The sequence below is a fragment of the Talpa europaea genome (assembly GCF_964194135.1).
Source record: "Talpa europaea genome assembly, chromosome: 8".
Taxonomy (NCBI): domain Eukaryota; kingdom Metazoa; phylum Chordata; class Mammalia; order Eulipotyphla; family Talpidae; genus Talpa; species Talpa europaea.
Window position 1 is genome coordinate 23,857,048 of NC_140075.1, and position 142,469 is coordinate 23,999,516.

At 49.6% G+C, this 142,469-nt stretch overlaps 3 protein-coding genes across 4 annotated transcripts; 1 reads left to right on the top strand and 2 right to left on the bottom strand.

Annotated features, from left to right (window-relative positions):
• Positions 1-9,261: 9,261 nt before the first annotated feature.
• Positions 9,262-46,991, top strand: EDC3 (enhancer of mRNA decapping 3; the record flags this gene model as incomplete). The annotated part of the gene is made up of 6 exons (XM_084239698.1): positions 9,262-9,451; positions 12,729-13,048; positions 25,119-25,454; positions 40,273-40,426; positions 44,538-44,755; positions 46,657-46,991. The coding sequence occupies exons 1-6, from the start codon at positions 9,288-9,290 to the stop codon at positions 46,989-46,991; spliced, it is 1,527 nt and encodes a 508-aa protein (XP_084095824.1). The 5' UTR covers positions 9,262-9,287.
• A 2,550-nt stretch (positions 46,992-49,541) lies between these two features.
• CLK3 (CDC like kinase 3) lies at positions 49,542-58,928 on the bottom strand (the record flags this gene model as incomplete). The annotated part of the gene is made up of 12 exons (XM_084240863.1): positions 58,775-58,928; positions 57,929-58,145; positions 55,974-56,070; positions 55,627-55,693; positions 53,398-53,514; positions 52,645-52,811; positions 51,382-51,476; positions 51,165-51,294; positions 50,841-50,923; positions 50,389-50,468; positions 50,202-50,292; positions 49,542-49,718 (listed from the first exon to the last, which is right to left on the bottom strand). The coding sequence occupies exons 1-12, from the start codon at positions 58,924-58,926 to the stop codon at positions 49,542-49,544; spliced, it is 1,473 nt and encodes a 490-aa protein (XP_084096989.1). The 5' UTR covers positions 58,927-58,928.
• Positions 58,929-73,585: 14,657 nt separating this feature from the next.
• ARID3B (AT-rich interaction domain 3B) lies at positions 73,586-117,583 on the bottom strand (the record flags this gene model as incomplete). Of its 2 annotated transcripts, none has more annotated exons than XM_084240865.1 (8): positions 73,586-73,749; positions 76,061-76,162; positions 77,160-77,414; positions 77,520-77,797; positions 78,791-78,974; positions 91,138-91,210; positions 91,426-91,497; positions 116,935-117,583. In XM_084240865.1, the coding sequence occupies 8 exons, from the start codon at positions 117,505-117,507 to the stop codon at positions 73,586-73,588; spliced, it is 1,701 nt and encodes a 566-aa protein (XP_084096991.1). The 2 variants fall into 2 exon arrangements, with proteins under 2 accessions (XP_084096991.1, XP_084096990.1); XM_084240864.1 differs by having other exon boundaries at positions 76,061-76,159; positions 116,935-117,507.
• Positions 117,584-142,469: the final 24,886 nt, after the last annotated feature.

Consider the following 142,469-nt stretch of genomic DNA (forward strand, 5'->3'; position numbering starts at 1 on the left):
TTCTGATGTTATAAATACTATTTAGAAGTACAGTAACAATATTTTAAAAATATGCAAATACCATTTTTTAATTTAAAAAACCTGGGATATATATAAATCATATATTACATGACTTGATTTTCATGTATTTTAAAAAATTTCTTTTTATTTATGCATACAAGAACTGGGGTGTAGGCTAGAGGTGCGGGAGGTGAGAGGATTCACCAGAGACAGAGTGGGGAGCAGAACAGACAAATCTACTGAAACACAGTGCTGAGGGGAGCAGCAGGCAAGACAGGAGGTCTTCTGTGTCATGTGGGTAGCTCCTTGGCCTGCTGGGGATCAAACTAGTCGAGCCTTGCTGCGGTGGCTGCTGATAGCTTCATATTGCTGAGACGTCACTTGTTGAGCCACCAGGGATGCCTGCTTTTCATGTTTTAAACCAATCCTGTGTTCCTGGAGTGAGCCCCATGGTATACAAAACATTTTATATATTGCTAAATCCAATTTGCTAATATTTTGTCAAGAAATTGTGTGTGTGTGCATCAGGAATATTGGCCTGAGGTTTCCTTAATTATAAGGAAAGGTCATTGACCTTTGAATCAGAGTAATACTACCCTTCTGAAATGAGTTGGGAAATGTTCCTTTCTCTTCAATTTCTGAGTGTTTGTGTAGGGTTGTTGATTATTTCTCATGTTTGCTAGAATTTACCATTGAAGTCTAGTCTTTTGTTGGTGGGAACATTTTTAATTACTAATTCAGTTTCTTTACTTGATATGGATGTATGCGGATGTTCTGTTTGTTGAATTGGTTATGGTAATTTGATTCATTATGGGAATTTGTTCTTTTCATGTTTTTCCCTTTTTTATGTCTGTTCTATTTTTCCCACAGAATCTTATGCTAAAGCAGGAGTCAGCAAAGTTTGTATGTGAAGGGACAGATGGCAGGCTTTTTGAATCATGTGTGCTCTGCGTAACTACTCAGCTCTCTCATTGTGACGGGAAAACAGCCAGAGACAATAGGTAAACAACGGCGTGTATTCTAATAAAACTGTTGGAAGGGGGCCACATTTGATCAGTGAGCTGTTTTCTGACTTCTCTCCCCAAGTAATAAATTTTGTTGTTGGAAATCTTTTCTTGCTAATCCAGTTATCTAGGCAGGTCAGGTTTATGATGGAGTAATGTGGAAACTGATGCCCTTGTTTGGCATATCTTTGAGTATCCCTGGGATGTGTGAATTCCAATTTAGCGATTTGGACTTCATTTTGAAAAGGTGTAGAGGTAATTCAGGCATGTTTGTAGCTTTGCCTAGGTGAGAAAGCCTGTGGCCTTCCCATTATGATTTTCTAGGGCTGTAATTCAAGTTCCCTGTCTGGTCTGTATTCTTTCTGCTTATAGGAGACATTTGAAATGAAATTTGTGATGTAATAGAAACTGTATAGATTACCTCAGTTAATCTTCACAACGATTTTATGAGGTGCTGTTACAATCGGTATTATTCCCTCTCTGGAGAGGAGATAGTTGAGACTGCAATTAAGATAATTTGTTCAGGATGTAGTGCTGGTGAGTGGTAAACGGGGGCCTGTGATGACTGACTTCTGAGGTTCACGTCCTTTCCGTTAGGCTACCTTTTATGGAAGATATGGAATTAGTACTAGGGCACTAGATGTTGTCTTTTGAGAACTCTGCTTTTCCCAAGATTTTAATTTTACAAAAACTTTCCCAGATAGGTGCATGAAAAGATAGGTTGTTTTTTCAGAAATCCATAACTAACTTCTCACTCATTTACAGCCATTGGTTACAATTGTCCTTAGCAGAAGAAGGGGCTGCTCCTTGGATCTGAATGCTGTGGGTTCTGTCTGGTGTAGCAGATGAGATGAAATTTGGTAGGTCTGTAATTAGTTTATTTGTAGTTCATGGATTATTTTGGCAACTGCCATTGTTACATAATGGTCGAAAATCATTTAGGTCTACCAGAGTTTGTTATCTAAAAGCTTCGTACAAGAGAAATGAAACAATAAATTTCCATACTTAGCATGACGTTAAATAATCTGGAAAAACTGATCATTCTACATTTGAACAAAATAGTGCCATATCTAGTCTATGATTTCCTATGTCATATGCTAGCATAAATGGGTACTTTTGTCCACCATAAAGTTATATACAAAATGTTTTATTATTTATTCATAGTAGCCTCCAAACTGGAAATAATCCATCTGTCTATCAATAGCAGAATGAATAAAAAGTATTACTTATAGAATACTACATGGGAAAGAATGAACTGTTGACACATGCAACAAGGTGAATCTCACAGATGTAATGTTGAGCAAAAGAAACCAAACACTTTAGGGGAACTTTTTTTCAAAAATATTTATTTTATTTGTATATACATATAAGAATTGGGGTATAGGCCAGAGGTGCAGGGTTGAGAGGATTCACCAGAGACAGAGTGGGGAGCAGAACAGGCAGATCTACTGAAGAGCACTGCTGAGGGAAGCAGTAGGCGAGACAGGAGAGGTCTGCTGCGCCATGTGGGTAGCTCCCTGGCTGGGGATTGAACTCATGGCTACAATGGCTTGATAGTGCTGAGACTTGATAGTACTTGATAGTGTAATAGCTCAATAGTGCTGAGACTTAACCCCTGCGCCATAAGGGAGACTCCTTTAAGGGAACTTTTATGATTCCCTACTTTATGGTAGATACCAGAATAGTGGTTACCTTCTCGGAACACAGTAGAACCTTCTGGAGTATTCCAAATATTCTGTCTTTTTTTTTTTTTAATTTTTTTTTTTTTATAGAGGCATGTTTTATTTGTTTGTTTGTTTGTTTGTTTATACATGCACTGGGTACAGTCAGAAGCGCGGGAGGGTGAGAGAATTCACCAGAACCAGAGCGGGGAGCAGAACAGGCAGACTGACGAAGTACACTGCTGAGGGGAGCAGCGGGCGGCAGGAGAGGTCTGCGTGCCATGTGGGACCCTCCTCCGGTGGCCGGGGAGCAGCCGGGGATTGAATCGGTGCTGCCGAGGCTGCAGGCAGCTTCGCAACCCAGAGCTCAACCGCTGCGCCACCGGGGAGGCCCCGAATATTCTGTCTTGATTTAAGCGATGGTTATATGGGTGAATTAATATGTAAAATTTCACTGAATTGAACAGACTGTGTAGCCTTACGGTATATATATTATATACCTTGATAGGAAACCAGAATATGAAAGACCTCAGTTTGGTCCCCTTGTACCTCCTCCATCTTCTGTTTGAGCTGTAGCTCTTCTTTTGACATTAAGGTGTTAGTCCTATACCTAAGTCCCCCTTCTTTTGTTTGTTCATCTGCTGACTGTTTTCAGTCAGTGAAGGATTTTTCTTTAGGGAATAACCTGTTTGTGAATTTTATTTATTTATTTATCTATCTATCTATTTATTTAAAAAAAAGATTTATTTATTTATACAAGCACTGGGTACAGTCAGAAGCATGGGAGGGTAAGAGAATTCACCAGAGCCAGAGCAGGGAATAGAACAGGCAGACTGACAAAGAACACTGCTGAGGGGAGCAGCGGGTGAGGCAGGAGAGGTCTGCGTGCCATGTGGGATCCGGCATCCGGGGATTGAACCTGTGCTGCAAAGGCTGCAGGCAGCTTCACAGCCCAGCGCTCAACTGCTGCGCCACCAGGGGAGGCCGTTTGTTGAATTTTAAATAACACATTAATGTTGTATCTTACGTAGAGGAAAGTTTCTGGTCATAGAAAGAAAGGGCAGTTTGTTGCACATTGAGTGATTACTTGTTTTAACGTTCATTAATAAGAACAAAATTTTAAAAATACTTAACCAGTAGCAAGCCACTTTTAAAACTTGTGTATTTTGTGACTTTTTATCATCATCAGTGTTGTGGAATTGGTGTTGCTTTTGGAAATTAAATGGTGTCTTAAATTCTTGGAGATGTATGGATAATTTTGCAACTCAGTGGGTGTGTGGGTTGGTTTTGCTATTCTCCCTGCATTTGTTTATGTTTGGGATTTTCTCTTACGAAATATAAAAAAGTCTCTTGAATGAGCTTACTAATCAATGCATTGTTGCTTTTATTTTCTTTTCTGTCAGCATAGCTTTGTGATACCTGCTTAGTTGAATCACCAGAGAACTGAGTTTGTCTTTATTTATGTTTTTATGTTTTGATAATATATACTCTGCCACAGCAGTGTTTTTTGCTCCTTTTTGGCTTTTTCTTTTTAGATTATATTTAGGTATATTTCGAAATTAATATTTGAAAAGAACCTGAAATGCTATTCTGTTTTGTTTTTCATGGAAAACACTAAGCCGGTAATTAATTTTCTATATTTATACACATCTGCTAGCTATTTCCTGACTATAGGACTTTGCATGGCATATGCTTAAAGAATTTTCTAATTTTAGAACTGTTTCCAAGACGGGCCCAGGCATTTAGAAGTAAATTTTAAGATAATCTAGATTTTGAAAGATAATTTCTGGCAGATTTATTGTATCTCATTCATTCATTGATTGAATAAATATTTGTGTTTCTCCTCAATTGTAGGTACTGTTACTCATTGGACAAGACAGACAATGTTCTTTGCCCTCTTGGAGCCTCCATTTTAGTTGGGTGACACACACAGCAGAAACAAATAATTCGTGTGGTTTTTATTTTGTGGTCATATCAGGTGAGATGTTGGAGAGTGATTGGGAGTAGCTGATTAGATTGGGGAGCCAGGAAAGACTTCTTTCAGTTGGTAACATGTTAGCAAACCAGAAAGGTAGAGCAAGGTAGAACAACCCTTCATTGAGCTGGGGGAAAACAACTGAGATTACTTGGTACAGAATTTTGGAGGGAACAAACTTCGTATGTCTGAGGAACAATATAAAGTCCAGCCTGTCTGGAGAATAGCGGCAAGGTCGTGGTGAGAAAGGAAGTTGTAGAAACTAGAATCAGATCATGCAGGGCTTATAGTCCTTGAAGAGGAAGTTGGACTTAATTATAAGTATAGCTGTTAAGCAGGAGCATAAGTGCTTTATGTTTTGAAGTTTGCTCTGGCTGCTGTGTAGAGAAAGAATTGAAGAAGGCACAGGAGTAGAAGCAGGACTGGCTAGGAAACTTCCTGCAATGATGAGAGGATGGCGGCTTGGACTGGAAAGGTCATTAGTGGAGATGAAGAGAAATGGACTTATTTTGAGATGTGATAGTAGGAATTTCTGATGGGTTGAATGGATGGGATGAGAGACAGGAACCAAGAAGCGGTCCCCCTTTGTTTGGCCTCAGCAACTTGGTGACTTTTGATGTCGTTTGTTGAGACAGGAAAGACATGGGAAAGAGCAAGTTGGGGGATGTCGAATGTGTGGCTGGAGAAATCAGGAATTTCTTTTGGATATTTATGAATGCCTTAATAGACATCTTCCTAGGATCTGTCCTGTATGTGAGTTTTCATTTTATGTTTTGAGGAAAACTTTGCTAAGGAATTAAATTTTTGCATTTTGGAGGAATGGCTAAATGTTCTGTGGTGTTATGTAGTGGTTATTGGCTACATATTTTTTTCCTCCTTTTTTGATAGAGCTATAGTTTACATGCAAAAAAAAAAACACACAGATGTTAAGGGTCCGGTGAGTTTTGATAAATGTGTACATCCGTGCAGCTACTGCATCAGTAAAAATGTAGAACATTTATTTCCATTACACCATGCGCCCCTTTCCAGTAAGTTCTTTCACCCTAAAGGCCATCACTTATGATTTGTCTTGCTGTGAAGTGGTTTTTGCTTCTTGTGGAAACTTTCATATCTAGGTTTGTATAAGATGTGCTCTTAACATGTGCGACTTCTTTCACTCTTAGCTTTGAGAACCATCTACTTTGTAGCGTGTTTTTTTTTTCTTGTTATTGTTGTAGTAGTTTTCTGTTGTATAATTAACTCTTACTTTCTTTATCTCTTCTCATTTCTAGTTTTTGCCTCTTGTGAACAAAGCTGCTATGTATATTTGTATAAAAGTCTTTTTGTGGATATATATTTTTGTTTCTCTGAGTAAATCCTACTAATAAAATTTTGGGTATTAAATGTGTTGAGTATTATGTAAGAAACTCCCAAACAGTTTTCCAAAGTAGATGTATCATCTTACATTAACAGAAATGTTAGGGAGTTTTGGTTTTTCCATTAGGATGATATTTTTATTGTGGTAAAATATACAGAAAAATTACCATTTTTAAATGCTTGCTCAGTGGCATATATTCATATTATTGTGAAACCATCACCACCATCCATCTCCAGAATATTTTCATCCTTTCAAACTGAAACTCTGTACCCATTGAATAATGACTCCAATTCTCTGCCCTCCACCCCCAGATCGTAGCAACCACCATTCTACCTCTCTGAATTTGACTACTCCAGGAACCTCACACAATGGAGTGATATAAGATACTTGTTCCTTAATTTCTGACTTACTTCACTTAGATAATGTCTTCGGGGTTGATCTTGACTCCAGCACTACTTATTATAAAAGTTATGTTGCCGCTCTTGAGTTGCTTTTTCAACTCTATCGAAATTCAGTTGGGCGGTTCTATTTCTGTTCTTTTCCATTGATTTATGTATCCTTTCACCATTACCACAATCTTGACTATAGTATCAATATAACAAGTCTTAAAGTTGGTTAAACAGATTCCTCATGTCTAAGCCCTCTCTGGTGGCCTAGGGGTTAAGTTTCAGCGCTCTCACTGCCATGGCCTGAGTTCGATCCCCAGCCAGGGAGCTACCCACATGGTGCAGCAGACCTCTCCTGTCTTGCCAGCTGCTCCCCTCAGCAGTGTATTTCAGTCGATTTGCCTGTTCTGCTCCCCACTCTGTCTCTGGTGAATCCTCTAACCCTCCACACCTCTGGCATATGCCCCAGTTCTTCTACAAAATAAATCTTTAAATTTTTTTTTTATTTCACTCTTCTAGTTCCTTTGCTTTTCATGTATATAAATCTTAGGATAACCTTGTCTGTTTTAACCAAAAATCTGGGATTTTTTGTATTAGTTCTGTATACTCATTTGGAGAGAACTGACATATACTATGTTATGTGTTTCAGTCCATGAACATTGTATGTTTCTCTGTTTATATCTTGGTTGTTTCATAAATATCAACTAGTTTTCAGCATACAAATACTGTATATGTTTTAACTTTATTTATACAAGCACTGGGTACAGTCAGGAGCGTGGGATGGTGAGAGAATTCACCAGAGCAGGGAGCAGAGCAGGCAGACTGACGAAGTACACTGCTGAGGGGAGCAGCAGGTGGCGGAGAGGTCTGCACGCCATGTAGGACACTTGCCCGGTGGCCGGGGATCGAACCGGCGCTGCAGTGACTGTGGGCAGCTTTGCAACCCAGCGCTCTACTGCTGCGCCACCGGGGAGGCCCCTTAACATTATCTTTTAAAAGATTTATTTTACTTATTTATGCATACAAAAATTGGGGTCTAGGCCAGAGGTATGGGAGTGATGAGAGGATTCACCAGAGACGGAGTGGGGAGCAGAACAGGCGAATCAACTAAAATACACTGCTGAGGGAAGCAGCAGGTGAGACAGGAGAGGTCTACTGTGCCATGTGGGTCAGCTCCCTGGCTGGAGATCAAACTTGTGCTATGTGGCTACCTATACCTTGATAGTGCTGAGACTTATCCCGCTGCACCACCAGGGAGGCCCAAATTTATCTCTTTAATGCCTGTGATTTCCTCTTGTTCATTCCTAATATCTGCAGTATGTTTTATATCTCTTGACTAGTCTAACTAGGGATTAATCAACTTTATTAACATTTAAAAAAATTCATTTTTCATTTATTATTATTATTTCATTGATTTCTACTTTTTTCATTTCTAATAACCTTGGGTTAATTTGCTTTTTTTTCCTAGCTTCTTCAGATGAAAGTTTCAATCATTGGTTTTTTTAAACCTTCTCTATTTTTTTTTCTTTTCTTTTAAGAGTTATTTATTTATTCATACAAGAGCCAGGGTACAGGCTAGAGATGCAGGGGTGTGAGAGGCTTCACCAGAGACAGAGTGGGGAACAGAACAGGCAGACTGACTGAAATACATTGCTGAGGGGAGCAGCGGGTGAGACAGGAGAGGTCTGCTGCGCCACATGGGTTGCTCCCTGGCCGACCGGGGATCAAACTCATGCTGCAGAGGCTGCAGACTGCTTCCTACTGCGGTGCTTTACCCCTTGCGCCACCAGGGAGGCCCCACCTTCTCTCTTATCTAATAAAAGTATTTCAAGGTGTAAATTTCCCTTGAAGCACTGTTCTAAGTACAACCAACAAATGTTATATGTTTTCATTATCATTGAGTTTTGTTATTTTTTAATTTCCTATTTGATTTCTTCAATCAACAGGGTAGAGACAAAAAATACACTCTTATTTCAGTCCTTTAAAATGTTTTGAAATGTTTTGATACTGTTGATAGCTGAGGCCCAGCTGCTGTTGGTGAATATTCTGTGTGAATTTGGAAAAGTATATTCTGTAGTTACTAGTTTTCTATAACATGCTCATGTTTAGTTCATCTTTTTATTTTTTTATTAAGGTAACACTGATTTACAGCACTGTTTATGATTATACGTAGCTTTATATAATGCCTTCAGCTTTGAAAAATGTTTTTTGTCCACAGTTTATCATTATTAACAGTAAGGATTTACCTGATACAACAGCCATTTTTTTTTAAATTTATTTATTTATTTATACAAGCACTGGGTACAGTCAGAAATGCTGGAGGGTGAGAGAATTCACCAGAGCCAGAGCAGGGAACAGAACAGGCAGACTGACGAAATACACTGCTGAGGGGAGCAGCAGGAGAGGTCTTTCGCACCATGTGAGACCCTTGCCAGTGGCCGGGGATCGAACCGGCACTGCAGAGGCTGCGGGCAGCTTCGCAACCCAGCGCTCAACCGCTGCGCCACTAGGGGAGGCCCAGCAGCCATTTTTTTAATATATTATTTCTTTATAATTTAGTCTGAAAATATTGTGATGGCAGATATATTAAAACATAATAGGTTGTAAACAGGTTATAGTTTGTGTATGATTTGATTTATAGCTTAATATTATGTTTGTCCAATTCTTATACTTTAGTTATAAGATCTTTCTATGATATTGCTTACTGTTAATATGCATACTCCTGAAAAAAAAAAACAGGGTTTTTTGTTGTAATGCCTCAGTTAAGAATATGATAGAGTATGTATCATTAAGCAGCATCAGTATAGAGCCTGACTCACTAGCTACTGGATTTAAGTAAAGCTGTGTCTTTTTTAAGGTACATTGCGTGGTTCCTTCTCTCTACGGTAGTGTCACATCTGAAAAATGGCCGCTGATTGGCTGGGGAGTATTGTGTCCATCAACTGTGGAGATAGCTTGGGTGTCTATCAGGGAAGAGTTTCAGCAGTGGATCAGGTGAGCCAGACCATTTCTCTCACCCAGCCATTCCACAATGGAGTGAAATGCCTCGTGCCAGAAGTCACCTTCAGGTGAGTATCCTGATTTTGCCCAATTTAATCTGGTGGTCTTTGGAATTTGAATTTAGTTCTTTTTTTTTTTTTTAAGATTTATTTATTTATGCATATAAGAACTGGGATGTAGACCAGAGGTGGGTGTGTTGAGAGGATTCACCAAAGAGAGGCAGAAACAGAGAGAGCAGAACAGGCAGATCTGCTGAAATACACTGCTGAGGGGAGCAGCGGGTGAGACAGGAGAGGTCTGCTGCACCTTGTGGGTTGTTCCCCCTGGCCAGGGGCTGGCCAGGCATGGAGATCTGTACTGCTGTGGCTGGTAATAGCTTGACAGCGCTGTGTCTTTAACCCCTGCACCACCAGGGAGGCCCTGAATTTAGTTCTGATTATCAATATTCTCTTCCTTAGAGCTGCTTTTGAGTGGTCTTGTCATGGGTGAGATTTTAGTCTCAGACCTTACAGTCCAAGAGTTGTTTCAGCTTAGACTTTGTCATAATTAGGGTTTGTGAAATATTTTTCTTGTCTCTGTCAAGCACACAATATTTTTTTTATCTTAATGTCAAATTCAGAATAATCTTTTTTTCTCTGGTTTTCAGTTCTCTTCCTCAGTGGTGTGTGTGTGCCGTCTCACAGCTAAGCCCTTCCTGATTTCTCTGCACAAATAATGTCTCTCTTTGTAGCTTCATACCATCGTTTACCTCCACAAGCACACTGTATCCAGACGCTGAAGGCCTTAGAGAAATGTATTTTTTTTTATGTTTACCCTCAGATCTCAGGTTCAGCTGTTTTCTCACCCTTGGCAGACATCCTCCCTTTCTGTGTTTAAGAAAAAAACAACCAGATAGTGTTGGTCAAGAACTTTCTTGAATTTGTTAACAGTGCTCACACGACTTTTTCTGTGGGTTTACTGTTTGATTTTCTTACCTCCTCTGAAGTCTGTGAGTTTGGGACTAACCACCAGGTATGCTTTATGTGCTATCCTTTTTATAGCCTTTGAGACCCTCCTACACTGCTTTTGTGTCTTCAGTTTCACTCTTTATGCCTTTTTCTCTTTGCATTCCAATATCCTCTGGCTGCCCCCATGGTGATACACTCCCCTCACCTCCACCCCCACCCCTGGCAGTGGCTGCTAGTTGTTGCCTGTCCTTTCCTTTTATACCCAAAGTTGTTTTCAGAGCAAAATAGTCTGCCTTCTTTCTCTTTATGGCCTCATTTTTAGTCCCTCCTTATCTTACATTTAACTTTTTCCCCCCCACTTTACCATTTTGCTGAATAAGCTCTTAACCAAGGATAACAATGACCTAATTGCTACATTCAGCGGCATTGTCTCAATTCTGATCACATTCATTTGTTCCCTAACTTTTGTAATCCCCTTTTCTTTTAGTTTTTCTGTCACCCCATTTGGATTTGCTTTTACTGTATTCCTCCATTTCTTTCCCTTCTCCCCTCCCATCTCCTCCCATCGGCTCCTTTTTCCCCACTCATTTCTCAAGGTTAATCAGAGTTCTGTCTTTGATCCTTTTCTCAGTCTGCTCTCTCTAGTCAAATCTCATGTGTACCTTTTTGTATGTTAATGCCACCCCAGATCTTTAATTTAGACCCATTAACTAAGCTCCAGACACTATTTGAATTCTCTAGGCACTATTTTAATTGTCTACTGGTCATTTTTCATTGGATATCTCATAAAATATCTTAAACTTAAGGTTTTCATTTTTTTTAATTATTAATTTTTTAAAAAGATTTATTTATTTATACAAGCGTTGGGTACAGTCAGAAGCGTGGGAGGGTGAGCGAATTCACCAGAGTCAGAGCAGAGAGCAGAGCAGGCAGACTGACAAAGTACACTGCTGAGGGGAGCAGCGGGTGGCAGGAGAGGTCTGCGCGCCATGTGGGACCCTCACCCAGTGGCTGGGGATCGAACTGGCACTGCAGAGGCTGTGGGCAGCTTTGCAACCCATGCGCTCAACCGCTGTGCCACCGAGGAGACCCTAATTATTATTTTTTAAAGATTTATTTATTTATACAAGAACTGGGGTACAGGCCAGAAGTGCGGGAGGGTGAGAGGATTCACCAGAGACAGAGTGGGGAGCAGAATAGGCAGATGGACCAAAAATACTACTGAGGGGAGCAGAAGGTGAGGCAGGAGAGGTCTGCCGCACCATGTGGGTATCTCCCTGGCTGGTAGGGGATTGAACTCACGCTGCAGAGGCTGCGGACAGCTTCACAGCAGTGTGCTTAACCTGCTGCGCCACCGGGGAGGCCCCTTAAACTTAAGTTTTTCAAAGCCGAACTTATTTTATTACTTGCAGATTTCTTCTTACAAAGGTTTGCCTTTAATTGGTGACTAATGATAACTTTCATCTAAGTTAGGGGCTTAGGAATTGTGGTAAATTCTCCTTTTATCTTCATGTTCGGTTAGTCAGCAAGTCTTGTGGAGTACAAAGTTCTCTTGGTTTCATTCTCCTCCCTCTGCACGGTCATTCAGCCTCTTCATCCCCCTTATTTCTTGTCTGGTCTCTTAATTGGTGCTCTTGCCTCTAAGTTTCTCCACTTTCCCTACAGCCGCCAGAAAAATTCAATGATTATGGCAGCTGCTGTTGTCCCTGATTACCTCCCGATGACTCTCCTCAAGCATCCTTCCCTTTGGCATCACCACGACATTTGCATTTCCTCAAGTGGGCCATATTTCTCAATTCCTAAGCTTTGGCTTGAAATGCTCTTCTCCCTTCTATTCTCTGCTTGACTAACTCTTATTCTTCCTCCCCACTCACACCTATCTTCAGTATCTTATCCATCTTTGCCAAACTTAGATGTTTTGCTTTCAGACTTTCTAGTTCCCAGAATTCACCTCTGTCAGTGTGTGTAATCCTTTTGATGGTCTACTTTTCTGTTGACCAGAGTGGGAGTTCCTTGTTGGCAGGTATTGTTTCTCTCTCTGTAGACCCCATTCCTAAGCCCAGGGCTTACCACATAGTTAGTAGTCTGTGCTTATTTAAAGAACAGGGGAGGGAGGGAGTGAGGGAGGAATCTTTTAAAAAGCTGTTGAGCATTCTAGAAATCTAAGATGCTAGCGATAGTTTTATGATGAACAATAGATCTCTTTAAAAGCCAGCGCTGTGCCAGTTTAATGTTGTGGTGAACTGAAAGTGCTCTCCCACCTTGCCTAGCTTTTGCCTTGATATCTTAGTGATGTGCAGCCCTGCAAAGGTGTAGCTGGTTGTTGCTGGTTCCAGTTTCATCACTGTGAGTCCCTGTTGCAGTGTTGTGATGTGGACTCTTTTTTTGCGTATTTCAGGGCAGGTGACATTACAGAGTTAAAAATTCTGGAGATCCCTTGTCCTGGAGACAGCCAGCGTTGTGGAGATCTTCACCAGGCGGGGTTAGCTCCCTCTGGTATCGGCTTCCAAGTGGGCATCAGTCAGAATGGCACGGGCAAATTGGTCAAGAAGCCAACCTCTACCAGCAGTGCCCCTCAGAATATCCCTAAGAGGACAGATGTGAAGAGCCAAGACGTTGCCATTTCCCCACAGCAGCAGCAGTGCTCAAAGAGCTATGTGGACAGGCACGTGGAATCCTTGAGTCAGTCTAAAAGTTTCCGTCGTCGGCACAACTCTTGTAAGTAGCTCAAGTTGATGATTTTGTTGTAACCTTGTATTTCAGTGCTATGAGCCCCTCTCCATTGCTGCTTTATAAACAGGTCCTTTATTCTCCTAATAAAAAAGGATGCTGGCAGAGCGTCACAGAAAAATTGCCTGGTTCTCTTCTTCCAGTGACTATTCTCACACAATATTAAGGGAAAGGAAATGAACTGTTAAGAGTCTTGAACCAGCTCCCTGCCCTCTCCCACCACTTGCCTTCCTTGAGGAAAAGTCAGTTATAGACAAAAGTGGCATTGTTTTTAATCTGGTAACCAGTGGTGATACTTGTGGCTGAGTTGGATCTTGATAACTTCTCTTGCAATTTGGCTCCCACCCACAGAGGGCTAGACCTTGCTGTGGTGGTGGAGTTCTGATAGACTGACGATTTAGAGTTTGCCTACTCACTGTCTTTACTGACACATCAAGGAGCTCATGCACTGGCTTTGAAAACGATGCCTTGTTTGGTCCTAGTAGTTTGTTGAATGCCATTTGTTCATTATAGAACTGTAGTTAATACACTGTTAAAATTTCGAAAATTAAGTGACTGTATTTCAAGGCACTTTCCTTTTGGAGATCCCAGATCCCACTAACTCTGAATTGACAGATTGAAGAAAGATTGAAAACTTGAGACTAAAATTGCATTATTACTTTTTTTATGTCCTATACAATGCTTGGATAGAAAGTGACTCTTTTCCATTTAGTCTTTAATCTTTTCTGCTTTTATTCTCTTGTTTGTTTTAAGTTCATATATTCAGTTTATAATCTATCTATGCACTTGGAGATAACCATTAGCAATTTGCATTATTTTTCTATGTATTTCCCTCTTTTATTAATGTCTTATGTTAGTATGGACTGTTTGTTATAATTTATGAAATAGTGGTGCTTCATTATTATTCATTAAATTTTATTCAGATTGCTTTAGTTTTTACCTCATATAATATCCTGTTACAGACTCCTGCCCACATACTGCATTACATTTAGTAGACATGTCTCCTCTTGCTCAGTGAGTTTCTCAGACTGTCTTTGTTTTTGATGAGTTAGTTTTTTTTTTTTTTTTTAAAGATTTATTTTTATTTATACAACAGCTGAGGTACAGGTCAGAGTTGTGGGAGGGTGAGAATATTCACCAGAGACAGAGCCGGGGAGCAGAACAGGCAGATGGACTGAAAGCACTGCTGAAGGGAGCAGCGGGCGAGGCAGGAGAGGTCTGCTTTACCATGTGGGATTCTCCCCGGCCAGCCGGGAATTGAACCGGTGCTGCGGAGGCTGTGGACAGCTTCACAGCACTGCGTTCAACCTGCTGTGCCACCGGGGAGGCCCAATGACTTAGATCGTTTTAATGAATATTGGTCAGGCACTTTGTTAGAATATCCCTCAAATGGTATTTGATGTTTTTCTTATGGTTGGACTGGGGTTTTATGTTTGGGGGAGAAAGACCATAGAGATAAAGTGTTATTTTTGTTACATCATATTAAGGGTATGTGCTATCAATATGATTTGTGACTTTTGTTGTTGGCCATCATCAACTGGCTGAGGTAGTATATGTCCGATTTCTCCTGTGTAAAATTCTCTATTACCCCTTTCTGTGCTGTGCTCTTTAGAAGGTAGTCATTGTGTATAGCCAACACTTAAGAGGGAGAAAGTTAGGTACTCTCTCCTGGAAGACAGAGTATTTACACAAATTATTTGGATGGGGCCTCTCCGGTGGCGCAGTGGGTTGAGCGTCGCGCTGTGAAGCTGTCTGCAGCCTCTGTAGCGCCGGTTCGATTCCTGGCCGTCCAGGGAGAAATCCACATGGTGCGGCAGACTTCTCCTGCCTCGCCGGATGCTCCCCTCAGCAGTGTCTTCAGTCCGTCTACTGTTCTGCTCCCCGCTCTGTCTCTGGTGAATTCTCTCACCCTCCTGCGCCTCTGACCTGTACCCCAGTTCTTGTATAAATAAAATCTTTAAAAAAACAAAAAACAAATTATTTGGAATTCTTCTGTACCAGAGATTTGTCTTTTCTCCCCCATTTATGTATTTAGTCATTTTGAAATCGTTCTTTATTACAGGTATTTATACTCTGGACTATAAATCAATACTGTATAATTTTGATGCCCAAAGTATTTCAGCTTGGCAGTTGGCTACTGTGTTCCTTTGACATGACCCACATTGTGGGTTTTTCCCCCGCTAATACTGCCTTTTCTGGTGATACAAGATGCTCTAGGCATATCTTCTGTATTTCCTGCCCCAACCCTAGAATTAGCCTTGCCTTTGTCTTCAAGGAATCCTGTTGCCATTTGTTGCGGAATGGTATTAGGAACCAAGGGGCTGCTGGGTAGCTTTCCAGCTGGCAAAGCAGGGGAGTACATATGTGTATACAAATCAATGTATGTGGGGCCTCCCTGTGGTGCAGTGGTTGAGCGCTGGGTTGCGAAGCTGCCTGCAGCCTCTATGGCGCTGGTTTGATCCCCGGCTGGTCCCCGGCCACCAGAGGAGGGTCCCACATGGCGCGTAGACCTCTCCTGCCGCCCGCTGCTCCCCTCAGCAGTCTACTTCGGTCCTTCTGCCTGCTCTGCTCCCCGCTGTGGCTCTGGTGAATTCTCTTACCCTCCCGTGCTTCTGACTGTACCCAGTGCATGTATAAACAAACAAATAAATAAAACATGCCTCTAAAAAAAAAACAACAAAACAAATCAATGTATGTGAACAGATCTGTAAACATTTCTTTGTGTAACTATATGAAACTAATTCATACTCATGTCTCCAGCTCTTATCCATTGTCCCATGGATCATTCTATCTCCCTTCTCGCTCTCTTTTATTTTTAAGATTTATTTTTATTTATTTATGCATACAAGAACTGGGGGTATAGGTTAGAGGTGTATGTAGGTGGGGAGAGGATCCACCAGAGACAGAGCGGGGAACAGAACAGGCAGATTGAATGAAATACACTGCTGAGGGGAGCAGCGGGCGAGACAGGAGAGGTCTGCTGTGCCATGTGGCTTAGCGCCCTGGTGGGGATCAAACTCTTGCCACAGTGCCTGGTGATAGCTTGATAGTGCGGAGACTTTAACCCCTGCACCACCAGGGAGCCCCCTCCCCTTTTTCCTATTGCAATCTCTCATCGAACAGTGAGAAGCCTGTCTCCTACCATCTGTCATTCATTGACTTAAATTATTCAATTCCTGTATGAGTCGAGCAGCGTCAGAATCAGTAACACCTCCCCTCACCCGCTTCACTCACTCTCTTCATACATTTGTCACAGATTGTTTTGTTATACTCTGCATTTCATCCTCCAATCTGCTCAGTGATTTTAAAAAAAATTTGCATGCATTAAGGCTCATGCTGGTCTAAAGTTCTACCATTTAAAAAAAATCCAGCATTTTGTATCCCTCACCACAGTGTTATACAGAACCCATGTTTAATCCCCTCTGCCTCTCCCCCTCCATGACCTCTACCACAGTCCATTTGCATTTTCCAGAATATTATATAATTAAAATCACACAGATTTCAGACCAACTTCTTTTATTTATTTATTTTTTAAAAGATTGATTTATGCATACAAGAGCTGGGGTACAGGCCAGAGGTGCAGGGGGTGAGAGGATTCACCAAACAGAGTGGGGAGCAGAACAGGCATATTGGCTGAAATACACTGCTGAGAGGAGCAGTGGGCAAGTCAAGAGAGGTCTGCTGCGCCATGTGGGTAGCTCCCTGTCCAGCCTGGGATCCAACTCGTGCTGCAGAGGCTGAGGACAGCTTCATAGGTTGCGTCTTAACCCCTTGTGCCACCAGGGAGGCCCCAGACCGACTTCTTTTACTTAGCAGTGTCATTTAAGATTTGCCCATTCTTTTTGTTGCTTGATAGTTCATTTTTCTGAATAATATTCCATTAGTAAGGATGTATCAAAGCTTGTTTATTCATTTACCTATTGAAGGGTATCTTGGTTGCTTCCCACTTTTGGTGATTGTGCGTAAAACTGCTAGAAACATTTGTGTGCAGGTTTTATGTGGACATAAGTTTTCAGATCAGTTGGGTAAATTCCCAGCAATGCAATTGCTGGATATTATGGTAAAGATAATAAATTTTTATTTTTTTCATCACTAACAATTATGGCAACTCTGTTTAAAGAGGGCAGTTAACTTCAAAGTAAGTCATGTGTTTGTTCTTTGACACCATTTTGGATACAAAATGGTGCAGGGGTTAGAATGAATCACTTTTAAAAATAAGCCCTGGTTGAAGCTTACTCTGCTTTTTGCTGTTTAATCCATTTCCTTTACCTAGATTTTTAATTCCATGTATATATAAAGAGATCATAGGCAGTAAATTATTAACTCTTTCAGAGAACTTCTTTTGAATCCCGATTCGTGTGGAAAATGAGACCTGGGTGGCCTGGGAATCTGATGCTGAGATGTGGCTCAGAATTGGTTTCTGATAGAAGGTAGAGTTGCCTTTTTTATCTGTATAGTGAGCCCTTTACGATGCAGAGAAACGGCTGGATAGGTTAACTTCTTAAGCACTTATGTAGCAGGATTTAAGGAGTTCCCAGGCAATATATTGTTTTCTTCCTGCCATATTTATAGTGCAGGTTATCCATGTTTTTCTCATCAGGGATCTATAAGTAGAATTTTTTCTGGTATGGGTACATTGGTATTGAGACTCTAAGATTGACAAAGCTATTAGGATATAATAGCTTCAATTCCTGCTTTTTAAGTGTTCTCTCAAGGTTAGAAATTAATTGTTGAGGCATTTGAGGTTTCTAGTTACCTAATCTAACATTGATGAGAGATTTAGCACAAACAGGTTATAATCTGTTTTTTTTAGGTTGTGGGCGGTGGTTGGAAAAGTTATAAAAAATATTTCTATGACCTTGGTCATTGAACTGACCACTCTGAATATTTGCCAATTGCGTGAATGGAACATTAGGCCCAGGGAGCAGAGGGAGACCACTTGAGGTTTTCCTCACGGATACAGTTTCCCTCTACAGATACAGATCTGTGTATGGTCTGTTGGCATAGGAGTGATCACACCATCTGAGGTTACAAGTTATTTTTGCCAAGTGTTCACAATTCAACACTGACTTCTTAACCTCCCTGGATGGGCTTCATGTATATTCCAACAAACATAAACCCTAGTGCTGCTGCTGGAATCTAAGAAGTTGACTGTTTACCAGGCCCTCTAACTGAAAAGATCTCAGATACCCTTAAGCACCTTCTCACAAAGTCCATTGAGTCTGGCACTAAAACATTTGCAGTTTGACCTTCACGTGCCCTTTCGTGTGCTTAAATACTGGACAGCGTTCTACTTTACAATATGTGTGTGACAAAAACCAATAAATAAGTGGCACTGAGGGTTTCACAACAATGGATTTGTTATGTTATTCTGGCCAAAGGACCTTGTGCCAAAGGCTGGCAGCAAAGTGGCACAGGAAGGCAGCCAGCCTCCAGTCTTAACACATACTTGGCCCTTATAATTGAAAGTTAAAGAAATCTGGGAAGCACTGTTTATCTTTTCCAAGGGAAATGCTTTTCTCTTCCAGTGGCCGAAGGCCGGTTTATTACAAAGTGAGGCCCTTTCGGCTGAGTAAGCTAGTGATTGAGAAAACTTACTCACCCAGGATGCCCCAATACTTCACCCAATATGCCCCATAATTCTTTTACAGATTCTTTGCACTTGTTTGGGCTTCTCAGAGTTACATGATTTCCCTTCTCCTGTTTTTCATCTTTTTATATGTGAAGATAGCATGGTATTTGGAATATCACAGATCAAAGTTCACATTCTAGCTCAGGCATTAGTTATCAAAGTTGGAGTTCCCTTTAGTTTCCTCATTTGTAGAATGAGGAAAGGGGAGCATACGAGACAACGGAACATGGTAGCCTGCCCTTTTTTTACTTTATATTCTCTTATCTTTTTCTTGCTGACCTGTGATGTTGGTATTTCCTCTTGGAAATTTTTTTCACTCTGCTTTCCTGACAGAATTTGGAAGATAGCTAGCCTTACTATATATTTGTCAAATGAAGAATACAGGGAGATCCTGTATTCAGCCCGAGGAAATGCCCAGTACCTTCTAAAGATACAGCTCTGGCTTTGGTTGCAGGTTATGTTTGTAGAGTCCCATGGCCAAGCCAAAAGTGGTTTTCCATTTTGCTGCTTTTACCCTGTATTCTTGCCCATTGATTAATTGCTTCTCTTCATATGTCGTTGTGCTAGGTCCGGGATAGTTCATTGTCAGTTCATATTGGACATGACTGAACTCTTTTCTTCTGAAGTTCTTGCCTCATCTTACCTCATATTATTGTTGACAGCTTTATCTTCCTGTCTTTTTCAGTCACGCAACACACTTGGCTTAATTTTTGATGACTCCCTTCTTTCTCATGGTTACTCAAGTTGCCTTTTCTTTCATAACCTCTTTAGACTTAATGTTTGCTGTTTGGTTGTTGTTTTGTTTTGTTTTTTTTATTGTTGTTCTTACTAACTCAACAGAGATTTGTGTACTTTTGGTGGACTAAGCATAAAATTATGTGACAGGTATGAACAACATGGTTCTGCTCTCTGTTGGCTTACAAGCTCCTTGGGGAATTAGCATAAGAACACAGATAAGTACAGAACAAAGTAGGTAGCATAGGGTAGGTGCTAGGTAAATGACACCTTTGTTACTGCAGGTGGTCAGATGGGAGTGGTTTTTCAGCACAAGTAGTCAAAGATGGTATGTTTAGGCTGAGTCTATAACAACAGATATGAGAAACAGCTTAAAAGTTCATCAATAGTTACAGGATACAGCAAATATGATGTAATTTGTAATTAATGCAGCTATAAGTAGATAAAGACATTTGAAGAAATCTTCTGAAACAGGAAGAGGTTCATATGCAAGAAAGCAGTATATGGATGTAATAAGATTGGTGCAGTTTTGACTATTAGGAAAATATTTGTCATTTTTTATATATTTTACACATCATCTACTGTGAACATTTATTAACAAAGTTATTTTTTAAAAAGGAATACAAACAGGTTTTTTGTTTTTGCCTCCTATGTTCATTTCCTAGACATGATTCTTTTACAGATTCTTTGCACTTGTTTGGGCTTCTCAGAGTTACATGATTTTCCTTCTCCTGTTTTCATCTTTTTATATGTGAAGATAGCGTGGTATTTGGAATATCACAGATCAAAGTTCACATTCTAGCTCAGGCATTAGTTATCAAAGTTGGAGTTCCCTTTAGTTTCCTCGTTTGTGGAATGATGATTTTATTTAGGTGTTTTACAGACAACTGAGATAATGTGTGTCCCATAGGCTCAGCCTGCGCCAGACCCATGGATTCTGCAGAATTGCACATGGTATAGGGATCTTTACGGTGTTTTATTCTTGGCTAGTAAATGACTGTAGACCAAATAACCATCATAAAGTGTTTTCATGCTTCTCTACTAATACCTTATAATACCTTAGAGTATTGTAAGAATTAATGAAGTAATCTTTGTGAAAATGTTGATGGTAAATACTCTATGAGTAATAGAAAATCCTTTTCAGTGTCTTAAATAAATTATGTCATAGTCGGTCCAGAGTTTGGACATTTCCAACCAGGAAATAACCACTACTTCAACGTTGTTATTTGTGTGTTGGCTTCATCCTCACATTGATACTGGCTGACTCCATCAGTTCCATGTGTTTCATCCAGAATATTCTTCAGAAGGAGAAAAGACACCATCTCTCCCAGTGCATCATCAGAGTTTCTTAATGTCAGTCAGTATTTTTAATATTTTGAGCCACTTAATTTTTTGTTGTGGGAGATTGTCGTGTGCATTGTAGAATAAGTAGTATCCTTGAACTCTTGTGTACTAGATGTCAGTAGCCCACCCCAGGCATTGTCAGTTGTTGGAGAGAGGGGGCCAGAATTGTCCCTGATTGAGAACAAAGAATTATCAGGCATAAGGAAACCTCTATTAAAACACTGCTGCAAGCAACATTGATGGAGCTGGAAGGGATCATGCTCAGCGAAATAAGCCAGAAAGAAAAAGAAAAATACCGGATGGTCTCACTCATAGCAGGAATCTAGAAAACCTAAATAAGGGACCAGGGAAAAGAATAACTATAAGAAAGAAAAAAATCAAAATCAACAAACGACTATAAACCAGAGATACACTATGGGGGTGGGGTGGGGCTGAGAAAGGAGGGATTGGGGCCAAAATAAGGGGGTTGCAATTGTATGGGGAATATAAAAATAAAAAAAGGGGGGGGGGACTCTGCTGCAAGATCTTCCTCCTCCTAACCCTGTGCCATGATGTCTTCTGGGCTAATTATTGCTTTACATGCCCATACTTAAATCAGTTATTGGCTTGAGTACCACCATGATACTTTGGAATTAGCTCCTGAGAGGAAAGTATTTGTGTGAACAAAAATGGGTTTTGTAATAATTACTTTTATAGTAATATTAATGGTTCGAAGTGTTTTTTGCCTATTAAAAATTAATATTTGGTTGGAAAAGAGTGATTAATTGGAGTCATTACTTTTTTTAAAAGATTTATTTATTTATGCATACAAGAACTTGGTACAAGCCAGAGGTATGGGGGGGGTGGGTGAGAGGATCCACCAGAGACAGAGTGGGGAGCAGAACAGGCAGATCCACTGAAATACGCTGCTGAGGGGAGCCGCGGGCGAGACAGGAGAGGTCTGCTGCTCCATGTGGTAGCTCCCTGGCTGGGGATCGAACTCATGCTGCAGTGGCTGCAGATAGCTTCATAGGTTGTGTCTTAACCCCTTGTGCCACCAGGGAGGCCCTGGAGTCATTAATTTTTTGAATCTTGGTATACCACTAAGGAAAAGTAGTTTTAGAGAAATTTTAACGTAAGGAATTGGTTTTATAGGCATTGGAAGACCAAAAAAGATCAGGAAGAGATATCAAGGAAGGGGAAACGAAGGGAAGTGGGTAGGTTATCAGAACCTTAAGAGTTCAGAAGAGGGGCTTAGCGAACTTCTAGGGAGTGCAGTGGAGTTGGCTCTTCAGGCCAAAAAGAACAGCTGGAGGCTGGAACCAACTGCCAGGGCAAATAAACAAGGCGCAAGTCCCTTCTTCCTCCCACTTCCTTCTTCCTTCCAGTCTCTTCAGACACTCACTGCTGGCATGGGGACCTAACAGGAAGCCAGCTAAGGAAGGAAAAATGTAGTTTGTAGAGTTCCAGCCCCATATCATAAAGGGTGAGGGTGGAGTTGAAAGACAGTAGCTTAGTAAGTGACATATTTAACAACTTGAATGAAACAGATCCAAAGAACCTGCTCCACATTCAGTTAATCTTTAAATTTAGGCTTTGTAGACTGAAAGGTCTCTGTCTCAAAATATTTAACTTTGTCTTTGGAGCCCAAAACCAGCTTTGGCCTATGTAAACAAGTATGATTGTGTTCCAGTGCAACTTTATTTACAGAAACAGCCACTGGACTGGATTTGGGCCCAAGGCTGAAGTTTACAGAATTATGCTTATACATTTTGGGTGAAATGAATCATTGATATTCCATATGGATTCATGTGTGGAAAAAAATGATATTTTTTAAATTTGGGAAGCCATTTTCTTAGATGATTAATTTTTTTTTTAGAGATTTATTTATTTATTTATACAAGCACTGGGTATAGTCAGAAGCGCAGGAGGGTGAGAGAATTCACCAGAACCAGAGCGGGGAGCAGAGCAGGCAGAAGGACCGAAGTACACTGCTGAGGGGAGCAGCGGGCGGCAGGAGAGGTCTGCGCGCCATGTGGGACCCTCCTCCGGTGGCCGGGGAGCAGCCGGGGATCGAACCGGCGCTGCAGAGGCTGCGGGCAGCTTCGCAACCCAGCGCGCAACCGCTGCGCCACCGGGGAGGCCCAAGATTTATTTCTTTTATACATACAAGAACTGGGGTATGGCCAAAAGTGGGGGGGGGGGGTAAAAGGATTCACCAGAGACAGAGTGGGGAACAGAATAGGAAGGTCAACAGAAATACACTGCTGAGGGGAGCAGCGGGCGAGTCAGGAGAGGTCTGCTGCACCATGTGGGTCACCTCCCTGGCTGAAGATCAAACTCGTGCTGCAGTGGCTTCAGGTAACTTCATAGTGCTGCGTCTTAACCCCTGCGCCAGTAGGGAGGCCCCCATAATCCAGGCTGTTTATGGTATATTAGCAAGCTCTTTTGGTCAACCTTGCTATTTTTTTTCAGAGGCCTAAATTTCATCTTTGCTGCCAGTACAGCCCTTCTCCATGCCAATATTTGGCATTAGGAAGACTTGAACATGAGATATTTTTTTATAGTATACATCTTGCAGAATAATTACTGCAATTCATCTTTCTGATGTCAATTAATTTGCTAATGTGTTAAACAGATTTTTTTTTTTAAGATTTATTTATTTGTTTATACAAGCACTGAGTACAGTCAGAAGCGTGGGAGGGTGAGGGAATTCACCAGAGCCAGAGCGGGGAGCAGAACAGGCAGAAGGACCAAAGTAGACTGCTGAGGGGAGCAGCGGGCGGCAGGAGAGGTCTGTGCGCCATGTGGGACCCTCTTCCAGTGGCCGGAGAGCAGCCGGGGATCGAACCGGCGCTGCAGAGGCTGCGAGCAGCTTCGCAACCCAGCGCTCAACCGCTGTGCTACCAGGGAGGACCGTTAAACAGATATTTATAGATTGCCTGCTGGGGATACCACAAGTGAGTATTTTATATACAAGGACGTTGAAACATTGAGTGACAGGTATAAATGTCATTGACAAAATGACAACTAGATCCTAAATTACCTGGCTCCTACATGGCCCATTGGGTAGAAGGAGGTTGCTGTGAAAAGAATTTGAGCAGTATGGTTGGGATGATATGGATGAAAGAGTTTGCTAGTGATCATTTTCACCTCTACTTGAGTATTTTCAATAACTAAGAAGCTCAGTATCTCAAAGGAAAGTACATTACAATTACTGGTCACTTAGTTCACCATTCCAGGATGGTCAGATGGGGAATCAGTATAAGTGTATTGAATATAAATTCAACGATTCTTTGGGAATAGATGATTTGGAGAATTCTGTGGGATCTTCTTCATTGGCTGCTAGTATTTGTGTTTTTTCTTTTTAAGATTTATTTTATTTATGCATACAAGAGCTGGGGTGTATGTCAGAGGTGTGGGGGGTGAGAGGATATACCAGAGACTGTGTGGGGAGCAGAACAGGTGGATCTACTGAAATGCATTGCTGAGGGGAGCAGCGGGCGAGACAGGAGAGGTCTGCTGCGCCATGTGGGTCAGCTCCCTGGCCAGGGATCAAACTCATGCTGCAGTGGCTGCCTATAGCTTCAGGGAGACTGGCTGCTAGTATTGATAGGATGTGTGGCCACATTAGAGATTCAGAGGTAGAGCGGCTGACTGTTTATCAATTTGTGTTTTAGTGTGGTGTCCACAGGATCAATGTGAGCCTGTCATTATTTGATGGTTCAGAAATTGCATACCCAAAAGTGATAAAATTCTGAGATAGGAGATCACTAAAAGCAAGTTTATAAGTCAAAATACCAACTTGTAGTGGTATTTGTCTAAACCCAAAGATTCTCTTTGGCTGGTGTCTAGCCTGAGAATCAAATAAGTGATCAGAATGTTACTTGCTTGGTAAGCGTAGAATTAAGAGGCACTTGGAAAATATCTTTTGTGAACTCAGGTTATAAAGACTTGACCTTTTTTTATTCTGGGGTCTTTTTCTTTTGAATAACTGCTAGACGGTCAGGATTGAATTACTTTGATCTGTGGGAAGAGACTATTATATTGTCCTTCCACTTTTTTGATACTCAGTTGTTAAGAAAAGTCTCTGTTATTACTGATTTCCTAAGGAAGGACAAAATTGGTTAAGATTTCCAGGAGTACTGCTCATTTCACGTTCCTTGAGTAACGTATGAAATTTTTTATCAGTCTTCCATGAGATTTGTGATATTTTGTGTTACTTAATGATTTAGAAATACCTTATCTTTATCATTTCACATTGATCGCTGTAACACTCTTCATAAAGGACTTGTGAACTGTGTTTGCCGCTCCCACTGAGCACTTTCTGCAGGCATACTGACTTTCGTCTCTGATTTTTCCCTCCAGGGTCATCTAGTAGCAGACACCCAAATCAGGCAACTCCAAAGAAAAGTGGCTTAAAGAATGGCCAGATGAAGAATAAAGATGACGAGTGCTTTGGGGATGATATTGAGGAGATCCCAGACACAGATTTTGATTTTGAAGGGAACCTGGCTCTTTTTGACAAGGCTGCTGTGTTTGAGGAGATTGATACGTACGAGAGGAGAAGCGGTGCCCGCTCCAGGGGCATCCCGAATGAAAGGCCTGCGCGGTATCGCCACGATGAGAACATCCTGGAGTCAGAACCCATCGTCTACCGGCGGATCACGGTGCCCCAGAGTATGAGCAAAGAGTTCTGCACAGGTGAGTTGCTGCACCAGGTCCCACAGCCTGCAGAGTGTTCTTTCTGTTGGGTTTGAAACAGAATGACCCAGATTCTGAGTCTAGTCTTACTGTAGACATGGACTGAAGTGACTTGGCAGCTGACCTGTTGTTGTATTCTCATGGGGATCGTTGTCATGTCATCATAGCATCCCGCCTGCCACCGTGGAAGGGCTGCTTTCTCTCCGTGTCCATTGATAGCCTGCATCTGGCAGGTTTTGGTCTGTTTGCTCTTAGGTATGTTATGATTAGCAATTAAAGGCATGGAGGCCTGCTACCTAGATTCACATAATCAGATCTGTTTTCACTTAGACTTCCCTATTACTGCCTGTACATTTTATTGGGAGTTTAACTCTGTTTTACAAATTGTTTGCTGGGGTTAAAAACAACTGGTTACGGTCTCCCTGGTGGTAGAGGGGTTAAAATCTCAGCGCTGTCAAGCTATCACCAGCCACTGTGGCATGAGTTCGACCCACATGGCGCAGCAGACCTCTCCTGTCTCACCCGCTGCCCCCCCCAGCAGTGTATTTCAGTCAGTCTGCCTGTTCTGCTCCCCACTATGTCTCTGGTGAATCCTCTCACTCCCCATACCTCTGGCTTGCACGCCAGTTCTTGTATGCATAAATAAATAAAAATGAATCTTTAAAAAAAAACGGGTGGTTGAGACAACTGGCTAAAATTAGGGTTTAAATAAATTACATTTGTTTATTACACTGTCCTCATCTCTTACTGGCCCTGGTCATGAGGATTGACTAGTCATAATTCTCATGTAACAAAATCATGCCTTGGTACTCCTGCAGGCCATTGACTGAATCACTGTTACCTCAGTGACTTTGTTTTCAGTGACTGAATCAATGGGTGGATGACAAGGGAGAAAATACAGTATATCTGTCCTAGTGGATTTTATGCAGTCGTTAGAATTATTTGCAAAGAATTTTTAATGATAAGGGGGAAAGTTTATAGAATGTTGTTAAATTGGAAAAAATAAAAACCCAAAGAGCGGTGCAACTACAGCCATTCCAACCATAAAAATAAGCTCACATTGGGGTGGGGAGGGGGTAGGGTGGAAGAGGGAATTTAAGAGAAAATACCCTAAGTAGCATTATCCTTCTGGTTGTAAGGAAACCTGGAAGAATTGGGATATGTTGTCTGGTTTGGGTACCCCCACAGTTCTAAACAACTGTAAACAGAAGATTGGATGGATTTCCTTTACCCAGGAAACTTGGTGGTTTTTAGGTTTGTTTTTCTTTAAGCATTATAACCTCTTCTTCAGCATTAGGTGTTTGAGGCAGATAAATGTGGAAGAGGTGCTCCGTGTCATCCTTGTCCTGTCCCTCCCCCAGGCACATGGGTGATTCAGCTTCTTGAGATCCTATTTGAAGACAATTGCTATTGAATGTTCTTAGGAGCTAAGGGTGGGGGGGATCATAACAGATCATATGAGAATATTAACTGAGTATAATATTCATTTAGTTTGAAATTTTTAATATAGGGACTATAAATCTTGAACACTGGTAGTTATAAGGAGAATTATGAAGAGAGCTTAATTGCATGTAGTAGAAAAAATGGATATGGCCTGTTTTTTTGTAGACAGCAGCAGGCTCTGTTGTACAGCAGGCCCTCAGGTAATATTGGTTTGGTTGAACATCATTACGTTACAATGTTGATGAAAAAAAAAGAATCTTGGCCACACTGGATGCAGCATTATTTAAGGACTTGGTTTTCTTATACTCCTCATACATCTTTCTCTAAGTTGTAGTTTCTATGAACCTATTAACAACTTAAGGGAAAGTTCACTATACTTAGTAGAGTATAAGAGCTTGCGTGTGGTTTCCATGTAGAAGATTGTAGCCTGCCTTAGAGCCAAGTGGCTAGAAGGGGGGAAGAAGAACAGAATCAGGAAAAGCTGTCAGATCTAAAAGAGAGTGAGGAAATGTTACTCAAGTAGACAGGTGGAATTTTTTTCCTACTATATATTCCATCTCCCCAACTGATCTTTAATTTAATGATAGAAATAATAATTTCCCTCCTCCATATGAACTGTCATCAACAATGTCCTGCAAACCACGTGTTTGTCCTTGGCCTGGAACCCAGGTGTGCTGCACGTGGTAGCGAGTGACCGGTTGTGCTGTGCTGGTACGTGACCGAGGGGAAGGCCCTGCAGCCTTATCCTTTCTGTTTTTTCTCTTTGTTCTCAGTGCTGGGGAGTGAAAATGAATCCCTTTAGCTAAGCAGGATCTAAGATGGAAATCGAGCAAGCAGGTAGTTCTCTGGGGGAGCAGTTCCTCCTATCGGTGATTTTTACCTAAGACACAGGACTGAAAGCAGGTCTTTACTTTGTGGTATTCAGATAGCATTGATCTAGGGACACTTTTCCAGTTGGATCTAATATCCAAATGTTAAGATCAGAATAAGGCAAACTATCTGGAATATGTGAGGAAACAACTATAAAATAGTATCGTTAGGTTACTTGATCACCTAATAAAATGTTCTCATTTTATGGTGAGGGTATTGAGGCCCAGAGACGTAAAGGCTCTTACAGATCTTATCTGTCATATTTCCTTTCCTTTTCTGAATGTGCATAAGTTAGAGAGGATACTTAGAGTATATGCTTTGTACACTTACAGCATAAGAAGTGAAGGGCAGGGAAAGGCAAAATAGACACAGTCTTGTCTCTTTAGTATACCCTCAGAAATGGACCAACCCAGATCAGCAGTTGTGGCGAGTGACTTGGATCAGTCCCCAGTGTGGGCTCATGGTATTCATGTCCCAGAACCCCAGATACCTTATTTTCTACTAATCCCCAAAGTAGCAAAAGAGCTTGTTTATTACTACCCATTTGGTAACTGGGTGGGGTTAGGAATTGAACAGATTGCTGCTGGTGTCCCACGCATTGACATCATGCTAAGTGGTGTCAACAGTTTCTGAGCCATTATTCTCTAATTGCTCATATTCCTCTTGGCAGAACTCTTTGCCAACTGTGTGTGTGTTTGGATGGGTGGCGGGGTGGGGGTAAGAGGCCTGTTGATTGATTGGGAAAACACATTCAGGAAGCAACTAAATTTAGCTCTTTGTTTAACCCAAATCCTTTTTCTCTGGAAAGCCCTTTTGGGTCTTTTGACAGTGCTGCTATCTCTAGCAGTCACAAATTGTCAAACACTCCTCATCATGAACCTAAACAATGATATCCAGTGGTCCCCCCTGAATTGATCAGATCCAGACTTGTAGTTTGAAATACTGAAGACAGATTCTGTGTGTGTGCATGCACGCGCGCCCTTGTGTGCACGTGCCACCTGTGTTATAAAAGGCCAGATGTGTGTGAGCACTCTGGGTTCAGTGGTGAGGTCCCCAAAGAACATTGGCTAAGAGAGTGGTAAGGCCTCAAAGAAGAATCCTTGTTTAGCATTCATAATAATCTAAAAGAAATACTTAAGCCCACTTATGACCATCAAAATACTGTGGTTATTATATAACCACACTCTAAGGTAGTCACTCTAAGGTAGTATTTGCCTTCAAGTTCGTAAAATTTACTCAGAAATGGGAGGTCCCATGTATGCGCAGAGTCCAGCAAGGGTGTGGACGGGTGCACAGGGTATTTAGATTCAGGAGAAGTCTGGTCTGAAAGCCTTGAAGCGTGGGTAGGATTGCACCAGGCAGAGAGGAAGAAGAGGGTATTTGTGAGTAGGCTGGCCAGATGCTGGTCGATAGTGTGAGTAGGGAGCCAACTGGCCATTGGCTTTGTGGGCCAAGGCATAGAGCTTGTATGTGGGAGCATCAAGAAGTAAATGGTTTTGGACCAGCTCCCAGAGAGCCTTATGTGCCACTGCTGTCCTTATCTGATGACCTTGTGAAGGAGTTTGAAAATGACATGACTCAAAATATCCTTTAGGAGGACTTTTAGTCTTTGGGAAGTCTGGTCTCATGATAGGCCTCAGTATAGAATCAGAGTAGAGAGACCAGTGCAGAAAGACCAGTTAGGCTGGTGACTAATGTACCAGGAGTTGAACTTCTGAATGAAAAGGAACACAGAGATGTGGGAGAAGTGACAAAAGAGAATTTGATTGTATCTGATGAGTGAAGATAGGTCGGAAAGTGTAGCTGGGCAAGAGAATTCAGAAGCGTTGAACCTGTGGGGCAGGAAGAATGGTGGGGGAGTGGGGTTGCAGTTAGAGGGATGAGTTTCCTGTGGGCCATGTCGCCATCCATGGTTTTGTGATTTTTTTTTGCTTGTGCTGTTTTGTGGCTGAGTCCAGAGAAAGCAAATAGTGTCACCTCACTGGGGGATGGAGAAGTGAGGGACTTATTAGTTATTGAGGGCTTCGAATTATGGAGCAAAAGGTAGGCTACTGAACCTGTTTGCCTGTAAAGTGGGTTAATACTTGTTAATTAAATGAGATTAAGTGGAAAAGTAGCTAGCATCGTGCCCGGCTTATTATTGTTAATCAGCATTTGATTTCAAATGTGAGTTGCAAAGATGCCTCATTAAGGTTATTTCAGAGCACCAGCATTTACATATTTCTACCATGTGCCAAGCGCTGTACTCCGGGTAAGTCATGGCCCATCACCTCAGGGGTTTTGAAGTATAGGGTAACCAAGATGTGCAAACAAGCAACAGAAATGTGTACAAATTTTAGAGGTGGCAGAAGGGCCTATTCAGAACGGCAACATTATTATAATTGTCATAGCATGGAGTGCTCAGGGGATATTTACTCTGTCCTGGGCACCATGCTGAGCACTTCCTGTGCTAGCTGCAGGGCCTTTCCATGGCGTCTCTGTGAGGTGGCACTGTTGTCCCTTTTCCTGGAGTTAAGTTTCCAGTAAGTCTTACATCAGGGATGACCTCAAAGTGTCTTGAATTCTTCATTCCTGGCTTCTCATAGATTCTTCTCGGGTACATTTATTCAAGAGCACTTCCTTTTGGAAGAATTCTAAAATTCCACAATTTGTTTCCTGCTGTGTGGCTCTTTTCTGTTCTCTAATATATAGGCATCCATGTGGGAGTCAGCGGGAGCTGTTGGTGCAGGCAGTGAATCTCCACATCCTGTCTTCTTTGCCTGAAGGATGTTCCTTCATCTCTGCACTCCATGGAGAACTGCGGAGCAGTGACTCCACGTGGGTGACCTGAAATACAGTTACTGTTTACTCCCTTGTGAAAGGATCAAGTCAAAGCTTGTATGTGATTTTCTGGTCTGAATGCCCTTTGAAGCCAGCACCACTTCTCCATCCCCAGTTCTCATGGGAAAAACAGGTCTGATTCCTGCTCTGATGGGGAGCAGCTGGAGATGCTGCAGTTAGTTTGTTCCTGTTGCTCTGTGACTTGCCTCTTCATTCTTCCCTCCTTGCTTGGCTAAGTCCTCAGTAGGAATGTAGCTTGCTCTCAGAACAAGTTCGCTTTCACCATTCCAGGCTGCCTGTTGTCTTCACAGCTGGCATTTCTTGTTTGCCTCTGAGCCCTAGTGTAGGGACAGGAACAGACACCGGGCAGGTTTTCTGATCCAGCAGACCGGGTAAAGGAGGAGTCAGAGTCCTCAGTGGTTTTGCAGGCTTTTATTGGGATTACCAGGTACACGGCAGGCAGGGGCTCTGGTTTTGCAGGCTTTTATTGGGATTACCAGGTACACGGCAGGCTGGCAGGCCTCCCAGCCCCCAGCAGGTCTTTACTCTGGGCTCTCCGGCCTTCTCTCGGCTTCTGCTTCTCTTCTCTCTCGGCTTCTGCTGGCGTCCCTGTGACGCCGCCCTTAAAGCCCAGTCTCAGCCCAGGTGAATCCCATCTACCTATGCCCACACCCTACTCCAGGTGCCCGCCATCAGGCATACATTCAGGACCGCAAGGATCCTTCATCTATCCTGATGGCGGGAGGGCAGAAAAGCCTGACATTTTTCCTTACCCTACACCTAGCTACCCTCCTCTGCTTTTTGGAACCAGGAGTACCACAGGAAGTGCTCAAGTTCTCCTCTCTTCCTCGCTGCTGCCTTACAGGTAGCAGCCGACTCCCATTCGGTGTCATGGCTGCCCCCAGACTCCTCAGGACTTCTGAGATCATCAAAAAGAGGGCCAGCAAGCTCATCCTATACCAGTCAGGCCGATATGTCAAAACTAAGCATAACTGGCTGAAACCCAGAGTGTTCAGAAGGTTCAAGGACCAGATTTTGATGCCCGACATGGGTTCCGGGAGCAACAAGTAAACAAAGCACATGCTGCCCAGAGGCTTCCACAGCTCCTGGCACACTGCGTCAGGGAGCTCGAAGTGCTGCTGCTGAGCAGGGATCTTACTGTGCGGAGATCGCTCACCATGTCGCCTCCAAGAACCACAGAGGCGCTGTGGGAAGAGCACACAGCTGGCCATCTGAGTCACTCAGCCTGATGCCGCTGCACAGCCCAGAGATAAAACTGCAAAAAAGAAAAAAAGAAGTGTTCAATTGCTTTCAAGACCAGCAGCGTTTTTATCTTCTAAAGAGCAGATAGCCTGGAAATCTGCTTTGGTTTTGTGTATGTGATCAAAAGGAATTCAGGAAGAAATAAATCTTTGAGTTTAGAAGTGGCCATTGAGGAATTTTACCCTGAGGCTTCCCTAGGCAGGTGCTGTGCTCTGGAAGAGGAAGTTTCTCATTCAGACAATCAAGTGTCTGCTGCAGTGGGACTGTGCATGATCTCATTACCTTAGACCAGCCCACACGGTTCCTGCTTTTATCAGCCCGCAACCCCACCCTCTCCCCATCCTGTGTTTACAGGTTAGACTAGGTGCTCCAAGGGTGTCATTCCCAGTGAAGCACCTTTTCTGCACTGTGACTCTTAAGAGAACCACAGGGCACATTGAGGGGTAATTCTAGGTGTTGTGCTCCAGAACACCTGCAGTCATATGCCTGTGCTCCTGCAGCAGGTGCCGCAGCTCTGGACTTGGCAGCGCCAAGGTGACCCGTTTCTGAAATAATCTCTCTGCAGGCAGTCCTCCTTGACACCAGCAGGGAATCGCACGTTCTCACAGATCCTCCAGTGCCAGGAGTGGTGGGAGCAGTCAGTCCCTCTGAATCCTCCAGAGTTTCTAGGCCTGGATAATAAGGTGGACAGTTGTTCTGGGCCCGAAAGGGCTTGGCTGTAGTCACTGAGAAGCTCGTGAGACTTGAGAGTACACAGGTGTCTTGACTAGATTCCTCCTCAGTCAGGAGCGCGTCGGCTTCCTGCATTCTTTCTGCTGAATGGAAAGGGTCTCGTGGCAACCTGTTGCTCGAGTTTTAACTTAAGAGTTTAAGCTCCAATGTACCTGAAGGGTGTGATCCTGTACCTCTCTATCATATACCAATCTTAGCAAACCAGTCTTCGCTCAGTAAGAATAAGTAAATAACTAAGAGTTTATGCTCTGCCTTAGGGCTGGGGTAGCTGAAGCCTAGCACATTAAGGCCCCACACCTGGGTTTTTGATAAAGTTGCCAATCGATCATTCTGTAAACTGAGTCATTCTCTGTGAACATGACCGCTTTGCCAGTTTGTGCCCTCTTGGCATCTCACAGCCACCGCTGTCTAACCGGGGTGAGGACAGGGTTTGATTTCAGTATATCCACCATCCTTAAGTGCAACACACCGAAGCTCAGTCAGTCCCTTGCCCCCCCCCGGAGGGGGCATTCCAGCTTCTTTCCGTGCAGGCGCCATTCTTCAGGTGTCTGGATGAAATTTTGGGACCATCGTTGCTTCTTCCTTCTCATAAAAATTAACAAGTAGAAAGGATGCTGGAGGCCATTTTTGTCTAATTTTGTGGAAGACACAGTGATTTCTTCGGTAGCATCTCTGACAGTGAATTTCTTTTCTTCTCACGCAGTGTTCCCTTCCTTCCAAATGCCCCTTGACATTGTCATGACCTGTTGGTTTTTGTGCTCATCCGTCTCTTCCCTGTATCCTTGATACTAATTCCACGTGGTCTTTCGGATCCCACGTTTTCCTTTGTCAGCTTTACCCTGCGTAAGACAACTTGACTTTTAAAGTCTTCTGAAGTGTGACCAAGCCCATTCTCTAAGCTAATCTTCCCTCAGCCTCTAGACTCCCACCAGGGGGGTTTCATTTGCACATGTCACACCCTTTCCAGCTTCTGGACCTCTCTTCATGGTTCCTCCCTGCCTTGCCTGGAGTGCTGTCCTCTCTTTCATCCTTGGGACTACAGCCCTGCCTGTCTTTCAAGGCAGGGTCCATTCTGACAATCTCATACAGCCTCCTGGTTTGAAACCCATACTTTGCATTTATGTTCAGGATAACACAGGTTCAAGTTGTTGTTTATTCTCTGATGTTTGCATATATTTATTTTTTTTTTCCAGCTTAGACTCTAAGACTGTGGGGAAAAGATCAGCTTTCATATTCTCTATGTCTAGCCACTTCCCAGCCCACCACTGGTTGATGTAGTATTACTCTGCAAACATTTTGTTGATCATATTTGGAGGCATTTAACTGTCTCTTTTCCACCCCCCCAACTTTTCATATTGAAAAATTGTTTGAACTTTCAGAAGTTGCTAGAATACTATAATGAACAACTACACACACTTTTTAAAAAAGATTTATTTATGCATAAAAGAGCTGGGGTACAGGCCAGAGGTGTGGGGGGATTCATCAGAGACAGAGCGGGGAACAGAACAGGCAGACTGACTGAAACACACTGCTGAGGGGAGCAGCGGGTGAGGTAGGAGAGGTCTGCTGCGCCATGTGCGTTGCTTCCTGGCCGGCGGGGAATTGAACTTGTGCTGCAGTGGCTGCGGACAGCTTCATAGGTTGCATCTTAACCCCTTGCACCACCAGGGAGGCCCCAACCACACACTTCATGTCTATTCACCAATTAACATTTTGCTGCATTTACTTTGCATAAACATACTAATAGGGCCTCCCTGTTAGCTCAGGGGTTAAGTCTCAGCACTATCAGGCCAGCCACTGCTGCCTGAGTTTAGTCCCCAACCAGGCGCTAACCCATGTGGCTCAGCAGGCCTCTCCTGTCTTACCTACCGCTCCCCTCAGCAGTGTATTTCAGTCAGTCTGCCTGTTCTGCTCCCCACTCTGTCTCTGGTGAATCCTCTCACCTCTGGCATCTCAACCCAGTTCTTGTATGCAAAAATAAATCTTTAAAGCACACATATCTGAACTATTTGAGATTTAGTTGTACTAATTACATTTCACCTCTAAATTCTGTGTATGTTCAGTGGGACCTTACTCTACACAACTACATATGAGATTGCTGTTAAGAAATTTAAAATTTGGGGCCTCCCTGGTGGCGCAAGGGGTTAAGCACTGCACTATGACACAATCTGCAGCCTCTGCAGCATGAGTTCGATCCCTGGCTGGCCAGGGAGGTGACCCACATGGCGCAGCAGACCTCTCCTGACTTGTTCACTGCTCCCCTCAGCTGTGTATTTCAGTCAGTCTGCCTGTTCTGCTCCCCACTCTGTCTCTGGTGGATCCTCTCACCCCCCCCCACCCCCCACCCCCGCATCTCTGGCCTGTACCCCAGCTCTTGTATGCATAAATAAATAAATCTTTTTAAAAAAAATTTAAAATTTACAGGAAAGCTATCTCATATACACCCCTTATATATAGCTTTCTAGTTATCCCAGTCATGTCTTTATTAGCTGCATTTTTTTTAAAGATTTATTTTATTTGTTGATACATAGAAGAAGTGGGATGTAGGCCAGAGGTGCAGGGGTGAGAGGATTTACCAGAGACAGAGTGGGGAATAGAACAGACAGATCTACTGAAATACACTGCTGAGGGGAGACAAGAGAGGCCTGTTGGTAACCTGTGCAGCTCCCTGCCCGGGGATTGAACTCATGCTGCAGTGGCTGGTGATAGCTTGATAGCGCTGAGACTTTAACCTCTGCGCCACCAGGAAGGCCCTTAGCTGCATTTTTAATGAGGCATTGCACATAGTATGTAGTTGTCATAGCTCTTTGTTTTCTGTAACCATGACAGCCCCCACTTTTGTCATGCTTTGTGACGCTGACATTCGTGAAGAGTCCGGTTAGTTGATTTGAAGAATACCCCTTAGGGGCCTCCCCGGTGGCGCAGCGGTTGAGCGCTGGGTTGCGAAGCTACCTGCGGCCTCTGCGGCGCCAGTTCGATCCCCAGCTGCTCCCCGGCCACCGGAGGAGGGTCCCACATGGCGCGCAGACCTCTCCTGCGGCCCGCTGCTCCCCTCAGCAGTGTACTTCGGTCCTTCTGCCTGCTCTGCTCCCCGCTCTGGCTCTGGTGAATTCTCTCACCCTCCCGCGCTTCTGACTGTACCCAGTGCATGTATAAACCAAACAAACAAACAAATAATAAATAAATAAATAAGACATGACTCTAGAAAATTAAAAAAAAAAAAAATCTATCATGTGAATGTTTAAAAAAAAAAAAAAAAAAAGAATACCCCTTAGTTTTGATTGGCTGGCTTTCCCTAGGGTTTTGCCGGGGCTTTGTCTCTCTCTGAGCGTCTCATGACAGAGTGTGTGATAGCAGTCTGTCCCAGCGCGGCACCAGTGAGGCGTGCTAACTCGGTGAGATGTTGTCCGGCACATCTCTTCCTTGTAAACATACTTTTACCCTTTGTCATGAATAGGTAATTTTCGTGGGAAGTCCTTTACCTCTTGAGTCCTCTGTTTGTTCCAGCAGGGCGTAACCTCGAAGGAGTGAAGTGTGGTGTGCTGTAAATGGGGGAAGGGGGAGCTGGGGAGAGTCAGGAATATTTCACCTGTCCTGGCCTTTGCCGATCGCGGACACTTACCCGGCTGCGGAATGGGATGCCCCAGCCTGTTGTGCAGGGTTTCTTCCCGTTCATTCACATCACCGCAGTACCCACCGCCGGGCGCTGCTGGCCCTGACGGCGCAGGGACTGCCCTCGTGGAACTGACCGTCTGGTGGCGGAGTCAGGCCGTTGTTTACATGTTGTACTAAGTACAGTGATGAGCATAAGCAGCCTTGAAGCTGAGGCTTGAGGCATGCGGAACCGGCCACATGCGTGCAGGCAGCCTGGAAGAGGTGTGCCAGGACAGGGAAGGCGTGTGAGGGGATTACTCCCCGAGGTCAGAATGTTTAGGAGCTGGCAGACCGCCAAGGTTCCTGAGCTGTGGTGGAGGTGAGGCCCAGGTAAAGGGGTTGAGGTGGACAGGTCAGGGGGGAACTTGTGGAACCTAATACATCCTTGATAGGGCATTGGGAGCATTTCGGCTTCTTGTAACTAACCAAATCGCGTAGTGCTTGTGCAACCCTGCAGGAGCTGTCTGTACGTTGTGGGTGTGAGGATATGAATTCACCAGTGGTGTTATACCCCCGAGACAGAACCAGTGCGATACTGCCACCCAATGGTGTGACTTCACAGACTAGAACCAGCATTCCTAGTCCTGGAGAAATCCCCATACCGTGGACGAGCTCGCTCCTCAGACAGGGGACACACACAGCTTTTCCACCTGCAGGGCCGTATCCGGGTGAGGACTGAGTTTAGAACTGAAATGACACTTGTTACACACAGACTGGGGGTGTGAAGGACAGGGCATGCAGACGCTGCTGGAGGTTTGGTGTGAAACACAGTGTGTCAGAGGACATCGAGGGGCGGGCAGCGTGGTGGAGGTGTGAGAGCGCGCCTCTGTGTCCTAAGGCAGGGAGCGGCCCACAGCATATGCACAGAACGGGCAGTGCACAAGTGAGCGGGATACGAGGCAGGTCGGGCCACGGCACCTTCCCTGACCCCAGCCTCGTGCTGGCGAGGAGCTGTGCAGGGAGGAGTCTTCTCCCCGGCCTGTACTGAGTGTGCTTGAGTCGTGCTGCTTCATACCCCAGGGTTAATCAGATCCTCAGACGTGCTCTGCTTGTCACGAACTGGCTATAATTATATCTCCCTTTCTTGTTTCGCCAACAGCTGTAAAATACATACTAATACTAAGAGAAGCCCTACCAACTGACTTTACTGCCTTGATACCCGAACAATAAAGATCCACCTTCCAACCCAAACATAATTAGGCTTGGCCCCTGTTCAGACTTTGACAATGTCATTGTTTGTAACTTACACGCTATGTTCTTAGTTCCCTTCCTTTGGAGTTTATTTTATTCCCTCTGCCTGTTTCTGATAAGCCAGTCTGACTGGTCGGATTTTGTGTAAATGTTGAAAAGGGACATTTTGTGGAACTCACACATGCCTTCCAGAGAAGTGATGAGAGTATAGTGGAGTCCTAATGCTGCACTTGGCAGGCTGAGCAGAATGGATTCTTGGCCTTGCCTTTGCCTAGACTACAAACTACACCAGCTCATCGGTATCGCCCCTCCCCTCAGTGCAGGTCAGTGGGGAGATGGTAATAGATAGGCACTTTCCAGCTGCAGCGTCTAGCCAGCCGGTGTAGGATAAGTTCTACTTTCTTTGTAGCCTTAGGGACTGTGAGGGGAAAGGTGGCAGAAAAAGCTGAGGAGAGCATTTTGGGAAAGGAGACTGCTGTCTACACACAAGACGAGGCCGAGAAAGCAAGCTTGATTTGTGGGGTGGCGGGCCTGAGACTCACGATCCTGCTCTGTTTCAGATTTCCCAAAAAGAAAATAAGTGAAAAAATGCACAGACTCCAGGGGAGCTCTACCGTGCGTGACTTCGCAAGGAAAGAAAGTGTTTGAAGTAGGCAGGTGCGTGACTTGTCTGGCAGGTTTAGGGTTGTTAGTGGCTTAGGACTCCGAGAATTTGCTCAGTTTTTTCAAACTGCTATCAATGGTTCTAATTAGTTCTGATAATATGTGCGTGTCTGGAGCAGGCCATAAAAGTGGCTGCTTTAATCATCTGTTGACATGCAAGGTCAGGCTGCAGCCTCCAGCGCTGGCACCTGGGACATCGGTGACTGACATTTCAGAAAAGGGTGGGAGGAGACACGGCACTCCCGATGCGCGGGGCTGCCTCTGCCCGGGACAGAGTCACGCTCGGGCAGATGGAGCGGCTCAGGCAACCAACAAGAGAGTTCATTTTGATGTGTAGGCATTTTTTTTTTTTTATCACCATTACATTAAATTATTATTTCAGCTTCCTTCGAGGGGATCTAGACCTGGATCTAGATCTGAGTCTGTACTTGGGTTCCTGTTAAAACCACCATAGCCTCTTTGTGCGCGCTTTTCAGAGTCTCTGTAAAGCAGGAGTGGACGCCTGTTAGACCCTCAAGAAATTTCTCTTGAAACAGTTCAAGAGAAAACAGGAAAACAAATTTTTCTATGTAGACCTTTGAACCAATAGGATGATGATGAGTTTCCCGAGAACTTCCACCTTAGAGTGAAGCCTGACCTAGAAATAGCATCGGGTTGCATCATATTTGCTTGAGTGTCTGATGAGAGCTCATCTCTTGATAAATGTAGTTGATGCAAGTTGAGGAGGTGGAGCCTGAAGAAGCAAAAGGCTTATTTCCCTCCTCTGAGTTTACAGTACAGTACAGCTGGGGACGCCGGATCTAGAAGGGCTCTGATCTTGCCAGTCAAAAACTGGTTCCATGGGGCCTCCCCGGTGGCACAGCGGTTGAGCTCTGGGTTGCGAAACTGCCTGCAGCTTCTGCAGCACGGGTTCGATCCCCGGCCGCTGGGCGAGGGTCCCACAAGGCGCGTGGACCTCTCCTGCTGCTCACTGCTCCCCTCAGCAGTGTACTTCGTCCATCTGCCTTCCCATCTGCCTGTTCTGTTTCCCGCTCTGGTTCTGGTGATTTCTCTCACCCTCCCGCGTTTCTGACTGTACCCAGTGCTTGTATAAATAAAATAAATAAATCTTAAAAAAAAAAATAATGAATGCTGCTATAAACATCTTTATAAAAAAAAAAAAAAAACTGGTTCCATGCAATCCCAGGATGGCTTGCTCACTGGAATCCACGATCGTAGGTCCCTCGCCCAGTCGGGCCGGATGGGGCTCTTTGGTACAGCGTCTGCTCTGTTGCCATCCCCCGTCGTAGGGCGGCGTTGGTTGTCGAGGGCAAGAACTGCCCATTACAGATCACAGTTCTTGATTTTGCTGTTTCTTTCCTGTCAGGGCCCTGAAATGGCACTTGGGGTGTTGATACTGGTGCATCAAGGATGGCAATTACTACAGACTTGAGTTTGGTAAAATCAAGTACTTTACGTGACTGCGCTTCTCCCGAGCCTTTGTAGGGCTGCGTTATGCACGGAAAAGCTTCGTGATTCTTGAAGCAAGTCACAGGTTGCTTTTGTGTACTCTTGCCCTGTGGTGTGAGTGTTATACTCACCCCCAAAGGGGAGAAAATGACAAGTCATTTGAGAAGACAAAGTGCTAGTTGAGTTTGTTAATAAGCAAAGAGGAAGGCTCAGTAGAAGCGGGGAGGAGCAGGAAGAGGAGGTGGGGAGCAGGTGGGCCAGAAGTCATGCGCCCTGCCTTGAGAGTCAACAGCACAGAGGGGCAGGAGGCTTAGCTCGTGGCCATCCCACTTCTCAGGAAGGAAGAGCAAAGTCCTCTGCCAGGGATGAAGTTTCTCCCAGTTAGAAAAAAAGCCTGTTTTCTTTTGATGCTATTGATAGATTGCTGTTCCATGCTTTTTTCTTGCTTGTATCTCATCCATCTCGGTGGTTTTAGCCCTCATGCTCTGAAGCTAACCTATCAAGAGAACTTAAGTCCACTCTGCTCTGTGACCAGAACTGTTTTACTCAGTCCCCCGCCCTGTGCTTGAGCTCCGGATAGCTGCAGGGCTTGTCTCAGTCCCGGAGGGGGCGAACGGGCCAGGTGAGGGCCAGCCTTGGCTTTCACAGAATCCGGGCTTGAATAAACCCATTTGTGGACCTGGCTTCCCGTGATCACTCTCCCTTTCTCTCCTCCCCTTCTCTTGAACTGCAGATTCTGGCCTGGTTGTCCCAAGTGTTTCCTATGAGCTGCATGAAAAGCTGTTGTCTGTGGCTGAGAAGCACGGGTTAACTCTAGAGCGGAGACTGGAGATGACAGGCGTGTGTGCCAGTCAGATGGCACTGACCCTGCTCGGAGGACCCAACAGGTAAATGCTTCTGGATCGCAGGGAGTGAGTGTGGGGTGATGGTGCCCTGCCTGGGCACCACCACATGCCCCCCCCCCCCCCCACACGGGAGGTCATCCGTTGCCGCTCATTGGATATGGGTATCTCTGACATCACTTTCCTGGATGCTGCAGGGTTTTCGTTTGCCCCTTTGGCCCTTTCCAGAAAGAGAAAAGCTCTGTGCCTTTGCTCGTGGAGGCCTGCCTTCTCGGAGCCTTGGCATTCATCATTCACTCAAGGGGGTTGGGATACAAATTGGCCTTGAGCTCCATACAACCAGGTGGGGGAGCTGGAGTTTGGTGCCCTCCCTCTAGCCCCTTGGGTGCATAATATCAGAAGCAGCACTATAATTTTTATTTGTGGGCTTTTACTGATACCATTATGTGCCAGACCTTGTGATGGGGCAGGGAATACACAGAAGATAAAGTAATGTTCCTGACCTCCTCCGGGAGCCTGGGTGGGGTCTCCAGGAAGCACAGTGCTGTGGTGAAGAAAACAGAAGTTCTCTAGGAAGCCACACTTCTGCTCCGGTCTGGAGAAGCTGGTGACCCTTCTTAGAGCCAAGCTGAGTCCTGAGGAATGGAGGATTAACAGGGACAAGCAGGAAGGGGGAGAAAGAAGGTGTATGGGGATTGGTGTGTGGCAAGGGCAGAGTGAATTGAGAGACTACAGAAGTGTTGGGGACCCCTAAGTCATTTCATGTGCCTGGCTGACAAGTAGGGCTTTGGTGCACTGGACAGTAGGGAGCTTCTGAAGAGATCTTAGTAGGGCTGTGATTGATTAGTCTTGTGTTTTAAAGAGGGCCTCCCTGATGGCACAAGGTTAAAGTCTTAGCACTGTCAAGCTATCACCAGCCACTGCAGCATGAGTTCGATCCCTGGCCAGGGAGCTACCCACATGGCGCAGCAGACCTCTCCTGTCTCGCCCGCTGCTCCCCTCAGCAGTGTGTTTCAGTAGAGCTGCCTGTTTGGCTTCCTACTCTGTCTCTGGGGAGTCCTCTCACCCTTCCCTCCCTGTGCTTCTGGCCTGTGCCCCAGGTCTTATATGCATAAATAAAAATAAGTCTTTAAAAAAAGAGAGAGAGATGACTTTGATTGAATAGATTGAAAGAAAGCAGAACTGGAGGTGGTGAGACCAGTTAGGAAACTCAACAGAAAATCCAACCCCAGAGATTGTAGGGATTAGGGAGGTGGATAGAGGGAGGGTTTGTTGTTATTTAAAGTGAAATCAACAAAGCAGAGCAATTGAATGGATGTGGGAGGTGATGGAGCTTGGTCATCACTGAACCTGGGTGGATACTGATAAGATTTGCTGTAGGAAGAGGAACAGGTTTGCAGGAGATGGTTTATGTTGGATTTGTTGCGTTTGGAGGCCTGTGAGATATCCAAACAGACCACTTGCCATGTGGATCTAAAGTTCAAAAAAAAAAAAGTCTGAACAGAAGCTAGAGATTAGGAAGTCTCAGCCCTGAACGGTGTAACCACAGAGGAAATCCGCTAAGGAGAGCGTGCCAGTGGAGGAGAGGGCCGCGTGGCTTTCTGGGGAGCGCTGGCATTGAGGGCGTAGTTAAGAGGGTGAGCAGCTTTCCCTGCGGCAGAGAAAGGAAGCCAGGGAGTTAGGAAAGCTAACCGAGGAGAGCGCAGAAACGGCGTTTGAAGAATGAAGGAGTGGTCCGCGCTGGTACTGCCGAGAGAGCAAGCAAAATTAGGGTGACAAGTATCTGGTGGATTATTCAATAAAAAGGTTGACATTTGGGTCACCTTTTCGGAGAGGGGTGTCTTGAGCGGGAAGGAGGCTTCCCAGGAGCAGGGAGACCTGTGTTCAGCTGGCCCCGGACAGCCTAGCTTCCCTGAGCAGCGCCCCCAGAACTGGAACAAGGCATGTGTCCTGTGGAGTTCCTTCCTGTTTGGGAGATGGAAGCTCCTCCTTAGCTTGGCTGGGGTGTTGGGGGTGCTTGCGGAATCGGGGGTGGCAGAAGTCCTGGTCCTGAAGTAACCTTGGCGAAGCAGCGTGAGCCGAACTGGATGCGAGATTTCCCTGTAGAGTGCCTGAAGTGATCGTGGCCCCTGCGCCGGTGCAGCCTGCCTCCCTACCCCTCCGGGGCCCAGCCTCGCCTGGGCTGGCGGGAGGAGTCCGCGTGCTAGCCCTGGGGTCTGCTGACAGTCCCGGCTCCTTCCAGAGCAGCCATCGGGGCAGCTCCTGGGATAAGCTCTTTTTGGGAGCATTTGAACCAGAAACAGCACTTCGGGGGGCAGGATCTGAATGTGCTCACTCTGGCTGACTTCTTGGGGCTGGCGCGCTGTGTGGGTCTTCTCTGTCTGAGCTCGCAGCGGGTGCCCCGTCCCTGCAGCAGTGCTGCTTCTGCACTGGGGAAGGGGACCCGTTGGCTCCGTTTGCGGCGTGTCCAGGACCACGCAGTTTCTCGCTGCTTTCACGGCAGCGCTTAACTCGAGTCTCGGAATTGACCTCAAAGGCTCACAGTGGCCCCGCGTTTTAACACGTGCGAGCCAGCTCCCGGAAGTGGAAGAGCAGCCGCTGGCGGGCGGTGGCCGCAGCTCGGTCTGTCTCCCGGACCTGGGCTCAGCCCGCGCCTGTGTGTGGACGCCAGGCTCTGGTTTGAGGCCTCCGGTGGCGCTGCCCCGAGAAACGAAGAGTCCCCGGAGGGGCAGACACAGGAGAGCCAGGCGTTCTGGTGAGGGCTGCACGCACAAGTGCTGATCATTTGAGATGCAGACATGTAGGGGTTTCCTCTCTGACTTGACAGCACCTGTGGTCCCTCCCTCTTGGAGGCTGGTGAGTGAGCATCAGTGCTCCCCCGGGCCAGGTAGCCATCTCGCTCCACCCAGGCTGTTTCTGGGTGCCCATCTCTCCCACCTTCCTGCCCCGGGGCCTACCGCACTGCCTGCAAGTGCGGACACAGCTCTGAGGCTAGGTCTCCAAACCTCCTTATTTGTGGCATCTCCGAGACCATGGGCGTCCCAGCTTTGACGGCGAGGACGCTGGACGTGACTACATCGGAAAGTGGTGTCCATGGGAGAAATCAGCCTGGGAGGCCAGGTAGCGCCTAGCGGCTACCTCTTCTATGACCAGCACCGGGACAGGGAACACTTCCTGGGTTGGACCCTGCTCTGCGTGCTGTACATCCATTAACTCACACAGCATGCCGTGAGATCGGTGCTGCTGGTTTCTTCCTAGCTTATTGGCAGCTCAGTAGAGAGGCCTTGGACTGGCAGCTGATGGAAGGCAATTTAGAATGATCCTTTTGATGCTTACTCTTTCTTAGGATTTGAGAAAAGGAAAAAAAGTAGTATGAGAGCCTCCCTGGCGGCACAGGGGTTGAGCACAGCACTATGAAACTGTCTGCAGCCTCTGCAGCACGAGTTTGATCCCCGGCCAGCCAGGGAGCAACCCACATGGCGCAGCAGACCTCTCCTGTCTCCCCACTGCTCCCCCCAGCGGTGTACTTCAGTCGATCCGCCTGTTCTGCTCCCCGCTCTTGTCTCTGGTGAGCCTGCTCACCCCCCCACCCAACACACACACCCCTCTGGCCTGCACCCCGGCTCTTGTCTGCATAAATAATCTTAAAAAAAAAAAACAAGTGGCATGCGCCCGAGTGGTGCTGGAGGTGGGCCCTGAGCTGGTCTCACCAAGAAACCTGGGGCAGACTTTGAAAAGGGAATTGGGAGGAGACACAGACTGAGCAGAAGCAAGAAAGCCTTTCAAGTACGGCTGCGAGCTGAGCCTGGCCTCGCTGCAGTGGGCGGGCATGTCGGGGCTGCGGAGGGGGAAGCCTCTGCCAGGCAGAATTTGGACCTAAACACAGTGAGGAGCCCGTCCGTGTCCGTGGTCAGAAAGCAGCGCTCTGGCCTCCGGCTCCCGTGGGGCAGGGTCTGGATGAACTGCCTGGTAAGCGGGCCTGGCATATGAAGAGACTCCAGGGCCTGCCACCCTGGACACCTGGCCTACGCTGAATTCTGCCCCTCTGGAACCTGGGACCCTGAGGGCAGCATGTCCTTAGAGGCACTCACCTGTCACAGGGCACAAAGGGCTGGCAAAACCCGCAGCTGACAGTGCTTGTCGCCTTCTGTTGCAGGTTGAATCCCAAAAATGTTCACCAGAGGCCGACCGTGGCCCTGTTGTGTGGGCCCCATGTGAAGGGGGCCCAGGGTATCAGCTGTGGAAGGCACCTGGCCAACCATGACGTCCAGGTCATCCTTTTCCTGCCCAACTTTGTTAAGATGCTGGAGTCCATCACCAATGAGCTGTCTCTCTTCAGCAAGACCCAAGGCCAGCAGGTGTCTAGCCTCAAAGGTGAGCACTCGTCTCTGGCTGGCCGGAGGCCTCCTTGGTGGTGTGGTGGCGCCGCCCTGTGGTGGCGGGTGGGAAGGCACCACTGCGTGGAGGAAGATCATTGATGTCCGTTTGCCGGCGAGCATCCCTTTGCCCTCCGCCCTCGCCACTGCTCAGGCGGGGTGCTGGGGACCCGCTGCTTCGTTCCACAAGTACTTGCAGAGCAGGCGCCGTTCCTTCCCCTGGGGCTGTGGCCAAGCAGATGCGCACAGGTCACGGTCACGCTGCGAAGAGCCTGCGGATCACAGCGAGCCTTTGAGGTCTGGCTCCCGGCGAGAGGGAGCGAGTGTCTGGGGAGCATCAGGCGGAAGAGTCCAGGTGACCGCCGGCGCTGCTGCTTGAGAGTGGACTGTGCGGAGAGGGGTGGGGGCCGGAGGCCGGGATCAGTGTTAAAGACAGCACGGGTGTGGCTGCAGGGAAGGAGAGGGAGGAAGAGCTCGGCACGGCCCCCAGATTGTTGGAAGAATGAGGTGGGGAGACTTGGGAGGAGACGGTAGAGGCTCCAGGGGGCGTGCGGGTGAGGGTGTGGGTGTGAGAGACGAGACCCAGCCTGGGGTTGCCTGCGCAGGTGATGCTCACAGTCACAGCGGCAGCTCGGAAGGGAGACTCGGCAGAGAAGCCGTGAGGGGAACCCTGTTCGGAGGCAGGAGCTGGACCCCGCTAAGGGAGCCGGGGAGGGGCGGGCGGGGCAGGAAGGACAGCCAGGGGAAGGCTGGGGTCTGTGAGGCAGTGCAGAGGAGGGTGTGGTCAGCGTGTCTGCAGGCCGCGCCGCGTCACGTTCACGTGAGGATCGAGACTCAGCCCCGGAGCCAGTGCCGAGGTGGCCCCCGCTGACCCCACCGGCGGCGCTTCCAGGGGGTGGGTGGAGGTGACGTCTGCTCGGCGCGTGTCTAAGAAGGAATGGGAGGGAAGGGGAAATAATGGTCCCCCGGAAGGGCCTTGCCAGGGACAGATGGTGACTTGGGCCACGATCACTCTCTTACCTCTCAGGCTGGGCTCCTGCGGGCAGGCAGGAAACAAGAGCCTCGCGGCCTCCAGGGCAAGCCCTGTGCTGAGTGAGGAAGCCGTGCGTCTCTCCATGCGTCTCTGAGAACCCGCGTCCCTGTAGCCTGGGAGCTGAGAAGGGGCTGGTGGGAGTTCCCCTTCTTGAGATCTACAGCACGAGGCCCTGCAGTTCTTCTTCTGCTGCCCAAAGGCTGCCTGTTCCAGCTGCTCCAGAAGGCCAGTCTGCCCACGCTTGAGTTGGGTCTGATGCTGCTGTTCTCGCTTTAACCTTCAGGCTGGTCGAGACTTCCGTACTGGTTGAGGTGTCTGTTCTGTCTCAGAGGCCCGGCTCAGGTGGAGACTTTGCAGAGGCCAGGGGAAGTGATGGGCTCCTTCCTTGTCTTAAGGTCCTTCTATTCCCACGACGCAGGGACAGGGGCCACCGCAGAGTAGAGTGAGTGAGCAGCCCCCGCCTGCTCACACGTCCTGGCCGCCCATTTCTGGTGAGCCTGGGCAGGCCTGCCTTGAGGGCCGCCCTCCCAGAGCGCATCGTGTCCTTGCCCAGGGAGTCCGGGGCGCAGGGGCTGCCTGCCAGGCAGAGAAGGTAAAGCCCGAGGCCTGAGGCGCTCTGCCTGCCCGTCAGGACGCCTGGGATCTCCATGAGGACAGTCTTCCCTCAGCCCCTCGTGCCTTTGGTTTCGCGCCCCTGGCGTGGTGCAGCCTTGGTGCTCTGGGGCCCGAGCTGTTGCCCGGCTGGAGAAGCCAGGCTTCCAGAAGGGTGTTGGAGGGAGTTGTGTCTCGGCGCCACCTGAGCTCTGCTTCCGGACCGGGCTGCTCCTGCCGCAGGGGTGTTCAGATGGCACTCTCTCCACCCGCAGATCTGCCCACCAGCCCTGTGGACCTGGTGATCAACTGCCTCGACTGCCCCGAGAACGCCTTCCTGCGGGACCAGCCCTGGTACAAGGCAGCCGTGGCCTGGGCCAACCAGAACCGGGCACCTGTCCTCAGCATAGACCCTCCTGTGCATGAAGTCGAACAGGGCATCGATGCCAAATGGTCACTGGCTCTGGGCCTGCCTCTGCCGCTAGGAGAGCACGCGGGCCGCGTCTATTTGTGTGATATTGGCATCCCCCAGCAGGTGTTCCAGGAGGTGGGCATCAACTACCACTCGCCCTTCGGCTGCAAGTTCGTCATCCCGCTGCACTCCGCCTAGAGCCCTCGGGGCACGCTGCTCCTGACACTGAACTCGACAACGACCGCCTTAAGGATGTGAAGCTTCATGGACCTTGTTAAACTTTTCTCTTCCGGGTGTGTTTCTTCTGTGAGGGGACAGTCCGTATCGCAGAGGCGCCCGTCGCCTGGGGAGGCTCTCCCGCGGGGGGTGCCGGGCGTGCCGGGCGCTGGTTCTCGCATCTCTACCTTCGGCCCCGCTCAGCCGGGCGGGGCTCCGTTTACAGACATGGCAGCTCTCAGACTGTGTCCAGGTTTACAGCCGCCGGGCCGGCCAGCGCCGCGCGGGGCAGGGCAGGTTCTGCTGGGGAGCCTGGACTCGCTCCATTTCAGACTCGCTCGTGGCTTCGTGTCCCCGCTTCCCCCAGCCGGGCGGCCCTTCCTCTGCGCGCTGGCGCCTCTGCAGCCGGCCGTCCCCTCGGGGCCCGGCCTGCGCTCGCCATTTGCGGGCTGGAGGCCTCCCCTCTGCCCCCCAAACGGGCCGGTTGGGGGCTTTCCGCGCTGATCCAAGTTTTATGCCGCCCTTTTCCACGGCTCCCCCTTTCCCATGTCATCACTCTGAGGGCAGGGAAGGGGGTGGCGTCGGGGCGGGTTTACCGTACCGGGGTTTTATACCTTTTTTCCGTTGTCTGCAGCACAGGCAGCCTGCGGTCGTGTTACTGGAGAACCACAGTGCCCATCTTGCCAGCAGTGCCCCCTCCTCTGCCCCCACCCCCGAAAGCCTGCGCGCTCTCTAGCGGGGGGCTCAACCTTCAGATGGGGCCCGACCCTCAGGGCGCAGCTGTAATGCTCAGCACCGGGGAGGACCCTGGGGGAGCCTGGTGCTGCGCCAGAAGAGGCTCCTGGTGCTCCTGTCCAAGGCCACCCTTCCCGCCACCTCCTTGCCCACAGACGCACACCCCCGCTCTCCCCGCCCCCTGCCTTTCCCCTGAAACGTCCCCCGCGGCTGCCACCCCAGCGCAGGGACGTGTCCTTCCTGCTGGCTCCACCGCAGCTCTTACGACGTCAGGGTGAGCCCCTTACGCTTGTCACCTCCAGTGAACAGGCGGGGGCCGGCCCCTTCTCAGCGGAGCCAGAATGGACTTAGTTCTGGATGAGCCGGCGGGTGGGGCTCGGCCGGGGGCACGCGTGCTGCTCAGGTCTGGCGCTTGGGTCCAGGGCCTCCGCGGGCCGCAGCAGCGAGCAGGGGTCCGTGCCCTGGCGGGGCCCTCGGCGGGCTGTGGAGTCTTTTTCAGGACTGGAGGCCTCCTCTTGCTCTGCACCCACCGCTCTAGCCACGGGGGCCAGTGGGAGGGGCTCCCCCAGGAGCGTGGACAACAGGGTCGGCCCCAGCACCGCGGCTTTCAGGGGCCCTGTCACTGTCACGGAACCAAGCCCGCAGCAGACGAGGCAGGTCAGAGAGGGCTGGTCCCTCCTTGGCCTCCCGGTCTCCCTCAAATCTCAGTCCTCTCTGGTCGCGGGAGGGGCCGGGGCCGCGCGCTGTTCGCGAGCCTGCGCTCACTCTCTGGGCCCGGCAGCTTCCGAGGTGGGCCCTTCCCGTCGAGGCGCTGGATCGAGGCATTCGGGACACGACGGCACCCAGCACGGGCCGCCCCCGATTGGGCGCAGTGGGCAAGGAGCCCTGGCCACCTGTCTGCTCCAGTTACGCTGCAGTTGTCTTGGGAGGGGGGTGGCCTTGTTGAGGGGCCTGCCAGGAGCTTGTGCCTGACCCAACGCCCCACTCCAGGGGGCACTAGAGCCCCTTCCTGCCCGAAGCCTGGGCTTCCCCCAGGGGCATTAAAGAGAAGCGTCCTTCCTCTGTCCTTCCTCTAGCCAGCTCGTGTTGGGCGGCATCCTGCCCGCAGCCCCCAGCCCCCGGGGGACCCCAGTCAGGTCACTCATTCGCGCAGCTCTCGGGGAACCAAAAACCAGCACGAAAATAAAAGCCGAAGGACGGGAGTTCTGTGCTCTGTGGTGAATTGGGCCGCGGCGGGAACCGCTGCATTCCCAGGCCTCGCAGCCCTTGGTGGTGAGCAGCGCCCCTCAGCCACTGGGCGAGGCCTACGGGCCCAGCCGTGGAGGGGCCCCGAGGGAGCCGGATGCGCCCCGGCTCGGGGCAGGGTGCTGCTTCCTCGCCGGAGCCCGCCCGGGAGTAGCGCAGCCCGAGCCAGAGGAGCGTGCGGCTCCGGCCCTTTCCCCGGCCGGCCCGTCTCCCCGGCCAGGGCACGTACGTGCGGCTGTCCGCCGCCGGGCCGCCCAGGCAGGCTGAAGTAGCACGGTCGGGGGAAGGAGCCTGGAGACGGACGCACCGGTACCAGGGGTTACAAACAGTAAGAAACACTTTATTATAACTTTACAACATATAAATAGCTCGGGTCAAATCTGTGCTTTCTGGCAGCCGGGCATCGCGTCCCTCCCCCGCAGGCGCCTGCCTTCCTTCACATTGCACTGTCCGGCGGGCGGCTCCGGCCCTGGGGCCCGTCGGCAGAGGTGGGAGAAAAGGGCCGGGCAGCCCAGTCCCGCTCCCCGTCTCCTCAGGTGGGGCCTGCGCCTGTCATCTGCTCGGGTTGCGGCTGGTGTGGAAGGACCGCTCCTCTGGGGTCAGGCCGGCAAAGAAGGGGTGCAGCAGGGCCTCCGCCAGTGTGATACGCTGGGCAGGGTCAAATTCTAACATCCTCCTCATCAGGTCAAACAGCTGCACGTGCTCCAGGGAGTCCTGGAGCATGTAGCTCTGCGCAGGGACACAGGGCGCCTCAGTGTGACGGGGGCCCCGGGAAGCCTGGCTAGCCTGGGGGGGGGACAGTGCGCGGCGGTCTGCCCGGAATTGGCAGGCTGCAGGTGTCTTGCTGGCTTGGAGCCTCTGCCCCCCCCCACCCCGTGCCAAGTTCTGACAGGCGGACAGGCTCCCCGCCACATCTGGGTCTTCCCACCCCCTCACCGCGGTCCTGCCCTGCTCTCAAAACGGAGGGGCCGGGAGTCTGACATCCGGCTCTTCTGGGATTCCCTCAATTACATCACAGCCGCCCTGTGGGGAAGGGACAGGGCTAAGGGCCCCTCTGGGACAGTGGGCAGGAAGCTCTACTGCCAGCACCCGGCAGCCCCGGGGCACAGCCTCCCACAGAGCCGGAGTGAGGCGGCGGCCTCTCCGCCGCAGGTCTGCCCAGGGCCTGGGTCTCCCGGGCAAGAGTGGAGCCGAGGGAAGCCAGAAACTGACCTTCAGAGGTTTGCAGTTCTCCTTCACGTAGCGGCCGTCAGAGCTGTTCTCATCCCAGACCAGGCCCCCTTTGTAGAAGTATTTCTGCTTCCTGAAAAGAGTGGGACGGGGTCAAGGGGGACCCGCCATGGGGGCTGGGGGGGGGGGGGTGCCCTGGGCCAGGCCTGAGGGCTCGCGGGCACCTCACCTAGTCCGGTGGATCATGTGTGACGGGATGGGCCCGAGGATCTTCTCCATCATCACCAAGTGCTCTCGGTTTTCGTGGGTCTGTGGACGGCCCGGGACAGAGCAAGCAAGTCATTGCCGGCCTCGGGCCCCGCGGCGGGGAGGGACAGAGAGAGGCAACTGCCCTCCGGCCCCAGGAGATGCCAACCCACCGACGCGGCGGCCAGCAGCTGGGGCAAGGCCACTCGGGGTCACCCACCCAGGCACACCGCGCGGTGGTTCCAGCCCCCCGCGCCCCACGCCCTGTCCTGCCCCTCTCCCCGGGGCTCCGGCTGCCCTGCCTTCTTCGTCCCCCGGGCGGCCACAACCCTCCAGAGTTAGTCTCGCGACGTGTCGAGGGGTGGAGGTGGACGGGCTCCCCATACCAGACCCTGGCAGCCCGTCGGGGTAGCGGAGCGCGTGGGGGAGCCTCACCTGAAAGAGTGTGAAGCCCCGGTAATACTCGAAGAGGATGCAGCCGATGCTCCAGACATCGCAAGGTTGTGCCCAGCCCAGCTCTGGAAGTCAAGATGGGGAGAGGCTGTGAACCCGGGCCCTGTGCTCAGCCTGGAGGTCACGCGGCTGCTCGCCCAGACCTCAAAGGAGCCCCTTTCCCGGATAAAGCCGAGCCCGCCTACCACAGGGCCTCACGACTCGGGCCTCGCCTCGGCGGCAGACGGATGGGCACGTCGCTGCCTCCGCTCACGCCCTCCCCACAAATGCTCCCTTCACCCAGGCTGGGGCGACGCGGCGGCTCACCTAGGATGACTTCCGGGGGGCGATAGTGACGGGTGGCCACGATGGTGGTGTGATGCTCGTGGTCAAAGGTGGCGCTGCCGAAGTCAGCCACGCGGATGCTGGTGTTCTTCACCGACTTCTCTTCACAGCTCTGCGGGGCGAGGCGGGCAGCCGGGTGAGGAGGCCGGCCCAGGGCCGCCCACCGGGCAGCAGGGCCGCCCCCGCTCCCCAGCAATACCTTGTGCTCATTGTAGAGGGTTTCAAACTCGGAATTCACAAACAGGATGTTCTCCGGCTTCAAGTCTGTGTGGGTCAGCTGGTTCTCGTGCAGAACTGGGGACGCGGCGCAGAAGGGGGAGGAGGCACTGAGAACCCGGGCGTCTCTGCGCCCCTTCCAGAACCCTCTCAGATGCCCCCTCCCAAGCCACCCTGCCGCAGCCCTTCAGAGGAAGCAGGCCCCATTCCGCCTCTGCTCTGGCTTCCTTCTCGGGGGTCTGTGCTTGGGACCGCGGGGGAGGGACGCTGCAGATACTTGGCTGCTTCGGGAGAGGAAGTACGGGGCTTCTGCCATTCAAACATCCTCCCGCTACCTCTCCTGCAGGGGCCAGGCCTCCTCAGCCTGTCTCTCATCCAAGCTACAGCATCTGCTCTGGGGTGCTTCCCTCTCCCCACCACCAGCGACATCATTTGCAGGACACAGAGCAAAAGGAAGGTGGACGTCCCTGTGTTCGAAACTGCGAAGACCATCGAGACTACCGCGCCAGAGCGTGAGTCGAGCACAGGGCCCGAGGCCAGAAGCTGACCCTGCCTCTCCACATCCCGAGGCCCGCGCGCACAGCTTGCCTCTTCCCTCCAGCCTGTCTGGACGTGCTCCCTGCTGCTCCCTATTTCAGGCTCCAGATGCCCATCTGGCACTCAGGACACCCCCCACCCCCACTGGTGGGTCCACCTCTCCCTGATGGGGGCCTATTCTTCACAGCGTTTCAGGCGTGCCAGGCTCCGGGCCTTCACCAAGCCGCTCTCCTTGCTCGCCGGCCCTTTTCTGTCCCCTCCATCTCTGCGGACACTGCGGTCTAGCCCTAGCCTGTCCACCCCTCCAAGGAGCCGCCTGTCCTACTCCAGCCACTGCAAATCCCAAGCACGGGCTCCCCCGGCCCCACCATGCTCTGACCAGGCTGGCAGACAGGTGGAGATGGCGCTAGACATCTCTGTGGGCGAGACCTGCGCGGTCAGGCTCCCGCCTCTTCATCCAGGAAGAAAGGCAGGTGCGGGCCGGTAACTCTAGAGCAGCTCTTTGCTGTCCTCCTTCCTGAGCGCCCAGGGCAGGGCTGGTTCAGGAGGCCCCTGGAGGGGGCAGCCGCCTCTCAAGGCTCCAGTCCTACCTGAAGGCCTCCCGGCCGCAGAGCCCCGGGCCCTCCTGGGCCCGGCAGAATGGCTGGCTAGCGGCGGGCTGCAGCGGAGGGGGCGGGCGCGCCACACGCAGCCTGCGGGGGACACTTACATCTAAGGGCGTGGCAGAGCTGGTAGGCCATGTGCCGGACGTGTGGCAGGGGGTAAGGCTGGAAGTTATTCTCCTTCAGGAACTCAAATGTGTTCTTGCCCAGGAGCTCAAAGGCGATGCACATGTGACCGTGGAAGTTGAACCAGTCGGACATCAGGACGCACAGGCTGGGGAGAGCGGTGGGTGGGGTTCAGGCGCGGCTCGGGGCTGTCCCACTCCCTCCTCCTTCAGACGAGGCCAGTGCTCAGGCCCGCCCCAGGCCACCTGGTCGCACACCAGGATGTAGCTATGCCTGAAGCGCCACCGCCCAGGTCAGCTCCGAACAAGGACTAGAATGTCCTGGGCCAGGGCCTCCTGCGTGACCCCTGTGTCTCAGGGAGATGGGATCCAGGCCTAGTGCTGCCGCCGCTGCCTCCCGGTCACCCTCTACCCCCAAGCGAGCTTCCTGACGGTGTCCCGGGCTCACACGTCTGTCCCGCGCCCGGGACGGTGCTTGGCGGAGCGGGCGTGCTCGGCGTCTGAGCCAAACCCCAGGCTGCTATCCTGCCTCGTGCCCACCGCTCCGAGAGGCCCCATCCACCAGCGCAGAGCGGAGAGGCTGCCTCGGAACAGCAGGCTGGGGTGCAGCCTGGACTAAGGTCCAAAGGCTCCTTCCAGCAAGACTCACTCGCCAAGCTCCCCTGGCGCCGAGTTCCTGGGAGAAGGGCGCTGCCCCCGTCCCCAGCCTCCCGCCCGGGCCTCGCCAACACTCACAACTTGTTCTCTTTGTCTTTCTCCTTAATTTTCTTGAGAACGTTGATCTCCAGCCGCGCGGCCTCCCGATACTTGCCCACGTTGCGGATGATCTTCAGGGCCACCTGGGACTTCCCTCTGGGCCGGGGGAGAAAGATGGGGTCATGAGGCGCCCGGTCCTCACCCCCCTCCACCCCAGCCCAGCCCCAGCAGACGCCGCGCGGCACCCCGGAACAGGGCTTGCCGCCCGAGCGCCACGCACAGACCTCCGCCGCCTCCCGGCCAGCTCCCTCGGCGGGAGTGCACGCTCCTGGCACCCACGCCGGCCTTTTAGGATCTCGGCCACGGCCAGCTCCCAGGGGCGCGTGGACAGAGGAGAGGCCCCTCCAAGGGACGCGCACCGGCCCCCAGACTCTGACTGACCTGCAGCCCGTCCACCCCGACCCTGGCCAAGGCCCCCACCCACCATCGTGCGCAGCGCCTCGTGACCTTCCTGCGCACGGCTGCAGCCTGGGCCAACGGCTCCCCCTGGAGTGCAGCTTCCAGGACGGAGTACAGGCCTGGCGAGAGGGGAAGGGTGCCAGCGGCGGGGTCCTCTCGCCGGGACTTCCTTCCAGCCCCACCTGCCTGCCTTCAGCCACTATGTCGTCATCAACCGCGGAAGCCGGGCACCCTTGTGCAGGTCCCGGTGAGGCCTTTAACCATCCCTGCTCTGCGCTTCCCACCCCGCACCGGCCAGCACTGTCCCGGTGGCCATTTGCAGGCTGCGGCAGAGAAGGAAGGGCTAGCCAGGGTGCAGAGGCCTGCGGGGGACTGTTTGAGACAGCTTTGGCCTAGCGCTGGGCCCTCTGGAAGGCCAGCCAGGTGCATAAGGTTCGCAGGCCCTGGAGTGGAGGTTTTTCTAGAGGAGATCCAGCTTTGCTCTCGGTACTCCCCCTCTGCCCGGACCTTCAGGGTGGGGAAGGACTTGAAAGGCCCCGGACCCCAGCCTCCTCCCAGAGTAAGATGGCATTCCCACCCCTGACGGGGGAGCTCGGCGCCGCTGTGAAAAGCCACCACCAGGGCCGGGAGGCGGGGGAGACCTTTCCTCACTGTGCTGAACATGCCCCCGTGACAACTCCCTGGCCAGCTCCCCTCAGGTCTCCCCGAAATTCCCCAAGTCCCGTGCCTGCCCCTGAAGGACTTCAGAGGCTCGTCGGAGCGGCGTAGCTCGGAGAGCTGAACTGTCTCCATGTGGGGCAGCTCTCAGATCTGCCACCCCCAGCTGGCTGCCGTACAGCTGGCATGTCCCCACGCGCGCTGGTCCCAGCCTAACCCCCTGGCCACAAGGGGTGCACAGGGTAGTTAAGTGTGAACTGGGAGCAACAGAGCCTTCCTCTCAGGGGCTGTCACTGTCCCATCGGGCCATGGGCTTGGCTAGACTTGGTCTAACCGGCCTTTCCCTCTGAATGTGGGACTGGCACCAGCTGCATGCGGGCAAGCCCTGAACGTGTTTCTTCATATCTCTGAGGAAGCAAAAAAGTCACATGTGAGCAGCACATGGCTCAAATGAGACCACGAGAGCACAAGCACAAGCACTGGAGCAAAAGTGCCAAACCAACACAAGAGCCATTAAGGCAAGGAAGCAGTGGGTGTCCAGGAGGTGGCCTTCCAACTACTGGGGTGTGGGGGAGAGGCAAGGGTTCTGGCCTTGAGGCATGGCAAGGCACAAAAGCCTTTCAGTGTTTGGCTGGGAGGGGAGCGCAGTACCTCAAGCAGCGCCCCGACACGCACAGGTGTACCCTGGCTTGCCCTGAGCACACCCCCGGGGGCGGCGGTTGACCCTAGGCACACGGCAGAAGACAGGGGCCTGCTGGGTAAAAAAAGCCCAGTGTGTTGTTTCTCTCAATTGTGCTTCGCAAAGCCTCAAAGGCCAGCCTCCAACAGGGTGGAGCTCAGGCCTGGGTGGTGCTCACGGGTCCTCTCAACCCCCAGCCGGGCCCAGCCTCTAGATCCAGACACGGTGGGGCCCAAATGTGGGCCCTGTGCTGATAGTGCACCGCCGCCCTGGAGAAGGGGAGAAGTGGGGAACAGCACCATTCGCTGACCAGCGAGACTGGAGCAGGGATGCCCTGTGCCTCCATCCCCTATTTCGGGGGTCCACGAGATCCCAGGATGGGAGGGGGCCGCCCTTCAAACGGAAAATGGTTACGTTCTCATGGCCGCCACCCTTGCAAGCTCAGGCCCGCTCGCCCCAGTACGCAGGCTCACCTGGCGTGGTCCAGGCACTCCACCACCTTGCCAAAGGTGCCTTCACCCAGGTTCCCCACGATCTCATCTAGGAGAGAAAAGAAGCTGGGCATGAGGGTCTGGAGAACAGAGAGCCGGCAGCTCCTGCAAGATCACAGCATTCAAATTCTCAGAAACAAAAAAGGTTTCTCTCTCACTGCTACACTCTTAAAAATAGTAGAAGCTGCTAGTGTCTGTGTCATTCAGGCAATTACTGGTGGCCCCGCTAAGGCGCCACGCGCACTAGAGGCCGCTCCGGGCAGGAGAGGGCTCGTCTAACAAGGGGGGTAGAAAGTAGAGAGGTAAAGTTTTACGAAAGGTGGCTGTACATCGCTCTTGGAGCCAATCGCCGATCCGGCACACCAGGTGGCCCTCCTTGTCATCTTCCACACTCCGGCTGCTGCGCTTACTGCTCTGTTGGCTTCTCTGCATGCACCGCCCCCCGAAACGCCATCCGACCAATCGCATGGTAGGCGGTTCCGATTGACAGAGTGAGGTGTCAGTCAAAGGCAGAGGTGGAGACGGTGAGGAGCCGGTGGGTTGGTTGGTTGGATTTTCCAGATCCCAGCATTTCATAAGGCACACAGCATATATAACGATAGGGATATTGCAAGGGACACGTCAAGACACAAACTGACTTCAAAAACAGAAAAGTAAAAACAGCTACAGGTATGTAAAGAAAACTCGGACATTATCTAAGAGAAGGGCGCCGCAAGCTCTTTGCTCAGAAAGATGACCGGCCTCGGCTGCGGAGGGGCCGGGTGGTGCCAGCGCCGCGGCCCGGACTCCCTCCTCGTGGTCTCCCCTCCCTGGCCCTCCCCGAAGGTTTCGACCAGCGCTGAAGACGCAGTGAGAACGGCGCAAGAAGGCGGCGGGCCGGGTCCGATCATCCAGAATGGCCGGGGCACCCCGGCTTCAGCAGCAGCTGCAGTGTGCCCGGTCTGTGTCGCCTGCCTCTGTTCGCCCACACAGCCCTGCACGTGCCCAACAGCTGCTGCTCAGAGCCAAGCTGCGAGCTGCCCCCAGATGGCAACCGGGGCCAGCCTGAACATCGCCACCAGCAACGGCCTTCCACCATGGCCCTCGTGCCGCCCGTCGCGGGCAGGGGAGGCGCCTGGGAACTCTGGGCCCGCCAGCCTGCAGGCCTCCTACCATGACGGCCCACACAGGCCCCCTGACAGCTTCTGCCCTGGCCTTGGCACCCTTGCAACTCACGGGCCAGGTCCATCCCGCGTCACAACAACAGAGGGCACCAAAAAAGAGAAGACTCAGCGCCCCGCACCTGCACGGCCAACCTGCGGCGGCGCGCGGCAGGCAGTGAGCAGAGGCCGCCAGGCCAGGCGGGGCTCCTGCGGTTAATCGGCCCATAGCCACTCAAAGAAGTCACAGGGAGAACTGGGCAGAGAAGACGCCTGGTCCCCTCCACTGGTGCCACCACTATTCCACAGCAGGAGGGAGCCGGGGAGGCAGAAAGAGGGGGTGGGGAGGAGGAGAGACGGCACGGAACCTCACAGAGACACAACTGCTTCCTGCCCCGGGGTCTGAGTGCAGCGCGGTCTCCGCAGAGAGCTACACAACTCTCCACGCTGGGCACACTGCCAGGTCCTGTGCTTGGCATGTGGCCTGCAACTGAACAAGGCCTGGGGCTGCACACCTTTTGGCCATTTCTTCATCACGCAGGTGAACTCGTGCCCCTTGCCGTGACTGCCCCCCTGTACGGCGGCGAGGCTGAAGAGGGCTGGGTGGAGGTCAGAAGGGAAGCTCCTGCTCTGAGCTGACAGACAGACAGCTCCTCCCGGAGCCGGGGGCGCTCCGCCCTGGGCCTGTGGGGAGGGGTGTGAGATGAGGTGCAGAGGCGGGTGCAGTCCATACCCGCCAGCGCTCGGCTACGCGTGGAGGCACGCTCCGGTGGCAAGGACCAGACAGCTCCGATCACCTACCAGCAACCCTGTCAGACTCCCTACGAAGTGTCCCTGGACACTTGCACCGCGCAGCCTGCGCGGGAGTAGCGTGTGAACAGAAACAGGATGGGGGCCAGCCAGCGCCGGTACCAGAGCCCCTAGAGCTGCCACTGCCAAAGGGTCAGAAGACAAGAGGAATCAGGCCCCTGCTCAGTCCTGCACCTGGACCAGACGACACACACGCACACACACACATACAAATGCACGCGCACTGACGTGCGTGCGTGGGGCTGGCAGTACTCACCCAGACCAGCCAGCCTGAGAGAAGGCTAGAGAGAGAGGAGGCCTCGAGGCCCCAGCCAGCACACTCTGGCACCACTCACCGAGGAGGCGCTGCTACAAGACCTGGTGCGGCGTTTGTGGCAGTGGTGGGCGTGCTTGCGGGTCCGGTACGGCTCCCTCTCCCGTGACCGCCGCCGATGGTGGGAGCGCGAAGACCCGTAGCAGTCCTCCCCGAAGGACGGGCTCCGCTCTTCACACCGGTATGTGTCGCTGTCACGGCGCTCCCGGTACCTCCGCTGGTAGGGCAGGCGGTCGTGGCTGCCGGGAGGGGGTGGGGACACGCGTGAGATGGCCCCGCCCCCACTGGCTGGGTCCTGCCACGGGCAAGACGAAGGTGGCAGGGCCCTGCCCATGGCTCGTAAGGACAGCCTGCCGGAGCAGAGGCATCCAGACCAGGGGAAGGGCGGGGGGGGGGGGTGGTGGTGAGAGGGTGTCAACTGTGTGTGTGGGGGCTGACCTCCGGAACCCGCCAGGCTACTACCGCACCCCTCCACCCTGCAGAGCCGGGTGGGCAGCGCATGGCGGAGGCCCACGGGCACTCACTTTGGTCTGCGGGTGTGGACGGGACCCGGGAGCACCCTGGGGGAAGGGCAGAGGTTCTGTCTCTAAACCCCAGCGGGGAAGGCTCAAAGGCGAGCAGGGAGACGCTGGCCTAGAAAACGGGGCCCGGCGGGAGAGGGAGACTGGCTGGTGCGGGCGGCCGAGCCGGCGCTTGCAGGCAAGGGGAGGTGAGCGGCCAAGGAAGTGGACCCTTGGGGGGGCAGTGACCCTGGGGCAGCAGGGCCGAGAAGCAGTCACTGCAGGAGCCCGGGGCGGCCGCCACCTCCAGCTGCCCCCCAAGACCGGGTGAGGGTAGGAGCCCGTCCCTCCACCAGGTTCCCTCTCACCTTCTGGACCGAGATCTCCGGGGCGGAGGCTCCCTCCGGGACGGGTACCGCAGCCTCCCCTCGTGCTCGCGGCTGTAGGACCTCCTCCGCTTCCAGCGGTAGCTCAGGTACGGGTCTGGCTCAGGGGAGCGGTAGCGCTTACAGTGATGCATCTAGGCCACGAGAAACAGAGCCCCGCTAGACGCCGGCCAGCCACCCCCGGCACGGGGCCACCGCGGAAGAAGGGGCCCGCTGTTCTGTTTAGGGGCAGCCCCTCCCAGGGGTTTATGAAGTGAAGAAGAACTCTGAGGTCACACTGGTCACGCAGCGGACAATGGGCAACACCCTCCTCTGCTGGCGAACAACAGCCGCCTGCCCAGCCCCGCGCCATCAGCCGGTGCCCGCGCGAGCCAGGGCGGTGCTGAGGCAGAAGGCAGGGACAGGCTGGCGAGCACCATGGCGGGAAGCGGACCAGGGAAAAGAGGACGCGCCAGTGCTCAACCCCACCCCCCTCACCCCCCCCCCCACCGCAGGCTCTGGCTGAGGCCAGAGGGAAAGGGGCTTGGCAGGGCGCCCACAGGCAGGAGCCGGCAGGGGAAGCCCTCTAGTTGGGAAGCCCAAGTTGCAGGCTGCACGGGCCCACGCAGGGAGCCTCCAGGACAAGTCAGGGCGTGAGGACCACAGAAAGCGCTGTGCTCGGCCTCACGGACGTTCCCAAGCCCACCACAGGTCCGGCCAAGCAGACGGGGGGTATCTGGTTTTGGCACCACCACCAACGCCAGGGTCCTTAAGAGCATCAAGTTTCTTGCTCAAGGCCCACTGATCACCCTCAGACCACCTGCAATGCTGTGCCAGGCAGTGCCTCATCTCTGCCTACCAGTACCATTACTGTCCCCTCGGCCAGCTCCCCTGCCCAGTACCCTCTCTGATGTCCACGTCAGGAGCAACCAGAAGGTTGGCTGTCTGGCAGGCTCATCTGCCCGGGAGACAGGCCAAAACTATCCTGTTCGTTGGGGACTTATATCTGCCACAGGAAAATGCCAGGCTGGCCCAGCTACCAGCTGGTGGCTCTGTGAGGCCAACACCTTGTGCCACCCACACCCAAAACCCTGACACTGCATCCATGGGAAGGCTGGGCCAGATGCCACGGCCAGCCTCCGTCCCAGCCCTCTGCTTGGTCAAAGCCTGCCTCCAGTGGAGGTCAGCTGAGGGCTTGCCAGACAGAGCAGTTTGACAAACCCAAGTTACCCGGTCTCAAGAGGAGGGTCTGTCAGGAGAACAAGGAATGGCTCCCTGTGAATAAACAGAGTAGTGAGGCATGCTAGACCAACCCCCTGGGAGCCTCTCCATGACCTGGGAAAGTCACTGTCCTCAATTTCCCCACCAGCAGGTCTTCTTCTGTCAACCTGGAAGTCCTGACCCCAGTGATCCTTGGCAATAAATCCGATGTAAAACTGCCAGCAGCTCCAAGAGTTTAGATGGCTGCTCTGTCCTGGTGATCAGCTGACTAATGTTTCATTGCTTTCCTGCAATTACCAGGGTCAGGTGCCCAAGCTAGGGAATGACCACAGTATCTCACAGCTCATTAAGTGGCGTGGCAGACGCTCCAGGGGCCGGGGCACAGGACTCCCACTAGGCCAGTGCTCATCCTCACTGGGCAGCAGACACTGCAGCTGCAGGACCAGGTCTAGTCCACGCCAGGTCAGAAACTCCCTCCCAGGATCTAGAAGATGCCTCAGTCCATACACATTCGTGGCAGTGGCAAGAGCATAGCTTTAGAGCCAGACATCTACCCTGGCACTGCTACTTCTGGGTGCCTCTGGGCAAGTTATTAATCGACTGTGACCTTCAGTTTCCTCTTGCAAGAAGGGGACAGTAGCAACCTCTTACTGGGCTCCGTAAGGATTACATTTATGTCACTCTTTAAGTGACCGAGGTCACTTTAGGTCAAATGCCTAGCACGGCTCTGGGCACACAGGAGGCACCAAAGACGGCTTTTCATGAACACTGAAAAGGCTCCAGTTAGCACCTCCAGGTCTGTGCTACTCGCCTTAAGGGCAATAAAGACAGAAGCCCCTCCCAAGGGACCAGAAGGGGGCCAGTGCTGTGTAGAAAACCCTGAACTAAATCCCTGAGCTACCACTTCACTGGCCCTGTGACCTGCCACCAAGCGCGCCGGCCTCAGTCAGCACACCTGGGAAACGGCGCTAACACCTCCCAGTCAACCTGGCAAAGGAGATGACAAGCAGGAGAGCTAAAAAGCACCACACACGAGGCAATCCCAGAGGAAATAACTTCTTTCACACACGCCAGGCGGGTGAAATGCTGGTGATGTCATGCCCCGCCATCACCTCCCGGGCAGGGGTCTGGGGCCCCTGGCTCAGCAGCTGAGACCCCTGCAAAAGGGCCGTTGAAAGAAGCCAAGGGCCACAACCACGTTCCAGAAGGCTCGGCACAGCAGAGGAAAAAAAAAAAAAAAAAAAAACAGGTAACGTGAAGGAAACCAGGTCGAGTCAGCCCTTCTGCGCGCAGGGCCCGGCCGGCTCCTCACTGGCTGCTCCGGGCGAAGGAACCAGGCTGACAAGAAGAGCAGCCAGTCAGGGCGGCCTCTGCCCTCCGGATCACCGCCGCCCGGCGCCCCATGGTTATTTTTGGCCGGAGCTGCCCCACCGCTGCAACCTCCAACCTGCCACCTTGCAGCCGCCGCCGCCACCGGGCGGAACGCGCCTCCTTGTCAAGGGCACGGGCCGGGCGCGGGAGGCCCGCCAGCGGCTCCCACCCCGGCTCCGCGCTCGGCGCCCGCCCGGGAGGAGGGCAGACCCCGGGCCGCGGCGCCGCCGCGCGTGGGCCCGGCAGCTCGGCCCGGCGCTCCCGGCTGCGGGGCCGTCACCGGCGCGGGAGCGGAGGGGCCCGGCGCCCGGCATCGCGGAGCCCCAGCCCGCAACCGCCGCCGGCGCGGGCGGGGGCCGGGGGAGACGCGGCGGGCCCGGCCGGCCGAGCCCCGGGCCGCGCGGGCGGAGTCGGGGACCGGCCCCGGCAGCCCCCCGGGCCGAGGCGGCCCAGCGCGCCCCGACCCCGACCCCTGCAGGGCCCCGGCGGCCGCTCCCCGCGGGCCGAGAGGTGGGGTCTGCGGCGACCGCCCTCCGGGAGAGGCGGCGGGTCAGGGGTGAGAGGTCGGGGCCGCGGCCGGCGGGCCGGGGAGGAGACGGGGCGCAGGTCGAGGCCGCGCCGGGGCCCCCGGGGCCCGCCCCCCCGCGCCCCCGCGGCCACTCGCCCCCGCGCCGCGGCCGCCGGGGCCGGCCCCCACTCACCGTCGCCCAGGCTCCGGCCGCGGCTAGGCCCCGCTGCCCGCTGCGAGCGCCTCTTCCGCTTCCGGCTCCGGCCTCCGCCCGCCGCGGCCCCGCCCCTCGCGTGACGCCGCCGACGTCCGCCCGGCGGGCCCGGCCCGCGCGGCCCGGCCGCTCTAGCCCCCGACTCGCCGGCTCTGGGGGACGCGCGGGCGCGGGCGGGCGCCGCGCGGGTCGGGGCGGCCGCGGGAGACGTTGGCCGCGGGCGGGGCGCGGAGCCGGCCCGGGCGGCGGCGCCCGCTGCCCTCCGTGTCGCCGGGCGCAGGCCCCGCGGAGGCGCCCGGGCGGTCGTTCCCGGCCGGCGGGCGCGGGAGCCGAGAGGTGGAGCCCGGACCCGGCGGGGGGCTCGGCCCGCTCCGCCGCCGCGACCCCGCCCGAGCCCGCCAACCCCCCCGCGCGGCCGCGGGCTTTGTGCGCTGGCGCGGGCCGCGGGGGGCCGGGGGACGGGGGGGGCCGGGGGACCGGGGGACACGCTCTGGCGACGAGAGGGGCGGCCCGAGCTGCTCAGGGCGGCGGGCTGGACACGGGGCCCTGCGGGGGGCCCCGGGACGGGGTCCGGGGAGCCGCCCCCGGGGCCCGCCGCAGCCCCCCCGCCCCGGCTCGGGCCGAGCGGGGCAGCCCCCCCCCTGTTTCCCGGGTAGGAGCACTGAGGGGGGCCCCCGAGACACCCCGCGCCGCGCCCGGCGGGAGACGACGGACCGGGCGGGCGGGAGCGGCTTTGAATTGCGCCCCGGGCTCCCCGCCCGCCCGCGGGTCACGCCTCCGACGCCGGGCGGCGCGGCCAGAACCGAACCCCCTGGGCTGCGGCGGCCCCCGACCTCCGGCTCGCCCTTAAGCTGGGGTCTGAGTGGCTTGAGGGGGTGCTTGGTACCCCCGAATCTCCGTCGTGTCCACCCCCTCCCGAAGTGAACAGCAGGAGCCGGAGAAGCGCGCGAGGGGCGCTGCGCTGACAGCCCCGGGACGGCCCGACGGCCGCGGGCGCCCGCCCCCCAGCCGGACACTCGGGGGTCGCTCCCCGGGCACTCGGGCGCCCCAGCCCGGCTGTCCCCGCCCCTGTAGGCCCGGCCCCCCAGGGGTCGGGGGCCGAGGTGAGTCACCGTCCTGCCGGAGCCCGGGCCCCCCCCCGCCCCCCCGGCCGGGGTCGAAGCGCCGCTTCCTCCCCTCGGGCGAGGTGGGGGGCGCTGGCGCCCCCCCCTCCGCCGCTCCGCGCGGCCCGAGCCTCCCCGGCGCCGAGGGTGGAGGAGCCCACAGAGGTCCGGGGCCCGGGCCCGCCTTCCCAGCAGCCCGCGCCCCGCGGGGACCCCCGCCCCGTCCTCCGGCTGCGAGGGGCGACTTCCCGAGGGGCGCCCGCCCCCGCCCTCGCTGCCGGCCTGGAGCCGCGCCAGCCTCGCGGAGACTCTCCTGCCTGGGCTTCGTCCCGCCTCTCCCGGGAGGGACTCGCCCCAGCAGCGAGCAGAGAATCGGTCCCGTGAGAAACCGGCCCTGAGGTGCAGCGGGAGCAGATGTCCCCTCTCGGCCCCACGCTCCCCTCACCCCGCAGAACTGGATGGCGGTGGCCAGGCGGTGTGGGGTCAGGGGCCCAGGGGTGGGGTCACCTCCGAGGAGGCAGCTGGCGTCCTAGACCTCAGCCTAAGCTCTTCCCCCAGGCCTCGACCCTGGTGCTCCCCAGTCTTTTCTGTGTGGGTTGAGCTCTCCAGCAGGGCGAGGCCCCTATCCTGCACCCCACCGCCAGCCGCCTGAGCCACACCACAGTTCTCGCCCCTCTGCACCTCCTTTTGTCCCCACGGGCTCGCTGCCCCCTCCAGGCCCGAGCTGCCCCACCACGCCTCATCCTGCTGCCCTCGCTCTCTCTTTCCTGTGCAGCATCCATGTCTGCCCTTTGGGGGCAGCTAATTCACTTTCCAGCCTCAACCCTGGAGTTACTGCTCCAGAAAGCTCTGCTGGGAGCCCACGGGAGACTCGGGTTCCCTTCCCCGTGTTCCCACAGCACTTGGTTACTGTGACTTCCTCGGCACTGGCTCTACAAGTGCAACACTCTGGCCTGCGCGGCTCCCCAGGGGACCAGAAGCCTGGCAGAAACCAAGGCAGGCCGCAAAGACAGGGCCTCGGGCCAGAGTGGAGCTGTGAGTGCACATCCGGGCGTGGGCCAGTCCTCATGGTCCATTCTGAAGAGGCCCGGCATTGTGGGAAAATGGGGGGTGGAGGGGGCAAACACCCTGGAAGGGGGCTGCAGCAGTCCGCCTGCAGTCAGAGGAGCCAGGTGTCTGGAGGGGAGAAAGCCTTTGGGGCGTGGGTGGTGAACAGGCCTGGGAAATGTGGAGAGTTGGGGCAGCTCAGCCCAATGCACCCTCCTCAGTTGGGTGCCTTTTTCCTATGCTCACAGAGAGTTGGGGGCAGGGTGCACCGGGTGCCTAGGGGTGTGGGTGGGGAGGCAGCATTAGGATTCTGAGACCCAAAGGTGAAGAGTGTGGGTGTGAGGAGTGGGGTGAGGGCAACACCAAATGAGTAGCCCCTCACTCCTCCGTGGGTTCCCTTCCCAAACTTGTGAGGCATGGGGCTCAGGACCCCGTCTTACAGCCAGAGGTGGCAAGAGTGACCCCATTTGTGTTCCTTACCCAACATCAGAACTGAACTACAGTGTCCCCCCAGTTCCCATCTCCTCCCATTTCTAGACTCCCACACTGGAAAGCAGGGCAGTGGGGCTGGGGAGCACAGGCCAAGTTCTGTGGTGAACTCCCGGCACAACCTGGGTCTTCAGCCCCATCTTCCCAACAACGGGAGCATCAAATGAGCCCATGGCTGGTCAGCAAGGGCCAGGCCCAGCTCATGGAAACTTGGCATTCAGAACTGCTTAACGGGCATTGAGGCTGCTGTTTATTTGCCATCTAAATCACAAGGGGAAACCGAGGCCTGGGAGGTCAGGGTGGAAGGATTTGAGTGCATGCTCAGCCCCGGATCCCAGCTTCCGCATCGGGGAGGCGCCTCAGAGACTGGTTGTTCCGGAGGTAGGGCCACCTCAGTCTCCCATCTGTCCCAAGCGCAGGACTCTGAGCCTCACGGACCTGATGCCTGGTGTGCCCAGCACTCCTGCCACCTCTGGGCGCTGCACGGAGTCCACCCATAGAGCCCCACCGAGGGCGCAGGTGAGAGTGGGAAAGGCAGGCACAACGGCCCTGAGCGCCTGGGTCAAAGCCTGGCTTCTCTCTCTTTGGCAGGTGCTCAGACCTAGCTCCTGAGCGAGACTAGCACCGGCCAGAGAAGAGCTATGGGCATGGCTGGTGGCAAGCTAGTGGCAGCGGGCTGGGCTGGTTGGCCATTTTTGGGCCCCACTTGAGGCCCTTTGGAGCTGCTGCAGCGGTGGCAGGAACCGTGCTGGGCCCTGCAAGTCCTAAATGTGAGCTGCTGGTTCTCACGCACACTGAGGCTGCTGCGCTCTCCCACGGTCTTCCTGGTTTGTCGACGGCCCAGGGAGGTCCCCTGTGCTAGCAGATCCCCCATCAGGCTGAAAACCCAGAATGCTCAGGGCTCGTGCCATATCTGGGGTCATGTTCTCAGGAGCAGGGGTATCCAAAAAACACAGGGGAGAACTGATTCCCCAACAGGGCAGCCATGCTGAGCAGTGTCATCTGTGAATGGTGCCCACTGTGGGTATGCAGCACGTGACTTGATAGGACCAGGCTGCGCTACACAGGCAAAGGACGGGCCAGGGCCCCTGTGATGCTCCCAGGGCCAGTCAGGAGGAGGGAGGTGCCCGGTTTAAGCTCAGTGGACAGAAGAATTTCCTTGGAAGCGCCATCACCCCTATTGGAGCTGCCGTCCCAGGGAGGCAGAGATCACGGTCAAGCGGATGCCTCTGGGGAGGTACCCAGTGTCCTAGCCTGGGAGAGTGGACAGCAACACCCTGTGACGGCCCACATGTCCCTAAGCTCTTCAGGACCTGGGGGGTGTCAGTCCACAGCTGACCCTTCCAGAGCAATGGCTTCCTCCCAAGACTAGGGTGACCCTGGGGACCCAAGTGACACCCTGCCTCCTCACGCCTACCTGCTCTTCAGCATTCCCTGATAGCATCCCCGGTCCTCTTGCTGGAACTGCAACGTCATCAGCAGCTGGGGTGGAGAGGTGACGGGTTGGGGTCCAGCTGGAGGTGGAGGGTTGCATATCTGGAGCCTGTAGGAGCTGCACAGTCATCTGTATAAAAGCCAGCGCATGGTCCAGACAGGGAGATCAGCTAGCTGGGCCCATGGCTGGGCTTATCACAGCTGGTGGAGAAGGCAGGGCCTCAGAGTGGCTCGGGCCTGCCTTATCAGAGGCTGCAGAAACTCCCCTGCCCTGCATAAGGGGAGGGACTGGGCCGGCCTTCTCCAGGTGACTTTCAGCCCCCCACATAGAGGGGCGATGCTCCCCGGCCCACTTGGAGCAGGAGTCACCAGCTTCACAGGTCCCAGGGACAGGAGCGGAGGAGGCCAGACCAGGACTCAGAAGACAGTGAGGGTGCTGGGAGTAGGGGGAGGGGAGGTGGTGGGAGAGGACCCTCAGGCTCCTGCTACTGCAGACAGAAGTAGAAAAGACCCAGCGGTGTTTGGACTAGGATGATCCAACAATCCCTGGGCCCAGAGCCCAGCCTGGAGTCCCCTAGGGTAGTTAGGACAGCAGAGTCCCCCTCCAAGTGGGTGTATGACTGAGCCCTGGACATGGCCCTGCACACCTGTGGCCCTGCCCTGTACTTCAACCTCTGCTCTTTGTTCTTGGAACAGTACCTGGAGCGGGAAGGCAGTGCAAGGGCTTCTATCCAGCCCAGAGACACTTTCCCAAGCTTTGGGAAAATCCAGCCAGCGTGCATCCAACCCCCTTCCCACTCTTGGTTCAGATGGGAAGGCTGAGACTGGAGTAGGGAAGAGTTGCTCAGCGTCAGGACTTGAGTTGGGGGTGGGCCTGGCCACAACATACTCCCAGAGGCACTGCTGACACAGCAGTCACTGCAGAGAGGTCTGGAGGCTGAAAGGAGCCCCTAAGATCCTGGGCTGAATGTACCTGCAGGAGACGCTGGTGCCAGGCCTGCAGGGCCAGGGCGGAGCTGGAGCAGCCAGACGACCCAAGAGCTCACAGGCCCAAATGGGGGCTTGATGGGGTCAGCGGAATGGCCTACCCAGGCTCAGGCACGGCCCTCCTGTGGGGACAGCTACTGATGCTCACCCAGGTGGGTCAAGACAGCTGGTAGTCAGCCTGGAAGGGAACCCAGGGCACCCCTGAATCAAGCTTGTGCCCTCTTGTACCAGGGGCAGATAAGCAGGGGACCCTGAAGTTGGGTGAGGGGGTGCTAGGGCTATTATGGAAAACAGAATGACCAGGAGGGGCAGACTGGGGTGAGGCCTCCATCGAGTCCAGTTCCAGGGAGCAGCCATCACAGGGCGGGCCACTGGAGCGCCCCCCTCCCCCACCCCCCGCTGGTGTGCACAAGCACCTGTCCATAGTTGAGGCCTGGAGTTGGGAGACACCTCTGTGGGCTTGGGCGGTCAGAGGCCTCCTGAGAGGAGATCTGGGGCCCTGAGAGGAGGGGCTGCCTGGGGAGAGACCTGCAGGACTGGTTTGAGCAGACAGTTCCGGCCAGGTGAGCCCTACAGCCCCAGTGGAGTGGGGGTCTTCAAGGTGAACTGGAGACTCTTGCAAGAGCTGCATGGCTGCCAATGACTAGGCCTACCTGGAGCAGCTGCAGCAGCTCTGGGCCAGGCAGACTGTGTCCAAGGGGTGTTGCCGCCCGAGGCAGAGAGCTCCCTGCTGCTGAGCACTGGGGGTGTCCCCAGGCCAGGTTGCCCTGGCTCACCCCTTGCAGTATCTGAGCTAACCCATTCTCAGCTGGGGTGAACTGCCATGGCGGGAAGTGCCATGACCTCCGCCATTGGGTTCCAGGCAGGATGCTCCTAACAGAAGCGCACAGGAGTGTCTGCAGGGAGCCGAGGAGGCTTCTCTGCTGCAGGGCCCACCTCTGCCAGGGAGACATAGTGCAGACATTCAAGCAACTTGGAAAAAAATCATTGAAGATGGGTGAAAATGCGCTGGGACTGATCTGGGGCCCATGCTGCATGCACCCAGCGGGCCCCATTTTTTTTTTTAGCATTCTCCAGATCTAGGGGCCTCAGGAAAGAGCTGGAAGGGAGAATCACATCCCTGCTTTAGAAGGTGGCTATGTACTTGCTGGCACCAGGGGGCAGTTGCCCTGAAATTTAAAGAGGAAGAACTGCACAGACTCCAGGAGCTGAATGAGGCCGGCCACCACCTGCTCCTGACGGGGGTGCTTTCCCTCCACACTCTTCCTTTTCCTCCCCACGACACCTCCCCCGTCCCGCCGTCCACCCCACTCTCTTCTCCAGTGCCCTGTTTTTCTTGCCATAAACCAATTAGTCTCTTCCTCCTTCTTAGGATGCGCCCTCGCTTTGTCCCAGGCTTCCTTCTCTTCTGCCTCTTCCTCATTGTGCCCCAGAGTTCACTTGTTCACTCATTGAGTCATTCATCAAGCATTTATTGAGCATCTACTGCATGTCTGGCTCGCTTCTGTACACAGGAGAACCAAAAGTGAATCAGACGGCTCCTTATCCCCCAAAGCTTATGGCTTGGGGAACACAATCATCGAGGCGACAATCATAATTAACTGTGAAGTTGAGGGGAGAGGTGCTGTGGGAGGTGCGGGGAGACAGCAGATAGGGAAGTCCTCTCCCAGAGGGCATTTCTGGGCCCTTGAATCCTCACAGAAGGATGAAGAGGCACTTTCCAGGAAGGAAGGGCATTTTAGTAAGAGGGAAGAGGCTGTGCAAAGCCCCAGAGGGAGACGGAGGTGAGGCCGTGGGAACGGCCCCTGGGAGAGGGGTCCCAGAGAACCGTCCCACAGCAGCTAGAGCAAGGGCTCCATGTCCCTGGCTCTGTCTGTCTGATTTCAACTCGTTCGGTTGACTACCTCCTCTGGCCTAGCTTCCTCCCTCCGCCTCTTGGGCAAATGTATGTGTGCACAGGTGCACAGATGGACACACACAGACATGGGCACAAAGTCACATACACGCAACAAGATACACATCAGATACTCACCTGGAAACAAATGGACACACCCCCAAATGTGTGCACGCACACTCACAGGACTAACCAGACACCGAGGGTCCATGCTCTGCTCAGGGGCCTAACGGAGCTGCCAAGCCATGCTCATCTACTCCTTCGGCCAGACCAATGGCTCATCCACTTGGGACCTGGGTGTGGGCCTCATGGCAGGTGAATTGGCCAAATCAGTGCATTTCAAACCAGAGTTCAGAGTTGGGCTCCGAGAGAGCTGCCAGGTGCCCGCGTGAGCACTCCGGTTAGGATAGTCTGCAGTGGCGTTTAAATAAAAGCTACTCTACTAGGGCCCCCCCCTGGTGGTGCAGGGTATAAAGTCTCAGCGTGCTCAAGCTGTCCCCAGCTGCTGCAGCAACAAGGGTTTGATCCCCGGCCAGGGAGCTGACCCACGCGGACGAGCAGAGACCAGTAAGACCCAATGCCCTGGCGATCCCCTTGCCCCTCACAAAAGCGAGGCCCCCACAGAAGTTAGGGCTGCTTTAGGGGCCATTCCCTTCTGCTTGCTGGCTGTGACCGCTCCCACATGCCTGCTCTTAGCTTCGTCTGGGAAATGGAGAAAAAAACGGCCCCAGGGCACCAAGGGTGCATGTGAAATGTGAGTGCAGAGTGCTGAGCACTGGACACTTGGTGGTTAGGTTAGACTCTGGGCTCTGCAGCAGGAACTGAGAAACCTGCCTCTGCATCTCACTAGCCACGGGACCGCAACCTCTCTGTAGCTCAGTTGCCTCCTCCGTAAAATGGGGATAAAAATCCCAACTCACAACGTGGCAGGTTAATTCACGCAAAGAACTTCAACAGTACTCGGCCCACACCAGCATTCTGTAACTGGTAATCCCATTGCCACCCTGTTCCCAGCGCTGCCCCGCCTCCAGGGACACACAGAGTGTGTCCAGAATTGCTGGGTCGCTTTACCACATAATGCTGAAGTATTTCCCAAAGTGCTGGGACAGTTCCCACTGCTCTCCATTCTCTCCTGACCCTGCCCATGGTGCTGGCGGTGAGATGGCTTCCGGTGCATTTTCCTGATCCCTAAGGATCACTTCTTCCCAAAACACCTGTTCATGACTGTCCCCTCTCCCCATCCCTTTCTACTTTTGTCTTAGTAATAAGCATTAAAAACATCACAGGGGGGCCTCCCTGGTGGTGCAAGGGAAGCAATCCGAAGCCTGTGCAATTTGAGTTCGATCCCCAGCCGGCCAGGGAGCTACCTACATGGCACGGCAGACCTCTCCTGACTCACCAGCTACTCCCCTCAGCAGTGTACTTCAGTCAGTCTGCCTGTTCTGCTCCCCGCTCTGTCTCTGGTGAATCCTCTCACCCCCCACGTCTCTGGCTGTACCCCAGCTCTTATATGCATAAATAAATAAATCTTTTAAAAAAATAAAAATAAATAAAAACACATCACAGGGCCTCCCTGGTGGTGCAAAGGGTTAAGATGCAACCTATGAAGCTATCGGCAGCCACTGCAGCACAAGTTCGATCCCCGGCCAGAGAGCTACCCACATGGTGCAGCAGACCTCTCCTGCCTCGCCTGCTGCTCCCCTCAGCAGTGTATTTCAGTGGATCCGCCTGTTCTGTTCCCCACTCTGTCTCTGGTGAATCCTCTCACCCCTTCTCCTCCCCACACCTCTGGCCTACACCTCAGCTCTTATATGCATAAATAAATAAATCTTTAAAAACAAAGATTTTAAAAGATCAGTGCTAGAAGCTCAATCCTGGCCCTATGTCATCCTCACTTTCAAAATCACAAGAAGGGGGTCCCCGCTTGACTGCTCACAGGGCTGCACAGACAGGTGAGGCTGTTGTTACAGCTGGAAGAGAGCTGAGTGTGGGGGCCACACTTATCGTTAGTGTTTGACACAGCAGAGCACACGCGGCTCACTGAGGGGAGGCCATCCCCTGGCCCCGCCAGAACACTGACGAGCCCCCGACGGGCCTTGCAAATAATACAGAGCACAGAATGGGCACTTGGAGGAGGGGCGGCGGGAACAGTGACAGGAAGAAGATTCAGGAGAAACCCGGGGATCAGAGGTGCAGTCTGCTCAGTTTCTTTCACTCTGCAGGCTCTTTGCTCTCCTGCTCTCCTGTTCCCGTCCATGGAAAAGTCACTGAAAGCACCGAGAGATGCGCTTGTGTGAAGAGGTAGAGGTTTATTGAAATATAAACATTCAAGAACATGTAAGATAGAAAATAACCACAACATATACAGACACTTGCTGCAAGAGGACGTCTGAGGTATTTATCACTGCCTAGGCTACCCATGTGCTATCACGTCTTTCCTGGTTAGACTACATGTCATTTGGGGGCGGCAGAGCTGCCCTGGCCAGCTGCCTGCCACGTGGCCTTCAGGACTATACCTTCAGAAAGCCCCTCCTGGCAGAGCCCTGTTCCTGGGGCACTGCTGGTGCCCCCACTCCCAGGTTTCCTAGCCGAGACCCTGCTGTTCCATGAGGGCAGCATGGATTCGCTTAGAGGGGCAGGCTGGCGAGTTTCCTGGGGACAGGAGAGGATTCAGTGGCCAGGAGACAGTGCGGTGCCCCTGCATCCTCTGGGGGTCTATCCTTCTCCTCCAAACCCCTGAGAAAGACATACTGGCGCAAGGTCTGCGACGCTTGCCAGGGGGCCCGGCAGCAGTGAGCTGGGCTTTTTCCTGGCACCAGCTCCCGGAAGAGGGTCAGTCCCAGTGGGTGGGGCTGTGTGTGAGTGTGAGAGTGAGTGTGTGGTGGGCAGGGGGCGAGAGGGGCAAAGATGCAGTCCAGCAGAGCTGCTGCTTACCAGGCTGAGGTATCTGTTTTGTGCTCAAGCTTTTGATTTCCCTTTCCTTTCACCGATGGGGCCCCGCCCCTGTGGCCTGGAGACATTGCCGAGGGTGCTGCTCGACTGAACGCTGCAGGGCTGACTGGACTGAGGTGAGCCTCTGTGAGAACCAACTCTTCTTCATGACACAAGAGCAGCTGGTGCCACCAGGGTCCAAGAGGAGGGACAGAGCTCTCGGCATCTCCTCACCCCCCGAGCCAGCGCAGCCTCGGTGAGGCCCACGGCCTGCCTGTACGGCCCACCCCTGACCTGAGTTGGGAATGCTGAGTGTGGGGAGACGTCCTGCTCCACCCTGGCGAGATGGGGGTAGGGGTGTGGGACCAGTCCCACTCTGGCAGGAAATGGGTCAAGGACCATCTTCAGAACTGGTGTGTCCAACCAACGGGTGTCCCCATGCCACCCCTCCCCTGCCGCTGTGATCCCTGAGTCATCTCTCCTGCCTGCTTCCCTGCCTCCTCACTGGGGTCTCAGGGAAAGACTGGAGGGGCTGGGGCGCCAAGTCATCTGCTCGGCTTTTGGGGGTGATCTGCTTTCATTTCTTTGGTGCTACAACAATAAAAAATTTAAAATTAAAAAAAAAACAAAAACAAAAAGTCAGCAAAACATATATAAAAAAGATTTCAGAGATGCAAATACTTCCTGAAGAATTAAACATCAACAATTATAAATCTGAGGTATTTCAATGAACCTGACATCGGCAGGTTTGGGGATGTTGGGGTTGAGATGGCCCCAAGAGAAGGGCAAGCCAAGGGACAGGTGGGCAGTTCTCGGGAGAGCTGGCCAAGAAGGGTGAGTGGGGAGCATAAGGTTTGGGAGGGTCAGAAAAGGGTCAATGTCAAGTGGGTGCCAGGGCCTGCCTGGGCAGCCCCGAGGCTCTTTTCCCCCCTCAGCAGAAGCCCACTAGGCCCCGGGATTTGAGGACTGCCTTCAGGTGCTCATTTTGGAGACCACTAAAAGGGGGACATGGGCTGGCCCCTGAGGACTGCTTCAAGAGTTGAACTTAAGGGACCCATAATCCAGGACCCAAACATTGTAGTCAAGGTGGGCTGGAAGGTCCCACCCCATGTCCACCATGAAAGGGCCATCAAGGCATGCACTTGACTTCAGCAGCCCCACGTGGGAATTAAAGAGTGGGGGACTGAGCAGGGGAAGGAGCCAGTGACCCTGGAGTCATGGCAGGAGGCAGGGGGAGGGAAATAAATTAAAAGGGAAGGGACCTGGAGGGCCTCCAGCCCTGTGTCGGCTTACAGATTGTCGATACACTGTGTCCAGGGGTGGGGGGAGGTGGTCCGGGAACCTGGAGGAAGCTGGATGCCCACTGACCCCGGCCAGTTCCCCAGGACAATCCCTGATTGGACAACGCTGCCCTGTCCTGCCCCTACAGCTTCTCCCTGCCCCCAGAGTACAGCAGGACCTGAATGGAGCCTGGAGGACAGACGGACACGTCCAAATTCTCAACATCTGGCCAAACGGTGTTTGACGTGGGCTCCGTGAGATGAGGTAAATTCTGTGCATCAACTTCCTCCACTCTTGACAGCAGAGCGGGGAGAGGGAAGCTGGGTCCCGCCCGTCAGAGGGACCAGCTGGTGGAGGGCTCTGCACTGGGGGTGCCCCGGGATGAGGTAGGACTTGGTGAGCAGTGGGAGCTGCTGCTGCTGCTGGCGCTGCTACCAACACTCTGGGGAGCAGATCCTGCGATGAGGTGGACCACAGGCTTCTGGGCAAACAGCACGCCTGGGGAAGAGGGGATGCCCGTGTGAGCAGATGAGAAGACGGGTCAGTTCCCCTCCAGTCCTTACTGCTGCCAAGCTGTGCATGAGGCACCCCTTGACTCTGTGTTTGTGCTGACAGGAGAAGTTCCTGCCTCTGGGGGCTTAAGGGCCGGTGAGGGGGGCAGATGGGAAACAGAATCAATGCTGAAATGTTGTTAGTGCTCTGAAGGAAGCGCGCTAGGGTGCCGTGGAAACACAAAGGTTTTGGGAGGCAGGTAGGGTTGGTGAGGAAAGGCTCCAGGGGAAGAGCATGACTGGCTGTCGGGGAAAGTGGCCAAGTGAAGCAAGAGGGAGAGGACAGGGGGCGAACACAGAGAACAGAGAGGAGGCACACATGTCGGAGGCGGGCATAGGACTGTGGTATGACTTGGGTGGGGGGGGTCACTGAAGAATGCCCCCTGGGGGGCTGGGGGGAATAGGGGGCAGGAGGCCTGCAAGGAAGCTGCGGTGATGGGGAGACGGGCCTGAAGCAGGAGTAGCAGCAGCATGGCTGGCAGGGTCGGTGCGGAGAAGCATGCAGGAGAGCACTAGCTCTGTGGGCTGGCTCAGCTCTAAGGGCCAGGGGCCCTTGGGAATGAGGCCAGCTTCCTGGCGCAGGGATTGGCACACACAGTGAGAAAGGGCACAGGAGGGCAGGGACAGGGGCAGGAGAGGTCTGAGGAGGCTTCATTCACTTCTCTCTGACTGTTCGCCACCCCGAGAGAAGGAATTATCTCCTTTCTTCTGACCGAGGACTACAGGAGATGGAGATCCAGGCACAGAACTCCTTCCCTGCTCTTGCCCATGAACCCAATCCCAAACCCAGGCCTCCCAGGCCACTCTGGCACCATCAGAAGGCCAGGGCATCTCCATGCTACCTGCTGGCTCGCCTGGTTTCCTCAAAGGGCCTCCTGTGCCATGCAGAGACCTCTGGGTGTGGTCTCTGAAGACTATGTGGTGGCTGCAAGGCAACCGGGCCTGGCCGTGTCCCTGCAGGCTGCTTCCAGAACTCTGGTCCTCTGCTGGCCCCGGCCCCATGCCCTCCCTAAATAGGTGGTGCTGCACCTCCCCCTGCAGTGACCCTTAGGGCGACAAGGTGGCCCACCAGAGAGCCAAAGTAGGGGGCCAGGAGGGTGGTGCCCAAGGGGCCTAACCCCCACCCTCTAGAGCAAGGGGCACAGAAGCCCCTGAGGGGTGCCCCCCAGTTGTAAAAGGGGCGCCTTTAAGCCTGTTCTACCGGGCACTGCCCATGCCCTCTGTGGCTGATGCCTGGCCTCTGGCAGGGGGCCAGAGTGTGCCTGGGCTCTTTGGCTCCACCCACCAAGCTGCATTTAACCAATCAGCTGGGTTTGTTTTCAAATGTATTCCTATGCAGGGAACTCCCTGGTGGCACAGGAGTTAAAGACAGTGCTATCAAGCTATCTGCAGGCACTGCAGCACGAGTTTGATTCCCAGCCAGGGAGCTACCCACATGGCGCAGCAGACCTCTCCTGTCTCGCCTGCTGCTCCCCTCAGCAGTGTACTTCATCAGTCTGCCTGTTCTGCTCCCTGCTCTCTCTGGTGGATCCTCTTACCTCCCCCAGCCCCCGGCATCTCTGGGTTCCACCCCAGTTCTTGTATTCATAAATAAATAAATCTTTTAAAAAAAAAATTCATCCCTATGCAGATGAGGTGGGAGTGGGAACAGGAACGCAGTTTCCATGAAAACTCAGCTAAATGCCTTGGGAAGACTTGGGCAAGGTGCTCGACCAACCAAGGAATAACACTCCAATAAAATGTCGGGAGAGACAACTGCAAAGGACCGGGGAGGGGCTGTACAACAGAGGCAGTCGCTCCTCTATTCGGATCCGCTTGTTTGCGTCTGGCTCCTTAAAAGAGGATTTTAAAAGAACAGGAATGACGGCTATTTTAAGAAAGGATGAGCTGAATCACAATCAAAGAAAAGCGACCTGGGCCTCAGAAGACTGGAGGTAGTGAGCAGTGCTCTAGCTTAGACGACAGATTTTAAGAGAAAGCGGTGGTGTTAGTGATGACTTCTCACATTAAGTGACTCCATTAGTGAGCCAACCAGGAGTCCAAAAGGGCAAGTTTTGACAGTGTCTGTCAAAGGTGGAGGGGACCTGCCATCCTGTGAGCATCCTCAGTGTGGGCTGGAAGAGCCACTTCACTGTGGGAACCCGGAGACCACAGAAAAGGAAGGCCCCGCACCCGCAGGTATTCAGAGAGAGGGTGTCAGTGACATCCTAGGAGCTGCACAGGGGCTTGTGCGGCAGCTCCTCGGCCTGGTGCCTTACCTGTGTAGGTGGTGCCGTCAATGTCCACGGACATGTTGATGCTCCCGATGCTACCTGTGGTCAAGTTGAGGGCTGCAGCCGGCGCCTCTGTTCTGTCTTCTGCTGGGGACCAGGGGGCATGCTCAGTCAAGCCTTCGGGCACTTCTGCCTCCCACCCTCCTGGCCTGGCCATACCAGATCAAGGCTTTAACCTGTTAGAAAGTGTCTAGAACCTTGCTCAGAACAGCAGAACCCAGCCTTGGCACTGTCCTGTGGTTTGCCTTGGCCATAGAGCCACTTCCCTTCCCCAGCTGGCCTTAGGCTCTGCCCTCTCACCATGCAGACAGCCAAGAACTCGTGCGGGCGAGCTGCCCTTCCTATTAGCTCTGTGCAGGCCCCGAGACACTGCCCTTGGTCCGGGCTGTCACCTCCCTGACTCCCTCCACAGCAACACACACTTATCTGTGTTTGTTGTAAGATGGAGTCAAGGTCGAGAATGGCAAAGAAAATGGGTGGGACAAAGAGGAGAAGGAGGAACAGGGGACACAGATGTGCAGTTCAGGGGGCGAGAAGGTGGGACACCTGGAACATGCAGGGGGAGGGAGAGGCTGTCAATTATGTGGCCGCTCTTGGGGTCCGGGAGGTCACTGGCCACCTGGCAGGTGGCGACTTCGACCCCTCGCCGCGTGGCAGAATGGAGGTGCGGCCTTCCGCCCAGACCTGACCCGCCGCCCTGCATCTGCCTGCGTCCTGAGAGGTCCCGGGATGTGGGCTGAGCCCTTTAATTTAGACAGATCAGAAGACGGAGGGAGAGACACAGACACGGCGGCTGTCCCTGAGGGCTTTGGCTCCTCCTCCAAGAACAACTGGATTTCCTCTTTCCTAGAGAACAGGCACTGCCTGCGGCAATTTCTGGTCCCCTAAGAAGAGCTCAGCCTTAACTGAGTTCTCAGCAGCCACAGAAGACCCATGTGGCTTTTTGGCTTCTAGATACTTTTGAGAGGCTGGGGACCAGCACCTGGAGGGCCTCCACCCCGGTTGCAGGAGGCTCAGGGGCCCAGGAGCCAAGCCGGGGTGTGGCAGGAACCCCCTCCGCCCCCAGCCCCGGGCCAGCGCTCACCCCTGCCGTTGATCCTGATCTTCATGGGCAGCTGCCGCGCCATGCTGAGGAGGTTGCGCTGGAAGGCCTGCTGCACCAGGCGCTGCTCCTCCTCCGACAGCCGGGAGGCCTTCTTCTCCGGGGGTTCCCCCGACTCCAGTCGCTCCCGCAGCTGCTCCAGCGTGGCCGTCCGGGTGCCGGCCTGCTGGCCTGCCAAGGTGACAGGCACGGCCAGGCGATTTGGCACGGGCACGGTCGTCACTGGGACTCCATCACCTGGCAATGGAAGTGACGCTGCACCAACCCGTGATCGACCCTCCCGCCGTGTCTGGGACGCGGGGAACTTAGCTCCCTCTCTCCTCCCCACAGGGTCCTGCAGACCTTTCCTGAGAGTGGTTGCTGGGGATATCCGTGGGCTGCCGGCATTGGGGCCACTGCTGGAGCCCATCCCAAGGATGGGGAAGCGAATCTTCGGTGGAGAGAGAAGGGCAGGGGCCCCGGTGGCAGCAGTGGCGACAGCGGGGGAGTAGCTAAAGAGGGATGAGCTGTAGCTGGGCCGTCGGCCCTCCCTCCGGTTGCCGTCAATGGCGGCCTGGAGCTCAGCTGGGGAACTCAAGGCCTTCTTCTCACACTCGTAGGCATAGAGATACTTCATGTACCTGGAGGAAAGGAAGGAAGCAAGAGGGAGTTTCAAACATGGCCCCAGAGAGTGCCCACTTGAGATGGATGAGCCTCTGGAACAGGCCAGCAACCTGGTGCACCTGATGGGAGAGGAACACGGGGCCACTGGGTGCACCCGCCCAGACTCCTGACTGTTGCTCAGCCACTGAACCCTGGTCACGTTGGCCCATCGCACTGCCGCCTGTCTCTGCGTCAGCTGTCCAGGGAGCAAGTCTCTACACAAGAACCTGGAGAGAAGGATGGCTATCTGGCTAAAGCTCTGTGTCCTCTCCGCTGGAACGGGTCTCATAAACCCCTCTACTTTCAATAAAGTCCTCACGTGCCTCCTGATACATCAGCTGCTCTCCCTGTGAGAGCTACTTTCTGAGTATTCCAAAAGAACAGAATCCCCCCTCTGGCGCTCATTCACCAATGACCCTGTTGGTGTCACTGCTTCCAGCCCCTTGTCATGAACTCAGCTGGTTATAAAAACAGGTCACCAATCCCTGTGGGACCTGCCAGCCTGGCTTCCTCTGGGTCTTCTGCTGCAGGGGAAAGGGCCAGGAGGAGAGCAAAGGTGCTATTTGGGAGACCGTGTTCTGGAAAGAGTATGGCTTTCAAAGTCAGAGAAGCCCAGGTATAGAGCTCAGTCCTACCACGTAGACACCCAGGCTGGGACGGCCTTAACCTAACTAACCTCCGAGACTTAGATTTTGTAACTGGGAAACGGGGGTGACCCCTGCCTCACAGGATGGAGTGCGAGGGTCAATGAAACAGAATAGGCCGCCGGTGCACTCAGGAGACACTCAAAAAAGGCGGCTGTCAGTTTTACTCAGGTCCAGTGAGAGGTTCATCTAGAAAGCTCCTGGTGGTTTTGGGAATTCCATTCATTGCTTACCAGACAATGGAATTTCCTTCCTTCCTCTCCTCTAGGTTAAAACATCCCCTCTCTCCAGCCTCAGCTTCCTCTCCCCAGGGCCCAGGCCACTCACTGTGTCCTCAGGGTGAACGCGGCACTGGTGATGGATGTGGGCAGGTTCAGGCCTTTGGTGATCTCCCTCCAGATCTTCTTGTTGATGATCTCCACCAGGCCCCCCTTCTCTGTCACCAGCTTATACAGCATGTACAGGTCCAGGATCTGTTTGGCCATGATGGGGATTCGGTTGATGGGGGTCCCTGTGATGGGCCAAAGACAGGAACAGAATTGCCTGATTATCAAGCAAAGAAAGAAGATACCTTTGTGTGCCTGCCTTCTGCAGAGTTAAAAATACATTCATGAAGCAGCAGTGTAATTTGAGTCAAACTCCCAAAGCCTGGAAGCTACCACATTAGCCACCAGTTCTCCTAGGGACGGGCAGAAACCAGGCTCTGTGGCCTTGGGTGAAAGATGTGGTCACTCTGGGTCTGTCTTCCCACCTGGAAATAACAGGAATGGGATGGGACGAATTCAAAGGTTTTTGTTTTTTGGTTTTTTTAAATATTTTTTCTTCTTTTCTTAAATTTATTTTTTTCTGGTGTTTATGTACTTCTTATTTTTTTTATTTCAGTTGTTTTGTTTTGGGGTTAACAGCATGATTCCCGATGCTCCCCTAATGATTTGGCAACTCCCGCTCCTCAGAACCATTCAGCTGCCTCCTCAGGGAAGCCTCTCCTGACGGGCAGGGGAGGTCCAGCGGGCTGACCCCCCTGCCAGCTCCCCAGGGGCCCCTGTGGTAGCTCTCAGCGCAGGCTGTAACAGCTCTCCTGTGCGCTGCCTGCTTTCTCCTCTCCTGCCGCAGGATGGAGAGATGGTGTTTCCTCTCCCGTGTCCCCATCACGTCAAAGGAGCTGCTGGACACACAAGTCTCCCGGGGGATGAAAGGCCACTCAACAATTCTCTCCCCACTAATCACGCCACCCCCTCCCTGGCCTCCGAAAGAGGGAGGGTCAGAGCAGCTTCCGCCCAGTGGCCCCGAAGGGAAGCGAGAGGAGCCAGGGACTTGATTAGGAAAGCCGGCCCCGAGCAGGAAGGCCCACTAATGAGCACCAGGGGACGGAGGGAGGGCGGGCCGGCCCTTTCACAGGCGGCTGGGATGCTCGTCAGAAGGCGTGATGGATGACTGTCATTTGGCAGCCTCGGGATTAATGACCTGGAGGTCAGAGGGGAGAATTCCGCAGGGAAGGGTCACCGTCCAGGGCAGGGTATGAGACTTGTTGCCTTTTGATGGCAAACTCCTTCTACTGTACGCAAGCTGCTCCTCCTCTGTGTCTCCGGCTTCCCCTGGCCTAGTGCTGTCGAGGCCTCACTAGACCTCACGGCCTGGTGGACTAGACCAGTTTAATTAGAGCCGGCCTGGGGCTGGTTTTGTTTTGTTTTGAATCCTGTGCTCTTTTTCCCTTAAGGGATGGCATTCCCCCCCCCCCCCCCCCCCCCCGCACTCCTGGGCCTCGCCAAGTCTTTGACAGGATAATTCAAGCTGGAGTGTGGGGTGATGGTGCCACAGTCATGAACAGGGAGCAGTGTGAGCGTGAACACGCGGGACTCCGTGGCAGGACCTGGTCTCTGGCTACATGTGGGGAGGGAGTTGTGGGTCTTAGAAGACATTTGTCTTGACCGGCTGGTCTTTGGAGGGTCAAAAGGGTTACAGAGTTAAAGATTCACAGGTAAATGTTGGACGGTTGCCGGTATACACCTAAGATGTGCAGTCATGCTTTGGTTTCTTCCCCCTATGCCATTCTAGACAGTAAGCCAGATCCTTGTCACAAACACAAGCTCCTGACACAACAGGACGGCTGCCAAGCGGGGCAGGGCCAGCCTCCCGCTTCTCTGGGAGCTCTGTGCACACTCACGGGCTTGGTAAATTCACATCCTCTAGGGAATTGCCTGGAAAATCTGTGAAGACTGCTCCCAAAGGCCCCTGAGCACTCACTTCTTAAAGCTTCCAGGACACTTTCACACGCCACCTGTTTATTTCCCAGCAGAATGCTCAACCTTCACGCTCCCCTCCCCGTTGCATGCTTCCGCTTCTCTCAGCAACACCTTCATTCTTTCAGGGCTCGGGCAGGACCCGCTGGCAGTACTGGCTCCTCTTCTCCCCCCGCCCCCCCAGCTTTAGGCTACTAGGCGGCCCCACTGGTTCCTCCTTTGAGAAGAATCTCCGACTATCTTCCTTCCCCATCCCCTGCACACTGCTTCCAGACAATCTTACCAAAATATGACTTTCACTGTACCGTCGGCTTCCTTGTTGAAAAACCTACAAAGACTCTTACTGCCTACCCACTCCACCCCACACATTCAGCTTCATGACCTGTGCTCCCCGACTCCTTAAAAAGATCACACATGACATATCACAAGCAGGCCCCAGCAATTTAATCTCACGGCAATGGGTTGGGCCTGCTCAAGCCCCATAGCTGCCCCCCACCCCACCCCCCAAAAAACAAGGTCATTTCTATTTTACTTTTTGCTTTGTGTGCTCCCTTCTGAGGCCTAAAATGACTTGCCTCAAATCCAATCCTCCGCCCTGGCCAAAAATGTTCACTGTCTCCCTCCCCCAAGAATTTTCTAACTCCCCAGATCATGTGGATTTTTTCAGTCTCAGAATTTCTATGATTACCCCAACAAACTCAACAACTAATTGCTCTCTAGCTGTTTCATAAAAGTTCATCTGTTATCCTAGGAGGACTGTAAGCTCTATGAAGGCAGGGACTGTTTTCCCTTCACTACGCCTTGATTATTAGAAGGTTTCAATTCAACAACCATGTAGCTGAAAAAAAAAAAAAAAAAAGCTTGTGAGAGTCAGAGTAACTGGCTTGGAGGCACCTCCACGGGGAATCTTAAATGCATTTCCCTCATGCTTACGGTGTGCCTGCCAGGGCCGTCACCAGCTGCGAGTGTCTAATGCTCAGAACAGGAGGCACCTTCTCCTCTCAGGAGCTTCCTTGGGGTCATGACCCTTATTAACCACACTGGGAACCAAGGCCCCATGGAGGGGTTAAGAGCTCTGCTTCCCGGTCCCACAACATGTGGGCCAGCAGGAGGACAATGCCCGGGAACTGGGGACTTTCAGAAGGGAAAGGAACCACGACTTCACACAACGGGGCCCAGAGAAGGAGCAATGGGCATTTAAGAGGGGAGGTGGCTGGGCCGTGAGGCACACACACCACACGTGGCTGAGTGTTCAACCATCGAGCAGGGATGGCCTAGCCCAGGGGGTGCTGTCCTTCGGAATGGTCGCCTTGGAGAGACAGCTGTCACAGTTCTGGAATTCAATGTGCAAACGGTTTTCAGAGTTTATAATATTTTCATTTGAATCTCTTCAATGGTGGCAAATCTTCAAACGTAAAGGGTAAAGTTCCTTTTCAGGAAATAAATGGTCATCATGCATTGGGAGGCTGGTGAGGGGCACAGGATGGTATGACCAGACTGTTTACACTGTCTCTGGCTGAAAATGAGGTGTGGCCGCAAACCCTGAGAATTTCCATCGTGGTCAAACAGCCTCTCCAGGCAACACCCCACAAAGGAATGCTAAACTCACTCTGCAGAGTCACTGGGCAAAATGTCTAACTCTCTAAGATGACTTCTTTGAAAGACAATAGTGTGATAAAGTTTCACTGAAAGCTGGCCTCTCGAGAGCCACACAGTGAGGTGGCCTTAGACTGCTCAGGGACAAGGGCAATGAGGTCCAGACAGGACCGGAGAAGACCAGGCAGGGCACAGTGACATCTGAAGTCAAGCTGTAACCCTAACCAAACAGTGGTCTCTCCCTGGACCTTCAGAGAAAAAACAGATGCCAGAGGTAGTCCTGGAATAGCCCTGTGGTCTGGCTCTGAGGCCTGGCCCCACTCCGGGCTGATGGAGCTCAGCTTTCCTTCACATGGTCCCTGTTGCCAGGGATGAGTGGACAAGGGGAACGGTCACCCTCTTCTGTGTGGCTGGCCCTCATGAAAACTGCGTGAGTAGCTCCTGGTGCCAGCAGGCCCTCAGTGCTGCTCCACGGACACCGGCTCTGGGAGGCAGGATGGTTTTCTCACACTATCGGGACACAAAGCCTGCCCTGGTCTCAACTGTCCTGACCACTGAGAGAGAAGCAGGTTCCACGGGGGGCTCTGTTCCTGAAGCTTACTCTGTGTGTAATGGACCTGGGAGTCATCTCCCTTGTCCCAAAGAGACTCAGCTATGAAGGGGGAAGGCCTTTCAGCTGAGTTTACCTGCTGAAGCAAGAAAGAGGACCAATGCCTCCATTTCCCCATCTGTGAAGGAATTTGGACTATGAAGACAAAGAGTGTGTTTTAAGAGCTTTTCTGAATCATGGCATGATGTGGGCGAGTGACCTTGAGATGGTTGTTTGGGGTCTTCTACGAAGGCCTCCCATGCAGCTTACAACAGGGTCTGTAAAGTTCAAGTCCACAAGCAATGGCTCTTCCCCCAGTCTTGTGGGGACCAGGGGCGGCCCTTCATCTGAGAGGGACAGGTCTCTGTCTACAATAATGCAAAAGCAACCTGCAGAGAAACCAGGGAGGAGACAAACGGCTTGCTTTTTCCCAGAGCTCTTTGAGGGTCACAGAGTTGGCCCTGCAGGAGGCTGTCTCTGCCCCCGCCACGCCTCCCTGAAGGGGGTGTGAGCACCTGATGGGGAAGCCTGTGGACTGTCAGTCACCGCTATCAAAGCAGGAGCTAAGATTGAGGGTAATTAATCATGTTCCCTCTGACAGGAATCCAAGGCCTTATCTGTACCCCAAGAAATGCCACTGGTCTCCAGTTCCCTCCTCAATAAAGGAGACTGACAGTTCCAACAAAGAGGTCCCTTATCAGATTTCAGCCAGGGAGCCTGAGGCAGCTGAGGGACTAAGAGGAAAAGGCTTTTATGAGGGCCACAGACCCAGAGAAGCTGCGGGGCTCCAGGGCTTTAACCCTTGGTGGTGGGAATGCCTCTGGGCACTGGCACTAGAAGGCGGAAGCTGTAAACAGGAGCTTCCAGAGCAGATGGAGTCAAACAAACTCCATGGCCCTTTGCTCTTCTCCGTACCTCAGCTGGTGGAGACAGGACCGGTGAGGGCAGAGAGAGAAGAGATGGCCTTCTCTGCTGATAGAGACCAAGATGGGAGATGGCAGGAGTGGGGGCGAACTTCCTCCCTGCTGGAGTGGGGTGAGGGGCTGGGACCCAGGGTGTGGCCCTGCCAGGGACCCTGGCTACTTTTTCCTGGCTTTGAAAAAGACCATTAATCATTTCCACAGCCTGACAGTAGAGAGCTGGGCAGCTGACTGGGGAGTAGAAGAGTTAAGCCCCACAATAAGCAGGGAACAGACACAGGCCTCCTGGCTGTTCCTCTGCATATCAATTTTTACCCTGGGCTAGGCCTGCTCCCCAGGAAGGTGCAGAAAAATGACTGGCAACTTGATTATGTAGAAAAATACCTCCCACTAGGAAACTGGGCAGGCTGCGTCCAGCAGGGTATAGCGAGTATTCACAAGGCTGGGCAGAACGAGGGGGTGTTGGCATGCTAAGACTGGGCTGGAGATGGTCCTGAGGCCTCTCTGCAACTCCCCCTCAGTGAGTGTCACTGACATAGAGGGCAATGAGAGCCGCAGTACACGGCTCAGTGGAATTGTGCTTCTAGGTACAGCCCTGTAACCATTCCTCAGACCAAAATACAGGGCGTTTTTGTCACCCCAGAACACTCTTGAATGCCGTTCCTAATCACTACCTGTCCCTGGCCCCAGCAGGAGGAAACCATTCTCCTCACACGTGTCAGCACAGGTGATTTTCCCGGACTTCATATAAATGAAATCATACAGTCTATATTTCTTCGCGTCTGGCTTCTTTGCTCAACATTAGGTCTGTGAGCAGTGTCCCGACTGGTTAGAACAGCTCATTCCTTTTCACTGCAGTGTAATCTTCTACCATGTGACCAGGCCACCATTTACTAATCCATCCAAGCTCTTTCCAGTTTTTGGCTATTAAGGGTGCTGCTATAAATACTCTTTGGATGAGGACAAGCACTCATTTCTGTTGGGTATATACCAGGGGATGGAACAGCTGGGTGAAAAAGTTGCCATGTCATTAGCTTTGGTAAAGGGTATAGAACAGATTTCCAAAGTGATTACGCCCATGCATTCCCCCCAGCAATGCATGGGAGTTCTGGGGACACCCAACCATATTCTAGACTAACTGCTATAGGTGAAGCAATACTGAATGGTGCTGTGGCTAATAACAAAATTACGGTAATGGGGCCTCCCTGGTGGCACAAGGAGTTAAGTCTCAGCACTATCAAGCTATCCGCAGCCATTGCAGCACAAGTTCAATCCCTGGCCAGGGAGCTGACCCACATGGCACAGTAGACCGCTCCTGTTTTGTCCGCTGTTCCCCTCAGCAGTGTATTTCAGTAGATCCGCCTGTTCTGCTCCCCACTCTGTCTCTGGTGAATCCTCTCACCCCCCGCACCTCCGGCCTGTACCCCAGTTCTTGGATAAATAAAATAAATCTTTTAAAAAAAAATTTCAGTAATGACTATGCCATCTTTTTCCTAAAAATCTGTTCAGAGATGTCTAAGGAATTAGTTAGAAGGAGGGGACTGTTGGGTCTTTTCTGTCTGGACTGCTGCTGCCCAGCACACCTGGCTGGTGTCTCCAGGAGGTGGAGGGAGAGGAACTGCTCTCTGGGCTGAGCATACATGGCTTCTGGGCTTCTGGGTGATCGTGCCACCAGCCTTTCAAGACCCAGAACAGTCTCCCCACAGTGTAAGTGGGCCAAACCGCACTTCTACCTTTCCCTACATCACCCTTGGAAGACGGAGGGTGATTACTGGCTCACCTTGAAATGATGGAAGCAAAATATAAATCTAAGCTTACCAATTGTCGAATGTACAAATAAAAAATTTTGAAGGGCAAAGAGAGTGAACTTAAAAAAAAAAGTGGGCTATCCAATTTGACTGGTCTTTCAAAAACCTGGATTCCTTCCCATTGCCATAGATAACTGGGTAGTGACAGAGTATTAAATGACTATTAAAAGTGGGGAAAAAGGAAAAAGTTATATCAACAGTAGTTGGATCACCTGGGAAGAGAAAAAAGATGTGGCCTCAGACAAAAAGGCTAATTCCGAGGCAAAGCTTTGCATTTCAGACTTTCATTCAGGGGTAAAGTTAGAAAATGAAACCCTAAAGCCTATTTCCTCTGACAAAGACACACACTGCAGTCTACCAGGAAGAGTGTTCGGGGCACAGACCATTTACTGAAAGATACAAAGAATATACGAGAAACTGCTTCCACCAAAAGGCAAGGCAATATATGTCAGGGGCATTTCCTTGCCTGAGATGGATAGATAAGCATACAACACAAGGAAAAATACTCAAATTGCACTTTGAGACTGACCAAGCCCTTTTCCCACAGTAAATTCTTTGTATATACACATCAAAAACAGATCCAACAATCCATTTGGGAAAACCGAGGTCAGTCTGCAGCCTTGTACAGAACTGGAGGGGGAGGGAGGGCATTTCTCCGGTGAGGTCTGGACAGAGCTTGGCTTCCACATGACTAAGTAGTTCCTCAGCCTGCCGTGCCCAGCTGGGGCAGGGGCTGGAGAAGAGTGGGGCTCATGGTCCTTCCGGATGTGCGAGATGCTGCTGTTAGGACTTTTGTCTCCTGTGCCCCCGCCCCCACCCCTTCCTGCCTCAACAGATGGCACCTTCTGTGCCACTGTGAACAGTCACATCTGCCCTTCTCTCAGACAGGCCTTGCCCTGAGGTGAAGAGTCTTCTTGCAGAAGGGGCCTAGCCCGTGCTCGTCAGCGGGATGCTGTTGGACCCCACTAGACAGTGGCTGTGGACAAAGGCCCACACTCTGGGCGGCTCAGATGCTGAAGGAGAGACTGGCTTGTCCTCTGGCCTATGCGAAGCGATGGAGTTGCTGGCACCACATTTCTCCAAGCAGTGCAGGAAAGGGGAAGGGCACTGGCCTGGGTGCTGAGAAGCCTGCTAAATTGGCTCTGTGGCCTCAGGTAAAGTCACTTAAGGGGGTTGGGGGGTGGGAGGGTTGTGCTGCTTCTCAGCTAACTCAATAACCTTTGCTCTCTCTACCCTGCAGAAGTGGAGCTATGGGGAGCAGCAGATCAGATAACAGGTTGAAAGGGTTGGCTGAAGTGCCTGGGACAACAATAATAAAAATAATAGCAAAACCCTCCTCCTCTCTGATGGGACCACACTTGGTGTCATTGCCAAGGAAACAGGAGAACAAGGCTCCTTCCTCACTGATGAAGGAAGAAAGGAACTGTTTCATGAGCCTTTGCTTATCAGACTTTTAAATTAGTCCCTGCCCCCTAGACTTCCCCTGGAAAATCTACCAGGGAGTGATATCTCTTCTCAGAAGCCACCCACAGTAAGTTAGTCAGGGAATTTTATTTACAACTGTTTAGCTTCATTTGTGCCACAGGAAAGTGTGTGTATTTTTATACATATTCACAAACAGCAAAAGGTGAGCAAACATAGGTACATCAGAGTTTTGAGAGAATCAATCTTTCCAGAAAATATTTCAGAGGGGGGCAATCAAAGTCAACCTGTTTCATTTCATTTGGTTACAGTCAACAAAAAAGGGAAACATTCAGAAACGAAAAGGGAGAGAGATGCTTTTGGTCATGGGGGTCCTCGAAAAAGTTTGTTAAAGGGCTTTTGTTTTCTTTCTCTCATTCTTTTCTTGTTTTGGTCATGGAGGGGTAGGGCAACAGACACATAGGAGAACTTGGAAAAAACTTCCACATTGACTCAAATTGAATGCTCACATTTTTAAAGATAAGGCAACTGCAGCCCCCAGAAAGAAAAGGATTTGCTCAACCTGGTGAAGGAAGGGCTTTGCCTATCAGTCCAGAACTCTCTCCACCTCCACATGCCTCCCAGTGGGGCCACCGCAGCCGCTTCCTGACGCGACAGGACACAGTGAGCCCCCTGGCACTGCCTCGGTCTCTTCTCAGGCACCTTCCAGGGCAGGTGGCTCTGCCCGTGGGGGAGGGCTCCCCAGGAAACAAGTCATGCACCCTAGAAACCAAGGTGCTGTGAGCTGAAAGGCCCATCTGTTGCAGTCAATTCACCCAAACATGTTAACAAGCGAAAGAGACACACAGCACAAAGCGGCAGTCACGGTCTGTCCCCTCCCATGGGACAGGCGTTTTATCACCTGCAGCTGCGGTCATTCGGGGCATCACGCTGTGTCTGCCTCCCTTGGAGCCCTGTCTGCTTCCTATTTGGGGCAGCCTGCTGTGTCAAAGCTGCCCAGCCCACTCCTAGTGTTTTCAGCGGCTCTTGGAAATGCACTGCTCAGCCTACATATTAGCCCTGGAGGACGAACTACTGACCTGCTGCCAAGGCCCACGAGGCTTTTCCCTGGACCCCGCTAACAAGATCTGGCTCCTGAGTGCCCCAGTCACTCTGATTCAGGAGTGACAAATCAGGCTCAAATGTCCTGGGCCCTTCGTCTCACTATTCTGCGAAGAGCAAAGACAGCAAGCTGCACATGATTAGCAGGGTGGCCTGCCCCCAGATCTCTTGGGTGGCCCACCTAATTCAGATTCTCAGACACAAGTTTTCCAGGAAGAACACGTGAATTTAAGGGGAATGCCCTCCACGCGGTCTTCCTGCCTAAGTGTCCCCTATCGCAGCCGCACACGCTTGCCGTGGCAGGTTTCCTGAGTGCCCAGCACTGGCTCTCCAGCCTGGTGCAGCTAGAGTTCTCGAAGCTGGGCCACCCTGGGGACATCCACGCAAAGTGCCCCCGCACTGCTACCTCCACCTATGTTGTCTCTTTTGTCTTCTCACCTGAGTTGGCTGGAGCCACAGCTCCCTGTACTTCAGCCCAGGATAGGGTCCCAGCACCCACACCTTTGGCACCCAGCCACAGGAGGGGCAGTGGCTGCACACCTGATGCAGCCCTGCTGGCCTCAGGCCCTGCTACCTGAGAGGAGGCAAGAGGATTCCCAGCAACTTTTTCTGCAGAGGAACCTTATATCGTCGCCTTCTCCCTAGCTTTCTGTCTGCAGGTCTTGACATACATGATATCTTGAGATATTTTTTTGTTATCGAGATTGGGGGAGGGATCGTGTCCCCCACAACAAAAGACTATTCAGTCCTCAAAGTCAACACGCTGAAGCTGAGAAACCTTGATTTGAGCTACAGAGAAGTAGCAACTCTGACTCAATTGTTTTCCTTCTACTGGTGATGCCAACAAACCGTGAAATACCGAATGCAAGTGCTGAAGACGGGGAGATTTACGCCGGGCCTGGATAACCATAAACTCACATGATCAAAGGAGTCACTTTGATCACTTACTCCAGTAGAAATGAACTAGATGCAGCCTGGCAGCCCAGCTGCTGCAGATGCTCAGCGCCAGGACCTCCGCTGCTGACCTTCACTTGTGGGGCAGCTGCCTAAGCTCACCTGGGGCAGCTACGTCAGGAGGACCAGCAGCACCGCCCCCCACAAGCTTCTCCTGAGCACCCCTCTCTGTCTGGCCCTATGCTAGCACTGTGGACATGACAAAGTAGCTGTCCTCAAGGTGCTCCTAGTCTAGTGGGGACAGAGGGCTGTAAACAAACAATTACTGATCTTCTCTCTTGGCTAGGCTGATCCAGCTTCCAGTTTTCTTTAAAAACCCTCTGGGAAGGGAGAAAAACAATAAAGTAGAAAATAAAGCACTGGCGCTGCACTGCTGATTAAAATCTATATTGCTATGGCAGCCCCTCAGAGACGGGAGCAGCTCCTGGGTTTGCACCATCTGGGCTTGTGGAGCTTGTAAATAATTAAAAGGTAATTGGAAGGGGAGACCGAAGTATTAAGTGGATTTCTCTCTCTCAGGGCAACCGGGTGTTTCACTGCTGCCAGTCACATTATCTTTCGGGATTATATTCTTGTTTTTCACTGATACATGCAGCTCCAAATAAGAGCTGAAGGAGTAAACTAATGAGGGTAGCCTAGGCTGCTTTGAGAGGCTTGGCAATTGGGGGACACTGAGACAAAACTTTCGACTGTCTTTGTAAGCAGCCACAGACATGCTATAGAGAAGGCAGTGGGGTTTTGGGAGGTAAAGGGGGAGGAAGGGGAGAGAGGGAGGGGCGGAAGTAGGGGAGAGTGAGGGAGCAGGAGAGGAATTAACTGGGAATATTTAACTACTGGGGCTGCCGTTAAAGCTCAGCCTAAGACGCAGAAGAGATTTTATTCCCAGGTCTCAAAAAACCACGCAACCGGGCCTCCCAGGTGGCGCAAGGGGTTAGGCACTGCACTGTGAAGCAGTCCGCAGCCTCTGCAGCACGAGTTCGATCCCCGGCCGGCCAGGGAGCTACGCACAGGGCGCAGCAGACCTCTCCTGTCTCCCCGCTGCTCCCCTCAGCAGTGAATTTCAGTGGATCCTCCTTTTCTGCTCCCCACTCTCTTTGGTGAATCCTCTCACCCTCTCGCATCTCTGGTCTGTACCCCAGCTCTTGTATGCATAAATAAATAAATCTTAAAAAAAATAAAATCACGCAACCCAGGGATGTGTGATCAGACACAAGGATCCTGGGAAAAGGCTGGTGGGAACAGCACTCTCTTACGGCTTTGTTCTGGGGGAGAGAAAGGTGGAGTCACACCGGCTGCTGAGGACCTTCTCAGAGGAAGCCTGGGTTCTGGCCATGCTTGCAGAAGGCTGACCTGACTGGTGAGCCCATTGCTAAGACAGAATACAAAGCCAAGGAGGGGGCTGAGTCACTGGGCTCAGGGTTCCATCGTGCCTGAGTCCACAGTAGAGATGGCTGGGTCGGTTGGAGAGGGGGAGGCAAGGACAGAGAAGCAGAAGATGCACTATCAGGCAGATGAGCAGGTACCCAACAGCTCAACTGCAGAGATGCTCCCACGGTGGGTGCCAAGATCAGATGGCCAGTGGGGAAGGAAGAAAGCTGGTCTTTGCTTTTCACAGATCATTTCAGATCCTCCCAGCAAATCCTAAGGGGCCTCTACTATTTCCCTGGCTTCCTTAGTCTCTATACGACTAGAAGCACCAACAGGAAGCCACATATACTGGTTTAATTGATATCCAGGGCAGCACTAAGGTTAAGAAAAAAGTGAATTTGAATTTGAAATGACTCTAGAGACCAGTTAGTCAGAAAAAGAAGACAAAGATAAGGCAGGACCATTTTGGACGATCATTCTATTCATTTTCTGTCAAGGCCCTCCCTGTCCCTTTCAATCTGTTTGTCAATTATTGGGCTAATTATCTGGAACCAATCAGCAGTCCTTCTGAGCTAAGACACAGGCACCCCCTGGGGAGGATGGCCAATAGCCACTTGCACATAGTAGGCCCTCGGTAACCACTCAAGGAAATGAAAAGAGAAGACTGCATACTCACCCCTTTTCTGCATGAAGATAAAGAGGTCATCCAGGAACTCTTTCCTTTCCGGATCACCGTCCAGTTCATACAGCTGCAAGCCCGATACCCCCCAGGGAAAAAAGAAACAGCATAAAACAATGCAGTGAATGCAGGTGGTCCTACAAGAGAGACACACAGCAGTCGAGTGACTGCAAATGTGACTTATGGCCACTCCTGTCCCAATTCCTTAGGGAGTAGATACAACACCCCACTGCAGAATTTCGTTATGCCCCTCCCTTTCATCATCACAAAGGAAACATTACAGACCTTGGCAAAATCTCGAGAGATTTCTCTTCCCCGGCCTCCATCTGCATCCTCACTCCAGGCCAAACCACCATTCTGAAAGGGAACAAAGCACAGAATTCAGAAGGGCACAGGAAGAGAGTGAGAGAGGGCAAGATCATCTATTGTGGGAAGCGGAGGACCCTTGGCAATTGTGCTATCCTGGCTCACACCGAGCTCAGAGGTAACACCTTGGCCACCTTTACAGGGATGTTGTGTTCTTTTGTTTTGTTTTCAATTATGGTTCCAAAGACAAGAGAGTCAGGTGAAAGAGCTATCTCCATTGGTTGGAGGGTGGGTGTTACTTATACCTGATAATCCCAGAAGAGGCGGCCACAAAGCCCTGATTTTCTGTAAGCCTGCTCATCCCTAGCTGATCTTTTGGAAGCCATCACTCTGACGGGCACCAATTTTCTATCCATTCTGTCTGGTATGTGTGCTTTGTCATTTCATGGTGAGTTTTATACTAGAGCTTATGTTACCAAGATACCTAGTCTGGAGCCTCCCTGGTGGCGCAAGGGGTTAAGTCTCAGCACTATCAAGCTATCCGTAGCCAGGGCAGCACAAATTCAATCCCCGGCCAGGGAACTGACCCACATGCCGCAGCAGACCTCTCCTGTCTCGCCCCCTGCGCCCCACTGGACTGTATTTTAATAGATCTGTCTGTTCTGCTTCCCACTCTGTCTCTGGTGAATCCTCTCACCACCACCCCCATCTCTGGCCTACACCCCAGCTCTTGTATGCATAAATAAATAAAATAAATATTAATAAAAAAGATACCTAGTCCAGCAGCTAATACAACACTCAAAGTGAGGGAGAAAGGGCCCGAGGGAGCAGGGCACAGATCCTGAAGTTGCAGTCTCTCGGCCACCCCCACTCCCAAGAGTGCTATGTAGTTCTCAAAACTCTTTAGGGACGTGAGGCCACCCACTCCCCTGCCTGAGATTATTCCTAGAGTAAAAAGACTCGGTGACATAAGGTGAAGTTCATTTTCATTAGAGAAATATACTGCACCTAATCCCAATATAATTGATTAGGTTAAACCAACAGACTGAATGGGAGGCAATGGTGAATACGCCTTTGTTTATATTCCTGAAACCTGCTTCTTGCTTTATTCCATGGGGTTAACACTACTCCAGACGGTCACCAACTTCTAGAAGCCTTCCCTTCACTCCAAGCCACATCGAGTACTCTGGAGGCAATCCCTGTCTACTTTGAGCTTAGAGTTTAACTATTATTTGGGAGTTATCTGTCATTACAAACATCCTGTGAGCTCTCCGAGAGCAAAGGTGTCTCATTCATCTTTGTACATCTAGCCTGTGGCACACTGCCTGGCACTTAATAGGCCCCAGTGAATGCTTGCTGCACTACAGCCATTGTTAAAAGACATTAACCAGCTACTTGAATTAATTAAGCACCTCTTCAAATCACGGATACACTCATTTACCACATAGGGTTCCTAAAGGCCCTCTGCTAGTGGGGAGCATGAAATGTCACAGAAGTCTGCCCTGTACCCTGTCCCATGGGGAACAAGTGCATGGCACTGGGTGATCTGAGCCTAGCACACATTCATTTCTCCTCCAGAACCACAGAAGCACACAGGCCACCTGGCTGGTTAGGGTGCGGAAGGCGGGGGGGGGGGGTGTGGGGTGTGTGTGTGTAATATCTGGGCATAGGGAGCAGTGGTTTCTACGGAGGGCATTCTTTGGCCTGCATAGGGAGCTCATTGTAAAGCCAGGCCAAATAAAAGGAAGGACTGCTCTAATTCCATTCTCTCCCCTTTAATAACGTTTGCCTGGGAGCAGGAGGTATTATTCAGTTATGTTTAGGGGCCATACTTGGTTCTGAGACATGGTCTCACTTTCTAACAGCAGCAATTGAGCACACAGTGGGGTTGGATAACCAAGAAGTGACACCCTGTCAGCTGACATGAAACAGGCAACACCAAATTGTTTCCCTCCTTATCTGGTGAAAGAGTGTGTAAGGAAGTGCTAGTAAATGCTATCTCACTGCACACTCATCATCCCCCAGGGCAAATGCAGAAATCTTCCTATGGCACCTTCAGCTTAGTGAGGTCAATAGCCAAGCTGGAGCAACACTGTTTAAAAGGAAATAAAGCTAAAACTCACCCCTCATTGTAATTATAGTCAACAGAAATCTGGTGTCATCTGGTGGCAACTAACACAATGAATAATCAAGATGAATCACGCCAGTCGGCTCAGCAAAACCAGACAGAGTTACAGTCCCTTTTCAAAGCAGGCAGTAGGTCGCCCTAATGCTGCTCAGTGATTACATTTGAGCCAGTAATTCCTGCTGGAAAGTCAATTATCCCAGGAGCCCCTATCGGCTGAAAGACATTTAATGGGGGATCATTGCTGCTTCTGTTATGTCAGCTGTTTACTGAGGCAGCTCAATTCCCAACTCTCTAGCTGGAGATCTGAAGCTGATTCTGTTCACAGGAGAATTCCTTCTCTATCGGTCACCAAGAGAGTGAAAACAGTTTTTTGCTAATTACAATAACTTCCAGGCACTCTAAATGCTCACTCAGAAACTATTTAACACTCAGCTGGGTGGAGAGGACAGAATCCACAACCTAGAAACTCAGACAGGCTCCACCACAGGAGAGGAGTGTAAAACAAGCACAAAGGTGTGACTACGTGTGAAAATAAACACCCAAGTGTCAGAGCTGCAGGAACAGCTCAGAATCCTTCCAGAATGAAGCTGGGCCTGGGGCTGTCTTGATCCCTTCCTTTCTCTAGCTCTGTTCAAACCACAGAATCCAAGCAGGAGGGTTAGATGTGGTTCCAGCTATGGTCCCTTAGTATGAATCACTTAGTTTAAAAATCTGCTTAGTGATGGGGTTTTAGCCTGAAAGGCCTCTTGCTTAGTAACCAGAGAGGACAGGAAGACCTGCCAGAACAGGATGGAAATGGGATACTAAACAATTGGAACAATCCCACAATTTGGCCCATTCCAGATAGGAATGTCGGCTACTATTTAAGAAAAACAGGGGCCAGAGAGTGGTCCGGGAGCGGAGGGGTTTCCTTTTACCCAGCTCCAAGGCAAGGAAGGGCCAGTACTTAAGGTAAAATACCCAGTTGGGGCTGATGGGCAAATGTCTACTCTCCACGTTACTTTCACTGTCTTGGAACTTCGATCCTGCTTCGCAGAATTTTCTGGTTGAGGTGAGAGAATTCCTGGACGTTGCCCACCCTTCACAGTCCAGTGGAAATGCTGTGTTCTCAGGAAGCCTCTGCCCACTAGGCAGAAGCAAGTCTTTCTCTCCTGAGCTAAACCACCTCGTTCTGGCGACTACGTGCACTCAGGGCTCCTCCTCCGCAGGTGCGCAGAAAGCACCAACACATCTGGAGACAGGGATGGACGTCTCCTCCACCCTGGAGCTCCAACCCCACCGCGCCTGTTCCTCTCCTCCTTTTATGGGAGGATTATAGACTCTTGCAGTCTTCTTGGTTCTTAACTCTGACCCACCACTGTCAAACTCGGCTCACATGTGCAGTTAAAGTTTACGTGCAGGAGAGTTCTAGGCCCCCAGCAGGGTGTGTGTGAGGCTGCCGCGGTGAGCAGTCCAGAGAGGACTTTTTTCCTTGGATGTTGAGTGTGGCTGAAGGAGGCAGCAGAGTAGAGGACAGCAGACATGGGAAGAAGCCATTGTGGGGAAAACACAGCCCCAAAGGGCCAGCTCACCTGTTCAGGGGTTCACACACACACACGCTTCTGTAGAAAGGTGTCTGCACTGAGTCTACCTGCCCAGTGTCACCCCGGGCAGCGAGCCGCGGGGCTAAAGAGCCCAGAAGTGTGTGTGGGAAGCCGGCAGTAGCCAGAGTGGTCACTTATTGCCGTTTACAACCTTCTCAGCCTCTCCTACTTGAGTCTCTCAGTTAACAGCTTTGATCTCACCAGGAGCTCACAGGAAGCGTACAGTTTGCTCCCAAATACCCACCCAAGGCCAGCTTTGGTTACTCTACCCACATACAGCTCATTTCCCCAGGGAAGTCACAGAAAGTTTTGCCTTTTAATCCTCAAAAATGGCAGTGAAAGAAGGATGGGGGGAGGAGAAAGGAGAGCAGAGAGCTGCTGTTTGCGCACCTTCTGTAAAGTCAGGCTGGGAAGCCAGGACTCACAAAGCGTGCTTTCCTCACTCAACTCACAACACAGAGGTGGTGATTTCAGAGCGGGGGAAATAATGGCTCAGAGAGCTGGAGTTACGTCCCTGGGGACTGAGAGCTTCTGTGGGGCAGCGCCCCTCAGATTTTAAACCCAGGTTCGTCTGGCTCTCTGTTACACCTATGTCTGCTGGTTGAGAGAATGGCACAAAGTGCTCTGGGTGGGGAGCATCAGGCAGGGCGAGAAGAACCGCAAGGATAAAATCCTGTTCACAGTGCGCCTACAATGCCCAAGTCATGGCCCCTGTGGTTTCTATCAATGAAAGGCTTAATCCTTGATTTATCTCACTGGCTTCAGCTGTTTGGAACATTCAGTCCTCACACAACAGACACCCAGGAGACAGAGTTGAGGGTACTGAAGCAATAGGCACTGCTAACTTTCACCACGACCTCCAAAACTGAACATCCTGGCTAGGATGAACAGCCCTCATCCCCAAGGCGTGGAGCTCAGCAGAGAGGCGAGCATCACACCTGAGTGAACCAGAGGACGAAGGCACCTAGCGCAGTGTCCTGTGTCATGCACATGAAAAGTCTTCAGAAAACAATGAATCAAAGTCTAACCTGACTGCTACTCAAAATTGAAACAGTGCTTCTGCATACTACACAGCTACAGCAAAAGATGAAATCTTGCTGTCTGTGATAACATGGACAGAATTGCAGGGAATAATGCTAAACATAGTAAGCCAGGAGACAATACTGATGATTCCACTCATATGTGGAATATAAAGAAACAAAACAAAGGAATACACAACACAAAAACCAAAACAAACTCCAGCAATCTGACTGCAGAAGTGAGGCTCCAGAGGGGAGGGGAGGGGAGGGTACAAAGGACAGTGACTGGGGTGGAGGACTCAGGGTGCCCTGGTGGTGGGTGTCTGGTGGCGAACACACATCTGAGGAGATATTGTAACAGGGTGGTCCCCAGGAAAGGGGGAGGTTCCAGGTTTCCTGCCCCACCCAAGGGAGGGTGGAGCAGAGCAGGGAGAGAAGAAGCGGCAGAGGAGACTGAGGAAGGAAGCAGGATGGAGCCAGGAGACCTGGAGGAGGCGCATGGAGCCTAGAGACACGTGTATTAAAGTTCCTTCCCATTAAAGTCTCATGTTTTGTGTAATGCAGCGGATGGCAGAACCCTCTACAGAATAGGCAGGTTTGCGGGGTTTGGGCTGCCCCTCTCCCTGCCCTGTAACAGTATGACCCTAGTCCCCTAAATCACACACGGTGTTGTAAATCTCAATTTAAAAAATGGTACAGTTTAAAAATTTTACACTTAAATCATAAAAAAAGATAAAAGATAAAAATTAAGATAAAATTGTGTTTCCACACACTTCAGGCCTGAATAAGAAAAGACAGAAGGAAAATGCAGTCACTATCCCTGAACATCTGAAAGGTTGCCCTGTGGAAGAGGAAACAAGAGATTTTTGTTTGTTTTTCTTTTTTCTCTACAGCTCCAGAGGGAAGAACTAGAGAAGTTACTAGGAAGATTCCAAGGGGACAGAAGGACTTTCCTAACAAACAGAACAACCCAGTCATGGAGTGGGCCTTTCTCAGGAGGTGGGCAGCTTCCTGTCCCCAGATGGCCATCTGTCTGGCATGTCAGGGTACGGAATCCAACATAAGACATGGGCTGGATGAGAAGCCTCGAGGGGCCCTTTCTGTCCTAAGAAGCCAAGACCCCATGACAAATTCATTCAACACAGGTTTCCTGAGAAGCCACCCCAGGTAGAGCACTGTGCAAGTGGCTGCCAAGAACAGAAATGGTGCAAAAGTGGTCCTCGCTCCTGGAAGTTTTACCTCATAGGAGGAAAACCCAACCGAATACACATGACGTTTAATACAGCAGGAGAAATACCTAGACACGGTGCCCAGGAGGGGGAAGCCCGGCAGGGCGGCATGGAGGAGGAGATGAAGCAGGCCTGGAAGCAGGGCGGAGGGGAGAGTTACAGTTTAAATGAGCATGCAGCAGGGGATAAACAAGGCATGTTTTGGCAGGGAGGATGCAAGTCTGAATAGCTAAGGTGGAAACCGGCTGTGAAATGCCTTGAATACCAGGAGGAAATGTAAACTCTGAACTGTGAAAGTGGGGAGGCAATAGATGTTTTCTGAGCTGAAAAAGAAACGATTTAATTAGCATCAGATTATTTTAATGGCTCATTTTTGTTGGAAAAAATATAATACACAAATACGAATGTATGTAGACACAAGTGAAATGGGGTTATGGGGAACTTTTACTTTATAATTTTTTCATTATATGCATTCATGTGCAAAAATTTGCTCACCTAGAATATACTAGATACTATGAAAGGTTCTGAGGGAAAAAGAGTAAGAGCCTCTGACCTCATGGGGCTTACGGTTTAATAAAGAAAGATAATTTTTCAAAATGTTTTTTCCTAGATTAATTTTTGACTCCTTTCATGATCTATCACTAACTCTCCCTGCAACAAAGAAAATTCATATTGCAAGGAAATGACAAGTAAGCGAACAGACACCATCACGGCATTTAGTCTTTTTCAAATAAGAGCAGCACGACTCTTCATTTAATCAGAAATCCTTGCAATGGCCTCAGTAATGATTTCCAATGTCAATGTAGTGCTTTGGGAAACAACATCGAAGATCTGAGTGCAGAGGCAGCCCTGGGGCAGGCTGGCTGTGCAGGAGCCCCACTAGGAATGGGGAGGGGAACAAAATCAGGGAGAAGACTTGAGATGCAACCACGTCAGAGAATCAACTGGATCGGTAGTGAGAGGATCAAAGGGAAAGACAGGGATGAATCTGAATCTTATCATGGGAAAGGCAGGTTTTGGTGGAGGTGGAGAGGCCCTGGGCAGGGGCTCCAGCAGGAAGCATCTGAGCACTAATGAAGACAGACCACAGTCTGGGGGGCGAGTGACAAAACCAATCCACAGCCCTGGAGGAGGGCAAGGTATGACAGCTGGCAGCAGCAGGAGTCAGGTTTGCTGCCAACTTCCAGTGAGGAGAGAGGGAGACATTTAACCAGTTTCTCAGGACCCAAGGCCACTCAGGCCTGGACTTTTTACAGGGGTTTGAAAGGGGGAAGAAGCCCAAGCAGACCACGCCCCTAAGATCTTAGGAGCCAGCACTGCATTCCTTAGAGCTGTACCTCCCCAGAGACGGGAGCGCCTGACTTTAAAAGCAATTAAGTATCTGGGCTATTTTAGGATTACTCCTTGACCACCTGGAATATCTTATTAAAGTACAGCTCAGATGTCCAAAGCAATTTCGGTTCCCATTCCTCACTCCTCCCCAAGGCAAGAGTTAACCCTTTCTTTCAGGTTTAAAGTACTGAGGCTAAGCTACCAACTCCTCACTTGGGCGCCCCATATTCTGAAACCTCTAAGAAAATGTGGGGCCCTTAGAACACCAATGTACACAGTGACACCTTCTAGAGAAATAGCGTGTTCTCTGAAGACACAACACAGTAATGTGTTTCTTTATCTAATAGACTGGGAACCCCAAGGTCAAGGATCTGAGCAAATTCCTAAGACCTGAACCTGGAGGCAGTCATTAGCAAAACTCAAAGGGGTTGATCCCAAACTCAGGGAAATCAATTAATTGCTTTGAAATGTAACTAAATGTAACTAAAGCATTTGGGTTGAAATGGCTCCTATTGTTAGTATTGTTACTATTATTATTTTAAATAAGCAACATAGAAACTACCTTCTATCCTATTAGCACATCTGGAGCATTGCCTGTACCACACTCTGACTGCACTATCTAGCCAGGCTGATGATATTGTAATGTTGAAAGTCCAATTCCCAGAGCTTGGTAGGAAGAAAAGAAAAACATCTGAGCCCTCCCACCAGCTCTAACTAACTCCAGGAAGGAAGGAGACATTCACAAGGGGGTAATGGGTAGGATTATAGGAGACTCCTAGGAGGAGAGGGGAGCCCCAGGAAGCAAAACAGATACTGTTATAAGCAACACTGTTGGACTACAAACCCCTCCTGATAAGATCAGGATTACTGCTCTTAGCTAAATCGCTCAGGCCTCGGAAGCCCCAGAGTTATAATTATCAGATGCACACCTTCCGCTGTCAGGTAACTTTAGCAGGAACTAGAAAGCACCTCCTTACCTCTTACTAGCAACAAAGATCAATTCAAACTCGGTGGCTTGGAAAAAGAGCTAAAGGACACTTTTCTGATTAAGTAACAGAAAGGAGGTGGTTGGGGGAAGGGATGGTGGGCTACAGGCCTACATCTCCACCCAGGCATACAAGCACTCCAAGCAATGGTGAGCAAGAGAGCAGAAAGGGAGTCTCCGACAAGAGGAGGAAGAAACACTAAAATGCCCTGTTGGTGATAAGGACACATCTATGCCAAAGAGTGAATTGGCCCCAGCCAAGTCTGAGCCTGAGAGCCAACAACAGAATAATAAAATGGGCAAAGACACGGAGTGGGCAAAAGCAGTACTAAGAGAGTTTACAGCGAGAAACACTACATTAAAAAAAAAGAAGAAGAAAAAGAAGGCCCACCTAGACAGCTGAGTCTGATGCCCTGGCCAGGGAGCTACCCACATGGTGAAGCAGATCTCTCCTGTCTCACCCACTGCTCCCCTCAGCAGTGTACTTCAGTCAGTCTGCCTGTTCTGCTCCCCGCTCTGTCTCTGGTGAATCCTCTCACCCCCTCCCCCCCATCTTTGGCCTACATCCAGTTTCCTACACAAAATAAATAAAAATCTTACAATAAAGGAATAATTCTTAAAAGAGAAGATCTCAAATAAACAAACTAGCTCTACACCTCAAAGAAGTAGAAAAAGAAAACACTATGTCTATAAAGTTAACAGAAGAAAGGAAATATAAAGACAAGAGCAGAAATAAAAGAAACATAATAGAAACTTGCAACTAGGCTAACAGTTTTTGGGGAAAAAACCAACAAAATCAACAAATTTTCACTAAATTAAGGGAAAAAAGATACAAATAAAATCAGAAATGAGGGGCCTCCTTGGTGGAGCAGGGTTTAAGTCACAGTAATATCAAGCTATCATCGCAATCACTGTAGCATGAGGTTGATCCCCAGCCAGGGAGCTAACTGACATGGCTCAGCAGACCTCTGCTGCTTCCCCTTGGCAGTGTATTTCAGAAGAGTCACCTGTCCTGCTCCCAACTCTGTCTCTGGTAAGTCCTCTCACTCCCCACACCTCTGGTCTGTACCCCAGTTCTTCTATGCATAAATAAATACATCTTTAAAAAAAAAAATGAAAGCAGAGGTATTACAATAAATACTACAGAAATATAAAGGGCCCTAGGGACTACCCTAAATAATGATGCCTACAAATTGGACAGCCTAGAAGAAAGGATAAACTACTAGAAACTTATCCAAGACTGAAATCATGATGAAACAGAGACTGTCAACAGATCTGCAACTGGTAAGGAGATGAAAACCCCTCAAGAAGGAAAAGCCAAGACCAGTTGGCCTCACTGGTAAATTCTAACAAATGTCTAAAGAATCAACACCATCTTTCCCACTTTCTTCCAAAAATTGAAGAGGAGCGAACACTCCCAAATTATAGTTTATGAGGCCAATATCACCCTTATACTAAATCCAGACTAGGACACAATAGTCCTCTCTGATGAATATAGATACAAAATCCTTAACCACTGACTAGTAAACCACACTCCACAGCACACTTTAGAATCATACACTGTTAACAAGTGGGATTTATTCCCTGGCATGCAAGGACAATTCAACATACAAAAATCAAAGTGACACCCACCTCGACAGAATGAAGGATAAAAAAAAAAAAAAATCACATGATTATCTAAGAAGATGCAGGAAAAACATCTGACAAAATTAATACCATTTCATGATAAAAATACTCAGCAAACTACGAATAGAAGGAATTACTCTCAACATCGTAAAGGTGATATAACAAAAGCCCAAAGCTAACATATAGTGAAAAACTAACAGTAACAGTTTTCTCTCTAAGACCAGGGACAAGGTAAGGATGCTACACTTATTCCTTTTATTCTATAGTACTGGAGGTCCTAGATAGCTCAATTAGGCAAGAAAAAGAAATAAAAGACATCAAAATTGTAAAGGAAAAAGTAAAATTATTTCTGTTCATAGATGACACGATCCTATATGTGGAGAACGCTAAACATTCCACTAAAAATCCTGTCAGAACTAATAAATTCTAGAACACTGCAGGATACAAAATCAACATAAGAAACCAGTTGTGTTTTCATACACTAACAACAATTTGAGAAAGGAATTAAGAAAATGGTATCATTTATAATTTTATCAAATAGAATAAATTACCTAGGAATAAACTTAACTAAAGAGAGGAAAGTGTCATGTACTCAACACTATAAAACATTGGTTAAAAAAAATTAAAGACCTAGATAAATAGCAAGATATCCCACATTTATGGAGTAGAAGGCTTAATATTGTTAGAAGGTCAATACTACCCAAAGTGATGTACAGGTTTGATACAATCACTACAAAATTTTCAGTGGCATCACTCTTACAGAAACAGAATAAACAATTCTAAAATTCATAGGGAGGGTCTCCCCGGTGGCGCAGCAGGTTGAGCACAGCGCTGTGAAGCTGTCCGCAGCCTCTGCAGCACTGATTCAATTCCTGGCCGGCCAGGGAGAAACCTACATGGCGCAGCAGACCTCTCCTGCCTCGCCCTCTGCTCCCCTCAGCAGTGCCTTTGGTCCATCTGCCTGTTCTGCTCCCCACTATGTCTCTGGTGAATTCTCTCACCCTCCCGCGCCTCTGACCTGTACCCAGGTTCTTGTATAAATAAATAAATCTTTAAAAAAAAAAAAACAAAATTTATATGGAACCCATATAAGTAATTTTAAGAAAGATTAACAGAGCTGACTCCTGATTCTAAAATACCCGATTTCAAACCATATTATAAAAGCTACAGTAACCAAAACAGTATGGTACAGACATTAAGACAGACATACAGACCAACAGAACAGAATAAAGAACCCAGAAATAAACCCACACATCTAAGGTCAACTAATCTTTGATAAGAATATACAATGGGGAAAGGAGAATCTCTACAACAAATGGTACTGGAAAAACTGAATATCCACGAGTAAAAGAATAAAACAGAACCATCATCTTACACCATCCATCAAATCAACTCAAAATGTATTAAAGACTTAAACAATAAGATGTGAAAATAGGGTCTCCCTGGTGGCTTATGTCAATAGCCTGAGTTTTGTCCCCAGTCATGGAGCTGACCCCCCTATGGCGCAGCATAAATCTTGCTCACTGCTTTCCTTAACAGTGTATTTCAGTAGATCTGCCTGTTCTGTTCCCTACTCTGTCTCTGGTGAATCCTCTCGCCACCCCACCTGTGGCCTGCACCCCAGTTCTTGTATGCAAAAGTAAATAAATAAAAGTCTAAAAAAAAAAAAAAGTGAAACTATAAAGCTCCTGGAAGAAAACATAGGATGAAAACTTTGTGATATTAACTTGGCAATGATTTCTTGGACATGATACTAAAAGCACAGGCATCAAAAAAAGCAAAAACAGAGATGTGGGACTACATCAAATGAAAATACTTCTACACAGCAAAGGAAAAAAGAACAGACTAAAAAGGCCACTTATTTAATGGAAGAAAATATTTACAAACCATTTATCTGATTAGGGATTAATAATATTCAAATGATAAAAGGAACTCCCACAACTTAATAGCAAAAAACCTAATGGAAAAAACTGGGAAAAAGATCTGAATGTATTTCTTCAAAGAGGACATACAGATTCCTAATATGTATAGGAAAAGATCAACATCATAAATCACCAGGGAAATGCAAATCAAGACCACAATGAGATATCACCTAACATCTGTCAGAATAGTCATTATAAAAACAAATAAACAAAATCAGGAAATAATGGGTGTTGAAGAGGATGTGGAAAAACGAGAATCCTTCTACACTGTTGATGGGAAAGTAAAATGGATGCACCTGATGGGCAGAACAATATGGAGGTTTTCCGGCGGAAAGAGCAACTATATATGATCCAACAACTCTATGTTTAGGTATCCATCCAAATGAATGGCAATCAGGATCGCAGAGAGACAGCTGTGCTCCCATGTCCACTGCAGCATTGCTCACAACCACCGAGATGCCCATTTAACCCAAGAGTCCATTGGTGGATGAACATATAAAGGAAATGCTGGCTATACACACAATGGAATGTTATTCAGTCATAAAAAAGGAAATCCTGCAATATATAATGGCATAAATAAACCTGGAGGATGTTATGACAAATACTTGAATAAAAATTTAAATAAATATAAATAAAGTGAAATAAGTCAGTCACAGAGAACAAAGGTCACTTGATTCCACTTATATCAGGGATCTGAAGTAGTCAAAAACATCAAAGCAGAGAAGAGTGGTTGCTGTCAGGGGCTGGGGAAGGAGGGTATGGGGAGGAAAAGGCACAAGCATATAGTTAACAATAGTACATCTCACGTGCTTATTACAATTTAAAAAAAAAGAAAATGAGCAAAAGATGTAAGTAGTTAAGTTGAAACAAATAAAAAAGGCAAATAAACTTATGAAAAATAATAATGAACATATATCACCTGATACAGCAAATCCAACGTCTAGAATAACCTATCCTACCAGAGTAATACAAACACAAAGGCAAAGGTGTATCACACAGCATCTACAAACATAGCTTGTACTCATGCTGAACACACACACACACACACACACACACACACTTTTAACATCCCATGGCTATATACTTAAATAGTTAAATATACAGAAATGTCATTTGAAGCTGACTGATGTCCATTTGTGGCTTGCTGTGGGAAGGGAGTAGGGTAGGTTACAGGACACTGTAATATTCTGTTAAGTTATATATTTCTACTGTGTATCTTCTTGTATTGTTTTAATCTTTCATGAGCATCTATTCACACTACCTATGAAATTCTGAGACAAGTGATTTTAAAAACATTAATAGATCTCTATGAATACACACAGAAGAATGCGTATGTTGAGCGACAAAGTTGTAGAACATATGTAGACTTCCTATTTTGTTAAAACAAAAAAAATATATTTGGGAAGAGAAAAACTCTGAAATGGTATAGACTGAACTGTGAACAATGACCTGTGGAGAGATGGGGTAACTTTGACTTCACAATTTCTAAAATCATGAGTCAATATAACTTCTGTAGTCTGTTTTTTAAAAAATCAAACTCTTAAAAAATAATAACTTAAGATGAAATTTTTTTTAAAGATTTATTTATTTATTTATTTATTTATACAAGCACTGGGGGCGGTCAGAAGCGCGGGAGGGTGAGAGATTTCGCCAGAGCCAGAGCGGGGAGCAGAACAGGCAGACTGATGAAATACACTGCTGAGGGGAGCAGCAGGTGGCAGGAGAGGTCTGTGCGCCATGTGGGATCCTTGCCCGGTGGCTGGGGATTGAACCGGCGCTGCAGAGGCTGCAGGCAGCTTCACAACCCAGTGCTCAACCACTGCACCACTGGGGAGGCCCTAAATTTTAAAGATTTATTTATTTATTTATTCAAGCACTGGGTATTGTCAGAAGCGCGGGAGGGTGAGAGAATTCACTAGAGCCAGAGCAGGGAACAGAACAGGCAGACCAATGAAATACACTGCTGAGGGGAGCAGCAGGCGGCAGGAGAGGTCTGCGTGCATGACCCTCGCTGGTGGCCGGGGATCGAACTGGCGCTGCAGAGGTTGCGGGCAGCTTCGCAGCCCAGCGCTCAACCGCTGCGCCACCAGGGGAGGCCCCGGCCCTAAATTTTAATGATAGAAATTGCTTGTGGTCTGTTAGGTAATAAAAGTTGGGCATAAAATTGTATATAAAATTAGAAATATGCCTATATTAGGCATTCTTTAAACATACAAATGAAATACAAGAAAATATGGTTATAGCTATGTGGTTATAACGATATATTCTACTTTACAAATTTTTATATTCTCTGAGTCTGAATTGTTTTGACAATCAGAAAAATAATAACGCCATTGAGAGACCTGAACCTCTGTCCTGAGCTATTTGGAACGGAGGGAGAGAGGGGAGAGGGAGAAGCATGGAGGCTTAAGTTGGCCTGCCTGGTTACACAACTGCCCAACTTTGAAAACACAAGAAACCCCACTTTACCTTCTTGCCTCATCTGCAAAAATAAAACTAACATTTAAACAGGGCATATCAGGGTCTGCCTCACACAACATGATGAATAACAGGAGGTCAAAGAGTCTAAGTTATTAAAAATCAAAAACAAAAGCAAAACGAAGCCATGGAGAGGATAGTTTGATGTACCAGAGCTCTCCAAAGAAAACTTCACACAGAAATGCTAGATAAAAAATTTAACACTTCATAACTCTACACGTGGGCTAAGCCTGAAGCCAAAGAAAGAAAGTAGATTCCACAGGGCCAGAAACAAAAAGAAAGGAATCAGCAAACATCGAGTATGTGCTGAAGCTGAAGGGCTCAAGGAAGAATGGAGATAGAGTTCTTAACAACTAAGGGCCCAAGGACTGGGGATTTAATCACCCCCACAAGAGGAGTCCAGGCTGCAGGTCCCCTGCATGCCAGGAACCAGAACTGAGATAAATGCATAACGTCAGAGGCCATAAAAGACTACACTCCAAACCGCCATAAGCTGGAGCCTAAAATACTGCCCATTAGCCTGGAGAAGCAAGGAACATTCTATCTGCCAAGGGCCACATGGAAAAAAAGGATTAATAAGAAATAGAAACCTTGGTTCTCACTAGCCACAGATGCATAACAGAAATTCACACTACTCCAAACCAATTACAACCAACTAAACTTGTAAGAGCCCGGCAGAGGAGAAAATAAGACTTTCCTTAGGAATGTTTCCATAATCCAAAGCACATGGGACTCCCACAGAAACAAATCCCAACTCAAAATGAACTTACACTGCACAAACCAAAAACCATGCTAAGAGTTTTGAAATAAGCCATCAGATGGGAGAGCAGCATGACACAAGGAGACCTTACCTCAAAGAGTTAGAAATAATAATCTAAAAGCATCTTTACAATAAGCATGTTGAAAGAATGCCAGAATACTGGTATTGTTGAAAGTTGGGTAAAGTTTATTACCATTAATCTCTTCTTTGGTATGTTTGGGATTTCCACAATAAAAATTCTTAATAATTCTGTAAGATAAAGTATTTAAAAAGTTAAAGATGATCAAAGAGCTAACCATAAGGTAAGAACAGGTATTTTATTTTAAAGATTTATTTTTTGTATATAAGAACTGGGGTGTAAGCCAGAGGGGGGGGCTGGTGAGAGGATTCACCAGAAAGAGTGGGGAGCAGAACAGGTAGATGTACTGAAATACACTGCTGAAGGGAGCAGCAAGTGAGACAGGAAAGCTCTGCTGTGCCATGTGGGTTAGCGCCCTGGCTGGCAGGGGGTTGAACTCATGCTGCAGTGGCTGGAGATAGCTTGATAGCGCTGTCTTTAACCACTGCGCCTCCAGGGAGGCCTGGACAGGCATATTTTTAAAAGCAAAAAAAGTATAGAATGTAAACACACTATGAAGATAATTTTTAAAAAATTACAAAGCAGAATAGACAGAGCTGCAGAGAGAATTAGAAGTTGGAAAATGGAATATGAAAATATTCTAGAATAAATGAAAATGGCATAAAGTGTAAAGGTCATGAAAGAAGCAATATAGAGAAGACTAAAGAAGATTCAAAGACTTTTATCAGAACAGTGGTCAAGAATAAAATAGCAGTCAAGAAAAATAAAGACATAAATTAGGTTGAAGGAACAGGTGAGGTGGGATAAATAAGTCCAAACTGAGAGAACATAGCATTGATAGATGTGCAAAATATAGCATCAAAAAGAGAATTTTAAAAGCTGCAAGAGAGAAAAATATTCAGGAAGGTTAACAGTAAAAACAGTTGCTGGGGGCCTCCCTCGTGGCTCAGGGGTTAAAGTCTCAGTGCTGTCAAGCTATCACCAGCCACTGCAGCATGAGTTTGATCCCTGGCCAGGGAGCTAACCTACAAGGCACAGCAGACCTCTCAAGTCTCGCCCGCTGCTGTCCTCAGCAGTGCATTTCAGTAGATCTGCCTGTTCTGCTCCCCACTCTGTCTCTGGTAAATCCTCTCATTCCCTGCACCTCTGGTCTGCACCTCAGTTTTTGTATGCATAAATAAAGTAAATTTTTAAAAAAAGTTGCTATGAGGCAATGGAATCATCAAAGTGTTAAGGAAAATAATGGTCAATCAAGGACCTAAAGCTATAAACAACTGACCAACAACTAGGGTAATAAACAAAGATACAAAATTTTAAAAACTTTTTCAAAACATACCATAAATGAGTCTATTATATACAAATCTCTGCCAAAAGAATTAGTAAAACTGGAAAAGGAAAACTGAGCCCAAACGGAAATAAGTAAAGGTGAGAAAAGAAACGGATAAACTTGCTGGGAATTCTAAATAAATACAGAATGTTGCGGGGGAGAGCTAACTTGGGGGAGGAGGTGAAAACAAATTATAACTAAAATACTGGCCACAATAAATGGGAAGATGGGAAGAGGTAGAATTTAAAACTCAAAATTTTTTAGGCTCTAATATTGTTTGAAAGTAGTGCAAACAGTCAAGAATGCAAGTTAAAATCTAAAAGTAGCCAATAAGAGAACTGAAACAGGAAGTATAATTTCTAAACTCACAGAGGAGATAGAGTAAAGGAAACTCAATCCTATGAACAAAAAACAGGAAAGGAGAAAACAACGAAGTAAGAAAAAATACGGTTAAACTGAATTTCCAAAATAAGAGGGAGGAAAAAATTCCAAGAATCTCACCAGTCCTTATCAGTAAATTGATCAAATTAATCTTAAAAAGGGGCACAGCAGATATTACAGGACTTTTATTTGTGTTCTCAAGACACAAAGATTAGAACGTGTAAGGGAAAAAAGGCACATTTAATACTATTTAAAAGACAGGTCTGCACTGGACTATTTTAACTCATCTATTCCTAAAACTATTCATGCAAACAAATGTTAGTTAGGATAAAGATAAGCAATAACACCATTAATAAGCTTGACTCAGTAGATAAACATGGAAAATACATTCTTTCCAAGTACACCTGGAGAAATTATAGAAACAGGTTATACTAAAAGATATCTTAACATATTCCAGAAAACTGATGTCAAACCAATGATCTGGTCACAATAATTGAGCTATAAATTAGTATTTTAGAAAAAGTATTTGAAAACCAAGTGACACTTCTGAACAACCTGAGAGTTCATGGAACAATCACAAGTGAAATGACAAAATGTTTATTACAACCACTGCAAGCACTGTGTATCAAAACTTGTGTGCTACAGCACATGTGATCTAGAGCCTCAATTGCATTTATTGTAACAAGAATTTCAGATGAGTTAAAGATACAACTAAAAAGGTTTAAACACAGAACTGACACACAAAGTACAAATAAAACTTGGGAAATGTAAATAAGATCATAGTCTATTCACTTTATAAAACGCTACTGCTAGGAGAAACTGCAGCTGCAGGTGAGTCTACAATTGTGTCAATAAAAATCCCTATTAAAAAGAAAACAACCGTAGCCCAAATCTCAAACACAAACACCACCAAGTGCTAGTAACAGGAGCTATCATTCATTGCTGGTGGGAATGCAAAGCGGTACAGTCACTTTGGAAAATAGTGACAGTTTCCTACAAAAGTATCATTTTAGAAGAGAATCCAATAACCATGCTCTTGAAATTTACCCAAAGGAATTGAAAACTATGCCTACACAAAAACCCATATACAGATGATTACAGTAGCTTTTAATATTTTTTAAAAGATTTATTTTATGCATACAAAAACTGGGGTATAGGCCAGAGGTGCAGGGAGTGAGAGGATTCACCAGAGACAGAGTGGGGAGCAGAACAGGCAGATCTACTGAAACACATTGCTGAGGGGAGCAGCAGGAGAGACAGGAGAGGTGTGCTGTGCCACATGGGTCAGCTCCCTGGCCGGGGATCTAACTTGTGCTGCAGTGGCTGGTGAGAGCTTTATAGCACTGAGACTTTAACCCCTGTGCCATCAGGGAGGCCCCTGTTCACAGCAGCTTTAATCATACTTGCCAAAACTTGTAAGCAAGCAAGATGCTCCTCAGTAGGTGAATGGGTAAATAAACTGTGTTACATCCAGACAATGTAATATTATTCAGTGCTTTTGAAAAAAAAAGAAGAGCTGTCAAGTCATGAAAAGACACGAGGGAAACTTAAATGTTTATACTAAATAAAAAACCATCAATCTGAAAAGGCTATATACACCAAATCCTCGCTTCATGTAGTCAATAGTTGCTTGTTTTGTTCACTGTCAGTTGGGCTTTTGTTGAACAAAAAGATTATTTGAAAACATTATTTGGGGATCTGCTGTACTGTGTTATTCCATCTCTTCCACATTCTAGAAAAGACAATAAAAGCATCATGGTTTTTGGGGCTGGCCAGGTGGAGGGATGAACAGAGCACAGGGGATTTTTACAGCTGTAAAACTATTCTGTAGGATACTTCAATGGTGGCTATATGTCATCACACATTTGTGCAAACCCACAGAATCTCTAACACCAAGTGAAACCTAATGTAAACTACAAACTGTAGGTGATAATTATGTGTTGGCATAGCCTGATCAACTGCAACAAATGTACCGCCCTGAGAAGAATTTTGCACAAATATGAAAGAATAATATTCAGTGACAACATGTAACAGGAAAACCCTGTTCTAAACTAAAGGAGCGAACAGTGCCTGCAAGGAGGTGATGTGTAAGGGGAGACCTGAGGGCTGGGTCAGAAGCAGTCTGGGTGAGGGTTCTAGGCACAAGGGCTAGAAGATGCAAAGGCTTAGATGGTTGGGGGTTAGAGTGACAGGTCAGGTGATGTCAAAAATAAGGCTGGAAAGCAGGCAGGGCTCACACCATGCAGATTTTAGTTCTTATAACTAGTGCAACCGACTTTATACTTGGAGGGCACAAAAAGAGACATTCTCATTTTTTAGAAAGTCACGTTAGCTGTTGTGTAGAACTGTCAAATTGGAAAGGGAGGACACAGAAACCTGTTGATAGCTAGAAAACGATAGCATAGGTAGGTAGCTGGGAGTAGGTACAAGTGATAGAGTAGGACACAAATGGCAGGATTCTAGATACTTAAGACAGAAAATAGGTAAGACTTGGTGAAAGACAGTCATCTCCACAATTTCTGATTTGTGTGACTAAAGCTATAGAAATGTCATTTACAGAGAAGGGCAATGAAGGAGGAAACAGTTCTGGGGGAGAAGGCTGGAAATCAAGAGTTCAGCTTTTATATCGTTAAACTTAAGATTTGAGTAAAACAGGTAAACGGAATGTCGAGAAGGCAGGTGGGAATACATCCCCTGAGCTCAGTATAGAAACATGGACTCCGCCAGTGGCTTGTGGAGACTATTTACAGGCAAAAGAGTGAAAGCCACAGCCCAGATGGAGCATACAGAGAAGAGGTTAGGCCCGAGTCCTGGGAAGCTGGGAGTTGTAGAGACCAGAGAGAAGATAATGAGATGAAGGGAAATAAGCCGCTGGGAGGCCTAGAGAGCGTGAAAGAAGAGAATGTTTCATGGATAAGGGTCTCCTGTATTTGAAACTGCTGAGAAATCAAATGAGGTGAGGGCAGGCTGGGCTTAGTTCGCAAGAGGGTGGTCACTGGTGCCTTACCAAGAGGAAATTCAGGCGCATGGAAGAGGCTGTGCAAACTACAGTGTTGAGTGAGCAAGTGAGTAGAAGTAAGGGGTGCAGGCTATTCCTCTAAGCATTGTAGTGGGGAGTGAGGGACAGAATTACAGAATAAGCTGGGAGGAGATAAGTAGTTCTGGGAGCTTTTTGTTTGTTTGAAAGAATTATTTATTTGTGCTACAAGAGCTGGGGTATAGGCCAGAGGTATGGGGGGTTGGTAAAAGGTTTCACCAGACAGTGGGGAACAGAACAGCCAGATCTACTGAAATATATGATGAGGGGAGCAGCGGGCGAGGCAGGAGGTCTGCTGCGCCATGTGGGTAGCTCCCTGACCGGGGTCGAACTTATGCTACAGTGGCTGTGGATAGCTTCATAGTACTGAGACTTGACCCCTTGCACCACCAGGGAGGCCCCAGTTCTGGGAGTTTTTAAAAGTGACATCTCATTTCTTTGTAGCAACTGAGGCAGATTTCTGAAGAGATTTTAAAAATAGGGACACTGCAGAACGAGTGCAAATGTGGAAAGGCTTCAGAAGAGAGTGAGGAGGGTTTGTTGACAGAGCAAATCCCTAAAAATTAGGAGGGACTGGAATCTGGGCCACGTGAGGAAGGATTAGTCTTTAGTCAGAAGGCTAAGGACCAAAGTAAAGTTGCTGATCATGTATTTATAAGACTTTAAGATAAATAAAACTTCCTTATACCTAAAGGAAAAAAAATACGCATGTATCCCTATTTTAATATGGAAAGAAGCAGCTTCAAAAGTGAAGTGTTAGCTTAAACTCACATAATCTTGAAATGTGTCCAAGAATTTCCAAATACTAGAGTTTGGTCACAGTTCTAGAAATCTTAAAAGGGAGTTGTGAGCGTCTAGGATTTATGGAGTATGTCACCTACAAAGATAGCAAAAAAGATCCAAAAAAAAGAGAAAGATATACATAGTAAAATTCACAAATTGTAGCTTCAAAAACATTCAGGTGCCGCTGACATCAAACCTAGTCTTTTGTATGATGTATAAATTTGACAAAAATCCTTCACATTCATATTCTTCCACCTTTGTAACATATTTAAAATCGCTCCCTGGGGATGGCAGGAGAGGATCATTCTCTAGGCTTCATGTGGGTCAGAGAAGCAGCTGAGGACATCTGTTCCCAGTACGACAGCACGGAGGACCTCGGCTCTAACCCCACATCTTTTGGCTCTAAAACCACTGCTGACTTAATAACGAAATCTGGTACTAAATAATAAGTTTACAGAGTATTTAAGCCTTACTCTTTTGGGGTTAATGTCTGGAAGGGCAAGCAGTCTCACAAATCACCACAAATAGCTTACGCATCATGGAACGCTGGGCTAGAAGAAGCTCTGGTTGCGCCAAAGAAAGCTCAAGTTCTCAGCCTAATCCTTGCCCAAGTGACAGTCTGTTCACCCAGATGATTACCAAATGAAGACACGAACTCAACAAGGAGATTGAAAATAGAAGTAAAGAAAGCTCAAAGTATCCAAACTCCTTATTTACCAAGAATGCAAGTCAAGTAAATGGGAGAGCAACATGTGATGACAGCACAGAGTATGTTTCTTCTAGATAACACGCTCTCAAGCAAGGAGTCTCCATCTTGGCACTACTGACATTTTGAACCAGGTAATTATTTTCTGTGGGGGATAGGATATTTACAACTGGGCCTCTACCCACTAAACAATAGCAAGCTGCCTCCCGGCCATGACAACCAAAACTGCCCTCTGACATTGTCAAACAACCCTGAGGGGTGAGGCATTGAGACCTCCAGTTGAGAACCACGGATCTAGAGGGATTCCACTGTGATTACAGAAGCCGGGGGCGTGCAAGACACTCCAACAAAGTGGAGGGGAAAGTTGTGACTGTATTCTTTTTCAGGCAATGGTTCACACAATCTTTACATAAAGCCTCGAATGTTCCAAAGACATGCATTGCGTACTGAGAAATTGAGATCTAGTCCAAGAGAGCACATCTGACTGTTAAAGAAACTCTTGATAACAAATTCTGGAGACCAGAATTTGTGCCTCTTCCCCACACCCGATAACTGAAGCGACTGCCCAAGTATGCGCGCATCAGACACACTCTGGCGTCCATGTTCCCATCTTTCTACTTCATGGTGGCGAGTCTGTGCTTTTCAGGAAACCTGGTTCCACGCATGCGCTCAAGATAGACAGAGCCTGTTCTGCCCATAGCCTCCTCTTCCCGGGAGGACAGAAGACCGCCACCAATAGGCCAGCAACACGCCCTCGCTGAATGCGTGCTGATGGGCTCCACCAATCTCTCTTGAGAGAAGGGACACTCACCTTTGCCTGTGATCTTGTTTTATAATTATTTACTCTGCTCATCGAAATTTGAGGGCTAGAGAATGTCTAGCTCGACAGCACTACCCACCTTCCAATCACGCTGGTGTGAGAGAATACCTACTCATTCTCTAACAATCCAGGCCTACCCCAATTATTTCCTAAGTGTTTCTTCAAAGAGAATCTATGAAATTATTTTGGCTTTGCATGTTCTAAGATAGGGATTTCAGAAACAAGAGATAATCTAGGGACACTTTAAGCTTCACGAATTTTGTTTTTCAGTTGGCAAGGTTCCTACTACCCCTGCCTCCTAATCTTGCAAGATACTTTTGAGTATTCCTGTTGGCTTACCAAGCAAGGCTAGCTATGTGGTGGATGGAGTGAACTTTTTCACCTTGGAAGAAAGGTAAAAAAAAAAAAAAAACACTCTTTTCTTACTGATACTGTTGTTGTTTTTTTAATTTATTTTGTAAAGTTTTATTTTTATTTATTTATGCATAAAAGAACTGGGGTGTAGGCCAGAGGTGGAGAAGTGTGTGAGAGAATCACCAGAAACAGAGGGGGGAGCAGAACAGGAGAACCTACTGAAATACACTGCTGAGGGGAGCGGCGGGCGAGACAGGAGAGGTCTGCTGCGCCATGTGGGTAGCTCCCTGGCCAGAGATCCAACTCATGCTGCAGTGGCCGGCAATAGCTTGACAGTGCTAAGACTTCACCCCTGCACCAGCAGGGAGTCCCTGATACTGTTTTTAAAATATCTACACCATAGCGCAGACTGGGCAGTTGGGCTTGAGCTGACCCAAGAGAGAACGAAACCTGCAACCCAGGACCCACCCGCTTCGGGGTTCCCACATTGATCTGTGCTACAGTGAGCTCCCCGAGCAGTGTGCCTTGGCCCAGGAGCACCGGCCTGGCCCAAAGAGGCCTCTATGGCAAAGAACAAAATGGACACAGTCGCATGTTAACAATGGGATCATTTTGTGTTGACCTTAAGAGATAAAGATCTCCAGTTGTTGCCAGGGCAAGGGATACTTTTGTTTCTGTTCTCTAGAGTTTAGCTGCATAAGAAACAGACTTTAAACAACAAAAAAGCTAGTATCATGGATTGCAGTAGTTTCCACAGGTTCTCCCCAAGGATATTATTTTTTCAGCTCCCTCCCTCACAGCACAACTAAAATAAAGGTTATTAAAATTGTCCAGAACATCATTTTCTTCTTTTTAAAAGCAGAATTAGACAAAGGAGGAGGGCACAGTCCAAATTGACTTTGAAAAGTTAAATTCAAAAGGAAAAGGAGGTGCACATGTCAGGTTACACTGTTACCCAATAACCCCCTAACCCAGCTCTTCACCTCCAAATCCAGGTGGAAGGTAAATTTAGGATGTAAGATGAGGCTCTAGCTACAGGGACATTCATAAAACATGTTGGCAGGTGCTCTGCCAAGCAATCTATAATTAGTGAGGGTGCCTCGGAAGCTTAAAATGAACTCAGAGGGTTTCAGAAACCAAGAGCCAGCCCACTGGGCACTGAGCCGGCTAGCCACAGGGCTGCCGCCGCACAGAAGAGGCGCTGGGTGCCAGCCAGGACGCACACGTGTGTGCAGGCACATGCCAGTCCTGAAGAGTCTCTTTTTTCAAAGCTCTAATGGCTTGACCTCAACACCTGCTGCACTTCCTGAAGACGACAGGCTCTGGAGCTCCACTTGTTCCTCGCACGCGGCTGCACTTTCTAGGAACGACCGCACACACGCAGAGGCTGGCCAACTGCCAAGGCGGGGGCAGCCCGGCCGCCTGCCTCGGGCCTGAACTTTCCCAGTGCTGTCAGGGCGGGATCCTACTCTGAGCTGAGTCAGCGGCCAGCGTGGAACTCTGCCAACCACACCGCGGTGCGGGGGCTGCCGGCTGTTCACAGATGTTTTGCAAAACCAGAGCCATCAGCAGGGAGGCGGGACTGGGCTGGCGGCCAGGCTGCTGCTGTCGTGGAAGTTGGGATCCTCTGATCCTAGTCCTAGCTCTGCCATTACCACCCTGGAGATCTGAGAGAAACCTATGTGTATCTTAGCGTCTTCCTGCTTCAGAACACATCTGGGTGGACACAGCAAGGGCTGAATGGAAGTGTTTGCATAAAAGAGCACCTGGAGCACTGCTGCTGACCTCGTGCTAGCTCAGTTAATCCTCACACATCGCTGGGAGGTACACTTTATGAGTCTTATTTCACAGATAAGCTGACACTGGCTCAGAGGAATTAAGAGTCCCATGAGAAAATCACAAGGGTAGTGAATGGAAGAGATGGGATTTGAATCCTACTTTGCCAGCTCTGGAATCGACTGCAAACACAGGCTCTTGGAAAACTCAGATCAATTGCATGAGGCTCCTTGACACAAAGAAGCTGACTTTTCAGGTTCCAAAGGCCCTTTCTTAGAAGACTTCTCAGTTGCCCTGTGTTCAAGCCACAGCTCTTCACAATTGATTTCTAAACAGCACCGCTGAACCACATGAACAGTGTGTGCTTATAGGGAGTACCCAGATGCAACAGCTCTATCATAAATTCCACACCTAAGCATCAAGTCACTTAACTTGGAACAACTTATTATTCTCATTCTTTTGTGAGGAAAAGCTACTTTGCGGGTTGGAAAGAGAAATTAGAAGTCAAAGGCTCAGCTGAGAACAGATTCCCTAGGCTTCAACCCCCAAGATAATTCATGAGAATGCTGGGATTTGTCATTTTTTAAAGTTACCTGACGACTCTGATACTTGGCCATGTTTGGGAGTCACTTAAACTTGCCTTCACTAAAAGCAATTTTGAGATCTACCCTTCCCTGTTTCAAAAGGGTGAAATGAAAGGGTGAAATGAAACCACTATCTTTGATGTGATGGAAAATATATACAATGCAAGCACTACTTGCCATCTTTGTTTAGCTGCAAGACAGCAAAACCGTTCTTAAAGAACATGATTCTGGGTTAGACTGGAACAAAGAAACCGTCTAAGGCAAGATTGTTGTTTCGTGTTACTACTAGGAAAACTGTAATTAGAGCTACACATCTCCTGTGTTGCTCTCCCGACACTGGGGTAGCTCAGCCTTCCTTAAAATGAGAGATTATACTGACATTCTTTTACATCACATGTGGACCAATCTACATTAGGAGTAACTTACATATTTCATTGCTTTAATAAGAAAACAGTTGTGAAGAAGAAAGTCTATTTATTTCTAGACCACAGGTCACCAAAACAGGGGCCTGGTCATCCAGCACCCCACTCCGACTAGCCTTCGGGAACACCCACTGACTCCCGATGCGGAAACACTGACCTGTTTGAGTCGCTCATCCAGATTCCAACTGGGCTGCCCACCCGAGGACATGGAAGGTGGGGCCTTGGAAGCTTCTTTGGTATGGTCTTCTTTAGCTTGCTGTCCATGAGGTGGGAGACCTGGTGCTGGGAGCAGACCAGATATGGGGGCTGCTCTGGGGTCTTGGCGAACCACTTTCTGCATATGAAAATATTTTGAAGCAGCCTGGCCCTCCTTCTCAGACACCTCTTCAACATCATCATCCCCCTCCTCATCTTCCAAACCGCCTTCCTCTTCTTCAGGCTCTGAGTTCGCATTGCTCCGCTCAAAAACTCGGGCCACCGCCGTGGCAGGTGGAACTCGGGCTAGGGGACCCAGGGCAGGGCTGCCCGAAGGCCTGCCAGGTGTAGCAGAGAGGAGAGTCTGCTGTGTGACCAGCTTCTGGGCATACAAGAACTGGGCCTCTCTCATCTGCTGTCCCTGCTTCTCTCTGGCATCCATCTGCACAGGAGCCAGGTGCGGCGGCTGCTGCGTTGGTGGTGGCTGCTGCTGCTGCTGCTGCTGCTGTTGCTTCTGCGGCTGCAGTGGCTCCATCACTGCCTCAAGCTTCACCCACCAATTGGCATGGCTCTGAACCTGGGCACAGCCCAGCAGGCACACTGGGTCTAAACCTTAAGAAGTTAATAGAAATCACAAAGAAGAAAAAAAAAAAGGGGGGGGGGAGGAAACTGTGTAAAACAGGTATAAAAAGGTACTCCCTGGGCCTCCCTGGTGGCGCAAGGGTTAAGACGCAACCTATGAAGCAATCTACAACCACTGCAGATCCCTGGCTAGGGAGCTACCCACATGGCGCAGGAGACCTCTCCTGTCTCGCCCGCTGCTCCCCTCAGCAGTGCATTTCAGTCTGCCTGCCTGTTCTGTTCCCCACTCTGTCTCTGGTGAATCCTCTCACCCCCCTGTGCCTCTGGCCTATACCCTAGCTCTTGCATGTATGAATAAATAAATCTTTAAAAAAAAAAAAGTACTCCCTTTCTTTAATAAAGGGCAGGAGTTCTGTACACCAAACCTATGCTCTTACACCTGAGTTTTAAGATGAGTAAGTGCTGGGAGTTAGGGGTGGGATAAGGAGTATGGAGAAGAACAGGATTTAAGGGGGAAATTTGAGATTAATCTCAGTAGTGGTGGACTGTGCAGGTGAAGTAATTCCAGACACTATCTAGTCTGTAATCATCTATATTCTGATCTCTCCACCTCAACATTAGCAAATATTAATGTATTTATTACTGAAAAGGCAACTGGGTTTTCACTGTACAAACACTGCGAATATGAAAACCACAAGAATAAAAGGAAAGAAGGGCCTGCCTCCAGAAGAACAACCGCTACTTATGCTCCCAGGGCCATCACAGAGAGAGAACACGCCATCCTACTTAGACACACAGCTCTCAGGCAGCCAGAGGCACTTCTCTTAGAAAAGCAGAACCTAGCAAGTTGCTCTTGGGCTTAAACTTTTTGAATTTCCCAGGTCAAATTGCCAGCCTTCTCTGGAGTGGGCTGAGCCATGCTAACTGGACATTACAGGCTCAAGAAGAATCCAATTTCAACAACATGAAAGAAAGAAACACACAAGGAAGCAAGAGCTTCAAATTGCAATCGTCATTCAAAAACAACGGGGAATTCCTCAGATCTTAAAATGAATTAATTTAAAACCAATATCAACATTGTCCGAATGAGTTAATGGCTCTTTTTTTTTTTTTTTTTTATAAACAGCCCAGTAAATCTCTTCACACACCCTCTCTTTCTGATTCACTACTACAATGATATTCTATGACAAATAAAGAAAAGGCTTTCAGGCCAAAAGTATTCTGGGGGCAGGTTTATCAGCATTCTTACCAATCAGTCTCCAAACACACACCCCTTTCACACCCTCTCCCCTCCTAACCCCCTTCCCTTCCTCCTCTGCAGGCTCCCTACCCCCAACAAACCTGACGGGAGTTGTTTCCTTAGCAAGATCCCATAACTCAATGAATTACTGTGCTAGGGCAAATTTTAGGGAAACAGGACTTGCAACATGGCGTAAACGCTGTCATCACGTGGCGCAGGGTAGGACTTGACGTTTATATTGTTCTACTGTGTTAGGATTGGAAAGATAAAACACACACACACACACACACAACCAACCCCTATATATCTTTAGCATGTTGGAAAATTAATGGAGAAGCAATCACATTCCCAGCAATAACATCTACTTGAATTTATGACTTTTAAAATGGATTCGAGGGAAAAGGGACACTTCTTTAAAGGTGGCAAAAAAGCAGACATAAAAATTTCTCACTTTCTGTGTATCTTCGAAACACTGCTTATGCCTTTTGTATTTTGTGAAAGATTCAAATTCCAATTTGCCGCTTACTGCCTTCCTTCCTTTCTTGTATTTCAGAAAGTATGAGTTACGCCAGCAATACTTTCTGCGTGAGCCCTTCTTATTCTGTTAAGAAAGCATGAAAAGGGCTTTACATCTACCTGAGACTGAGTTGGTGGAAAGCGTCCGTTTAAAATAAAACCAACTTGGGCCAAAGAAAATGAAACAAAAGAATAAAGCAAATAAATCGGAGGTCGTTTTAATTTTCCTTACAACCCTAACAGTCAATCAATCACAAGTGGAATCACTTTTCAAGCAGGCCCTGCCCGTCAAGGAGCTGCTCCTCGTCCCGTGGCACCATCTTCTCGGTGCGTCGTCCCCAGCAGGGGGGAGGTGTCTCGGCCTCTTCAGGGAGACCAAGATGACTCAGTTCTACAACCCAACACGCACACCCTCCCCCAAAGAGCCCATCTCTCCCCAGTCCCTCAGCGGCCAGTCGGGCCAAACAACCACCCACCTGCCTACTTAGAAAACTCAGCCTCAGAAGTCTTAAACCCCTTCACCCCTCACACAGTCCCCCCCCCCCTTATCCCTAAAGTTCGGGGACCACCAACCCCGGCGCAACGAACTCCTTGCAGCTTTGAACCCCCTCTGGGCCACCCCTCCCTCAACCTTCGCGGCCGGACGCCTCCGGTCCGGGTCCCCACGGCTCCCACCCCAGGTACCCCAGCACCCCCTCCCCGCCAGCCCAGGGGTCACTTCTACCTCCACCAGCCCGCCCAGCCCCTCGCCGGCTCTTCCCGGACCGCCGGAGCCCCACTAGCCTGGCCCCTCGGCTCCCCGGGGCCCCTAGCTCTCCCCATCCCTTTATCTCCAATCGCCCCGAGGGGCGCAGCGCGCCTCGGGGCTCCTCCCAGCGTCTCCCTTCCCAGCGCGGCCCCAGCGCCCGCGGCGCCCCCTCGCAGCTCCACACCTGCCTCCCCGCACGCCCGCCGCCCTCCACCTGCCGCGCCCCGCTCCCGCCGCGCCCAGACGCGGGCCCCGCGGCGTACCTGTGCGGGCGCTCCGTCCGCGGCGGCGCAGGAGGCGGCCGTCAGGCCCCGGCGCGGCGGCGGCGACGCGACTCGTCCGCAGCCGGGGGCCACAGCCGGGGCGGGGCCCACACCGGAAGCGGCGCCGCGGGGCCGGGCCGCCCGCCCGGGGCGGGGCCGGGGCGGGGCCACGGCGGGCGGGGCTTGTGACCGGAAGTGGTCGAAAAGGGAACGAGAGGCGGAGCTAGGCGGAAGTGCCGGTGGAGACGGCCCTCCGCCTCCCGGGCGTGGGCGGAAGCTGAGCGAGGCGGGGCAGGCCTCAGCCAATGAGAAAGCGCGGGCCTGGAGGACTTCCGGCGCGGGCTTTTACGCGGCGAGTTCAAAGGAGCCCGGCTCCGCGCGGTCTCGTCGCGCCGGCTGGAGGCTGGCGCTGCCGTGCGGTGGTCTGTAGGTTGGCGGGGAAGCGCCTCAAGGACGGGGTCTCTGCTGATTGGGGGCCTCCCCAGCCTGCTGCCTTCTTCCGCTGAGAGTCGCGCTTGCAAAGCAGCTTTCCCTGGCGTCTCCGCGGCTGTCCTCCGCGGACGCTGCACTCCTGGGAGCCCCTCACTCGGCTTAGTGTCGTCCCTTCCCAGCTCCCAGAGTGGGGCGCCGCGTGCCTGATGCTGTCATCTCTAGTAGAAACCCTTGCCCCCTCGAAGCTTCGACTTTGTCATTTATTTAACTGCCTCTGGGGAGATCATCCCCGTATTTGTGCATCCAGCCAGCTGTCTCACATTCTCCCCTTAGACCGGCTTTCATCTGGGTAATTTCAGAGTCAACGTGGACAAGTCGTCTCACATCCGAACCTCAGATCTGGCGAGCTTTATTTTACATCAGCCTCCTAATCCGTCAGAACCTGCGCATTGTCGCCAGAAGCGCTCTGGCGCCCAGATTCAGTACTGATCACTCAAGAACTTTGCTGTAACTGTTCTTTCACTTTATCAGACCCTCCAATCTCTTGAAAGCCTCAACTCCATCCTCTCTTCACTCTTCTCCTTAACCATCTTGGATCCAACAAATTCTTCATTACAGTCTTTCCTTACTTTGAAATCTGTCCCAACACTCTCTTTTTCCCCCCAACTAAGTCCTCCATCCTGGACGGATCAACATTCTTCTCCATGCCTGTACCCTGTCATAGAAAATTGTCCTGCTGAACAAATTGGCATCACTAATAATTTCAAACTTAAGTGGACTCTGCACAGTGCCTGGAAGTTTCATTAATTCGCTCTTCATTATCTCTGCTGTTCTCTAACCCTATACTTCCTGTGCCTCTTCCCCGATGGTCTTATTGTAAGTCATGGAAAATGGAAAATGCCCTAAAATCTAGAAATCTACACGTGTTTCTGTCTTGTCCTTCCCGCCTATAATGTATTCAATCAAAAATACTTATTGAACTCCCACTAGGTGCTCATTGAATAATGAACAAAAATTTCCTTGTCCTGAAGTATCTTTGTAGGGTGGGGAGGTAGAAAAAAATGTTTGTGCCCTCACGAGTGTGTACACTTATACACATAGTATGAGGAAATAAGTGCTATGAAGACCAAGTCAGGATAAGGGTTAGACAGTGATGCAGGTAGCTGTTATTTTAGATGTTAGTTAGAAAAGGACTCATTGATAAGGGGCACTTAAGTAGAAACTGGATTGACTTGATGGAAGTGAGCCATTTAAATATGTAAGGGGGCACTTAAGTAGAAACTGGATTGACTTGATGGAAGTGAGCCATTTAAATATGTAAGGTAAGAATGTTCCAGACACAGGATACAGTAAATTCAAATGCTCTGAGGCAGGAGCATTCTTGACATGTTATAGAAATAACCAGGAGACCACTATGGCTGATACAGAATGAGTGAGGGAGAATGTGACAGGAGATGAGATCAGAGAAGTAGCCAGCGGCCCAGTCATGCAGGACCTTCCTTGTTGGTCACAAATTTGGATTGTGACCACTGAAACCACTGGAGATTTTTGTTTGTTTGTTTGTTTGTTTTTTAAAAAATTATTTATTTATTTATACAAGCGCTGGGTACAGTCAGAAGCACGGGAGGGTGAGAGAATTCACCAGAGCCAGAGCGGGGAACAGAACAGGCAGACTGACGAAACACACTGCTGAGGGGAGCAGCGGGCATGGCAGGAGAGGTCTGCGCCTCCATGTGGGACTCTCGCCCGCGGCCAGGGATGGAACTGGCGCTGCAGAGGCTGCGGGCAGCTTCGAAACCCAGCATTCAACCACTGTGCCACCAGGGGAGGCCCTGGAGATTTTTTTAAAAAATATTTTTATTTATTTATACAAGAAGTGGGGTACAGGCCAGATGTGTGGGAGGCTGAGAGGATTCACCAGAGACAGAGTGGGGAACAGAACAGGCAGACTGATGAAACACATTGCTGAGGGGAGCAGCAGGCGAGATAGTAGAGGTCTGCTGCGCCATGTGGGTTGCTCCCTGACAGGCCAGGGATCAAACTCATGCTGCAGAGGCTGCGGATTGCTTCATAGTGTGTTGCTTAACCCCTTGCGTCACCAGGGAGGCCCATCCCACTAACTTTGGACAGCAGGGGAGGTGTGGTTAGATCCCAGGTATATTTTGAAGTAATACTACAAGGATTTACTAATGGGCTGGTTAAGAAGAGAGACAAGGATGAGACCAAGGTATTAGTCCCAAGTAACAGAATCGTGATATTTACTGATCTGAGGAACACTAACAGACGCTGAGCACATCAGGATAAAAGGGAATGAATTATTTCTTTCACATTATGTTTATTGAGCTAAAGTAGGTTTACATCATTATATCTTATTTGGGGATTATTGGTTTAAACCTCTACTAATGTATATATTTTCATACCCTGCCTATCACTAGTGCCCTAGTAATTCTCCACCATGTTCCATTAAGCCTCTATCTTCTCACCGCCCTCCAACTCTGGTTGCTTCAGTTTTGCTTTTTTTTTAAGAATGACTTTTTTTAGGGGCCTCCCTGGTGGTGCAAGGGGTTAAGATGCAACCTATGAAGATGTCCGCAGCCTCTGCAGCAAGAGTTCGATTCCCCAGCCGGCCAGGGAGCTACCCACATGGCGCAGCAGACCTTTCCTGACACGCCTGCTGCTCCCCTCAGCAGTGTATTTCATTCAATCTGCCTGTTCTGTTCCCCACTCTGTCTCTGGTGGATCCTCTCTCTCACCACCCGCACCTCTGGCCTGTACCCCCGGTCTTGTATGCATAAATAAATCTTTATTTAAAAAAAATTACTTTTTTTAATGGAGGTGTTGACTGTATGTCTTATGGGAAATTTGCTTAAGTTGCCTTATATGTTTTATTATTATTTAATTACAGTCTCCACTTGTCTTCTGTGAAATAGCCTCATTTTACCTCTGTGATTGTAGTTATTAGTGATATCATATGATGAGTCAGAAAATTCCAAATATGGACAGGAAGTAAAAATTTTAGTGAGTCATTAAAAGATCTGTATCTTTTGTCTTGACTTGCAAGCTTGTAACTCCAGAAGCTGTTCACGTACATAATTTTGTCTGGCATTAGGATAATCTGAGTGGATAATGCTCATGGCTCAGTTATGGCTTTGAAGAGTTCGGCTTCCAACTTCAAGTTCGATTCCCTCAAATCTAACCACAGTCAATAAGGAAAGTGGTCCACGTTATCTTCTGTGTCATCTTGTGTGCATGTACATGCACCATGTTTTTCTCATCCAATTTTCTGTCCTTGGGCACTTAGGTTGTTTCCTAAACTTTGTTATTATAAAAATGCTGCATTGAACATAGGAGTGTTTGTGTGTGTATTTGAATTAGTGTCTTTGTATTCTTGCAGCAGATTTGTTGGGTCATATGGTAGATCCACTTTTAAGATTTTGAGAAACCTCCATATTGTTTTCCATAAGGGCTGAACCAGCCTACAGTCCCACCAACAGTGTGTGAGAGTTCCTTTTTTTTGATGTCCTCAACATTTGTTGTTTCTGGTTTATTTGATGTGGGGCATCCACATGGGTGTGAGATAGTATCTCGTTGTGGTTTTGATTTGCATTTCCCGGATGATGAGTGATGATGAACATTTTTTCATCTGTTTATTGGCCACCTATATTTATCTCTTTTGCCCTTTTTCTGATTAGGTTGTTTTCTTTTTGTTGAGCTGCATGAGTTCTTTATATTTAGATATCAACCCTTTATCAGATGTGTTATGTGCAAATATCTTCTCCCATTCAGTAGGGTGGGGAATGAAATATTGATATATCCACTTGGTTTTATAAGAACATAACAATAAAGGCATTTTGCTGAGTGAAAGAAACTGGCCTCAAAATGACACTCTTAAAAAGGTTAAAACTATAGTGGAGGGTATCCCTGGTGGCACTGGAGGTTGAGGCAGTGCTGTGGGGCTGTCCACGGCCTTTGCGGTGCAAGTTCCATCCTGGGCCAGCTGGGGAGCAACCTGGCGCAGCAGACCTCTCCTGTCTTGTCCGCTGCTCCCCTCAGCAGTGTGTTTCGGTACATCTGCCTATTCTGCTCCCTGCTCTCTCTGGTGAATCTTCTCACCCCCCGCCACTCTGGCCTATACCCCATTTCTTAAAAAAAAAAGTAAAAACTATAGTGGAGAATGAGTCAGTGGTTTCTAGGAATGGAGGAATGACTAAAGGGTTAGCAAAAAGGAGAGTTTTGGGGGTGATGAAATTATCTTGTATCCTGATTGTGGTTGTAGTTACGGGAAGCTATACATGTGTAAACATTCAGAATTGTACATCAAAAATACTGTCAGTGTTCCTGTATGATTGTCTATCCATTTATCTCTATGTGCACGAGTATATCTGGTATATACATTTTAAGCCGTATTTGCTGTGCGTGTTTTACATTTGCTTTTTGAATTCTCAGGCCTCTTGCCAACCATCTTTTGCTTGGAAAAGAAAAAAGAAAGCCTTTCCTTTGACCCCCATAGTCTATGATTAGACTCTCTCGTCCCCTTTCCGGCAATGCTTCTATAGTTAACGTCCTCATTGTAGCCCAAGTGATCTTATCAATTTCCTTCTTAAAATGTTCTGCTTCCATTTTTTCTCTTGGGATCAAGACCTAAATTCCTTCATGGGTCTACAGAACCTGAGGCAGAGGTAGCCTCTGCCTGCTTCTTTGGTTTCATTTCTGTATCTCAGGTATAACAGAGGACTCAAGAAGGCAGCCCAACCAGATGACCTCAGTGGTTGAAACAGAAAATTATCCCATCCCCCATCAGTCATAGAAATGTGGTTAAACCCTGACTGATAGATAGATAGATAGATAGATAGATAGATAGATAGATAGATAATCTATACCTATCTATACATTCTGGTTACAAGGAATATCATTTAATCTTTCTACCTGGGCTTTCAAGATGTGGTAGATTGAATAGAATAGCCACAGTATTTTTCAGCTGCTGTCATCAAGAGGTGGGGTCTATTTCTCCATTCTCTGAGTCTCTGTGACAAAGCCATGTGACTTGCTTTATTCTATGGAACATTGACCAAAGTTACACAAGGTGAGTCTTTGAATGTGCTTACAGCTATGGCTTGCGCTCTCTTTCTGCTAAGAACTCTCCCACAGCCTTGTGAATAACTCTGGCTTACCTGATGGAGGGTGAGAGCTATGTGGCCATCATACCATCTTACATGTAACCTACCACCAGACATAAGTTTGGCCCTTTAGACCAACTAGCTTGCCAACCACCAGATGTGTGAGCCAGGCAAACTGACCATCTAGGATCAGTGTGCTTACTCAGACCAGAAGAGTCCTCCCAGCCACCCCACAGACCATTGATTATTCTGAAGTTAAACCAGTAAGTTTTGAGATGATATGTTTTGTGATAAAAGATAACTGATACCCAAGACCTCAATTTGTATCTGTCATACTGGATTTGGTTGGGTGTACTTCTTGGAGCTGCTGAGGACCTTAGAGAAGAGAGTCTTCTTGCATCTTTTTCACATAGGTGGCTTTTGTTTCCCAGGCTTCTGCTATCAGATTTCTCATAGTTGTGCTTGCTTGTTGCAGGGATAATCTTAGCATGACTTTCCTATTTCAACTTGTTCAATAAAGGTGGGTTCATTTGTTGATTTTCATTGCTTTTGTTACTCTTTTTTTTTTAAGATTATTTTTATATAAGAACCAGGGTACAGGCCAGATGCGCGGGGGGTGAGAGGATTCACCAGAGACAGAGCGGGGAACAGAACAGGCAGACTGAAGAAACACACTGCTGAGGGGAGCAGTGGGCGAGACAGGAGAGGTCTGCTTCGCCATGTGGGATTCTTGACAGCTGGCTGGGATAGAACCCGCGCTGCAGAGGCTGCGGACAGCTTCATTGTGTGGCGCTCAACCCCCTGCACCACCAGGGAGGCCCTTTTGTTACTCTTATTTTATTTATTTATTTATTTATTTATTTATTTATTTATTTATTTATTTATTTTTTAAGATATTCTTTTTTTTTATAGGGGCATGTTTATTTATTTATTTGTTTGTTTGTTTGTTTGTTTGTTTTTATACATGCACTGGGTACAGTCAGAAGCACGGGAGGGTGAGAGAATTCACCAGAGCCAGAGCGGGGAGCAGAGCAGGCAGAAGGACCAGAGTACACTGCTGAGGGGAGCAGCGGGCGGCAGGAGAGGTCTGGCGCCATGTGGGACCCTCCTCCGGTGGCCGGGGAGCAGCCGGGAATCGAACCAGTGCCGCAGAGGCTGCAGGCAGCCGCGCAACCCAGCGCTCAACCACTGCGCCACCGGGGAGGCCCTGTTACTCTTATTTTAAATAAAGCTTCAATTGTATAAAAATTTGTATGTTTTGCTATAAATCTCAAATGTACAGATTATAAAAGATACATAAAAAGCAACAGGTAAATGGACATATTACAGACTAGTAATTAGTCATAACTAGTGAGTGGAAATTTAGTTTTTGTTTATTATATCCAATCTTAAGTATTGGTGTAATTGTGGCCATTTAATAATAAGATTTAGTGTTTTGACATTGAATGGCTATCAGTTTTGGACCTGGGGAACATGTAAACCATTTTCCCATTGAAATCAATGGTGATTACATTTGTAACTTGTATTGGCCCCAGAATAGGCTTTTCAGCATTGCACCCTGATTGGTAATACTGAAGAGTCTTGCTGTTACTGAACCTTTTACTATGATGAAAAATTAAAATCTACCTGGAAAATTAAGATTTCTTCTTGTTCTGAGATCAAGACGTAGCCTCAAGAGCTGTAAAGCCTCTGCTGAGTAGAAGGTATTAACAGGTGTACAGAAAGAACATAACAGTCCAAGGGAACCTGAAAGGTGTTTAGAGTCCGCACCCTGCTGAGAAACCTCCCTGTTGGGGAGGTGAGGTGTTGTCTGCAAGGCAATGAGCTTCCAGTGTGGATTCCCTGGAGGGAGGAGCAGGAGCCCATCAGGCTGCCTGCTGGGTCCTTTTACTGAACTCTTCATATTTTAAAATCAGACGATTGGTCTTTGGTGTCTGGTATCTTGAGTTATGTGATGTGTCACCTCCACTAGTCAGTCTACCCTGGGGAACTGCCAACACCTAGTTACTGAGGCCCAAAGCTAAATGTTGAGGACTTCTTCAAAGCAACAGAGTCTCTTGGTGGTGCACAGGCCAGCATTTCCTGCAGGTGGTTGCTTTTGCCACATTCCCTTTCAACCCTCTCTCAGTGGCCCTTCCAGTCCCGAGACGCGGTGATTGGCAGCCATTCTGATGAGCCGCCGTGGCTGTGTTCTTTCCCTCACCTGGAAACAGCAGAGGTCCGATCTCTAAGAAAAGTAAAAGGGCCAATCCAAAAGTGATTCATCTTTGTAAACATTGGATTGTTTCTCTCTCTTTGATACTTAACTGAAAACTGTCTGCAAATTTTCTTGCAGATTTCTATGGTGATCGCTCCAAGCTTAGCAGCCCCACGGAGCAAAAGGAACAGGAGGCAGCTCAAGCCATTTGTGCTAAAATAAGACATCTGGTCATAAGGCTGTGCCACTGGTGAGGGCTTTTTGGGAACCATCTGGCCCCCCATCCAACAGAACTGTCATAAGCCAGGCATTGTTAGGTACTGGTGATACTAAGAGGGTGCCTAAGCTGAAGTCTGCCTGGCAGTGACCTTGGGTGTCTGGGAGAATCATGGAACCAACCAATTCCTGTAAAAAAGTCCCAAGATACCTATTCAGGGCTCAATAGCCATCAAAAATCTTTATTTTCAAGCAGCAACACTGAATATTGCGTTATCGAGGACAGTGATATGGATTGTTTATTGTCAAGTTGACCAGGACCCTTACTCTGAATTTTTAAAAAATTGTCAGTTTCAGTAAAAGAAAAGTATGGTGATGTTATATCAGGCAAGTGTTTTGGAAACAGGAGCTCGGAGGATACAAGGTGATATCCTGGGGAAACTTTATTTTTTTTTTTTCGTTTTTTTTTAAAATAAATTTTAGGGCCTCCCCGGTGGCGCAGCGGTTGAGCGCTGGGTTGCGAAGCTGCCCGCGGCCTCTGCGGTGCCGGTTCGATCCCTGGCTGCTCCCCGGCCACCGGAGGAGGGTCCCACATGGCACGCAGACCTCTCCTGCCGCCCGCTGCTCCCCTCAGCAGTGTACTTCGGTCCTTCTGCCTGCTCTGCTCCCTGCTCTGGCTCTGGTGAATTCTCTCACCCTCCCGCGCTTCTGACTGTACCCAGTGCATGTATAAACAAAAAACAAACAAATAAATAATAAATAAATAAAAACATGCCTCTATAAAAAAAAAATTAAAAAAAAAAATAAAATAAATTTTATTTTTATATTCCCCATACAATTGCAACCCCCCCCCATTCTGACCCCAATCCCTCCCCTCCCGCCCCCGCCCCCCAAAAAGTGTCTCTGGTTCATAGTTGTTTGTTGATTTTGATTTTCACTTTCTTATAGTTATTCATTTTCCTGGTCCCTTATTTAAGTTTTCTAGATCCCTGCTATGAGTGAGACCATCCGGTATTTTTCTTTTTCTTTCTGGCTTATTTCGCTGAGCATGATCCCTTCCAGCGCCATCGATGTTGCTGCAAATTGCATGTGTTTATCTTTTTTGAATGCTGCGTAATATTCCATGATATATATGTACCACATCTTCTTGATCCAGTCATCTATTTTTGGGCATTTGGGCTGTTTCCAAAGCTTAGCTATTGTAAACAGTGCTGCTATAAACATAGGTGTGCAGGTGCTCTTTGGAATTGATGTTTCTGTGTCCTTTGGGTAAATACCTAGGAGTGGAATTGCTGGATCATATGGAAGCTCTATGTTTAGTAGGTCCAGAAATCTCCACACAGCTCTCCACAGTGGTTGGACCAGTTTGCACTCCCATCAATAGTGCAGAAGAGTTCCTTTTTCTCTACACCCTCGCCAACATTTGTTGTTGCTAGTTTTTTTAATATGTGCCATTCTCACTGGTGTGAGATGGTATCTCATTGTAGTTTTGATTTGCATTTCCCTGATGACAAGTGATGTTGAACATTTTTTCATATGCCTGTTGGCCATTTGCATTTCCTCTTCAGAGAAGTTTCTTTTTAGCTCTTCTGCCCATTTTTTGACTGGATTATTGTCTTTGTTGTTGCTGAGTCACATCAGCTCTTTGCAGTTTTATGTGATCAGTCCTTTGTCATTAGAGTTGTGTGCAAAAATGTTCTCTCCTGGGGAAACTTTCATAGAAGTTTCCCAAGTATACAGGATGGAGAAGTTGGGCTGGGGGTGGGGGGATACACTTAGATTTGTTAGGTTTGAGGTGTTTAAGTCTCTGTCTCATGTGTCTGTTGCCATACAGCCATGTGCCTGTTATGCCCTCAGAGCTATTTGGTCCCCAAAGATTAGCGAACGGAAGTTAAGTATAGAATATTGGGAGTTTCTGATATTTTATTAAGGTGAAATATATTCATTGTCAGAAAGGCTGAAAAGGTGTATATTCCAGACCTTCCTTTTCTACTTAAAGGAAAGAGCATATGTTGAATGTTTTGATTGCAAGTCAGTCGTAACAGTTGTTGACCTTGCTACAACCTCAGGGACTAACAGATAACCTTATTTGAGCCTATAATCCAGAAACTTCATCTTTAAAAACTGAGCTAGGGGCCTCCCTGGTGGCGCAGGCAGTTGAGCGCAGCGCTGTGAGGCTGTCCGCAGCCTCTGCGGCCCGGGTTTGATCCCGGCCACATGGCGCGGCAGACCTTTCCTGTCTTGCCCGCTGCAGTATGTTTCGGTCGGTCTGCCTGTTCTGCTCCCCGCTCTGTCTCTGGTGAATCTTCTCACCCTCCTGCACATCTGGCCTGTGCCCTGGTTCTTGTTTACATGAATAAATAAATATTTAAAAAAAATAAAAACAAAAATTGAGCTAGGTTTTCAGTATTCTCCAACCAAAGTGAAAGTCTGATTTTATGCTATAACTGCTCTGAGATTACACTAGAAGAGAATAGAATGGTATTGTACCAGGGCAATCCCCAGGGAAAGGGGAGGTTCTGGGTTCCGTACCGCACCCTCAGGAGGAGTGGACCTGGGCAGGGAGGAGAAGCTAGCAGAGACAGGGAGCAGGAAGGAAAGAGTTCGGGAAAGAGACCCGGAGGAGGCGCATGGAACAGAAAGACAGGTGAAGAAGCTGCGCTAGCTTCTCAGCCTTGGACTTTTACCAGGGACTTGGGGGAAGGAATTACTTGAAAGAGACAGAAATGTGGGTGAGAGACTCATGGGGAGGCTGATAGGGGCAACCTTTATCTTGACTTGCGTATTGATTTTGCTCTTTTCCTTCCAGACTTCCCTGGACCACTCTGCCCCTTTCTTATGGGTGCCCACCAGAAGTTTAGACTTGTGACAGGCTTACGAACCTCAGCAGTCCTGCTTTGGCCCAACCCTGTTTGGCTGGGCTTTTACCCTCCAGGGATGGGCAGTTTTGGGTATTTAATTGGAAAGTATGGGGGTCCCGGAGCCCTCCCCCTGCCCTAACAGTTATAAACTAACTGATCTAATTAATATGCTCCTGACCAATTCCCTTCCCAGTCTTTCCCCTCCAGCACCAAAAAAAAAAAAAAAAAAAAAAAAAAAGACAAAATACTTAGCTTAACACTGTGGTCATCAAGCAACCAACATTTCCTAATATGGACAGTTCACCCTCCAGCTGCACTTCTGGAATTCAAGTGCTAGGAGAATGGCATTTACATTTGTGTACGTTTTGTATAACTGCTTTGCTCCTCACTCCTCAAAGCTGTGAAATCTCTGTGGTGTTTGCTTTAACATGAATTATGGCATCTGCAGTGACCTGCAGTATAGAATTAGCCCTGACAAAATGCAATCTAATAGTTTGATATAAAGTTCAAATGAACTGTCATGAAATTTGAGGACTCTCCCCCTCAAAAATGAAGTTACCCCCAAAATTGTTATACCAGAAAGAGTGAAATCAATGCATTTCTACTGACATGGGAAGATGTCAGTGGTAAAATTTAAGGAGAAATTATCAAGTTTAAGAAAAGTGTGAAATAAATTCATTTTGAAAAAGAAAAACTTGGGCCTCCTTGTTGGCTCAAGGGGTTAAGTCTCAGCACTGAAGCTATCCAAAGTCACTGCAGCATGAGTTTGATCCCCGCCAGGGAGCTGACCCACATGGCGCAGCAGACCTCTCCTGTCTCATCTCTAGTGAATCCTCTCACCCACTGCACCTCTGGCCAACACCCCAGTTCTTGTATGCATAAATAACTAAAATAAAAATCTTAAAAGAAAAGAAACTTGAAGGACCATTTCAACTTTTGAAAAACAGTTTACCAACTTAACAATAGTTAGGAGACAGGTTCTTAACCTTAGGCTCAAATTTAATTTTTACTTTTTAGTAATTAAAATTATCAAGGGAAAAAAATTATCAAGGAAAATCTACAATACTTATTAGTTGATAGTTATATGCTAATACTTCACTTACATTATCACTTGATGCTCACATAATCCCCATTTTACAGATGCTTATGGGTGTTAAGTAACACACCAAAGGTTAAGTTACATGTAACAGGCAGAGCTGGGATTTGAACCTACACTGTAATTCATGCTGTTAACCAGCATGCCAAATTCCTTTTCTCAGGATAAATATTTGGCTTGCAGCCATTGGGTTCATTTTCCAATACACATTTTATAATAGTGAGTCACAGAGAATCAATATGATAGCATGTAGATTTGGGTTCTCAGAAAGTCATAATGCATCTTGAAAAATATAGAAAAAACACGTCATGACTTTTCCAACAACCCAATCATTTGGCTGAAAAAACTAAGCACAGTCCTAAATCAGAGAGTAAGAGGTGATACTGGACATGAAGCTGAGCTGTACCTTGTAAAATTTGCAGGATACCCATTGAAAGAACTTAAAGAGGGGCCTCCCTGGTGGTGCAGGTGGTTGAACGCAGTGCTATGGAGCTGTCCGCAGCCTCTGCAGTGCCAGTTCGATCCCCAATGGCCGCAGAGATACCCACATGGCGCAGCAGACCTCTCCTGCCGCGCCTGCTGCTCCCCTCAGCAGTGTACTTCGTCAGTCTGCCTGTTCTGCTCCCCACTCTGGCTCTGATGAATCCTCTCACCCTCCCACACATCTGACCTGCACCCTGGTTCTTGTATAAATAAATAAATCTTTAAAAAAAGAAAAAGAAAAGAGATCCTTTTCTGGTTCATAAGCATGATGATTGGGTGTTTAAGCGGCTGTGTGAGATGTGCCTCCCTTAAACCTTGTTACGATGTCGGCACATTACCCTTCTGACATAAAATTAAAAAAAGAGAAAAGAAGAAGAAAAGAAAGAACTTAAACATAGAACACTAGCAAAAGACGAGAAGCCTAAATGTCCATCTCTAGAGAACCGATTAAATAGCCTGTGGTATTTAAGCTATTAAAAAGCAACAAAGGGGCTTCCTGTTGGCACAGGGTTGTCTCAGCGCTATCAAGCTATCGCCAGGCACTGCAGCATGAGCTCGATCCCCGGCCAGGGAGGTGACCCACATGGCACAGCAGACCTCTCCTGTCTCTCCCGCTGCTCCCCTCAGCAGTGTATTTCAGTAGATCTGCCTGTTCTGCTCCCCACTCTATCTCTGGTGAATCCTCTCCCCACCACACTTCTAGCCTGTACCCCAGTTCTTGTATGCATAAATAAATAAAAATAAGCCTTTAAAAAAAACAAACAAAAAAACAAAAAGCAACAAAGAAAAACATGAGGAAGTTTTGATGTGCTGATGTGGAACACTGCTGGAGAGATCAAATGAAAAAAAGCAAGGCTCATTACAGGGTGCTCAGCATGTTCCATTAATAATTACGCTTCAAAGGGTGTACATATATAATCATTATGTTGAACAAACATGACTCATGGGGCTTGTGAATCAGTTAATGGAGGCAAAAGTGCTGCAACAAATAGATCTGAGACACCACTCAGCAAAATAACTTCTTCCTTGCTCACCTAAAGCCCTGGACAGATTCAGGTCAGTGAAGAAATGATGCCCCTCACCTTTGTGGCTCAGGGTCGTAGGCGCCTTCCACCCTGTGGTTCTGTATCCCCTCGGCCAGAAGGTAATACACACTGCAGCAGTCACGTTACTTTGGAGAAAACGTTGTCACATGATCACACCTAAAAGGGCAGGGCTTCTAGTCTTGTGCCTAAAGAGAATGGTTTTTGGCAGACAACAAGAATTCTCTGTCACAATCAGTTCTCAGGTCACCAAACATATCCTCCCCCAAAAGTCAATGACAGAAATATTCATCCAGTTTCTGAATTCCTAGCAAATCTGCATCGCAATCTTATTAAAGTTGCTTGGATTTACTTATGGTTCAGCAACCTGTGAACTAAAAGCCGGTGGTTGCCACTTCATCATCACCCCCAAAAACCCACCCATGCAATATCTAGTGAGTGATAGAGCAGACAGGAAAACCTATACAAACTCCTTTTTGAAAAAGAGAATGGCAAACATGTAGCATTTATGTCCAACACAATGATGGAATCCTGCTGGATGGCTGTCACCCTGGAGATGCCCTATCCTACCAGAGAATGAAGTTCCCAGGTTAGACTCAATCTTGTTCTTTAGGAAACTTTCTCTTGTGATTGTTCTCATACTCTAGTTCTGGCCTCTGCCATGTTCACCCTTGGCCACTGTCCCTGGCCATCCCGAAGTGGGGCGTGTGTCCTCTTGGGGACCCTATAGCCCTATAGCAAACCTTGCTTATGGTTTTACGTATGGATTCAGGCCAGGATTCTGAGTTTTTGGCAATCCAGTCCCCTTAGAAACTTCAGATCTCTTTGTTTTAAAGCAGCTTCTGGTGCCAGCAATCATGCCTAAAGATTTTTTTTTTTTTTTGAGACAGAAACAGCAACTTTCTTTTATTTCTTTTCTAAAGATTTATTTATTGGGCCTCCCCTGGTGGCGCAGGTGATTGAGCGCAGCCCTGTAAGGCTGTCCTCAGCCTCTGCAGCACTGGTTTGATCCTGGCCTCCCAGCCAGCTGGCCGGCAAGCATCCCACATGGCACGGCAGGCCTCTCCTGTCTCACCTGCTGCTCCCCTCAGCAGTGTATTTTGTCAATCTGCCTGTTCTGTTCTCCGCTCTGTCTCTGGTGAATCCTCTCACCCTCCTGCACCTCTGGCCTTTACCCCGGTGTAAATGATTAAATAAATCTTTAAAAAAAATTTATCTATTTATGCATACAGGAACTAGGGTACAGGCCAGAGGTGCAGGGGGTGAGAGGATTCACCAGAGACAGAGTGGGGAGCAGAACAGGCAGACTGATTGAAACACGCTGCTGAGGGGAGCAGCAGGCGGGACAGGAGAGGTCTGCTGCGCTGTTTGGGTAGCTTCCTGGCCGGGTGGGGATCACACTCTTCCTGCAGAGGCTGTGAATAGCATCACAGTGCTGTGCTTAATCCCTTGCACCACCAGGGAGACCCCAACTTTCTTTTATTTGTCTACCTCATGCCTTTCCCAACTTCATGGCAGTAACGGTGGCCATCTGAAACAGTAGACTCAGGTGGAATAAAGTTTAAAGAAATTATTCTTCGAAATAGTGCTGAAATCCTCTGTTTTACGAGGTATTCTAGTGGACATTTCTCAGTCTTTCCTGCTGCTGGGGTTCAACCACTGCTGTAGCCCTTCAGCGCCCCCGCTACAGGCCTCCCTTTTCATTTCTGCTTGAAACCAGTATGTACTTGCCTGAGTTTATCTTTAAGAATATCTTGTTAAACACAGCAAGGAACAATCAATAGACTCTAACACAGGGTCGTGGTTTCAGCACATCATGGAAATATTTTCTTTACCTCCTCAAGCATCCCTATTAAAAAGAGATACCAAATAAATGTTTTCCTTGACTGTCTTAGAAATAGCTGTCACTAAGTAGAGGTACACACCATAAAAAATAATTAAAGGAGACACTGTAAGCAGATCTTTGTACTTAGAAGCTGCTCAAATCTTTGTAAACAGTGACTTGCTTTTTTCTCCTGGATAAGTTGAACCTGCCTCTGCCAAAAAGCAGAGGGCCCACAGCACAGTAGCTAAGAAACTACTGGACTCGGTATCTCCTGCCACCCCTGTAGCATATTTCACCTTAGTTGTGTCAGGACAAAGGAACATATTTGTAAGGGCAGGACTGGGCACAGTGCAGGTTCTCTGATCCCATGCAGACCGGGTAAAGGAGGAGTCAGAGTCCTCAGTAGTTTTGCAGGTTTTTTATTTGGGGTTCACCAGGCATATGGCAGGCAGGGGTGCTGGCTGGGGGGCTGGGAGGCTGGCAGACCTCCCAGCCCCCAGCAAGTCTTTACTCTATCTGGGCTGTCTGGCGTTCTCTGCTTCTGCTTCGGCTTCTCCTTCAGATTCTGCTGCTGCTGCTGCTGCTGCTGCTGGCTGGGGCTGCTGGCGTCCCCCCGTGACGCCACCCTTAAAAGCAGTCTTAACTCAGCTGAATCCCATCTACCTATGCCCACACCCTATTCCAGGTGCCCGCCATCAGGCATGCATTCAGGACAAGGATCCATCATCTATCCTGATGGCGGAAGGGCAGAAAAGCCTGACATTTTCTTTACCCGACAGTCCACCCCCTCAGGGTTTTCTGCCATACAGTCTATACATATATATACAATTTTCTAAGCAAACAAACAATGCAGCCATGGCCCACAAAAGCAAATACATCAAATATAACAAAATACAATATAACAAAATACAACAGAACACAAATAAGTCCAGGCAGGGCACCAACCTAGCGCAAAAGACAATTATTGGTACCAGCAGATAAGCCACCAAATCTGCTGCCGAAGGCACTGCTCATACGAGGGAGGGGAATCACTCACGGCATCTACTGTATCACACCAGGAGCCGTCAGGCTTCCTGGCCTTCTCTGGCTGTAGTCTCGGCTACAAGGCACACACAGCATCCACCCCCAGGATGCACTAGCTCTGGGATTGGCAATTTTATTGTTGGGGGTAATTGCCAACCCTCAGGGTTTCTGTCTGCAGTCGCTCCAACACTCGGCCTTCATGGCCACCCATGCAACTCACAGACCCCTGCACTCAGGCCAACCCACTGCACAAGCACATGGGTCGGGATCCAAACTCTGCATTCGGCTTGGGCTCCACCCCAAGCCACGTTCCCCACCCGTCCCCCAAGGACAGGTTCCTCAGCTCCTCACCCTCACTCAAGAATGAGCAGGGCATCACCCACAGGTGATTTTACGAGACTCACAGTTCTTCAGCATACCCAGGCTGCTTAACAGCCGCTTAGGGCTTCTCAACTTAGCATCAGTACCAGCTTTTGCTGCCTTAGTTGGCTTTTCTCCTCCACCTGGCTGCTGGGCATGCACAGGCTGCTTTTGGCCATCAAGGCCCACTGGCCACCCCCAGATTCTCAAAAAAAAACATAACCTGGCAAGGTCCTCCGCCTTTTGGCGGGATTGTCAGTCCAAGATCATCAGTTCATCAGTCTATCAGTCCAAGTCCATTGGCCTCTCCCTGCTTCAGCAACGGCCTGCTGCCTCAGGGGTCATTGGCTGGTCCTTTCTGGTGTCATTGGCTGGTCCTTTCGGGCGTTTCCTTCACGCCAGGTCTCATCCTGTAGCTCGTGGACGTATCCATCTTCTATACCGCCATGGCGCCTCCAGCGTCGTCACAGGCAGTCTTTTACTCCTTAGTCCCTCCAGGTCTTTGGAGGGCTCCAATACCCGTCTGCATGGATCTTGCCGACTTACGCCATTTGTAAGGGCAGGACTGGGCACAGTGCAGGTTCTCTGATCCCATGCAGACCGGGTAAAGGAGGAGTCAGAGTCCTCAGTAGTTTTGCAGGTTTTTTATTTGGGGTTCACCAGGCATATGGCAGGCAGGGGTGCTGGCTGGGGGGCTGGGAGGCTGGCAGACCTCCCAGCCCCCAGCAAGTCTTTACTCTATCTGGGCTGTCTGGCGTTCTCTGCTTCTGCTTCGGCTTCTCCTTCAGATTCTGCTGCTGCTGCTGCTGCTGCTGCTGGCTGGGGCTGCTGGCGTCCCCCCGTGACGCCACCCTTAAAAGCAGTCTTAACTCAGCTGAATCCCATCTACCTATGCCCACACCCTATTCCAGGTGCCCGCCATCAGGCATGCATTCAGGACAAGGATCCATCATCTATCCTGATGGCGGAAGGGCAGAAAAGCCTGACATTTTCTTTACCCTACAATATTTTACTGGGGTACTTACGCTTGAGTTATATAAAGTACTACCTCTCATACAACGTCTCACTGCCTCATTACTCTCCACTACCTAGAAAGTGCAGAGAACAAAAGGAATATTAAAACTTAAATTAACAAATTATTAGGCACTTGACTCCCATGCCCTTGAGCACTGAACTTGGTTTTTATGAACTTGGCTCCCATTTAGGCTAATAGATTGTCTCCATATGAATTGGTCACTGGCAGGCAGGCCCTGTGATTAGGAATTTATCCACCTACCCTCAATGCTAATCTCTTAGAGGCAGAGCTGGGTAAGTGTTGGCCAGGATTAACCCAGAATAGTCAGTCTTACCCCCAACATACACAGCCGCTTTTTCTTGCTGGCTACCTAACTGGCTTCTAAATGATCCCAGACCAAGTGATTGGGTATTTTGGAAACATCAGAGAGACGTAAATCTTGTTTTTAAAAAAGAACTTATCGGGGCCTCCCTGGTGGCACAAGGGGTTAAGCACCACACTATGAAACAGTCTGCAGTCTCTGCAGCACCAGTTCGATCCCTGGCTGGCCAGGGAGCTACCCACATGTTCAAGTTCATGCAATTAAAAGTTATTTTGTAATAATTTCAAACTTACAGAAAAGTTCTAAATTTAGTACAAGGAATTCTCCTATCCTGCCCCCAGGCTCCCCACATGTTAACATTTGCTACTTTTGCTTTATTATTCATTCTCTCTCCATGTATATATTATTACTTTATACTGTGAACCATTGAGAGTAATCTGCAGACACATCTCTTTATTTGAGTGTGTACTTCATAAATACAGGTATAGTCTCCTCTAACAGTACTGGAAATCAAATTCTAAAAGTTGTCATTGTGGGCCTCCCTGGTGGCGCAAGGGGTTAAGCACCGCACTGTGAAGAAATCGCAGCGAGTTCCATCCCCGCTGGCCAGAGAGCTACCCACATGGCGCAGCAGACTTCTCCTGTCTCGCCCGCTGCTCCCCTCAGCAGTGTATTTCAGTCAGTCTGCCTGTTCTGTTCCCCACTCTGTCTCTGGTGGATCCTCTCACCCCCCTCACCTCTGGCCTGTACCCCAGTTCTTGTATGCATAAATAAATAAATCATTAAAAAATAAAATAAAAATTATCATTGATATGATACTATTATCTAATTTACAATATGATCACAAAAACATGATCATATTCACATTTTTCCAAAAGTCCCCCAAATATCCTTTATCTCAAAATAAAACAAACAAAAAAACTTTTCTCACCCAGGATCACACAATACATTTTCAATCGTCATGTCTTTGTATTCTCCTTTACACAGTGTATAGTCTTCCATGATTTTGACTTTTTGTGAAGAGCACAGGCCCATTATTATTATTTTTTTAATATTTAAAAGAGCAGGTTTATTAGGGAAAGGGACAGACACAAGCTGGCAGGAAGAGCTGCCCGGAAAGGGACAGCTGAGAGAGGTTTGCTGAGAGAGGCCTGCGTGGTTGCAGGCGGGCGGCCTTGAGGAGAGCAGCCTCTGCTGAGGGAGGTCAGTGAGGAGAAGCCCCGGCAGGTGCAGGTCACGGGCAGGCAGGAGGCTGCTGCCCTGAGGAGGGAGAGAGCTGGTGAAAGGAAGCACCTGCTAGGCACAAGTGGGCAGAAAGACAGCTGCCCACAGGCCCATTATTTTGTACACTGTGCTTCAGCCTCGGCCCGCCTGATTAGATCAAGAACGTGTATTTCAGGCAGGAGCACCCCGGAAGTGGGGGCGTTTTTCCTCAGTGTCCTGTACCAGAAGGCTTGTGGTAGTTTCTCTCGTTACTGGCGATGCTCACTAAATCACTAGGTTAACGTGGTGTCTACCAGCTTTCTCCACTGTAAAGTTACTTTCTCCCGTTGCAATGAATAAGCATTTTATATGGAGAGACATTGAGACTCTATAAATAATCCATTTCTCATCAAACTCTTGCTCACTAGTTATCGCTTCCATTCGTGATTCTTGCCTGAAATAATCATTACTAAGGCAGATTGCTGAATGATCATTTTTCTGATTTCACGATTCCTTCTACATTGGAATTCTGCAATAAGGAAAAGTTCTCTCCACTGTGTACTTATTTATATAAATACAGACTCATAGATTCTTATTCTCCCCATTTTTGTAATTATTATTTTAAAATTCTCCAAATGGCCTGGGATTTGATTAGTGGGAGTCTTCTCAAGTTCCTTTTCTGTTATTTTGCTATGACCCCATCTTTGAGTACTCCCTTACTCTCTGAGAGAGCAAGATGTTTCAGACTCAGTTTGTACTGCCCCTGAACTCACCATTTCTCCAAAAAGCCCTGGTTCCTTTTGGTATTTAAGAGAGCAAGCTGTGGATTCCTTTAATACAAACAAGCCTACAATTGAATAATTTAAGGAAGCTGAGAATTAGTTTCTGCTCACATAGCAGTCTTGGACAGTGTGTAGCTTGTGGGGTGGCTCTCAGTCTTGCTGTCATTTATGGGCCTGGCTCCTTCCATCTGTCACCGTCTGTGCCCTTGTCACTGTCTTCACCTGGCTGGCTCAAGTCCTGGACGTGGCTTTCCTTGGATGACTCCAAGCCCATCTCACATCCCATTAATGAGAATATATTGTCTAAGGGTTGGATCACATTGTAAGGAACACTGAGAAATACAGCCTAGCTTAGTGCCTAAAGGGCAGACTATATATTAGTAAGCAGCTAAAGGGCAACAGTACAGGGTGCAAGTCAGAAAGCAACTGAAGGTTTGTCTTCCACTAGCCAATTAACTTATTCTCTAGGGTGAGTTTTCCTTCCCCCTTTAGATGGAAACTTGGTCAAGTTCCTCAATTTTCCTGATCACTCTTATGTATTAATCGTCCTCCTGTCATGTTCGTCTACCATACAGCAGTAATAAAAATGTCCTGCCCCCCATAGTCATTGTTCTAAAATTTATTTATTTGTTTGTTTGTTTGTTTATTTATTTATTTTAAAGTTTTATTTATTTGTGCATACAAGAACTGGGTTACAGGCCAGAGGTGCTGGGGGTGAGAGGATTCACCAGAGTGGGGAGCAGAACAGGCAGATTGAGTGAAATACACTGCTGAGGGGCCCAGCGGGCGCGGCAGGAGAGGTCTGCTGCGCCATGTGGGTAGCTCCCTGGCTGGGGATCAAACTCGTGCTGCAGTGGCTGGCGATAGCTTCATAGTGCTGTCTTTAATCCCTGTGCCACCAGGGAGGCCCCTTAATTTTTTTTAAACTAAGACTTCTCCCCATCACCCAGCTTGGGCCTCTGTGAGGTGGATTACTTCCTGTGGGTAAAGATCCCAAGTGTTCAATTTCTCTGCTTCCTCCTTCTGAGCTTCCTCACCCTTCCCCATCATGCTAGCTCCCATCTCTGATCCTTGCAGGCTAGGTAGTGTCTTTGTGTGGAGTAGAAAAAGGTTCCCCTTTGGGGTGGATGCAACCCTATGGTAAGACAATGGTACCTCCGATGAAGTAGAAAAAGGCACTTCTTCCTCCAGGTACACACAGCTCCCTGCCAGGGCCTGTGGCTGGGTGAGGAGAGCGGGCTGGCTTTCAGTCCACATTTGTACCTGCAGCCAGGCAGCCTGTGCAGGGAATGGCTTATACAAGCACAAGGCCTGTGAATGTTGAACATATGGAGAAAGTAATAGGGGAGAGAATGAAAGTTTGTGCTTGACAAGTTCTGTCATTGGCATCTGCATTCTCTGGGGTTCACAGATGTTTAGGGCTTCCTCTTTGTGAGAGGCTGTCTTCCTTGGTTCTTTAAAGGTCTGCCTGTGATTGCTGGCATCTCTTCGCTGTAGTTTTTTTTCCCCACATAGATGAATGCATACTTTTTGTGGTTGATGGTTTACAATTCGTTCTCAAGACTCTGGGCATCTGATGATTCACCTCGACCTACCTTCACCTGATGTCCACTCACTTCTATAGGCAGCTTCCTGAATGGGATCCAGGACGATCCTTCTCCAGAGCTCTTGTGTGTGTGTGCCAGATCTTAACAGAAGAAAAATGTTCATTTGACCTGTTGACGGAAGTCCTTCTACACCCCAAACCAGAGCCTCCCTCCTGTCTCCCCACAGCTTGCCAGAGACAGCCCTTCACCTTGTGTTTTTCCCACGCATAACTCAGACACTGGCTCGGGTCTCTCAAATTGGAAAGACACGTTATGTATCGTTGTGTGATCCCAATAAAACTCCTCCCAATGGCCGGAGGCCAGAGGCATTCACTCCTTATCAAAAGGTTGGGGGCGGTGGCAATGACTCACTCTACTAATTGCTCTTTCTAAAAACTTTGAATCTCTTGGGTTTATTTTTTTTCTGGGCTCAGTGTGCTTTTTTGATAGTACATGACAAGGCAGGGCTGCCAAAGCCCCTCCGCTTCTCCAGAGAGTCTGGGATGGAACCAAGACAGGTCAGGAGATTTCCTTCTTTTTTTTTTTTTTTTTTTAAGATTTATTTATTTAGGCATACAAAGCCGGGG